We start from the raw sequence: 144179 nt of genomic DNA on the forward strand, positions 1-144179 counted from the left end.
GTTTGCATTGCCCAGCTTAAAGCATGCTTTTAGTCCAGCAAATTTACACAGTCCAAAGTGGTCTTCCCTTATGACTCCATTAACCAAAAGGAAATGCTGCCTTCTAAATCAATGGCAAATCATTATACATCAGCCCACCCAACTTCCTCTGTGCAGTCTAGGAAATCTCCCAAACAGCTAGGCCTCCTGAGGATTCGGTTCCTCTTCACATGTACTATTTCAGATGCCAAAATCACTAATGTAGTCAATTAAACTGGACAGTTTAATTAGCAGATGCAATTTGATTGGGGCTCTAGTTGGAGTATGTCTGTATTTCTATACTGTCCTTATAACTCAGTGCTGGATTTCTTAAGAAAATTCAAGTGGAATTGATTGTTTCTGCTACTTTGCCTTTTGCTTGAAGAAAAATAACTTCCAGCGGTTTGACTTCATTTCAGTGAGAAAGCTTTTCACTATTACCAGCTTCCTGCTATCATCTAAGAAAGATGAGCCCTGCAAGACACTTTTTGTGACTTCTAGATTTGTCATGCCAGTTTGGGGTTTGCTATATTTTATTTGAGAAATATAGTTATCACAGTGCTTGCAACAAAAAGCTGATCAGTGCTACGTTTGGAAAAGGAAGTAGCACTTACAAGAGGACAGTAACCTTTTCAAAAATTTTCCTCTCATAAACTCATAGTACCTGTGGAGGAGACATGGAAGTGGAGAGAGTGTAAGGAAAGCTGTATGAGGTAATAGTTCCAGCTATACCATACATTTAGTTTCATTCCGGGCTTCAGTAGCATGCACCAGTGAAGGACAGCTTGTTTTCTCATAGTCATCCCTCACAGCTGGCCTGTGCCCTGCCTCTGGGGAACCAGTTGTGCTGTGAAGGTGTTGAATGGGAAGGTAATCCCCCGAGCGCCTGAGCAATGAGATTGGGGGTAGTGGAGAGGGATCAGCAATGTCTTCATGTGAATTGAATTATTACAGAAGAAGCATGCCTGTTGCCCAGCACAGTGCAATCCAGTGTGCCGGAAGCAGAATGTCCACCCAGCTGCTCTTTGAAGTCAAGAATGAAGGTCTTAAAGGCTTATTTTTTTTCCATGATATGGTCCCTCCTGCAGCTTTATCTTTGCATCCTCATCCCCAGATGTCCCCTGGACAATCTCCGTGACAGCAGGGCAGAGTTAGCTTTGCTTAAAGATGCGCAGAGTAGTGTTTAGCTTTAGAGCTACTGTTCTCGTTGGCCTGCCAATTTCAGCCAAACCCCTTACTCACTTGCACTTAGGTCAAGATGGAAACATACCTTAAGGAGCAGAAGAGGGATACTAAGCTTCTGTCATAGTCATGCCTGCAGTGGCAAACACTAATGTACTATGCCTATATCTTCATCTGGCCTACCTCAGCGTTGTGTTGTGGCTGTGGCTTCTTAAGAAGAAAGCTAGAGATGCACCATCAAGGCAGAACAGGCCAAATGTTGGCTTTCCTGTATAGGAAAGATCATGGGCAAGCCCCAAACAGAAGGGCTCCAACAGAGATTATGCTGAAGACCAAGACTTCCTTCCCCAGAGTAACTCAAGAGTTAAGGGGTAGTTATGTATTTTCTTCCTGTGGTGGCAAAATTGTCCACTTATCCACAACAGATTTGAGCAGAAGGGGGAGGCCCAGTTTTAGCTGCTTGTTCTAGCATGGATAAACTTGCCCTTATGGGACAGTAAAGGTGTAAGGCTCATTCTATATGCGATACAAGCAAGACACTTTAGATACAGAATAGCAGTTTAATTATTCTTCGAGAAATCTGTAGAACTGTTCAATAATACAATTACAGAGATAAACAGTGAGTAAATAGCCAGAAGGGAAAAGAATTAGAAATATAGGAAAGTGTGCAAAAATGTATTTTTCAGATTAGATTTTAATGGAGACAGACAGGCAGCAAGATAGAACAGAGGCAAGAGGTCTGCTAGGGGTGGCCAGTGAAAGCAAGGGGAACGCTCCAGCCATAAGTATCCATACTTTCTGTGGGGGAATATGTGAATGGGTGGATGTTTAAGTATATTTCAGCAGACTTCAGAATCCTTTTTCAAAGGAAAAAGTATCATCCTCACCATTTTATAGATGGAGAAACCAAGGTGGAGCAATGTGAGGTGACTCACCCGGAACTGATAAGCAGCTGAGTTGAAAGTGGGACTCGAATTTCCTAATCTGATCGTGCTGCTGCTGTGGAGGAAGCGCTTGGGGAAAACTAGATGCCCTTCTCAGGGCTAACCGAGAGAGAGATGTGACATACAAGTTTACCCTATCACCTTATCTTACATCTCTTACTGCTCCCAGAAAACACAAGGTACTGGGCCAAATGGACACTTGATCTGATCCAGCTTCCCTTGTGCTATACTAGGGTGAAGCAGCGTTTGCCAAACACCTTGGGGAAGTAGGAAGGGTTCCTGCTAGACACATGCTTTGAAGTTCTGAGAAGACAGGCTTTGATTACTTCATATTTTATTGACTGCAGATCTCAATCTTGAGACCCATCTATACTGATTTCAGAGAAAATGCTACTAGTCAGCCTGAGGGAAAAATCAAAACAAACTGCTCACTGCAATGAAAGCAAGTATATAACACAAATTTACAAAAAAATCAATTCCAATAATGTGACATTTCTACCTGTAGCTGTTTGGATCCTGTATAAAAGAAAAGGTAAATGACTTTCTTTAAAATTCCTCCCCACCCCCCCCCCCAAGTCTTACTGGTCATGCAACATAGAGGTCAATATATGAACAGCCCTTCCTCAGCACCTCAACTCTTAGCCTATGAAGTTAGCTCCTCTTGTCTACCCCTGTTGTGCCTGTGAACACTCCCCAACAGAAATCTGCACGCAAATGAGTGTGAACAAAAAGGGAAACATGCTTCTATGTGTTTGTTTTATAAAAGACTATATGCGTAATGGAAAAGGCAGCTTTTCTCAGGTTGATAATTTCTTATACGTTTCCAGATTCTTAATAGACACTTCACTGAAAACATCTTATTTTCTTTTGTGACTCTAGCTTACTTATGAAATGGAGTAGCAGTTCCCCCCTTTCTTTGGTAAGGGATGAGGCAGTAGCGTTGTTTGGTTGATTCTGGAAGGTATATTGGATGCCGAGCAACTTGATTTACTAGGTTTACTAGGTCTCAGGTTTTGTTGACAGCAAGGAGGTTGCTGATGGGCTCAGACTGTGTTCAGCCAGTGGTTAGATTTGCAGCAAGCTTTATTGATCTGTCAGGACATGCCATGAACTCGGAGGAGTGAGAGCAATGTAGGCTGTTCCTGGAAGATGCGTGGCTCACGTTCTGTTCAGCGATTGCATAAATACTGCCTTTAACTTAGCTACACGATGCCTCCTAACTAATCAACGCAAAGCGCTTTTTTACATCAGGAATCTCAGCCGATAACGTGCTCAAATGCCACTTGCTGGTTCCAGCTAGGAGCAAATGGGTTCTTCTCACCAAATTTCTCGCTTAGGAGGTGGAAACATATATTTTCACTGACTGTATCCATTGCTATGTCATCTGAAACAGTATCTTTTTGTCCTGATCCTAAACTGCAGGACAAGAACAAGGGCTCTGGGCTCTCTGGCTACGTAAACTTGAAAACTCCCAGAATAAGGAAGTGCTGCTGTAGTCTGTATTGGTCTGGTTTCTGGGGAGCCCCTCCAACATTGCTGCTGATGTGTTGCAGTACACCTCCCATCCTAACGGTGGCAGAAAAGCCCTATGCTTCACACATGGACTGCAGCTAAAGGAGATACTCAGGTGTAGCGGAGCAGGGCGTACCCTGTGGTAGGGTTTCCAAATAACGACCACAAAACCATCAGCAAAAAGAGATGCTGCCTGTATCATTATAAGCTTGACCGTTTAATTAACAGAGCTTGGAAGTATATATGGAAGTCTTAGATAAAGCTATAAATCATAAAATCAAGAGGCCTTATTGCTCGTAACTCCCAAACTAGAAGAAATGTCAGAAAATTGCTGAGCAATACCCTTTTACATAGGGGAAGAGGGAGGAAAGGATGTATTTGAGGAGAGGGGGTGTATTTGAAAAATACTCTTCATTAACCCTTGGAATTGATTGTCAGAAGACACAGTATTTTTAACAAGGTGTAACAAAAACCAGAACTGGCATCTTTGTGGATGCCTTCTATACAATTAGACTAGATAGGGAATTAGGTGAATGTGTTCATGATTTACAGGCAGAAGACTTGACTCCGTAAGTGCAGGTGTTTGCCTAAGACCTGAGGAAAAATTGGGGCAATACTTCTTGAAAAATTTGCTTTCTTCTACTAGTAAGCTACCAAATTCCCTCGGCATGGTCAGCTTCTGAGTCAGCCAAAGCTAGTCATGCATCTCCTACTCAGCCTATACTTATATCATGCAGTCTGACAAGTAAACTGGCATTAAATCAATCACCTGATTTGAACACAGTATCTGTTTAAAAAAAAAGAAGAACAGAAAAGCACTGTCTGTGATTACAGGTACCATTCATGGACTGCAGGTCCTGCTAGAATAAATCAAGTTCATCATGATGCACATCATCATGGAGTTAAGTTTATTTTATTCTTTTTAAGATGATAGTTTAGCATAAGTGACTCAGGAATATTTCTTTCAGTTCCAGCTACATTGAAGTACAGTCATCACTAACATTAGTAACATCTTCATCCATCCTAGTTTATGAATTTATACACCTGTCAGGTCCATTGATCTATTGCAGCAACGATAGCAGCACTGAATTTTTTTATGATCCATGTGTACTGTTTGCTTAAAACTTACCAAATTTGATACTCAGCTTGAGTTTTCTAAAAAAAAGTGTTGATATCATTCTACAAATATTCTGAAAACAAGGTAAGAAAGTCTGTTGTAAAGTAGAGGTCATTCATATCAGTAGCCAGGAGTTTGTTACAGCTGCTCTAACCTCTGAGAAGACTTAAAATACACAGCTAAGGCTAGAATGAAGAAAAAGCAAAATAGGCTAAACTATGTGAAATGCAAAAACAAGGATTGTCCTCTTGGCCAATTAATAACCATGTAATTCCAATGTCCATGCAGTTGCTACATGTCATGATGAAAAGTTAGGTTGGAAGGGACTTTTCAGGTCACCTAATCTGACTTCCTATTCAAAGCAGAGTTCACTTCAAAGGTAGATCATGCATTATGATAAGCAGTACTTGGGTGGAAGGCCATCCAATGAAACCGTAGGTTGGCATGTTGTATAGATTAGGTTGTACTACTTCATTTTCTTTTCATTTGCATAATAATTTAAAAGTATGATCTCTTGTATTTTCTCCTCCATCCTGGTTTTGACTGAGAATTATTTTTTTTGCACACCTCCTTTTTCCCACTTGTTAAATGGCAATACAAGAAACAATCTTTTGAAAATGTTACGATTGGTAAGCACATTGTGAAGTTAGTAAGCAAGAGACGAAATGGTTACCACAGGCAGGAGCAGAGGCAAGAGAGAAGCCAACAAAGAGCAAGAACTCAGCCTTTAATAATAAAAAAGCTAACCAAAACATACCTGCCATGATACACTGTCTTGGAATCACTAAATAGGAAATGGACATTTGTCTCCAATTGGGGCTGTAGGCGGAAAGAGCCCCCGTGCAGTGCTGAGAACAGGAGTCTGTGAAGCTGACATCAAAGAATGCCTCACCAGTGTCTGAAAGGTGCAGACAGGGGTCAGTTCTGTTACTGCTGGTGGTGATTTAATGCACATGTGTAATTCAAAGCACAAATGGGAGCTTGTATTGTTTGGCTTTAACAGGGCCCCTTTTAAGAATGTTACCATGTGACTGCATAAAAAGGAATGACACCAATCAACCACGTGAAGATCCAGTTACAGAAAAGGACAGGGAATCAAATAACATTTGAAAGTAAGATTAGGGTTGGGCTGTGGGGATGGGCTACCAGAAGAGAAGGAGAAGCAGACCATTAAAATAGAGGAAGTCAGGGGAACAAAAGTGGCTTTGCTCCCCTGACTAAAATAATGGTCAGGGGGGGCTTCCTTTCCTCCTTCCTGAACAGAGTTGAGCCTCTTGAGGCATCTCCTAAGCTACATTAAATATGAACAAATGCAACTGCAGTATCCTCAGCTTAATGGCAGTGATTTCAGGACAGTGTCTTTTGGGCGGGCTTTAGACACATGGGACTTGCCTGAGACAGACCTAGACCACCCCACTCACCATCCAGTCATTGGTACCTTACATCTTCCATGCAAGAAACTATAAAGCAGCAGTTGTAACTTGATCCTTAAGAAGGGTTTCTCCTGGCCTGTTGGGTAGAGGATGGTTAATGCTTGAGTGTTTAGCAGAGTCCCAAGGCCTTTACCATTTGATGCTCTTTTAGAAGTGTCATAGTAACTTGGGATGTTTGCCTCCAGGATAGAAGGAGCCAGTCTTTAGCTGACTCTTCTAAGGCTACTGGCCTTAGAGCTGTCTATGTCTAAACATGATCTACTTGCATATGCTGTGCAGAAGCATTTGTTTCACTGTGAAGGCTTAGGCTTACCAGCTACTATTCAGTGTTCCTTGCTTCTGCTCTATAAAGCAGTTGTGAGTCTGCCTTCGTAATACCTTTTTTTTTAATGTTGTCCCTTTCTGTCTCACTTAGCTAGGTCTGGTAGTTGATGCTGTTCCATTAAGGTCAATGGCAGTTTCAGCATTACTTTGAACTATGGCAGAGTCAGTTACTTAATCTCTAAGCCCCAATTAATTCCATCTTCCTTTTTACAAGAGTTTTTCCGTGCACCTGTTCGTTCTTGTTGAACCTCAATTAATTCTGCGTTATTCTTTTTGAGATCGAATACCCAGGGCTGAACATAGCTTTTGGAATGAGGGTGAGCTACTAATGCAAAGAACAGCATTTATAATTGTTTCCATATTATTCTTCATTCTTCTACTTCTCAGGTATCATCACATTTTGTTGGCTTCTCTTACTGGAGCCACAGATCAAGCAAAAGACTGTATTGATTTGCCAAAAAAATCTTTTGTTAACCTATTTTAAAATATCTCATTCTTCTAACTTTACCTGCTAGCCCAAGGAAAAATCTTTATTATTCTGGATTCTTAAAAGACCCTTAGACAACAGTTATGTGAAATATTGCCACAACATTCATTTGAAAGATGGTCAATAGGGCTGTATAAGCCAGCCATAACATTTTGAAATACCATGCCTTGTTCCATATGACTGGTGTAGAGGCTGCCAAAGGAGAAGAGTGTGTAGGAGGAAGCTCTTCAAAAGCTGTTAGCTTTGGACTGAAATCCACAAAATCCAGTAGGAAACTCTCACTACTAGGTTCTTCATGTCTGATGCGGGCTTCCAAAACGCCAGGCGAATTAAGGTGCTGTTGGATAGGGAGGGCTTGCCTCCCGTAATAAGCCAAGGATTCCCTTTCTTTTTCAAGAGGGGGTGCTTCTAAGGTGGGGTAATGACCACAACTTAAGTCTAACTTGTGCCCTCTCAAGGGCACGTGCACAAAAATACAGGCACGATACTGTTCTCTGAAAAGATAGTACGAAAGTTTTTTTTTGTTGTTGGTAGTGGTGATTTTTTTTCCCCAAGAGTTCAAAAGATACTACTGTTCTGTGGCTTTCTCCCACCTCTGACAGGACTTTAAGTTTTCCTGAGTGTGAATGCTTGTCTCATGTCACTAGAACACTTTGGAGCACAAGGAAGCTAAGGACAGGTTAGGTATTCTGTTTCTTAGCTTTCTCGTGGCAGTGGGCTGGGATAACTCAGCTATAACTCCCAGTGTGTTCCATTTTCTCTTGGTTGATGTTTCAGCTGAATAAAGCGCAGCAGTGTACACACTTCTGTACCCATGGCTGACTTTAAAGAAGCCCATTCGTTTACCTAGCCCTGCTGAAATTGTTTTCTTTGTGCTCTTGATTTTTTTTTCCTGGCTGTTTGAATTTTCTCTTATCTGACATGAACTGTATGGTTGTGGTAAATCCAGCCAGTTCAACATGAGGTTGGAAATTGTTGCTATCCTAGTGCCAAGAGATAATTAACTTGGTGATGTTAACACACACACTTGGCATTCAGCTATCGGACAGGGTGGGAACAGAATGAGACAAGATCTCTACCCCAGCCATCTACTGACCCTACTGTCTCGTCTGTCCCAGCTGCCCTTGCATCCGTTCTTCCTCCTGCTCCATGGCATCAGTTTATTCAGATACTCAGCAAAGATGGAAAAATCAGGAGCCAGGAAGCCAGATGAGAGACCTAAGCAGCTGTGCTGCTTTTCCTTCCAGGGTCCCTTCCCCTCCACAGGCTCCACAGCAGCTATCCATTGTCCAGCTCTCTCTTCTCTCCATGTTGACCAACAACCCTGCAGGCTGGTTACCCTCTTCCTGGGAAGAACAAATACCTCCCAGAAAAATGCCTATGCTGTGACAATCACCGTCTCTAAAAAGAAAACTAACTGTAAAGGCCAACAGCAGTGATGCTGAAATGCTTGTGGTTTAAAACCTGTGTAGAAGAGCCAAGTGTTCAGTTTTCCATGCTTGGTACATTTGGCCAAAGAAGACTGAAGTGAGTCATCTAATTTAGAAGGCAGCTCTGCACACCGGGAGTCTAAGTGGCTTGCAGATCTGTCATCATTGACGATGTAAAATGACAGACCTCCTCAGAGGTGACTGGAATCTACCTGTTTGGAAGCTTGTGGGGTTTAGGGATTCTGGCCATGAATCCTGCCTTTCAAAACAGCTCCTTGTAGGCCTCTGATGATGTTCAAAATCCCAAGAAAGGCCTGCCTCTGTAATAATCTCACCATTTTCCTCATCTCTCCACCATCTCTTACCCCGAGACAACTGTTGTCTGTTTCTTGGTGAGAAGTTTAGATGACGAGACGCTTGCCTACAGAGCCTGGATGACATAGTGGTCACCTGAATGCCTAACTTGTATATGGTTCTGTCTGTTTGAAGAATGCTTTGTGAAGTACAAAGGAAGAAGACAGTTTGTCCAAGAAAAAAATACAGCATCCCAACTTAAAAAAAAAAAAATGACCCAACGTATGTCCCCAAGTTAAAGACTTATTATTATTGAGACAATAGTAGGTTTGGTTAATTATTGTGGGCGCTTTACGTTCTGTAAATAGCCATTGTAGCATGCTGAATTTTCTCATACATTCCAGTGAAAGAATTCCCCAAGGGAATAAAGGGACTATTTCTTCCTTCAAGGAAAGTGGAACCTGGAAAATAATCAGAAGTCAAATCATGAATCTCAGAGGGAAAATACAGTTCAAGAACAACCCACAAGGTGCCTTCTGTGATTTGGGAGCAGCAGCAAAACAAGTATGCTGCTGGTTATGGAAGAACAATTCTAATCTGGTGCTTTTGGAAGAGCTGTGTGAAAGGTTAGATTTTCAAAAATCATGTGAATTCTATGAATCTGAAATGGAGTTGAATCCTTTTAAAAATACACCTACTTCTTCTAGAGCTTTTGTCAGAGGTGTTGGTCCGTGAATCCTTTTGGAAAGCCAGTGGTGATTCTTGATTTTTCAGAGTTGATGTGCACCTGCAGCTTTTAGCCACCACAACTGGACTGGAGAAATGATGCTTGCAAGTTAACCTTTCAGCGTCTGAAGTCTGATACCCAAAACTTGATCACTTAAAATGGGCCTTCCCCCTGCCCCAACACACCTCCTATCTTTTTTTTTTTTTTTTTTTTTTTTTTTGGGGGGGGGGAGGGGTGGAGAGATACATAGGTTTGTGCCTAAAATGGCTTAAGTATGGACCCAGAAGGGGAGAAAGCTGCATTTCAGGATGCTAGTAATGTGCATATCACTGGGCAAATGTATGATACTGCATCAGCCAGTGCCAGCACTGATTTCATAGGAGAAGGGTTATAGCTAGGCCAAAGTCGAGGAGACACAGCTGCAGCACTGATGATACTGCGGGGTGGGCCTGAGATTATTACACAACATAAATTAAAGTAGATTCTAATAACTATTGTTTGCTAGGATTAAATTATACATTTATGTCTAACATTTAGTCTCAGAAATACATTCTCTGTAATAGAAGCAATGATTACTAAACTCTAAGCCAAATTTTAGTCAGTATTTTTGGAGTAAAACAAGTAGGACTAAAATTCACTTTTTGTGTATGAAACTTACCCATTTCTATGCATGTGTGTTTGATTATTTCCATGTTAACTCTACAGTTCTGAGAGGAGGAAGAGAGACAATTTCAAAGTGAGAAGGCAAGAATCAATATGCACAAATGCAAATCACTCTGGCTTGCATAATAAGGAACACATTTGTTGCATGCCAAAGAGGACAGGATGGTTAGCAGGATCGGTGTGTGCCGCCTCTAGGACCACTGCAAATCTACCACAGTGTGACAGCCTGATGGGCTAAGTTTTTGATTTGTTTGGGTTTTTTTTTTTTTTAAGTAAATAATAGTAAATCCAGCTACCACCTCCTTTGCCAACCTTTATATTCCAAGCAGATGCAAACAAGCTCCTTACTTGTTCTTTCTGTAGCAATATTTATTTTGGAGTGGGACCAGGAGTATTCCCCAATCCCCCTTTTTATTAATAGTCCGCAGAAAAACATCAAAGAGGCGATTATAAAGTACCGAAGCCCACTGCATCAGCAGAAAGTGCATCAATATGCCAAGCAACAATTCTTCCCCTAAAGCGACACTGCTTTGTGCAGTAGACATTTCCTATTCAGACGGCCCCTTAGAGAAGTGGACAGCATTTGGGATAATTCCCAAATATCAAAGCCTGCAAAGTGGGAAGAAGTTAAAGACGACAGTCAGCCAAAATATTTCTCTCTGTAACCCTGAGAAAGAGTCCTTTGAAGAGTGCCAGGGCAGATTCTGTCCGTACTGATCATTTTGAATAATGCTTTGTTCCACTAAGTGTGGCCACCGAAATGAAACTGGAAATACTAAACATCTCAGCCCCCGCTGAGGGGGATAAATATGAGCAGAAAGAGTGAAAATCGAGATGCACACCTTGCAGTAAAGAACAAAAAATGAATGGACCCAAGACAAATATACTACAGGGTAAAATAAAATGAAAATTTTATTTCCTTTTTTTTTCCCCTTTCTCTACTTTCTGTATTAACAGCAAAGGGCTATTTTCCAGTCAGAAATGCCTCTTTACAAGAGGCATATATTAGTGCCCAGACCCAGTTAGATGAGCGGTTTTCCTAACTTCAGTTGGCTTAACTTGGACTGCTATAGTTTGCTACCCTTCCTATGATTGAGCGCTCCTTTTCCATTACCCATTCATCTTCCACGTAATCCACTAAGTTTTGCCTACCTTGAGTCAAAAAAGAGTAATGTGAGTAGCACTGACTGTACAGCTGCCAGTGCTGAGGCCACACTTGCGCACAGACACGCGGTGCGTGCACAATCTGATTAAACAACAGGGACCGTTTTTCTTGCTAGGCATTTGTTAGGATATATTGAATATTAAAAATATTTGCTCAGAAGCATGCAAAATAAATATTTAAATGTGTTAGTAAAACTCACAGGGTGCAGACAAGTGCTAGAGGGCCTCAGCTGGGAGCTCTGTGCACTGAAGCCAAAACACAACCTGAAACGGAATTAGCACTCTAAGATTACAGCAAGCCACAGGTGGATGGAATAGGTGAAGTAGAAAAGAGAGAAAAAGAAAATAAAAACATGCAGAAGAAAAATTAGAAGGCTGAGCATGCTGTGGATGTAGCTACTATCATTTGGCAAGACTTTGTCCGTATCAGAACGGCACAGGGCTAGGGAGGCACCTAAGCTGCGGGTTTGCGGCCTCTGTGACTCTGCCCCACAAATACCAGCTAAACGAAAGGGGCAGGCTCAGAGAACAGGACAAGCCGGTGTCTTTGGCAGAGCAGAAACAGAGGTTTCAGATGCAATAGCAGAAACAATTAAACATTTTTTATGGGAAGGATAGAAGGTGAAGGTGGCAAAACTGTGATTTTTGCATGTAAAATGGAGCTCTTTTTGCTTCCAGGAGCAAACTGTCTTACTCTGCATAGGCTTAGCAAGCTGTCAGGAGAAAACGATCACAGTCTCTGAAGAGGTTGAGGATGGAAATGAAGCATGGCCCAATTCTTTGAAAAGCCGAAGGAAAATCTACAGAGGGCCTGGTGCTGGTGTTAGCTGAGTGTTGGCTGCTGCTCTGCGAGAGGTTTAGGCGGGAGCCTGCATTTACATCCCAAGAACCCCAGTGGGCAGAGCAATCAGTGCTACAGTAAGAAACACACCAAAGCATTAGGCAGGTTACAGCAAAATGAGAATTACAGAGGAGCAATAACAAAGGTGAAGGTTTCAAATGGAAGGCGGAGGCCGATATGGTGTAGGCACCTGTAATGCTGAGGGCAGAAAGTGAGAAGAAGAGCTGTGGGAGGTGAGCTTTTGCAGAAGTAACAGAAGAGAGTGATCAAAATAAAGAGGAGGTAGGAAAAGAGGAAGAAGTTCTTTAAAAAAATGAATTTAGGCTTGACATGTGAATGTCATTGCTGAAGGCCATGTAACTAACCAAAGGCACAGACAGGAATTTTATTTTTGTTTCTTTGTTTGGGGCAGGTTGGGATAATTGAGGCAACCAAAAAAAGGAATAGGGTTTGGAATTTTTTCTTAAATGAAGGTGGTTTTCCCTCCTCTAGATTTATTTTAAGAAAAAAAAAACATGATTACTTTCAAATATCTTACTGCAATAAAGGAATCAATGGATCAGGCAATAAGATGTCATTCTAAAGGAAAAGCAGAAATATTCGTAGAAACTGTCCTTCTCTGACTCTCTAAGGATGATGATACTTGACACTGTTTGCGTTTCGACTCACTAGTGCTGGAAAAAGAGATAGATAGAGAATATGTTCAAAACAAATGAAAGAGGAGGAGGCATCCACCAATATGTCTCATTGCAATGATTAGTTCATATAAATTTTCACATGACACTAGTATGTCTTCTTTGGTTTCACTCTGTATTGAAAGGAAAGTCATAAAACTTCTAAAGGTTTAATAGTTGATTAGTGGATATTCTAGAGTGTGTTACCAATGTGATCAGCATGCGCAGTAGATGTTTATGAAGATATTAGCAGGAAATGTTACGCAAAATCGTGAGAAACCTATTGACTAATTAGAACTTAAAGCAACTAAATGTCTATGGATAATTTATTAATTGTAAACAAAGTATTTCTATACACATCCTTAACATTTAGCACAATTATCTTCTCTTGTCAATAGCTGAAAGGATACTAATACATCCAGCACAGGAGGAATTCTTTGGCAGTTTGGAGAATTTCTTGCTGGATCTGTTAGTGTGATGCAGAAAGCCTAAGGGTGTTACTGCATCAAAAGGTGCAGAGAGAGGCTGACCAGGATTTTCAGAGCAGCCTGGAGGCCACAACCAGCCCCACTACGAGACCTAAACTTAGAAGTTGTTACTGCATCTCTCTATCGCCTGAACAGGGAGCCAGGGCTCAAACATGTATGGCCAGTAAGCGTTTGACTCTGTCATTACGGTTCAATAGGTGCCTAAACCCGATCGCAATACTTAACTTCCATTCGTGCTCCTTTGTGCACAGTCTTCTCTGAAAATAGGTAAACTGTAAGTAAATTTTTCAAAACCGCATATAAATCAGGTGGTTCCCAGGTTGAAGATGCATGCAGTTTTCACAAATGATGTCAGTAAAGTTTCACTGCAGTTGGTTTCCTGTGGTTTTTGCAACTCCTGCAACAGCAATAAGCTTACCTCTTAATTTTTGAATTATTCTAGTGATTGTTGTAGCTTGCAGATTTATCTAGAATTGAAATTTTACCCAACATTTTCAGTAATATTATTCATCTCAGCAGCGACATACTGTAGGGATTTTCATAGTTTACCAGTAAGCTGCGCATAGCAATAATTCAGTCTCCTCTTTAATTTTGTATGCTATTCTTATTTCAGGCAAGAGATAAAAAGAAGCCTTTCTAATTGGAAAGGTGAATGCCTAAAGTGAACTTACCAATTTTTTCTTTTCTAGATCAAGCAACATTACACTTGTTATATCACCAGCTCCAAGTACAGCATCTCTGGGAAGTAAAGCAGGGTCAGGAAAGTGCAACAGTCTGTTATGCTTAAGGACACAAAAAACGTCAAGGTAAGTCTTCCTCAAATATCTTCTACTTGTTATTGAAAATGTATGTCTATTTAGTAAGACTGCTCTAAGGACTACTAGAACTTTAATGATGCTTAATTGTATTTGAAAGTATTTTCCTTTTGGTGAACATGTGTCTTTCCGTCCGCTTTGAGAGCACTACAGCTATGATATATTCAGTGAGCGTTACCGGTAGTAACAGAACACAAGAATCCTTGGAGTTGAATTACATCAAATACCTTGATGTAGTATGAGGTTTGAGGCAAAATGACTTCTAATGCATGCAGTTTAAATCTACAGTAGCTCTTTTTCTGTTCTCTTAAACTTTGATAAGCAGAACATGATAATGCTGTTATCTGACGAATCACTTGGGTATATTGAAACGGTTGCAGCTTAGCACCAGCTTGTCGGAGCTGAGAACTGGAAATGAATTTAGGGTATCTTCCCATTTCTGTACTCCTGTTTCAGGTCATGCACCTTTGTGTTTAACAGTACAAGAGTAACTAACTGCATGTTGCTGGCAAAACAGAACAGAAGAAATGCTTTTACATTCAGTATGAGGCTAATCACATAGTTTTATGTAATTATGTTATCACCACAAGGTTACTGCCTTTCTGAACCAGTATTTCTAGCAACAGTTGTTCTAGTCTGGAGCACAGAAGAGGAGAAATAGTGACCTTGTCATTGCATATTTATTAGCATAGCTCTGCTAAGTGCAAACAGCTAGAAGGCATCATCAGGCTAGACATTCACCACAGTGGTAACCTCCTGGAGAAGATACAAAAACAAAAGATCTTTTTCAACGAATGGTTTCTTCCTGGCAGCATTAAAACCCTGCAAAACAAAATCCTGAGAGTACAGGATTTCTCCAGCTTTTTCTACCAAAGAGCAAACTATCCTATATCAACTAGGCCTCTGAAAACTCACCTGAGAAGCAGATTCCTCCACCCCTTGTTCCATAACCACTGAAAGAACTTCAGGCAGAAATCTTACCAAGCAAGTGAAAAAGCTTTTTATTGATTTGTATTCCTTTCATTTTGCTAAAATAGCTGGGTTTTGCTGCAGTAATGAATACCATACAGAGCCATCTGAACGTTTTTATAGTTATTTACTGAGTTACCTAGCAAAGCAGTGAAACTAGTCGAGGTACCAAATGGTTAACTAGTCATCAATTAACTGATATCTGGGCAGATAAGGGGAGAGTGATGATGTGAACAGGAGAATCTAAATAGAAGGAAACTGATCTAGGCATCATTTTTTTGTCTTACCATTTTATTCTCTCCCAGTGAGCATGATTGCTTAGAGACCTCCCTCAAAACTTGGCAAAATAGGAGTGCATCTCTTCTTGAGGAGTTCAGTGCAGATGTGCAAGTGCCTGGCACACGCTCAGAGCTGGAGGCCTTGGAGGATTTCGATGCAGCACACCTGCAAGCCTCTATCAGACACGCACCAAGGAGGACTTTTCGGAGACCTAAAACTTGGTTGCAGTTTAAAATTTGCCTAGGGCTGGCCAGACGCCTCTCCCTAAGACCAGACAATTGTGCTGCAAGTTCCTGTCCAAGCGACAAACTCCCCCCCCCCTTTTTTTTCCATAAACAGCTCTGACTTTTCAGCGTGAGCCAAACAATGAATTTTCCCTAATTTAATTAATCTTTTTAGCTGAGACTTAAAAAAAATTTTTTTTGAGTAATAAAAACATCAGGCTGAGACAAACTGCTGTAGGAAGTGTTAGCTGGAAGTATTAAAACCTGGCCGAGTTCCATGCAGCAGGATATAGACTGCAGGCACCTGCCGTGTCTGCCCAGCGGCTGCCCCAGCCCTGTCCCCAGGTGGCCCAGGTGCCACCACGGTGGTGCTCATCAGCAGCATGGCCTGGGGTGAAGGCTCCCCCCTTAACGGCGCAGAAGCCCACAGGAGATGGCTCTGCACGGAGTAGGTCCGTTCCTCCTCAAGGCGCAGTTGCACCCAGGGGTTGAGTTAGGGCAGCTGGGTTGGATGCCTCCCCGCTGGCGCTCATCGTGTCTCAGCGCTGGTGGTGCAGACGGTAGAGGTACAGACAGCCAGCTGTGAGAGCCAGAGAGAGGAGCAGGGTTTCATGAGGGCAGAAAATTAACAGAGGGGAATGCTAAGGTGCTATGCCAGGGGCTACCTAACTTGGTGCATTCATTAATTTTCTAAGAGGAACTGTGCTAAAGCGATGGCGAGGTTAGGGGTGCGTTGGAGTGGTTTGAGGAAGAGGCCAAACAAATGTCAGAGAGTCATTCTAATTATGTGCAGCTTCCACATTTTAAATCCAGGAAACTCAGAACGAAGGTTTAATTTATAATACGTAAGCTAAGGTGCTCAAATGTCCTGCTATGGCTTACAAGGAAACTTGACTGCTTTTTACAGAAGCTGTGCAATAATAATGCACTGATGATCAATGCATAATAGATACTGTGCCTTGAGATCAGAATTCAATACTTTAAATGATACATTAGATTAAAATATATATATATATAATTTTGTCCCGTTTTGACACTGGGGTTTTCAGTGAGGTTGGATGCACAGAACATTTGAAGAAGCTGCAAAACAATATTTGTTTTCCTGGCCAAAAAAGTACCAGTGCTCCATATTGTAACTGTAGGAGAATCCAATTTGAAATTAGTTTCATCTCATAAATATGTTAATATATTTGCTTAGAATTTCACCTAAAATTTATTCTGTGCCCAGTCAGTGGTATAATTCCAGAGAAGCAAGATACAGTCTTCCTATGTAATGAAGAGACCAAATCACTGCTTAATATGCAAAACTCCTCTCACCTTAATGAAGGGAGAGGACTTCTGTAACATTTGGAAAGAGAGTGAACGGTCAGATGAAGAATAAGAGTTCACCTTCCCCAGTCTAAATCAGACCTTATCAGCAGTCTCAAAGAGACATAAGCAAACTAGGAGAACGGGAAACACAATGGCAAGTGAAATTTAATGTTGACAAAGTAATGTATGCAGCAGGAATAATTTATATTCCTACTAAGTTTTAAATTTGCTATTTTGACATAAAAAATAATCCGAATATTTCTCCTAGCCAAGAAAAGCACAGGTACGCAATTTCTTTTAAGATATAAAGGAAAACTGTTCTGAAAATGTTACGAAAACACCAGCGACGGTTCTTCATCACAGGTGTCACAGAACACTATATTGAGACCACAGAAGTGGTCTGAAGCAGATCCTGGGAGTTAGCTAAATGTAAAGAAATGTCTTCTTAAAGACAGCCAAAACTTGAAGTTGTTAATTTTAGAAAACAGAAGCGCTAGGCGTGCCGTGATAAAGCCTACCAGAACCTGGTGTGGTGGAAAGGAAAGTGACTGTTCTTCACAAGCAGGAAGTGAAATGTAAAGGGGGAAAGCTGACTACAAGGAAAAATTTCTCACCTTGCACCATTCCCTTGTGGAACTCAGTGCTACAAAGCGTTGTTAAAATTAGGAACTTAGAAGCATTCAGGATAATACACAGATAAGAAAACAAGTCAGAGTTTAATATTGTATCAATAAGAGAGTGTTTTAATAGGGATATAGAACTAACTAACTAGTCATTAACCTCTGAAATGTCAAGTAAAGGCTGCTGCTGAGGGGATAAGGGCCTGGATAAACCCATCTTCTGATTTAGCTCAGTAAGGTGCACATTCCTGCGCACACTGCTGCTGCTTCTCTACTATATTTCTGTGGCATAGTTACCAGTGGGTTTTCTTTAAGGCCTTTTCTTTGAAGCACAGTAACCATCTCACCATACAGATATCCAAACCCATGTTACGTGTGAGGCTAGTTTTTCTGTGCTCTTCTCATAGCAGTTTCATGGGTTTCGGACATGAAGGCAACAAGTCTGCTCTAATCATCTTCCATCTAAAGCATGGCTGTGATGAGATTATACTGTCTTTGTCCTGAAGTACATCCTAATCACGGATCTGTTTACTTCTTAAGGCAAGAAGGGGCCGTTAGATGGTGTAGCGTTAGCTAATTTATAGTGCAAGTATACAGGATCAGAAGCACCTCTTTTGCAGACAGGTTGTCTTTTTACTTTTCACCGATCCTGAGAACTGTTTCAGTTTTACAGGCTGACGTGAGACCAGTGTCTTTGAATGTTGGTTTATATTAATACAAAGTGTATGTAGCAGTTACTATTTTCTGAATAGCCTTGGTCAGCACATATCAAATAAAAATTAATTGCACTACAGAAATTATGCCCACGTTTGGAGATTCACAAGAAATTTAATGGAGATTTCAATGTTACATGTGAAAGAAATATAAACCTTAATGACCATGGAAACAGGCATTTCTCAAGCACTTACCTGTAAGCTGAGAAACCTGTGTTAAGTTCCCTGTTCTAAATGAGGTCAGATTTTATAGCTTGGGCTCAGAGTTACACTAATATGTTCATCTAATCCTCAGAAGAAATCTGTCTCCTAGCACGGATACTCTGAAAAGTTTAGACAAACTCCAAGATAAATAGGGAAAAAGCCAACACAGGAGGTCACTAGTCTCTTAGCTGGATGCCAATACCTGCACAAAGCCACTGAGCTGCCGTTAAAGCGGGGCTCCTGGGAGAAGACAGGACAGGGTAACAACAGCGCTGCGGTGTCTTGAACAAAAAGGAGACATTGCAGGTTGCTTTCCAATACCTTGTTGACATAAACCTTCCTTCTGAATGTGTGTTGGTGTACCCAGGGCTGGAATGAATCAGCAACGTGGCATCAACACCATATGAGTCTTCCCATTAGTGAACACCTGTTGATAATTTAATAGCCTGAAGAACAGCTGAAAAATGAGACAAATTGCTGGCAGCTAGCATATCTATTCAGCAGTAAATCTTTTCTCTTCAGTGGGTATTCAAGGCATTTGCTACTACACTCTTGTTTACAAAGGTTTAGCTCTGTTGATATTTGTGTGTGAAAAGGAAAACAGGAAAAGCAGGCAAGGTGTTGGCATCTTAGAACAGACTGGTGGTCTCTACCTCCATGGCATGTCAAAACTTGGATTAATCTTCAGTGCACGCACACACACACACACACACACAAAAAACATAGCAAAAATTGTTTCAATCAAACCAGAAACTTTTCACAAAAAGCTATTTTGCTTGCAGGACACAATTGAGAGAGAAAGACAGATCCTCCATACCATAAAAACCATCAGGGAGCTGCTCCCCCTTTTAATCTCTGAGGAGACAGAATTGAGCATGTCTCCCTTGCTGGAGTCTTTTATGGAAGGCTTTGAAAGGTTTTACTTTAGTTCTGATGTGGAATGCAAACGTGTATAAAATAGTCTTTATTTACTTAGCAGTTTGGACTTCCTGTTTACTGCTTCTCTAATCCTCTACTGATGGGTGAGCAGGGAATCAAAAGGTACCAGCACAACTCAATCAAATCACAAGAGTGCCAAGATAAGATGCTTGTAGCTGTGGCCAGATGTAATAAAAGTGCAGGCCATGCATGGCATCCGGGTGTAGGTTGCTGCTGCTCTCACCGGATCGCTTAACTTCTGAAAAATCTGGACGGATTTCCAGTTGTGAGATTTCACCAGAGCAAAATTTGTGAGCTTTAAAGGAGGACTTTTGCAAGGCAACTGATAGTAAAGCTAGCACTGCTATGACATGGAGGGACAGGACACTGATGCAGGTAGTCAGCAGCACTGGCTTTGCATCATGATAATATTCCCCTGTGATTTCCGATGAGAGTAGTGAATTGTTGCTCCTCTCTTAGAAGCCATCCTCCACAGGCCTTAGCCACGAGCTTCGCTATGGCAATTACAGTCATCGTTAACAAGATCTGAACAACTATGACATGCAGCTCATCTCAGTTCGGAAACATAGCACTAAAATAACATCTAGCTGTTAAAAAATTGATCAAGTATGTGAAAAATATCCTGCTCATAACAACTTTTTGACAATCTGAGACATCATTGTCTATTCTGTTTATGCAGTAGAATTAATAAAAACCAAAAATGTTCATAAAATAATATTTGAACCATTTTTCAAAACCTCCCCTTTGTAAAGTCACAGTTTGAGTTCCCACATATAAATCTCAGTGACAGGGAAAAATACTGAAAATGCAAAAAAGAGATACTTCATGGAAAGCTTTGCACAAACTTTATGGCACCTTCAAATAGATCTCTTTAATTAATCCCTTTTCTTGATAGAAAGTTTGTATCCCATATTCAGAGTATGGCATTGACTCATACTTTGGGTGTAGATGTTTCCCTGAAGTTCATCATTTGCAAACATCTTTGGACATTCTCATTGCCTGTTTATTCTAATGAACAACAAAGACAAATTTGGAAGCTTCCAAAACTGTCACAAAAATTAATTCTTATCCTCTGGGCAGCTCTAATTGTAAAGTAAATTCAGCTTAACCGGTGATGTAAGAAAAAGAATTTGTCTCAAAGGTACTGACAGCACACATACTTTTAAGTATGTGTGGCTGAAGATGGTTATACATGCACTTGTAAGGCCAAAGTTTTCAAAGACAGGAGCTTTGGATTAGACCTCTGAATATTTATTTTGTCTGTGGAAGAAACAGTCCCTGCAGCTCTCACTAAAATGGGGAAATGGAGGGATTAGGGAAAGGATGAAGTCAGAGAAAAGATTCAGCTGTGTAAAAGCCAAGACAGTGTAAGGAGGCAGCAGTTTCTTTGGGCTTGATTCTTGCCTAAATAATGCCATTTTGTGTATGTAGAATACATATTACTTGGACAAGTATATCTGGTACTGCAACTTCTTTCCCTTCTTCCCTTTTTCTTGTGTTAGAACGAAGAGGTCAGACCAGTCAGACCCTTGATACTGTGGATGAGGTGCTATAAGCCCAGAGCAAAAGCAGGAGCAATATTGTAGCAAACCAGGGACAAGGCATCCCAGACTCAGAATTTTTCTCATGTAATGTAGATATAACAATGGAGCAGAGCCTGGTTTAGAAACTGCAGTTAAAATCTTTTACTAGGTAATTTCAGATCATTCTGTCTCGATTCCCCCAAGCCCTTTCTCCAGGAGAATTAATGAGGTTTTCCTCAAAATGTCAAACATTCCTCTACCACCCAGCTATCCTCTAGCTTCTTATCAGCTCCATCAAGCTTTTCAGAAAGTCCATGACTAATGGCTTGTATTCATTTTCAACCAATCCCTCTAAAAAAGGAAGACTCTGTTTTCCTCCATGTGCAACTATTAGTTGCAAGGGGTCTGCTTGGATGGCAAGCTGAGGTCAGTCGTTAGGATTTCACCGTTGTGTTCAGAGTGACAGATTCAAAAGCTCAAAAGTCTTATTAAATAAGCTCATTGGAAGTAAAAAAGAAAAAGAGAGAGAGATCGGGAGAGAGATAGTGAAATGTTTGAGTATTATCGTGCAGGCTCCTTGGTTGACATTTACAATCACATTTTGAAACCCATTCCAGGGAAGTATGTCCACTCATCTATAGCAAGATCTGAACATTCAGGTTGGATATGTTTATGAATTGTATTTTGAATGTTTTAGTGTATCACTAATTGGTTTGTATTTATTAATCCATTTCTCATACAGCTAATCTCAGAGGTGGAAGTGTGATTTTTCATCTTTTAACTTATGTTGTGTCACAAAATGTTCTAATTGGATGTGTTTCACTGAGTAATATAGAACTTAGTTAGAAAAGGATTAGTCATGTTGAATGTACTGTTGTAGTCCAGGAAGAGGATATAACTAAGACTTCAATTCTAACATATTTATGGATGTTTTTAAAGAGAAATATTCTAGAGGTATATTATAAACAGGTGTCCATCCACTTCTTAGTCACTGTGGAAAAGGATAAATCTTTAAATATTATCCCCACTCATTTAAATAAGTTCTGAAATCATTTCCAGCAGAAATAAAACTTCTAGGAACATGAAATGAACTGTGACCCATTTGAATTAAATGGAGATAGGCCAGTTTTAATAAGCGGATTTTTGTTCTCTTTTTTCATTTCCATGAAGACCATGAAAAATTGGACCAAAATACTTGGCTGCTTCTTTTAGCTGGATTACCCGTGGAATGGGTAAATAACACTTCTGCATGGTACCAGCAAATGGCTTGAAGCTACAAAATGAGCTTCTTTAGTTTTTCATTGGAGAAAAAAAAATTCAATGACCTCAGTGGACTTCTGGATCAGGCCACTTGGAAAAGATAGAATTGGGTAGGACTCATCTTTGTCCAAGTTACAGGAAGAGTGTTTTTCACCACTGTTTTTGACAGCAGCTAAGCAGAGAATTAAAAAGTTAGCCAAGAGCTTTTTCAAATATCTCACCAGTTCTAGAGTAATACATATATGACTAAATCTATGTTTTTATAAAACACTGATAAGTAATTCTTCTAAGATATTTACTTCAAAGAACTAAATGATAAATAGTAGTTTTAGAAGGTCCTTAATATAATTTTTGTTTATTTAGGGTAGAATTCACCTTGTCTAAGTGTCAGTGTCTGAAAACTCGTGTTTTGTCTCAGCTAGACACTCTTTGGACACTTTCAATTTAGGAAAATCATAGAGGCAGTTCAACCTGCTAAGGTAGAACGGGTTTTGTCCACTGATTACCAAGGGAACCAATGGAGAGGAATAGTTTGAACTAGATGCCTAACATTTGAGACTGATCATGGTAAGCAAAACAAACCTACTCCTCCATACAGATGAGAAGGGCTTGTTTAAAGGTGTCAAATGCTTACAACTGTGGCACTTTCATATGGCTGTGCAGTCATACAGAGGAAAGGGAATAATCAAGTGATAATACAGAAATTTCCAAAAGGCTCTTGGAAATCATGTTTCAGTCTATTCTTGTTCCAGAGAAGGCTGTAATCTCTAGTAGTAATGTAAAATGGATCGTCTTGGGTCATGAGGATACCCAAGGATATCTTTAAAAAATCTCTGGAGGGAAGGAGGGAATCTGAGTTGAAGGTTACATCTGCGGGTAAATGTGTTTTCTTCTGATCTCATTGGTTAGTGGCCGAGCTTCAATTTAGAGACTTCTGCCACTTGGGGACACAACACAGAAGCTTTTCCTGGGAAAGGAGATGGATTTAAACACCTACAGAGTCCTGCTAGGGATACACATCTCTCTGCAGCCATACCAGAGAAAAGATTTGAATCCCCTAGCTGTTTAGCTGTGCTCCCCACTGGATGTCCCTGTTTGCTAGTCTGGTGACAGAGATGGAGCACTTTGTAATTCTGTGTTACTTAGACAGCGCGGTGCTAACCTGAACAATTTTGCCTGAAGTGTATAAGGGGCACTCGCATGGACTCTTCCCTTAGCAAATCAGGATGATCGTAACCTCCAGCAATGGGATGGGGGATTGCCAGCAAGAAATACTAACTTCTTCAACCTTATCAGTCAGCTCTAGGAGAGAACGAGTGCTCACAACCATAGGAGTGAACGCAAGGCGAAACGAACTCATGGGAAGCACACAGCAGAAAGCCAAACATGCTCACTGGGATGGATCCCATGGTTGTGACCTTCGTAAATGTGACTTACCAGCCTGTGTGAACAGTTGCTGATGGGAAAGAGAAGTTATATCACAACACTTGGCATAATTAGTATTATCCACCTACACTTATTTTCCTATAATTTTTTCATAACGTTGTGTTTTTTTCTAAGAGAAGATTCTGAGGCAAGAAGAGGTAGTATGAGACATGGTGTCAAGGGAGAACGGATGCTAATTACTTTCTTTAAAGTCCCAATGAATAAGATCAAAGGTATATTTAAAAAGAAAAGTTTCCATAGCTTCATAAATGATTTAATGGTAGTTGTAGTCTAGTGAATTATCTTCTCATTGAATTGAAACATTGCCATTTCCCATGCCCTTTCTGGAACACTTTGGAGTGAAAATGTTTCATTATCTTTATTTCATAGGGAGTAAAACAAACAGGAAGCCAGAGGGAATGTTCTCCCCTTGGTGGACATGGGCTGGCAGAAACCTGGGAGGAACCACAGGAAGAGGGGAGAGAGGAAGCTCTGCCCTCATTTTAACACGTGCCACTGCACATATTAATTGGATCTGTGGTTTTGTGGAGGCAGCTCCTCGCTAAAGTGCAGTGGATGAGATGGGAGGAGAGGGGGAAGAAGAGCATGAAGACCCACCTGCTGCCTGTTGACTAGCCCACGCTGGCTAATTAACTGACAAACCAGCAGTCTGTCAGGATATACCTTAAGAACAAGCTGTGTGAAATGAATTCGTGTGCTGTGGTAACAAAGTTAAGGACGCTTAGTTGATAAAGAAGGCTGTTTAAGGGCTGTAAGTCTCCTTGATGATAATGTAGTTTGGTGGAAGCCTAGAGGAGCACCAAGATGCTGTTAGGAGGAGCTCTGTCAGGAATAGGTAGGTGTGGGTTGAAGCAAATCTGTTGTAATGACACACAGAAATGGAACTTTAATTCATGATGAGCTTATGAAGAATAATCAAAAGTCTCGTGGCCCAAGGTCCCTGGACCCCTGGTACATTCAAGGCCCTAACAAAGGGCATTTCACTGGAGTAGAGAGACATAAAGATGGAAATCAGTTTGTAAGGGACTTGAATGGGAATTTGGTGGAAAGAGCTCCTGTGTAATTCCATGATTGGTAACGATATCATTCCCTTTCCCACGATACATACCTGTGTGCTTGGCTTGTCTGTCAAGCCAAGCCGTAGGAGCTGGTATGCTTTTAGATGTAAAACCAGATCTGATTAACAAATCTAAATGATCTGGACTTGGTAAAAAAAAAAAAAATCTTCTTTCAAGATCAGAGAGGAGATAGGTGTCCTGCCCTGCTCCTCCCCTTTCCCTGACTACCTGCTGAAGACTGATAGAGCGCACACGTGGTCAGACAGAGGAGCTGCACGTGGGGTGCAGTTGGGAGATGCTCTGCCTGAGACTGGGGGATACTTTGGTCGTACAGCATGAAACAGGATCAGTAGCTTTAATGTAATCATGATCTGTACATTTTCCCTTCCAGCATTAGAGTTTGATAATAGTCAGTACTTGCTGAGCTTTCCAGTTTGGCCACAGAGCACGCAAGGTTTATGTGAATCACTGTCAGAGGGCAAGTTTAAATTGTGATAAGTCGCCTATATGTAAAAGCAGTATTTCTGCATCAAATAATAATGCTGTGTTTCCTGGGAAATGACTGGTTGAAATCCATCTCTTGTCACACAGTAACACGCACAATAAATGTAATTTTAAATCCATTATAATACTGCCAAATACATTAAACAAAAATATACAGAGGATTTATCCACCAGAAGATTTACAGATTTTCTGAGTGGTACATCATTATCAGAACTGTCGATTTGACAATAAAAATTGTCAAACCATCACTGGAACATAATAAAAGCTGTGACAGAAATACGCAATAGCTACTAAGGTTTTATAAAATAAAACCCTCAACGAACCTGCTGTACACACAGTTACCACCTTTGCAGACTGCCAAGGAAGCAACAAAGTACCAAAGGATACCAAAAGGAGAAGTGCAGTATCCAGCCTAGTTAACATCAGCGCCATAGCAATTATTACATGTGAGCATCATTGAAAAGAAATGTTGTGCCTTTAATGACAGAATCGAGAGGGGCTGGCATCCAGAAGAGAGAAAATCCCAGCCAAGAGATGATCTTTTTCTCTCACATGTTTTTTATCTAGGGTTTGGATCTGGCCGCTGGGTTGTAGGTTGGGCTGCTGGCTGGTCAAGCTTACACTTCCTAGCTTCCTTGGTTGATCCAAGAGAAGAGCAAAACATAGTTTTGTCGCAGTCTGCAAATAATTACGAAAGATTTCTGTCCTGTAGCTTTGGATGAAGTTTCCCTACCTGAAAGCTGCCCAGACTGATACATCTGGATCCCAGGAAGGTAGTCCCATGCATTCTTTGATCTGAGAATAGTATAACAACATCATTCCCTTCCACATCCTTAATGATTCCTCCACCCCATTATTTCCTTGCTAATACAAGATTGCGTTGTGAGACCGTCTCACAGTCTTAAGACCGGTGCTCCTGGATTGTTTAGTGCTGTAAGGATTCTTTTTCCTCAGTTTTCCAAATTTTGCAGGTTCTCCATATTTATAAGCTGATCCTCCAAAGACATTTGGTAGTTAAAAGCAAAAAGGCAGAAAGGTCACACGATTGCTCTGATAGTGTATGATATGTACAGTGCTGTTGCATTTCCATGTTGCACAGAAGATTTCTTCACCGTGCCCAGCCATTCTTTGAAGATAGGTGAGGATTTTTAAGGAACCTGGAACCATTTGTTCTGGCATGGCTGCTGCTTCATGTCACGGGAGTTATTTTTCCCAAGCAATCCATTTCCTTTCTTATTTGCTAGCTGAGTCAAAACCACTTGCCACAAAAGTATGCGTCTCTCTCCTTCCCAGTAGTCTGATGCCCCATGTCACTACAGCATTATATTTTTAAGATGCTACACTGCCATCTGTTTACAAGGAAATTATTTAGCCGTGGACCCAGTCTGTTACAGAGGAGCTGGAGAAAATTGGTTGTCCCCATGCTGTTACTTCACCGTCTCACTGTGTTTCTGCTTCATTGAGAGTCATTTACTCCATTATTCCTCCTTTTTATCTCATATCAACGCTTGGTGAAATTTCGTTGACCACAGAAGAAAAAGATAACAGAGAAAGCAGCAAGTGTTTCGTTCAGAATGAGTTTACAGTTTCACACTTAGCAGCATTAAGAGATCTGAATAACTGAAAAGAATTCATAAACTGTCTATAAAAACTAGGTGGCTAAGTAACAGAACAGGAACAGTCATAGTGAAGTCCTATGGCTGAAAGTTGAAACAAGATTATCTCTGATTAAAAGGAAGCCTTTGTTTTATAGAGTGAGGACAGTTAACCATTGAAGTGACTGGCCAGGGGCTATGACTTAGAATCATAGAATTGGTAAGGTTGGAAGGGACCTCTGGAGATCATCTAGTCCAGCCCTGAAATGAGTGGCCCATACGGGGATCGAACTCACAACCTTGGCATTATTGGCACCACGCTCTAACCGCTTCTGTGTCATTTGAATTCTTTATGACAAGCTTGCTTACAAACCCTGAGAGGTTGATCAGAGAGGAGATGCAGGTTTCATGCAGAGTGCACGGGTTGTCCTCTCCGGCTTGTGTTCAGAAGCGGGTTGTATGGATTGTCAGCGTATTGACTGGTTTAGTTCTACTTCCTGGAGGGACAAGGTGGCAGTTCTGCTGCAAAGTATTCCAGAAGAATCGAGTACATGTTATAACCTCCTACACTTACAGTAGCTTAACAAGTTCACCATGGATTAGACTAGTGCATTTTAGATAGTATTTTCTGGTAGCAAAGGGGGCTGCCACAGTCAGTTCCTGCAGCTCAGCTGATGCGTAATACGTCATTAAGCTGTGGTTCATCTGTGCTTCTTCATGCCAAGCTTTTTCCAGCTATTGGTGTATTCTAGGTTATGATCAAGTTTGTAATACTAGACTGCAACCACAGACTCTCTGGTTGCAACTTTATTCCGCTTTGTAAAAATACTACTTGGTCTCTTAAAAACTATGTCTTGTTAACAATATCTTTAAACTGTGGTGCTCTATAGACTGATCTGAGCTGATGTCCAGACTGTCCTTAGGTGGCCTGATTATTTGTCGTTGCTGGACATGTATCCCAGATGTGCATTCCTGTGCCTTTCACACCGTAACGTTTACAATATTATTATTAATTAGCCTTATTTTACAGAAAGTAAATTCCTGTGAGGAAGTGGTAATGAGTGGGACTTTCAACAACCCAATAACCTGCTGTACTTCAAAAAGGAATACTGCAGTAGGTCTGGCAATTGAATCAAAATTTCTCAAGCTACAGATAGCACTGGAGCTGTAAGAGCACCCTTGATTGTGTCATTTCTGCTGTTTGCACAGGAAAACCCCAAACACTAAAGCAGTTTTTGCAGTACCAACATAATTTGGCTTTATTTGCACATTGTTTTCCTATCACTTTTGAAATCCTGGCAGCCAGAGATAGGCGTCCTGCTTTGGCTGTGGACATCTGGTCATCCCTGAATGGAGCCAGCAATGCTAATTAATTCTAGCAGTACACAACGCCTTGTTCTGTACTGTCATAATTCACTGAAGGCAATGAAAGCTACAGCCCTCTCTGTGAGGTTTCAGGCAGGAATGTGATAGGAATATTACTCGCTATGCATTTCTTATTCTTCTTTAGCCCTGATTTGCCCCAGAGAAAAGTTCAGTTGCTCATGATTGGGATTGAGAGCAGACTAATTTAGCCTTCTGAGCAGACCTTTGGCCAAAGGAAGGCTTACTGTTTACTGAAAAGACAATGTTATTTGTTGCAATTTAACTACAAAATAGTTTAAATAAACAGCTACCTTATCTTCACTCTCTCTCCCCTCCTCCCCCACCAAAATACTGCAAACAGAAATCACAGCCAAATACCTTTCATTTCCAGTGAGGTTTAACTGCCTAATAGCCTTAAGTGGCTTTGAAAATACCTGGTTTAATGGCAAAAGTATTTTAATGGGTGTGACAGCAAATACTTCACATCAGCACAAAAAGATTATAATTTAAGAATTCCAGTTGCTCTGTTTTATCAGTCTTGGGATAAAGTGACATTTTCAACACAGATGCCAATTATTTATGTATTGAGCTTCCTCCCTCATTGGATTTATTTCCATTCCAGATTGTTGTATAACATGATTTTAAAAGAAAAAAGCAGCTAGTGGAACCCAAAGCCATGGCTCGCTGAAAATATTTCAGTGACAACAGTGACCTGCTAGAATACAGGGAGTGGGGAGGAATGAATCTCAGTAAACACACCCTCGGACTTAATTCGCATGATCATATCATTAAAGTCTATTTATTGGCTTTTAAAAATTTTCCTTTTGGATATCGCCAAATATTGTGATGGCCAGAGCAAGAGAAGGGTGAGTAGTAACTCAGCAGTAATTTCCCTAGTGCCCGTAAATAACAAATGTTGTTAGCAAATGAATGATAGGGGTCAATGGGCCATACAGTCATTAGATGGTTTAATGATATGCTGCAGGTTATCTCAGGGCACAGTGCACTAATGACATTCTCAGCCTCCTCTGCAGCAAATAACCTCTGCAGCCAGAGATAAGCAGTCACATTGCACAATACAATACAATAGCAAACAACTCCAACGAGAAAATTCCTCTTCTGGTTGGTATTTAATGTGCTAGTATCCATCAATATCTGCCCTGAGAAGAGTGCTGTCCCTCTTGAATCTAGTTTTGCTGACTAAGAAGCTATTAAAGGGCAGAAACCACGTGTCCTCAGACTTGTAGCTTATGGATAATAAGGTAATCAAGTCCCTTGGAGAAGAATGCACAACATGCAGCATCTTGTTTTGTTGTGCTGGCTGTTACTTCGCTATTGAAAAGCTTTGGCCAAGGGGAAGAAGTATAGAAACTACGGGCTGTTTTGCCCTGGGGGTCATACTGGGAGATCTAGCAGACCATGATAATCTGAAGGTCTTTGAATTTATGAATACTGCTGGGTCACTTGTCAGTGACACATCTTTGGAGTAAGGTGCTAATACAAGTCTTCATAGCATGTTTGAGGCCATGTTTGGTAGGTATAAAATGATAAAGTAACTTCAGCATTACTCCAAGAGTTGAAGGGAAACCAATACCAGCGGTGAGCCAGGGTAAAGAAATAGTGATTTCTTTGGGCCTGACTATAGCTTCAGGAACAGCATGTTATGTACATAGACTCCATTTTGCTTAAAGCAGCAGATCGCATATGGCATCCTCTCTGATCCCTTTTGGATCACTGAAAAGAGGTGACGATTCAGTCAGACCCTTAATTGCTGTGGATGGGATACCATAAAACTTCAGGTGTAAGACCGTGTGAAACAAGGGCATAAATGATGCTTTGGTAAACAAGGGACACGGTGTTCCGGACTCTGAATTTCTTAGGAGAAATACCAAAAATGAAATGGAAAACAGTTTCTTTTGGATTCTTCCATGGTAAAGATACTTAAATAGAGGCGTTATAGCTAACATTTGATTAATTCAGTGTGAGTGAAATATTTAATTAAATATCTTTCGTAAAACAGTGTCTATTAATTGTTAATAATACTGTCTTTTGAAAGCAAAAATGCAGTATAAAGAGGGTCTGAGCACAAAGAAGGCGGAGAGTAGACACTGAAGAAGCGCTGCATGAGTTAGAGGAATCCCCTTTCTCTTGCAGTGGGAAGGCTGGCCAGCAAGGTCTTGGGAAGGCAGCTACTTACTCCATCTGATTTCTAGTGTTTGTTGTTGTTGTTTGTTTTTTAATCTGGTGCTCAATTAATGTTTGACTGCAGTGCTATCTTACCTGTTACTGTTGCTTGACCTCCCAAAAGCTATCGGTGTAGCAAGCACACTTAATAAGCTGGAGTCAGTGCAATCATAGCAGTCTCTGAAGTCTGAATATAAGACTGTAAAATCGTAAGTTCTGTATTATATTGTATCAATGTCCTTAAAAATGAATAAGCAGTGTTCTCATAATCAAATACCGTCCCTCTTCCCTGTTCAGAGCACATCATTCTGTGAAAAATTCCTTAGCTCAGGTTACTGGAAAAGCCAAACAGATAATAAATTAGAAGCGGATACATGAGCCAGAAATGTTTTTTCTCGCATAACTACATTTTGTACCCTGTCTTTTCACTTTCTCGTCCATTCCAGCCCTCTAGTGGGTGTTTTGCACAGTCGTGTCTGCTGTTACCACCATCCTGATGAACTATCTCAGAAATAATAGGCAAAGTTGTAACACAAACCATTTATTTTTGGTAAATACTATGCTAGAATATTGCTAGGGAAAAATCTTGTGTAATATTCCTGGCTTTCTGGAAAGGAGGAATGGAGAAAGGAATGTGCTCACACAGCATTTTGCACACACAGAGTTGTTGAGGCATCCATAAAGAGAACAAAAGTTTCAGTGAAATGCAACATATGCTATGGATCGGTCTTGTCCGTCTATCACGCTGCTTGATGGGCAGTTTCCAAAGGGCCCAACACTCCCATTCAAAATAATTCGACCACTTCACTTCAGTGGCAGATAAGGCAATTAAGTTCTTGAAGATCTCACATGGCTTGACCTTACCCCTTCTAAAATTTCCCAAAGACCACAAGACATTCTTAGCATCCTCTTTTTAAATAGTACTACAGACTAACACACCAGCCCAGCCCAGGAGCTGCTACGCTGTGGGTTTGTGCTTGTAGTCTCAAGGGCTTTTCTTCCGTGCTGTGCTTTGGCAAGAGTAGTGGCCATCCCAACGAGACGATAACAGCCTCTCACCGATAACTAACCTGAGTTCGTCTGGCTTTGTTTTAAAACAAGCAAGCAAAAAACAACAAAATGAAACCCCCCAAACCAGACCAAAGATGCAGAGCAATGAAACAGAAGATAAGTAACTCAGACGAAATACGGTTTTATAGCTGTGTGCCGTGGCTGGTTTCCTTTGGTGTCTTAAGGAAGCACAATCTCTTACTGAAGCTTTTCTCGCACCCAGAGTACGTCTCCGTCCTGTTCACATTCTCTAAAGGTTGAGCTCGCATCGCAGCTGTGCAGGGTTTCTCTCCTTCATCTAGCACCTACTTTCAGAGAAATCATAGAAACACAATTCTGCTGGAGACTTCCACTTCCTCAGTCACATTTCATTGAACTCTGCTGAAATACTCAAAAGTTACCACGGGACAACAGCCAAACAGACACAGACTGACGGCATGATCACACAAGTCCTGTTTCCTACAGGCTGACAGGCTGCCTAGTCAGGTACATGAAAGCTAGGAAGCAATATATCCTACTAACTTGGCAAAAGCATGTGCTGAGAACTGTAGATGACAAATATGATCAGCTTTTTCTGCTCTCTTTTTCAGCTCTTGGGAAATTTTGCAACGTAAGACACAGGAGCACTCAATTTGCTATTGAAAATCTGAGGCCTCCGAACAGTGGAGCACGTTTCTAGGTACCACTGATTGAGGCACACTGCTGATCATAGCCATCACGAAAGCAGATCTTGGATCTTGCAGGATTAATCCAATTACTTGAAAAACACCTGGAAACAGATGAGAACATGACTTCCAGAGCATAATATGCATCACATTTGTGGATATACACTGTCTATCTTCAGCAAGTGAGATTTAATTTCTTCACAGTATTCGTTCCTGCTGAAAAACATGATAGCCAGCAAAGATTTGGTGCTAGTAAAGCATTAACAGTCTGTAAGGGGGGCAGCAGCAAGCACAAGGAGAGCTAAGGCCGGATAGCCAGCAAGGGTTAGAGCCTCTTTCAGCAGCTTCCAGAGCCGTGGGCCTGAGCCCTGGCATTATCAGTAACGTAACACAACTCACCCTAAAAATGTGCTCTAGGGTTTGGAGGCCTCAAGTTTACAAATGGCCTGGAGGTCATTTGAGCTGGGTTGGTTTACAGAATACCAAAATGAAGTAAACTCTGTCCCCAGCCCTAACAGAGTAGAACAATGTTAATTTTTGTAAAAATGAAGTCCAAATCCTGGACCTCACCCTCACATCCAGTTCTTACTGCTGAAAGGAAGAGAAATGCCTCAGGCAGGGACCTGACAAAACCCCACAAGCTCATCTGCAGTATGTTGCCTTTGCATCACCAAGCTCAGATGTGATCTTCTAGCTATAAGCCTCTGGTTTACTCCGTTTTATTACCTCTAACTACCTGTTCTCAAGTGTTGCAGGTTCTCTCTTTTTCCCCTCCCCTGCTTCTCATTAGCTAGACGAGGCGCAAAGTGAAAGGCTCGTCTCGGAAAGGCAGGTTCACGTGGTATTCCCGGGCTCTTCGCACTTTGCAGGACGTACAACCAAACCTATTAAAGCAGCCAGAGCTTAACAGGAACAGATGTGGGAGGCTTTTGTTTACTGAGTACTATGACAGCTGCCACTGTGAATGGAGAGGAGGACAACGTGATACTGGTGACACATGGATGAGACAGTAAACAAGCTAATGCCAATTGTAGAAGTTCCCTCTAATTTGAGTAGGATTTGCTACTGTGGTTTAATGTCCTGGTCTGGAACGCATTCAGTTTTTTATCAAAGCTTTCTTACCTGCAGGACTTTTATAAAATACAGGATTTTGTATTTTGGGGGAAGAGGAGTGCGAGGAATGATCTTAAATGGGGATCATTCCATTTTAAAACTCCTCTTACTCAGCAGCCATCAATCACATAATTATGTATAATCCATTCTGGTGCAATTCAACCTTTGGCCTGTGCTACACTGGGGAAATTAACTGGCAGAACTATTCCGTAATAACTTCCGTTATAGCTATTCGGGTATAATTTAACTATTCTGGAATAACTCCCCAGTGCAGCCATTCAGTTCCAGAATAAAAGTGATCTTATTCCAGAATAATTACTCTGCTACCAAAGGGGAATAATCACTCCACATTCATTGTAGAACAAGATATGCAGGGAGTTATTTGGGCATAGTTACCCCAAAAGAAGTTACTCTAGTGCCAGTTAATTTTCTCATGTACACAAAAACCTTAGTAGTCTTTGGCAGTGCTGTGTATTATTATACTTAGCTGTATTTACACGATAATCTGCATAAAATTAAGCACAAGGATTTGAAGGGAATGTATTAAGCTGTATGAATTACGTTTTTCACCTTGTCTCATACATACACAGTTTAAGTTTTTGCAATAAGCGCATACGTAATCTAAAGACAAAAAAAAATCTGTTTGAATACTTGTCCCTGCATAAACTATGTGATTTAGTCTGTCACTGCAGTCTGAAATTTCTTTTTTATGGTTTACAACGAATAGTCAACAAAGGAACAAATGTACACACAGAAATGTATTTGGGAATTGACTTGGTCTTTAGAACACACACGATGATGCAAAAGTAATTTCACAATAATTGTATTTCACTCATAGTGAAGTTGTGGCCCAAATGAGTTAGAATTCCAAAAGCTCAAACTTGAAGTCAACATTAATTTATTGATTTCAATAAGTGTAAAGCAAATAATAATAATTGGCTTTTCATGGCTGAAGAACTTCTTCAGCTGTATTCAGTACCATTATGACAATGTTTTAACCAAGGCTGCAGCAAAAGTAGAGAGTTCCCAGGCTTAACATTTGATTACAGTTCATGTTAGAAAGGGCCTGCAGGAGTTTGGAAAAGCTTGGTTAGCAGAAGAGTTGCTCCAAACCCATCTGATGTCAAAAGAAACATTCCGATCTCAGTCAAACACAGAGTCTGGACCAAGATGCAGATGAACTAGCTTTTCATGAGAATTTTTCAACTTCTCCAGTTAAAGTGGTGGGAAACTGGAAATAAAAGCGAACAGACAAATAAAAATGTTCCTTAGCCTTAAATAGACTTATGGCTAAAAAACAAAGTTTAAATTAAAAAAGAAAAAAAAAAGGAATTCTTTAAAGCATGAACACTATTGTCCTGTTTCAATTGGAGTCAGAAAGTCAAGTTGGTAAACTAGTATTTTTTTTGAGGTTAGAGGTGGTTTTGCAGTTATTCTGCTGTCTGTGAAAGTCATATTTAAAGCAGGATCGCAGCAGCTTCTGAGAACCTTCAGTCAGGCACTCCGCACCCGTCAGAAGCAAAGCCTTAGCTGCTTCTTAATACACCATTTTGTATCTGCTTTGTGGTGAGACAGTTGGGCCGACAGATCGGGCCGTATTCTGAAGAGATGGCGAATTGTTCTTCCACAGTATAGTTTCGATTATTTCAGTGTAATGAAATCCTGTTTTAACTTCCCCCTTGATTTTCTGGCATTTTGATTAGAAAGATGGTTTTGGACAGAAAACTGCCCCCGTGGTGCTGAAAGTGAATGAGGGCATTTCTGAAAAGTTTGAAGAAAGATATTTTGGACAGTTTTGGAATTATTATCATAAACTTTCCTGGATTTTAATCATTAGTGTTCTTTATGCAGTTCAAATCCTTGCTTCACATTTCTCCGTGGGGTGAGGTGGCTGTATTTGGAATGCACAGCTTATATTTAATCGAGAGGCTGAATTTGATCAGTTAGGGATCTTCTGGGAGAATTGGCCAGTGATTTGAGAGGCAAAAAGCTCTAGTTTTTTATATGACAGTGAACTGATTATATTGCTACCTAACCTGTTTTTAAATTTGTGATAAGTCAGAGTACAGTATTGTCACTTGACAGCCTGCATTGGTTTGAGGAACTGCCTTGCTTTGCTCCGCAGATATAATCCACAGTAGGTCTTCCCCACATCTCTCCACTCTATAATTAAATGTATTGATTCAAAATCCTTCTCAAAATGTTCCTACTGGGAGTCATGAGGCATTGAGCTGTAAGAAAAAGCTCCATGAGACAATACGGTTTCCTCTGGATGATAGGCGTAGTTGCTAGAGTATACGAGGATTTATTTTTATGGGTATTAAAACAATTTACACTGGAATCCATTTTTAGGGATGTTTTCATTTAACAGATGGAGATGGTTTCCCAAACAATGTTCACACCTGCAGTGTGAAGTAGCTCTTCATGGCTGTGTGTTTTGTGACAGCAGAATTACAAAGTGATCTGTATGGCATTACTGTACTCTCTCAGTAGTTACTTTCTGAATGTTTATGTTATAGCCCCTTGGAAAGCTGACCAGAAAACCTAATCAGACAGTATGACAAGCCGCTCCCTTGCAAAATTGTATTTCCCATTTTTGAAATGATGTCTGAAACAGGCACATTTGCTCTGCCTTTAGTCCTGTCATTCAAAAAATAGGCCATTTCTTTTGCCTTTTAATTGTTCATAATTTAACTCTGAATTTCGTATGCCCAGTTTGAAACCAGAGTAACTCTTTATAGCCCAGTTTGAAGAGCCAACATGATAAAATATGATTATTACTGTAACAGGTTTACTCTGCAGCTGAACTGACATCCATTAAATTTCGTAAACCTTTATTTTTACAAGCATTGCTACAACTTTGCTACACCGGTAAAGGAAAGGTAACAGAATTACTCATTTCAAGGATGTGTTGTTTATATAAAGGCAATGCAAACATTTAGGGCAAAACAGGTGAATCCTCCAAGTCCTATTAGGAGACTTAGGGCTCTTTTTGAATGTATGGTTGGTAACAGTCTGCTCTGTCCGGTGCTTCTGCGAATGCATTCTTGCATGGACATGTCAGCAAATAAGCATCAGGAGCAGGGATGCTGGGGTTTTGAGTTCAAAAAGCAATACATAACGAGCAAAATGAGACTTTGAAGGATCCAGGAGGGCAGCTGGCTCTGCTGACTGAAACAAATAAGCTTATGAGTTTAAAAAGGTGAGGAGTCAGGCGAGGAGATACTCTGCAGTTGAATGAGGCAGTTTTCTAGAGAGCGACTGAGATACTGTGCTGCTGGGTTTGAAGGACAGAGCCATGCACTTCCGCAGCTGTTAATTACGTGGAGGTATCCCACTGCCTTCAGTGGTAAATAAAGGACACTTGGAAAATTTAAAACTGGATTGGCACTCACTGAATTGACTGATAAGAGGCACAACCTATTCCCAAGTCCTCTCCTTCAGCAACGTGACTGAGACCTTCCTGTGCCTTGCCAAAGAGTACAGAATCCCTAGGTTTATACTGCAGACTGGTGGTGAGCCTAGAGTGTGGTCCGGTGATAGAGCAGCCGGATACTTTTTTCCAGTGTTTCCTGGCTAGAAGTGTGTGCCCACGCTGTATACTTCTGAGATTAATGCTGTGGGAAGTGTCGGATTTGCTGCATGCATACACTGCCTACGCAGGAAGTCCCAAGGGGTCAAATTTATTAAGTATGCGTAATAGGCCGCTAGCGAATGCTTAACTGGCGTTTCTGCATGTCCAGAGTCAACTCAAAGCTCTCACTGGCAGTTTGATGGGTTGCTAGAAATCCCAGATATGTTTTTACACTCCTTTGTCCATCTGGAAAAAAAAATCAGCTGGAAAAAGAGGTAACATCTAAAGAAACCCAAATACACCATAACCAAAATGGATGGCATTATGCAATTCAGCAAATCTTTTTTCAGGTTGGCATCATTCCTGAAGGCTTTCGTCTGAGCTGTGAAATGTAGTATTTTGGGGAAACAAAGAGATTCTGTAATGTACACTAAAAGGAAGGAGAAAACAAACGTGAAGAAAGGGAAGAAATAAAAATAAAACAAACTTGCTCTGGGGACAGAGGGATAACACAAACTTCATTCTAACGCTTGCAAGTGTAGTCATTTTGATCACATACAGTTTGCAAGCTTCTCCCAAAGAGCCTGATCGTAGTGCCTGTGAACACCCATGCTCAGCTTAGGCATGGAATATCTGGTTGATTTCTTGAAGTATCCCCAGAAACCATGGTGATGGACATGTGGTATACAGCTGGCTGGTAAAAACTAAATGCTCTCTAATGGAGCAGCACAGCCCTTCTGCAACGGCTGCTTGGGGCGCACCTGCCCCTGGGAGCTCTGGGGAGGGTCAAAGTATCTGTAGGGCCTCTACAAGGAGTCAACAAGGGAGCACCGAAGTTTGGACAATGTGCATCTTTTTGGTCTCACCTCCAAATCCATTCCAGATACACACCAGGGTGAAAAATGGAAGAGTCTGGCAGGTCTGGACACTGCTTTACTGTGGATTTGTTTCTGTATACTTTGAAAGGGTTTTACAGGAAGCAAATTAAGTGCCTGGCTGGCTGCAGCTACAGCTGAAACATTATCACAGCACCGGGAAATTTGGTGGGTATCATCAGATTTTTGTGAACTAATGTCAGGCTTCCTGAACCGCTGCATTATTTGTGCCTTGTGGGAATACAGCCAATATTGTCTCAGTATTGCTGGAGCAACTCACGGAACAAAACCTGCTGATGATTTCCTGTTCCATACTCCTTATCTGCCACCCTTTTGCCAGTGATTTCCTGAAAGAGATATCACAGCCAGCCCAGATGCACAGGGCACCTGATGTATTCTTCTTTTGAAAGTGCCCCAGTTGCCTGGCCTACTTGCCTTGCCTTTGTGCTCATGCACATTTTTGATAAATAAAATCCTAGCTGAATTTTCAGAAGCATTCAGCATGTGTTAAAGCGTCTAAATGAAGTGGTTGCATTTTCAGGGAGGGCTTGGATCCTACCAATTTCCACTAGTTTGGTTAACTACTGCTAAAAAATTGGGCCCCGACTGTGGATAATGATCATTTTAAAGAATCCGGCTCTTCACAGTCAAACCCAGCTATCTTCAGACTGTGAAACAACCACCCCCAAATTGTGCCTTTTCCTGTCTAGCATACGGACCTTACTCTGTGGCCTGTCATACATGCAATGTGTCTTTCCTTCTTCATATTCTAGCTACACTGGCGAAATGCAAATGCGCGTTTCCTTTTCCGGATTTCCTTTCGACGTCTCTCCTCTGTGACCCTGCGTCACGCGAGCCGAGGAAGCAGCCTGTGTAACACAGAGTGACACAGCGTAATGTGTCGTGTCAAATGTATTAAAAATTTTAAGGCATCACAGACCTGAAGGGTTTCAGATAAACAGTGGGTTGAATCCTTAAAAAAGGTATAAAAAGCCACATGCAGGTTAGTATTTATACCTGAGCTTTAATGGGGCTTCTTATTTCTGTTTAATGTGGAGGCACGTGTGCAGTTAAGGTGCGATGTTAAGACTGTAGTTGTCATCAAATTTTTACAAGTATCATTTTGAAAGGTCAGACTTCATGCTGTGTGCTGTTGGGATTTTCCACTCTTTCCTGTGGACGCTGAGCATGGCAGCGGGGTTGAGCCAAAAAAATTCAATATCTTCTGGTAATTGACTCTCTAACAAGTGATAGTGAAATAGGATTTTTGGGAGGGGGGTTCACGTTGCTTTAGTTTCATGGCTTCCGTGATCTTGTCTTTCGTGATGTTATGTGGCAGCGGAGGGCTGGTCTGCAGAGGGACTCTGGAAAGCTATAATGAACAATCTAGAGGTTTTAACCCAAACGTGTGTAGAAGGATGAAGGTCAAAGCCCATGTGAGATGCTAGTGAGTTACAAGGATGGGCCAGGAGCATACTACAATATCTGCTTTCTGATTTTTACATTAGTTAACCTGTTATTCTGATGAAGATTCCATTTTATTACATGGTGAGACATAAACCACACCACTGAAGACTTCTACCTAATACTACGAAATAGATCCATTGGGGAACAAGTGGTGAGAGAGGCTCCAGCACAGCAGAAGAAATCCGGTAGCTGTTTAAGTAGGAAAATAAGCTCAGCTGTGAGATAAAAAGATGAATGAAGAGGGCTTTTTATTTTAACATTGTCAGATCAGTGCCACTAGATTTGTTAAACGGCCTAGCTTAGGTAAGGAAGAACAAGGCTTTTATCAGATTTGTGTCCTAAGGCTTCTTGCACAGCTAGAAGGAGTAACAGCATTGAGAGATAAGGTTCAGACCAAAAGGAAGGAGCAATATTTGAAGCCTTTATAAAAGTTCTGGGACTTTTCCATCACACATGCAAAGTTTTTGTGAGAAAGAAGAGTGCAGCACTCATAATTTAAGGTTAGTTTCTAGGGGGGTTCAGAGGAGTGGTATAGAAAAGACCATTAGAAGATCTTGGCTGGGGTTTAGAAAAAAATACAAAATGGTACCAGTCTGCAGCATAGAGACTGATCAGTCTCAGCATGTTGGAGAGAAAGCTCAGTTTTCGGTGGCTTGGATTACCAGATCAAAAATACTATATATATAAAAATTCTATATACTATAGAAGGACAGGAGTCTACACAGAAAAATTCGGAAGTTCAAGTAGAAGAAAACTATACTAAATGTAAATCTGGAAACAGTAAATGAAAGTGAATTTTCCAGTAGGTTGGCAAACAACCAAAGGATAAAAAAAAATCTAAATATTTTCAGATTAACTAGAAAGTTTGATGGCAACTAGAAGATACAAGAATGCAGTATGATTTTGTACATACAACTGTGCTTAAGTTAACAACTTCTACAGTACAAAAAGGAGAGCAAGGGCGGGATCCATGTGGTCCAGCCTTAGTCAGCTCAAAAATAGGTGTCTAGCCTGGACCATAAAGGATGCATCTCCAGACAATCCTAAGGATAGAATTATATGAATCTCTCAGGAGGGGCACTTAACAACCTTCCTTGACAACAAAGGGAGCATAAATAGCATCTCAGATTGCACACCAGATGTGAAGATGGCAAAAATTTGGCTGAGATGGATTCCATCAAGAATCTCAAAGCTTCAAATCAGAACAAACTATGGAGAAAAGCAGAGGATCAAACAGCACTAGCAGAGGATACTGAGCAAAGCGAGACTACTTGCTTTGCAGACTAAACCATACAAGATACTTCAGGTATCTATCAGATGAAAGAGACTTATGGGGATGTATCCAGGAATCCTTAGTTCATGAACTATACTGCTGATACTATAGTTTTCCCTGGAAGGGGTTGGTGTAAAATTGCTGCACGAAGAGAATGAAAGATTTTGGTTTGAGACAATAGCTGTTAGAGCTCCGACTCATTTTGCAGGCTCCCGATTAAGAAAAATAACATATAATCTTGTTTGTTAGAGTAAACAATGAACAGATCTCCAAATCTAGTAAGTAGATGATTAAACTTGAGAAAGCTCAAGCCTTGAAAGTGTATGCTCTAGGCACTAACAAAATTTTAGCTCCTCCCTATGGTATAGCATACAATATCAATGTGATTTTAACAAAAGTATTTGAATACCTTTGACTCAGATGAAACGAAACCAATTTGTTAAAGGCACTATGATTTTTTCCCCTGCTTCCTACTGGGATCAGCAAAGAGAAGTTGTCTTGCATGGCTGCTCAAACCATGCCTGCCCACACCACAACACTTTACCTGTGTTAATCCATTGAAACTTGTAAAATAGTTAAAAGGTGTACTCGTAAAACCTTGGAAAATTCATCTTGTGCGCAGAGAGTAAGTGCTGTCGGTTTGCAGAGGTTGCGCTGTGGTTTTATAACGGCAGCCCCTTTGTTAAGGACAAAACAACTTTACGATGCCGTGAACAAGCGCTTGCAAAGTCTAGAGTAAGGTTCCTGCAGTCAGAGTCCACTGCCTTGCCCCCTCCCCAAGCCCAATCTGAAAGAGTTTCTTTTCTCAGAAGTCTTTTACTGCCACTGACTGCCTTTGCCATATGTCTTCATTTAATAGCTGTGGCTTCTGTTAAGTTTATTTACTTGCCCCTGCAGCTTTGAATGAAGGACCGCTTAAATTTAATTACTTTCTAATGCTGCTTGAATAGTAAATGTGCAGCTGCTAATTGATAGCTCCTTCTCAATGAGGCTTTGTATCTCACCCTGGCATGTCCCCTCGGGTGCTCTGGGTAACCTCATTGTTAGGATCACCGATTCAAATGGAAATGGATACAGGAAACTCAGATTAGATACTGTACAGTGTAGTTTAGCAAAAGCAATGCTCTTCTAACTTCCAGAGTTGTGTTCAGAGGGGAGCAAATGGTTGTACTGAGGATGGGAGCACATGGGTTTCATGTCTGTAAGGCTAGGTTGTCATCAGCCGGCCTTCCTTTACAAATTGATCCTGGCTTAAAATACAGATGGGTGAATAAATTAGAAGTTCAGCTGAAGCAGACATGGTTACAAGGTCAGCACTGCAAAAGCCTTGTCAAGGGAGAATTGGCCAGCACAAAAAGCACCAGCATAAAATTTGCCATTAAGCTCAGCAGTGATGAGCCCAAATGCTGTTAACAGGACTGAGAAATAATTTTTCATTCTTAAGAAAAATTCTCAGTCACAGAATGCCTTGTTCAGTACTGGAATAAAACCCGACATCAGTCAGAGAGGTAGGCAACACTCTACCCAAGAAAGCCTGTGGCTTGCTGTTTCCTCCTGTCACCTGGGATGAGGAACAGTGAAATTTAAGCCCTCTCAGAGACATGTCCCACTTCCCGGAGGAGTGCCTCTTCCCGGAGGACTGGGGACTCTTCAGTAGCAGCCATGCATCTCACCTAAAGCTCCGGGTGAGGGAAGATCAGTACACTTCAGGCAAATGTTGAAAATTGTTGAAAAATGTTGAAAATCTAGAGCCCTTTGCTAAGGCCAGCTTTTAGTCTAAAGTGAACCGGTCTTTCCAAAATGAGAGTACTCCTCATGTTTTGTTTAAATGGGGTCTCAGTATCTGAAAGTAGCATCTTTGCTACAGAGGGCCATAGATGCATTGCGTCTCAGTAGGACAGCTCCACTTACCTGGACTTAGATTTTCTGATCAAGATATCACAGGGATCAGTGAGGAATTGGTCAGGTGGATTCGGTGGCTCCTGAACGATGCTAGAAAACATGAGTCAGCACACAGAGATTTGGGTGAAACTTTAGCGTGAAGTGCTGAAGAGATATGCTGTGCAGTAGCACAGGCAGGCTACTGAGTTTACCATTGATCGCTAAAGCATTCAGCAATTTTTCCATTTAAAAAAGGCATGTAAAAGTCCCTATACATGTCACATGTATGGAGAAGCGAGAGTATACAGATTGTTCATGTACTCTCAAGTTTTGCACTGACTGCTTGATAGGAATACTCTAGGAAAATCAGAAGTGCATATATAAACCTTATAACTATTTCCAGATGGCTGGAGCTATCATTTCACTTAGAAAGCCTATTATGAGTTCTTTGTGTTATTATTCCAACAGATGTAAAATCAGCATCATGCTAGGCACTACACTAGAGAGTATTCAAAGGCAATTGTCCAAGTTAGTTGGGGGTTTGGCATAAATCATGCTCTCAAAGAAAAGGGAAAAGCTTTTTGTGTGTGTAACAATATAAGGAATAGTCTGGAAATGATGTCCTTATACCGTGATCATAAGCTCAGAATCTATGGCATTGCCTTCATGTGGTCTTGGAAATCTGCTTCTTGATACTGTTCAGTACATACAGCAAGTAGACAGAGGTCTGTGTAGCAGGTTTCCTCCTGTTGAACGTAACGTACAAGATAGGTAGATGAAATACTTGCTTTTTCTGGCTTGCTGGAACAACTGATAAGCAATGGTGAACTTCCATTTGTATTTCATGAAATTCAGTCTTCTGTGCTCACATGTAAGACATTTTTACTATTTAAGAATTTAACCAAAGTTTTCAAGCAAAAACTGTAGCCACGCATTCTTGCCAGGGATCAAGGACAGTCAGACACTTATCAACAGTTTAGTACCATCCCTTTCTAACTTTTCTGCAAGTCAGATGAATTGCCAGATAGATTTTCAAAAAGGCTGTTTTTTTACTCAAAGAAGTGCATTCAAGCATCTTTCACTTTGCTTTACAGTTTCAGCAAAGACAAAACAACTATGCATGTGTATGTCTGTGAATATTCGTTTGTGCTTTTTTAACTATTGAATGTATTTGTTTTATTCTTCCCTTTCTTCCTTTCCTTTGTATATCTGCATTTCTGTTCCCATGTGCCTTCTCTAGTTCTAGTTTGCTAGTGGCCACTGCAATAAAACTTAGTATCATTCTCTATATGGAGACAACTTTTTTCCTTCATCAGTTCTTTCCTTAGTGGTACTTCCTGAAGATGCCTCTCCAAAACATTGCGGACTTCTAGATGTGCATTTTAAGACAGCAAATTAAGAGAGCCACCTGGACTGAGACTTCACCCGTGTGAAAGGGTGGTTCAACCAGTGTCCTTGTCAACCTCTTCGTCTGCTTTAATCCAGCCATGCCTAGGCTACGTGTTTTAGCGCTGCTGTATCTTTTGCGTCATGCATCTTCTTCTTATGCTCTTCATTTTAGTGGTTTCATTTCTGTCGGTGCTGTTGTTTTAAAGCTCTCAACATTATAGAAATTGCTGTGTTTCAAAAGAATTCTTCCTGGCTTTTTGTCAGTTCATCGATTTCAAACCACCTTGATGCATTTTCTTGCCTGTTGCCATTTCTAAATATTTTCTCTTTCAGGTTCAGCTTTTTTGACTTCTTTGCTCCCATCTTCATTTTTATGATTCTTGTTTTAAATCCCATCATAAAAATCTTTCCTTTGTGTTCTGTTTTATGTCTCTGTCTCCTGTTTCCTTCTTGTAAAACTCTCTCTGGGAGTTATTAGATGTTATTTATTGTTTTAATACTCTGTCACTTTTTGTTTCCCTTACCTGGTAGTTTTGGATAACAGAGGATATATATAAATAAATAATTGTTATTTTAAATAATTAAATACAATACAAGCAGTATCATGCAAAAATGAGTGAAAGTAGACTATAAGGAGCTATGTGGCAAAGGGCAAATGATGTTAGCTTGTTTTGCTAGTGAAGTCTCCCGAGATCTTACCTTGCTCCACACCACAACCCTGATCCTGCAGTGGGCACCTGTGGCTGCACCTTATAGCTGTGTGTGTGCGTACGGGTAACTGCTTTCTGGGTGCAGGACAGAGGCAGAACAACAAGCTATGATCACTTAGATCAATTTTCCCCTTCTAGTAGAGTATCCTCTTCTGAAATCTAAAATGAAGGGCTCTAGGTCAAGCCCTTTGAGTTTAGGATTTGAGAGATCCTGTAACAGCCTTTTGTCTCTGATTCAGAACTCGTCCAATGCCTCTGATTTTCAGCCTCTGGTTTCTGGACCACTGTCAGCACTCAGCCTTTCATTTTATGTTCAGTATGTTAAATGGGAGATTTTGACATCAATATATCACAGTTCAAACAAACAAACAAAAAAAATAGGTCTGCAAACACCTGGAGGGCTTGAATTTGTGCTTGATAGTGGCAAATACCTAATCGTTAAGCGTCATCAACCCCAGAATGTAACATCTTTACCAGAAAGTGAAGTTCTAAGAAAATGTTTGTTTTCTTATTAATGATCAGGTCCTGGTAAGTGTCACAGAATATTTCAGATGAACATTCAGTACTTGCAGGGCTGTATTCTGAATGTTTTACACTTCTAATTTATTGGGGACATCGTCAGAAAAGGTAAAAAAATGGATGCACAGGTTGGAGGTAAGGCTAAGGTTAGATTCACGTTACAAGAGGGTTTTTTAACAAGAAAAAGAGGTCTATTCCCAACCACTTGGTGAACTTGAATAGGGTCTGGAGCTGAGATTGTCACTTGCCCTCTAGTAGGACCTTTTTCTGCAAGTGAGCCCACTGGAGCAAATGAATAAATGTAATTAATTGAACAACACAATCCAAACTAAGGTTGGAATTCAGCCCCACATGAAACACCCACTCAAAGCTAAGTGCCACTGCCTGAAGCATAAATATTCAATAAGATTTAAAAAGAACATTAATTCATTAATATTGTCCCGAATTTAACTGAATACTTTCGAGTAACGAACACATTACATTTTACAAATTGCTCCGTTGCCTGCATGAGTCATTAGATGCAATCATGCATGGCAGAGTACTTCATAAGCTCTTAAGCTTTAACTTTCACAGTTTTACCCAGCAACTATTTCATGTGAAAGAGAGTACGTCCTTGCCCACAAAGCCTGTGTGTCGTCCCCAGCTAGTGTACATCACTTAATAGTAACTAGCCAACATGACTCCCCAAACCCTTAGGAGAGAGGGTCACATTTGCTTTCACTCTCTTTTTCTGGTCTGATGAATCCTATAGTCTCTTCTGCACCGTGGCAACAAAAGGAGTGGAAAATGCCCTTTCACACAGACCCTCTTTCTGAAAAGCAGACAGCTTGATGGCTGTGCTACTCTGTTGAGCGAAAAGAGATGTGGAGTTGAATCGCAAGAGCCAGAGTATTAAACTAAGCTGCATCTTCTGCACGTTGTGGGTGACAGCTGCTAGATGAAGAGGAGGCTTCTCCAGCAGTAAGTTGAGCAGAAATTGGCAGATGGGCACCCAGACACTTCACAGGCATCTGATCCTCTTGTTGTGTGGTAGGAGGTTTCCCAGCACACTTCCCGGTGTGATTCCTCCTGGAATGTACAAAGAGGAAAGCACATTTCTGGATCCCCATCAGGTTCAGTTGAGAGAATGTGAGGTGCCCTGTTTGAACAAATCCATCTTCACCTCCCATGTACTATAGACTTTTTCTGATTTAGTCATAAGTCAGCTGTCCTGGATCCTGGGCCCCTTCCTTTCTTTCCATGGTGATAGATCTGTTCTGGTAGAGGAATTTAAATTGCTGTATTTTCTGCTGTCCTGACTCTGCCTTCAGGGCTAAAATTTCGTGCGATATACTTTGGAAGAGAGTTATTTACTTCAGCAGAGCCATTCTGCTTTATACCAGCTGAGGACCTGAGCTACCTTTGTCTTTAAAAGGTGTAAGATGACAGGAGGAGTCTTGAAAATGCACTCTTTTCAGAAAAAGAATAATACTAAAGATGATTATTACTCATCTGAACACCGGTATGTTCTTTCATTTCTGCAACAGCCACCTAGACCTTTGAATTCAACCCCTAACAATAACACAGGCTGTTATTCTGGAAAGACTCTATGTACTCCAAGCAGACCCTTGATAGAAAACTCTGGAGGATCATAGTCTTGATAAATACAGCTGATGTGCACATTCTGGTTTACAAATTCTGATTTTTACTTGTTTGAATGCTCTCTTTTTGTTTTCGATGCTGTTCTCTGGATGCTGTATGCACAGCTTGTGCATACTGTGGTCCGTGTCTACTATAGCAAGTTGAAATACAAAAATAGATTTGGTTACAGTAAATTTTTGAGTTTTGTCTTTAAAGCAACAACGAGCATGTTCTAATGAATAATCAAGTAAGAGGATATAAATAATTAAGAGATTTTCTTATTATTTTTAGAACATGCTAATTCTGGCTGAATCACGGCATGTAGAAGAAGAGAAAGCTTTGTAAAATCCTCTGTTGGATTACAGAAATGTTACCAGCATTTTCCCCTCACTTCACTTTCAAACTCTTTTTTCCCCCCTTAAAGTGCGACACAACAAACTCAGCCTATCGCCACAGTAGATTTTTAATCAATAATTAATTAACCATTCAGCTTCAATTTAAATTGTTCCCCAAAACATTTTAAAAAATCCCAGATGAGTTTTTCTAAAAAAAAAGAAGAAAAAAAGAAAGCAACGGTTATTTAATTAAACACCACAGGTTTTGCTTTCCAGGTTTCTTGTCATATTTTTGGATGTGGTCTTACTTATTGCGGTAACTGGCAAGCAATCCTGCTACAATAAATCAAAAAGTACTGCTGGGTGCCAAAAGAAAACACTTCCAGTGAGGCTCTCTTTTGTAGCCACATGATTTTAACTGGTATTGACAAGCAGTACATTATATCTTGGGTGAGAAAATTTAGCTGATATTGAATCACAGTAAAATGAAAAATAAATGAGAGTATTTTTCAAGAAGAAAACTTTTTTTTCAGAGCTCCCAAGGCTTTGGGGGCAAACAATTTCCTAGCTTAGAGCAGTCTGGCAATAACCTAAGGAGGTGCACGGAAACTCTCTCCGTTTCTTCCCAAAAGATACCGTGAGCAGAGCACGTGATGTTTAGTAATGCCGGACTCTTAATTCCGACCGACTGGGGCGACCCTCTTTCCAGCCGCTGTAGGCTTTGCATTCACGGGCGCTTTGCACGCTCTGGCAGCCGTGGGGGTTGCTGAAGGTATGACATCATCGCTGCTAAAAAGCAGGAAAGTGGAGGAGGCTTTGCATGAGAAAGGCTTTTTTTTTTTTTTTTTTTTTTTTTTCCTTTTTTTCTATAGCCATGAAGAGAGCGAGGGTCACCGGTTCATTCCGCTGTTGGTCGGCCCCCCCCGGGTAGCGCTATAAGCTGACCGTGCCTTATTCTGAGGGGCTCGCAGTCAGCAAATGCTCTGTAGTACATTGCTGACTACAAACAGACGATTATCCCCGGATAAAAGTTGTGCTGGCTGTGACTTTTGCGCGGCGCCGCGCGTTCATTCCGTGTTCGCCGGCCATCTGAGAGAAGCGCGGGCCCTTCTGCCTCCTCTTTGTGCGCGTTGCTCTGGCGGCGAGAAAGGGGGGAGCCGTATCAACCGGCGCCGCCGTCTCCCCCGCGCTGCCCTTAAAGCCGCTGGGGTCGGGGGTGGGGGGAGCGCTCGGCTGGGGTCCTGTGCTCCTGCAGAGGTGGAGGTGGTGAGTGGTCGACGAGTGCAGGAGGGAAGAGGAAAAGCATCATGCGTGCGATGCCCGGACAGTCCCGCCAGGCTGCACGCGGAGAAGCGCAGGGCTTTAAACTCTCCCACTCTAAGCTGCTCCATCAGTTCTGATTTCCTGACTTTTAAGAGTCTTTGCAGGCCTTTTAAAGGATATAGAGAAGCAGGGAAGTGATATTCACCTTTCTTCTTCTCTCTCTCTCTCTCTTTCTTTTTTTTTAATATTTACTGATCTGACTAAGAATAGCACCAGGATAGTATCAATAGGTCTCCCCACGAATCTCGGTTCTCACAGTTTCAATGCAATCATTGATTTCTCTTAATTGCCAGCTCGTGCAGCGAATGAAGAAGCAGGAGATACACTTAGAGCAAGCGTTTGGCATCAGATCTCTGTAGAAATACCACTTCTGTCTTCACTCCCTGGTTTTGCCTTCCCCCAGCACAGGGGATATTTTGAATGGTGTACAGCTGGGGCAGGCACTCCAGTGGCTTAGCCTCAGCACAGACTACCGGATGAGGAAGAGACCTAATACCAAATTAGTCTGACCCCCTGTGTTAAGAAATGCCACACACAGGATGTATAGGTATTGAATATGTGAGGCTTTGCATCAGCAGTGACTGCTCCCCAAAGGGCCACCACAGCTCCAGCTCCAATCTACCATGTTCCTGCAGCTTAAGAGGTCCGTAGTATCTATGATCCTGCATCCAGCAGGGAGATTTTGACAATTAAAACATTTTAAACACCTCGAGTTTCTTTTGAGTGTATTTTGAACTAGGAACTTGCTTTTGGTTTGAGAAAAGAGGTCAAGGTCTGAGATGACCAAGTTATAGATGTGAAAAAATATTTCTGTATTACCTATGCACATATAAACGTATATAGATACACACACATTAAATATTTCATATAATATATATGACAAGATATCCTTCTCAGCTTCAGGGAGAAATGGGAAGCATGCTGTACCTTGTCCTGACGTGTGTTTGTCTAGGAGGGAGAGGGCTGCATTTAGAGCTGCTCTGCAGGCTCAGGAAGCACGTTCCCGTCTGTGGAAAAAGGAAAATCTGTGCTATCCCACTCCCTTTCAGAAAAGTTGGTGTGATTCACTCTTGTACAAGTTGTATCAAAAGGACTTGGTGAAAATGCGAAGAAGAGGTGCATCTAGGCTTTGTCTGTAAAGTGACACAGTTTGTCCTACAGATAACTCCAGTGCTGTTTCTTTAAATGGATGTTGAATAGACAGGACTCTCAAAATTTGGATTAGACAGCTTGAGACAGACAAAAGAGTTAGATCTGTCACTTCTTACTGCTTACTCTTACAAGCCAGAAATGTCCTCCTCCTCTTTGCCAAAAATAAGTCAGAGGCTTTTCCTAGCACTTTTACTATCTAGTTGGAAAGAAAGCTGTCGAGATACTGCTGCAACATAAAGTATCCTGAAATGGACACTGCCATCTTAACACAGCAGAAGTACCTAAACTGTGAGTCGTAGGAGCAGTGGGCTCCTGTGTCTTCCTGAAAGGAGGTGGTGGTTCCTCCCGGAGTGCAAAAATGCCAGATGGGCCACCAAACCCTTTAGATTTACCACCACGCCAGAGGCGATCCTGCCACCGCAAACCAGCACATGTTATTGTTGCTCTACTCATAAGCGCAAGCTGCAGAGTGCTTCGTGGAGCAGGATATTTATATATCCAATGTGTTGGAGCGGCTGCTCAGAGGCGCGTGTGAGCGCAGCCTTGGAAGAGCGCTGGGTGTGTTTGTATTACGTGCCAGTGTATGTTTCTAAACCAAAATGCTCTTCCTCACTTGAACTCAGGCAGTTTCCATTATTTATTTATCAGCTTATTTATTTCCTATTTACTGGCTATTTGACATCCCTTATAAGCTTTGAAAAAATAAAGCCTCCTGCATCATCGTTCAGTTCTCTCCCTGCCATATGGCTGCTGTGATTCATCCCTGCCATCAGCTGGTGCAGTGCACAGTTCAGGGATGTTTTAAGTTTTTACCATATTTAAGGGCAGGAGGATTTCTGTGTTGCTCATATATTTGATGTTCTGGACTTGGATGCTGCCAGCTAACAACACTCATTGCTGTCTGAATTATTGTTATTTTTTTTTCTCTCAGGAGAGCAGTTGATGCAGGAGATGAGAAGGAGAAAATGGGCAAGCACTTATCTTTAGGTAGCTTTTGTGAAAGTATTTCAATCTCAATTCTTCAATGCCCAAGGCTGTGGGACCTGTGAATGTAACGCGGCATAATTTCTCTTGCAAATTTAACCTAATTCCCGCACAGCAAGTGTAGCTACATTAAGAAAGAAAAGACTGCGGTGTGTACAAGTGGTTTAAGCTGCAGCTGCTGGGGCTTAGTTTTACATACACTCCCCCCCCCACACCCCGCCAAGTTTATCCAAAAGCATTTTGAAATGTAGAAAATAGGTGACATCAGGTGGTAACGTGCAGTGTAGTGCAGTATAACCGTGCGATCCCGAGGAAAGGGTGAACAGGAGGACAGGAAGCTGCAAAGAAGCCGCCTTTGCCTGAACCTCCAACCCCACAGTGAGGGCCACCATGAACACCAAGCGCAGCGTCTCCGGTTTGGACGGTAACTAGCACGTAGACCTACCTGTGCATCTGCAGCCGCCTCAGACAGACGTGCACATGTCTGTCAGCTGCCAAATACACTGAGAATCAAAATACGGTTCATCCAACCCGTTGCAGCAGTGTCAAGCTGACCCTATAGGAGTTCTGACCAGGCAAACCACAGAAAAGAAAGAGTAAATTAGATCCATAAATCAATCAATCAATCAACAGGAAAAAACAATACGTATTTTTGTATTCTTACTCTTTTTAAACACATAGGCCAGCCAGTGCTTTATCGAACGTAACAAATTGTTTTCACATCAGTAATAACTTAAAAGAGGAAGAAATCTATTTTCTTATGAATGAAAACTGATAGTGGTTTTAAGGGCTATAAATGGTCTGACTCTTTCTCATTGGGTAACATTTGCTGAACACTTTCTGCACGCATTTGAGCAGTTAAAAGGCTCACATTTGGTAGATTGCAGCATTCAAATACGGCCCGACGTGGCTTATGAAATGCATGGAAGACAGCAGGAGACAAGTACTAGAGAAGTTTATCTCGTTAAGCCTTTTCGGAGCAATATTTCTGTAAACATCAGCTTTATATCTGTCTTTGCAGCCTGTTTTAACTTTTGAGGTAAGATCATGATTTTGGATGGCCTTACTTCAAGGGGCAGAATGGACACGTTTTTTTTCTTTTTCCTTATGTTTCCAAGCAGAATAAACATCCCAAGTCTTTTAACCACATGAAATTCACCTTATATAATTGAGTCGGTCTAAAAATGTAGGTATCTTTCTTAAGCTAGGCAAGATATGAAGGAGAAGGAAGATTTTTTTTCTTTTTTAATTACTGATAGAGGCAAAACAGAGGAGCTTTCAGGCGTGCGAGCTGTTCTCCAGGCTTGAAAGGAAAGCAGAAATCTTTAGAGTTAAATACAAGCTGAGAACAATTGCTTTGAATTTGTTAATTGGTTAGATCATTTGAGAGAAAAGGCAGCTGGTGCCTCTGGAACAGAGGAGTGACACTTGCAACAGGAGAGATGGTAAGATGTCCATCTCTTGTGGGGGAAAAAAAATGAGATGGGCAATTTATCATCAATTGAACTTGCAGGAATCACTGCAGGAACTTGCAGGGCATGGGCAAAAGAAAGTGTAATGTGCCATAAAACTAGTATCTGTCTACTGAATCCGTGACTTGTGGTATCCAGTAGTGTTGTGAATTTTATCTGTGAAAGCATTTCACAGGTTTCTCTTGAGGATGAGAACTGAAGGGTCAAAAATTAAGTGACCTTTTTGTGAGGAATTTTCTCTCTCAGATCTTTGAGCGCTTGTTTTTCATTCACTTGTATTCACTCATTCTGGGGTTCACTGGTGGTTTGGCTTCAGCCGTAAAATTTCCATGAGGAAATTTCCAAATTTCCTCCTCAGGTAGTGGGAGTTAGGAAAGAAGACTCAGCTTTTTTTATCAGATAGTCTCTTCGCAGCAGGCTTCTGCACAGAAACTGAACTGTTGTTCTTTCACAGGATGAGATTCACAGGTTTCCTTCTCCATCCTGTTGGCATGAGGATGTTTCATGTTGGTCTTCCCAGCAGGCCAGAAATGGATGACGTTTCAGAAGGGCAACTCCCTCCTCCGTAGTTTCTGACAATAAAGCCTAACAGTCTTCCAGCCTTTCCCTGATGCCTACACCATGAAGCGGGCGGAGCAAAAACCGCTCACAAACTCCCATGAGGAAATTCCTTTGGATTCAGCTGTTCCTAAAGATCTGGGGGTGTGCACTTCTCCAGTACAACTCTTCGGTGTGCTGGGCAGGTTCAGCTACAAGTATTTATTAAAGAGGTGTGAGCTGGGACTGGTGTTTGTTAGTCAACCTCTATCCAGATGGAGTGCGAGCAATGAATTTCCCTTAATTTGCGACAGCTAGGGCTACCTAAGCTTCCTGCTCATTCTTGCATCTGGGCTTGCAATCTTGGCTCAACTACTTTTTTTCCAGGGTTTTCCCAGCTGGGAGTGAAATGACTTTGGAGTGAGTAAGGAAAAGAACAGGCCGTGGGTGTGAGCAGCTCACTCACCACCGTGGTATCCGTGTTCGATTATGGCAGTCTGATGCCTAAGAAACGCTGCAGCATTTGTGGTCTGGCAGTGCTCTGTTATCTTGTCTTTACAGTTTGATGGACTGAAATACTGTTCAGTGGCCCTTTGTGGCCATCATTTTGAGCCCTCTGCAGGTTCTGGCAGTATCTGATACATTTAAATTACGTTTTTCAGACTTTCCTTCGGACAAGGCAAAACATTGGGTTTTTCTTTTCAGTAAAAACTGAGATGAAGGGAATCATGTAACCTTAGGTATCTGTGGCAAGTTTACCAAATACCAGTAGTTTCGAAAGCAAAAAAAAAAAAAAAGTACTATTACTTTAAAGAGCCTGCAGTTATTAAAAAAGAAAACATGGATATAGTTGATGGGCTGTTGACCAGGCTGGTTGTCTTGTCAGTTGGACAAAGATCTGCGTGGTGGTGAAAACTTAAAGGTAATCAAAGTGCCAGCCACAAGCAAACTTTGTCAGTTTATCTCATTATCAGTGATCAAGCTGCTAATATAACATGGCACTTTAGTTCATTAGCAGTGAATATGGTACTAATGAGTGCCTCAGACAATTAAAACGAGCGCTACATTGTATTGGGTTTACTTGCGGTCGGCACTTCAAGCAATCTCATGAGGTTATGTTCAATGCAGTCCACGCAATAGTGCCACGGGACCCAGAATGAAAAATGGACCTCTGGAGATCATCTAGTCCAACCTCCTTGCTCAGCAGGGTCACCTAGAGCATGTTGGACAGGGTTGCATCTAGGTGGGCCGTGAATATCTCCAGAGAAGGAGACTCCACAACCTCTCTGGGCAACCTGTACCAGTGCTCTGTCACTCTCCCAGGGAAGAAATTCCCCCTCACATTCAGGTGGAGCTTCCTGTGGTTCAATTTCTGCCCATTGCCTCTTGTCTTGTCACACAGGACAACTGAGTAGAGTTTGTCCCCGTCTCCTTGACACCCTCCCTTCAGATCCTTATACACATTGATAAGATCCCCCCTCAGTCTTCTCTTCCCCAGGCTAAACAGGCCCAGCTCTCACAGCCGTTCCTCACAGGGCAGGTGCTCCAGCCCTCTGATCATCCTCGTAGCCCTGTGCTGGACTCTCTCCGGTAGCTTCATGTCTCTCTTGAACTGGGGAGCCCAGAACTGGACACAGGACTCGAGATGAGGCCTCAGCAGGGCTGAGGAGAGGGGCAGGATCACCTCCCTCCACCTGCTGGCAACAGTCTTCCCAGCGCACCCCAGGAGACCATTGGCCTTCTTGGCCACAAGGGCACATTGCTGGCTCATGGTCAACCTGTCATCCACCAGCACTCCCAGGTCTGTCTCTGCAGAGCTGCTCTGCAGAAGGTCAGCCCCCAGCTTGTGCTGGTGCCTAGGGTTATTTTTCCCTAGGTGCAGGACTCTGCGCTTGCCCTTGTTGAACCTCAGGAGGTTCCTCTCCGCCCAGCTCTCCAGCCTGGCCAGGTCTCTCTGAATGGCAGCACAGCCCTCAGGTGTGTCAGCCCCTCCTCCCAGCTTGGTAGCATCAGCAAACTTGCTGAGGAGGCACTCCATCCCCTCATCCAGGTCATTCCTATCACTTGTGTTTAAAAATCTGCCTAATATTAGAGAAGAAGGTAGGTGGGTGTTAATAGAAGTGATTTGCAAGTACATTAATTCTTTTAATGTAAAATCCAAATGTGTATTTTTTGCTTAAGAACTTGGAAGTATTCTGAAAGCCAGCACCAGCTGCAGGTGTTGAGATACCATAATTGTCTAGATACTATGGTAACAGACACTGTAGAAAATAAAGAGAGATAGTTTTACATCACTTTTCTTCTTCATTTGACCATTACATTTAGTTTTGATTCATATGCGCCTGCCAGACAGTGTTTTAAATTCAAATTCCAATGAGTTCAAAATTTGAAAGAAAAGCATAGCTAAAATATCCAAGTTCCGTTCAGTTAAGGCAGAATTGCAGCAAACTCAGCTGTTCCATGCATATTTGATCTCAGTAGACATCGTCCCCCTGGACATCTACATCAAACACTTTTTTTTTTTTTTACAGCTTCAAAGAATTCTCATGAAAAGTTTTGAGAAACTTGGCCCAAGGGCCAAGTCTGAAAGTAAACATAAATCCAAAAAACCCAAAGTGGGTCTGAGATGTTTTGTCAGCAGAGACCCAAGAACTGTCCTGTTACTAGTCTACCAGGAAAAAAAAGAAAAAAAAAGTGCCCCTAAGCCTATACTTCACTCGTGCTCTTCCTCATGATAACAAGGGTGGCCCCTGATGACTGGGGCTGAGATGGTTCGCACCACTGGGATACTTTAGATGCTTAGGAGATATTAGCTTGTCTTCTATGGCAGGGTAAGGGTTCATCTGGAGTTTTTCATTCATTTGGTGTCTTTCCAGCACCCTACTCTCTAGGTTCATTATCCCTTTAGCCTCACTCTACCACTAGGAAGTGAAGTACTGTTAATTAGGAGTTAATAAAACAAGAACAACTAGGCTAGTTGATGTCTGAGCTCAAACAGGACTAAACAAAATGATCAACAGTGCAGGTAGGTGTCAGCTATAATTGGTATTAGATAAATACTTAGTGATACTAGGAGTTAGGAAAAACCTTTTACACACCGCTGGGGTCTAAATTACCCAGAATATTTCAGAAAGAGGATCAAGCATTCGTTGTTAGTAGGCTGAGGTGCTGATGAGATTTTAAAACAAGGAGATGATCGGACCTTCCAAAATAATTAAAATTGGCATGAAGAGAAAATTGGCAATGAAAATACTGTTGCAAGACCAGGAACTTGTAATTTGGTGATACATTCCATTGTTACTGCATTCAGGGTAGTCTGTCTGAGCTCCAGCGTGCCACGGATAGTAAAGATTTACACGGACAAGGGGCAACAGAATGGAAGAGAGATTAAAATACCAGAAAAGATTAACCTGGGCAAGGCTATTTAGTTTAGAAAGCAGGAGTGTAAAGAGGGCCATCTAAAATAACGACTAGTTCAGTGGAAAGAGAGCTGATACTCCTCTGCAGTCAGTCCCAGCCCCATAACACAATTGCGAGAGAAGAGTTGATGAAATTGGCAGGCAGAAAATGTGAAACGAGCAGACGGGAAAGCTTCTTCAAGAAGCACATTATCAGCCCATGGAATTCAATGCCTCAGGAAATCGTGGAGGAAAAGAGTTTAACAGGATTTTAAAAGGTTTGAGTTATTTATATTGACAAATAAAACTTTTTGTGGGTACATGAAGAAGTGAAGTCAAAAAATGCAAGGGGCTTTAACCCTTCATGGCAAACTGAGTCGTCGGAGGTGTCAGGAGGTAGATAGTATCTCACAGTGAAGTGTCACTGCTGTGGAAGCTGTGTGTAAGGGCTTGAAGAGAGGTGTCTGGGTGCAGGAAGGTGAGGGGAATTCTGCCTTGCTTTGAACTTCAGGGAAGACAGATACCGGACTGCCTGTTAGGATGACTTGCACATCTATGGCTCTCTCTTCACTTGGAGGGAAGCAGGAGAGAAGAGGACACTCCAACACTTGGCTCAGATTTGGATTCCAACTGGGAAAACAAGAAAGACCCACGTGAGCTCTTACCAAAGATGCTAAAACAACTCTGGAGATTTCATACACATGCACCAAAATTCGTTGGACACCAGCATGTAGTGTTCGCCTCTGAAAGGAAGATGTCTGCTAAGTGGAAATGCTGTCCCAAGATGCTTTCCTCAGGGGGTAATCATGTACTCTCAGCCATAGCAATGCTGCAGAGGAGGACAGACTTAGAAGAAATGATATATGGATTATTTTCAAAAAGCAGCCCTGCAACACTTGGGTAGACACTTGCACACAAAAACAATCTCACCAAGTAACTCAACAACTCTAAGATATACACTTTTAGAGAAGTGAGTGGAATTGCCTAAACTTCAGTGTGAAACAATACATTTTCTGTATTATAGATCTTTGTTTTGAACAACAGAAGCAGCAGGACGTTATCGTAGTAAACCATCTTGTCTGAATGCCTTTCATCTGTACCCACTGATGGGGGTAATCAACACAGCCGACAGATAAGCTTTAAAATAGGTAGGCAACTCTGCTAGCACATTGCATGAAACAGAAATCTTGATGCCCTGCGCTCAGCCGGGCTTTCACACCGTCCATCTGATTTAATTTGCCATCCTGCAAACTTGTCCGGCTCCGGAATAGAAACAGCTCAGCCCACTCAGTCCAGCATTCAGACAGAAGACGATGAAGAAACCGGTACAGCTTCTGAGCATAAATGACTGACAACGTCTAGTTTGGGGTTTTAATCCATTGCGGTCATGCTATCATAGTTTTTCCATAAAGCTATATTATAAAGTGTTATAAAAAATAACTTGGTAAATACTAGTATAAATTAACCAAACCTCACTCTGTTTTCTGATACAAAAACATAAAGTGAAAGAAAAATAGAAAACCAGAGCTGGGATTTAAGAAGAAGAAAACCCGGAAAGAGTTAGCTGTGATCTAGAAGAAAAAGAGTGAGTGACTGAACTTCTGTTCAGTAGATGAGATATGCATCCCTGCATAAGCCGTTTTATTTCAGCTAAAAGGACAAGCCTGTTCCAAAAGGCCCTAATGACTGCCACTATACATAGCAAGAAGAAGAGCTGCAGAGCAGCTCTCCCTTGCAACCCCTGCAAGGAGGCTATCGTGGGGCTAAGGATTTCCGAAGCATTTTGTGGAAAACTTTAAACTTCCTATAGAAAATTATTAACTCGGAGAAAAATGTTAAGAAAAAGCAACTTGCTCTCCGCACAAATCCCCATCCCTGAAAAGGATTGCCCAGGCTCCTCTTGGTTAGCCTATGTGAATGGGACCTAAGACGTTCAAAAACCCTGCTCTCAGGTGTCTTCCTTATCTCAGGAGACTGCCCTTAACAGCACCAACAGAGATACGCTTCCTTCCTGGTGGCTCAGTGAGTGTTTATATCAAGTAGGAAAGGACCAAATGGCAAGCCTGGTTATGTAGCTTGGTGGGCAGGGTGCTTTGTTGAGAGGGCTCGTGCTAAATGCCTCTTCTGCCCAATATGACCACCAGGCTGCCGGGTATTTTAAATATGCCTTCAAAATTTGGCAAAAAGCACTGGAGAACTTACATTTTGTTCTGTCAAAAAACATGAGTACCTGCCAAAATGTCAAGACTGTTGTTTGGGCCAGCTCTGAAGTGGAGGCGATGATACTGTGACAGCTGCAACACCTTTAAATATGAGAAGACCCTACTCCTGCGCCCTTCCCAGAAGACAGTGTTTTCACACTGGCAAGAGGCAGCTGCAGTGCAACTCCCAGGGTGCTGTCTTGGCCGGAGGAGGTGGTTTAACAGACTGAAGGAAAGGGACCGAGCAGAAAGCAGCCTGCTGTTCTCGATTGAAAATTGAGCCTTACGCTAACTGCCTATGATGCCAGCAAAGATCATGACAAACCAGGTGCGTTAAGCACCCTCTCACAACATGGGAAGGTCTAGACACAGGCTTCCCTTGTCCACCGAGATGGAGGATATCTGTGGGGCATTTCATGGTAGACATTGCGGTAGGAGGAAAACGAAATCTCCAGGAAGTACTAGGTGGATGTGGATCTTTCCTATGCCATCCCACTTCACTTGGGACACATACGAGACACTGTGATAGTAGATCACCCTGTTTCTGCATTTTTCAGCTGTGGTAACAGAACTTCTAACTGCAAGTTGGAAGACCTGCATGGGTTACTTGGTTGGAAAGACGCTTCTGTCTTTTGTAACTGAGTTTATTTTTTGTAAGATCCATTTCATTTACCATTCCTCGTATTTTGTCAAGTTTCCAAAAGTTTGAATGTGATATGTTTGCACAAGTTTTAAAACACATTTGCAAGGTTAATGGTAAGCAGTTACAGATTCCTGAGGTGATAAACTCTGTGAATCAATACAAGCTCGGTTGCCTGTGTGGCTTTGCTTTATGGAAACACAACAGTATCTCCATAATCATAAACCCATACCTGACTGCAAAAAAATAAAAGAAGGGAAAATAGATGGTGTGGGTGGCAACATGCTACTCTCCTATTGAAATTGTTCCCAAATTGTTGAAATGGCAAAGTATTGTCTCATCTTGTCACATTATTTATATCACACTCGATACATAGTCCATTTTAATGTGGTTTTATTCAGGGTTATATTGTTTAGCTTTTGCAAATCAACAGTTATGAGAAAAAGAAAATCAAAGTATTGCACACTGTCTCACATTCCATTAGTCTCACCGACGCTACAATGAACAGATACACAGTATACGTTATTATACAGGTCATACGATACTCACTTGAGTGAGATGCTTTCAACAAGAAAGCATTCATAAAGCACCAATGCTACCGCTGCTGTAAGAAATGGGCCTTACTGAAAAGTGGTTTTTGTATTTTTAAACCAGCTGCAACTTACTGGGTAGCACGTTTACTTGGTAAATACACGCTAAACTATTTGACTGAGTAAGGAGAGAGTTGTGAGTTCTAGTATTACAGAGGAATAGCTACCTGATACGGGCTTCATAGCTTTTCATTTGAGGGTCTGAACCACTCAGTGCACTGTCAAAATGTCTCTTCTAGAGCTCTGGAGAAACATTATTTCGCTCTTTTTTTTTTTTTTTATTTTATTTTAAGAGGAGATTGCTTTCATCAGTTCCTGCAGCGTCCCTCTAACTAAATCAGTGCCACATTTTAATATTTTTGACACAATAATGCTCTGCAGCTGCCTGCAGAAGGCACAGATAAACAGAGCACTGAATTAACAGGCCTCTTTAAACTTCCCAGTTCTAAAATTCTTGACAAATTATCTCAGTTACAGAAGAGGTAAGAAAAAATAAAAATAAATTATTCATCAACGCTTTACCATTTATCTGCAATGGAGACCCAAACGGGATTCTGTTTTTCTCAAGGGCATTTCATTGGTTATCTGACCCTTTCGAAACATTTTTAAAGGCAAAATTTAGAAAGATTTGGGACATTTCTAAATGACCGGAGAACAGTCCCATTCAAGCTCATCTGCACACCTCCTTTATACTACTCCGATGAGGAAATCAGGAGCTTGTTGCCAGATCACGGTCCAACTTAAGCCGTATTTCCATCTTTAAATATCCTGTTTTATATCTCCAGCTTTAACCCATCCATTGCCTCTTGTATGCTGCTAAAAGATTTGCCAAGCTACTTTCCAGCAACACCTGCTTTGTAAGTCTGAGATCCTGCAGAGTGACAAGTGCTGTGGTAGGTCTGTATTATAGTGAGAAACTCATTTTTATTCAATCTGGTTAAAGAATTTAGTCAATTCTTTTTTTCCCCCCTTTTTTTTTCTTATGGAAAAAATAGCTTTTCACTTAAATAGAAACTTACACTAATTATATTTTTAATCAAAATATATCAGATTTATGGTAAAAGCCTCACATATTTCAAATGAAATTGGCTGTGAAAACAAAACAAATTCCTTTTGGCTAAGATATTTATAGAGGAGAAACATTACTTCCTAGCTAGTTTTAAGTTTGCTTGTGATCTAATAAGGAAGGTACAAAAGAAGTGAAAGCCAAGGGGGTATGTATATAATTTAGCCATTAATAATGCACATGCAGTTGCCCCACTGGAAGGAGAAAGAGCCCAGGAGAGGCATGTCAGATCAGCTTATGCACAAACTCGCCAGATAACACCGTGATGGGTGTTACGTATAAGCCTGCAGAAGAGACTTTGCCACCCTTGCAGACAGCTGCAACACTTTAATGCAATGTGCTAAATGAAATTTTATGCCCAGAAGATTCAGTTAACTCCTGAGCAGTGTAGTCTCAGCAATATTTAAAACTCTCTCTGAAAGTCTCCAGCTGGCAGCTATCTTCCCCTCACCGAATGCGTTTCTCCAGTCCGCGTCCTGGGTCCGTTTCCGTCGGCCCGCTATTGCGGTGGGTCTCGGCATGCGAATCGCGCTCCTTTCCTCATCCTTGCCTCCTGCGTCACCTCCAGGTTTTAAGGGACACCTGTGGCTGTCCACTGACAGCCTTGCCTCTGGCAGATAACTCTTGCTTTGGGAGCGTATCTTCAGGAATCGGCTGAGCGCGGGAGCCCCTACGCCGCGCCGTGGAACGGGCGGAGGGAGGTGCCTGCAGCGTACGAAACGGAGGTGTCTCAGATTTTTAAGCAGTCAGTACTTCTGCTTTTGCTCCCGTAATGTGCTGTTTCATCCAGATCTATTTTGTTCATATACATCCCATTTGCCCCTATATTCTTGCGCTACAGAACAATTGGTGATGAGAGCACAGCGATAACAATTCTGCAGGCTTCCATGTGTTTAAAAATCTCAATTTTCGTCTATATTCAGAGAAGAAGCTTTTTGCCCTCCTGGGACTGGGGAGCGATGCCTGCCAACCTTGGGAATCCACAGGTACCCATCTTGGCAGGGTAAATTTATGCCTTTATTCTTCAAAAGCAGGTAAACAGTGGTTGAGGATCACCCAGATAAGACTTCAAAAAGTGACATTCTATCCTCTTTGCATGGATATTACACTTCCCATGAGATAACAGCTAAGAGCAGAGATGTGTCTTGATGTCCTGGCTCAAAGTCTCAGTTGCAGCAACTGCTCTATGTTTGTTGCCTACGGATTCAGTGACGCATTCAACATTCATCAGTATGCCAAGGTGCTTGGTGTACAGTCTGAGCGTTATTATACTCTTTGGGCTAGATGATGTTAGGTAAGTGTGCAACATTGTAATGACAGTAGCATTTCGCTTTTAAAATTCCTGTTTAGCTTTCCATTTTCAAAGGAAATGGATTCATTCAAATAAATGGATTATAAGGCTGGGATTTTCAAAAGCACTTAGTGTTGGCCAGTATCAGCTATCTGAACTCCAGGGGGAGTCTTCTATTGACGTCAGTGCCAGCAGAGTCAGGCCAAAGATGAGTGCTTTAAAAGCCCCCAGTGCATACACGCTTACTCAAATTTACTGCATAAGGTTTTCTTGAAGATGGTGGACCACATATTGGCAGTACTCAGCACCCATGACTGGGCACAGCTGCTTTACAGAATGCACTCCTTGCCTACAGAAATTAGTCATCATTAACAGTAGTTTTCTGTGGAATTGGAGAACCTAGATGTTCCCACCACAATCGAGGCCTATAGAAGAGGGTCTGCCCAAGCCCCTGTAGAAGACGAGATAAATCTCCTCCTGGCTTCTGTGGTTCAGAATCGAACCAAGAGAAAGAGGGACTCCATGGCTCAAAAGCCTTATAAACTGAATAGGCAGGGCGGACAAAGGCTGGCTGAAAACAAATCTGTCAGACTCACAAAGACGTTTCGCACCTACTGGCTTCTGTTCACTGAGCCAAGCTAAAGCAGTGCTCATGCTACTACCCCAGTAACTGAATAAAGATACAAGCACATGGCAGTGCATTTGTATAAAGACCTGGTCACTCTTTCTGTGTGCAGAGATACAGAAATACCATGCACTTTTGTTGTGTGGATATGTGAATAACGCTTAGCACTCATCAGAAGCCCTTAACAGTATGTGCTGGATATTTCCCGAGATACCGCTGACTACTTCTGCTGAAATGCTTTTGTTTCATAATTATCTTTTTAGTTCAGTCTTAGCCAAGGAAATTTTTTTCCTCAAAGACTACATGTAGAACGTGCCACATTTGAACTTCTAAATGAAATCAGTTTGATCGATGAAAATGCATCTGAACAACTTTCTCAGAGCAAGAAAACAACTGTAGCTTCTCCCCTACACACACAGATGTCCGGATTTTTCAAAACTAGCTAAGTGAATCTTTCACTTCTTCTCTATCTCCTCCTTCAATTAAAAAAAAAATAATTTCTGAATAAATGGTGAAATAAAAGTCTCAGTGTGGAGTAAAAGGAAAAAAAAAAACTCTGGGGAATTTCTCAGCAGGGAGGTTTGCTATGAAAATCTAAACACAGAGACACCAGTTCCTGGCTGTTTTTCCCCATCTGAAGGACAACACACTTGCATGTTCCCCATTGAACTCAACAGAAATGTGCTTCAGCTCTCTTTTTGTCAAAGGAAGGTTAGAAATGTCTCTGTTTTCCCTTTCATCCAGTAGCATGATGAGTGGTAGTGTGGGAAGAGACTGACCGCAGAGGGAGCCTATGGACACTGTCTCGCTTGTCTACCATTAGCTGCTGTGAAAATACTGCTCTCCCTGCGGGAGTCTCAAATCAGACCCTCAGGAATGTGGGTGAAGAGATGCCCAGCCGGTGGGGAACGTGTTACATGCTGAGCAGCCCAGACCCGTCAAGACACAGAGGCTTCTGGGCTGGAGCAGGAGCAGAAGGGCAGTATGGGGGGATTTCCGTGGTGACCATGGAGATGCCTGAGGAGTTATCTGGCAACCATGTGCCTTTCTGAAGTTGCCACGGGGGGGGGGGGGGGGGGCGTTGAGGCAGGCTGCTGATAAATATAACAAAATTTGACAGATACTGGAGGGAATAGGCAAAGATGTCCCCTCTCACATCCCTGCTATAGGTACTGGGGTACTAAAGGGAATGGACTGCAAGAAGTTACTGGGCTTGCATACTGCCCTTGCATGGCTGAAGACGTGGGTTGGGGCTAGGTCTGTCGCAGGTGATTGACCCCGTTACGGTACCTCTTATGTTCTTATGTCCTAGTCCTGACCTCTTACCAGTTGCCTGGGCAGCACGTCCCACATTATTAATGGAATATAGCCGAGGCAAGGTAACGACAGCAAGAAAAGAACCCAGTCTGAAAAACAGCAGATACTGTCGTCATACCGCTATTTCCAGTGCTGTCTTGAGGCCCCGGCGTTGCACCAGATCAAATCAAGCTCTCCTTTGAGAGAAAGAGTCTTCTTTATTAATTTGATGACATGCACACACAAAAGTTCTGGATTCCTAAACAACTCCCCCAGTGCCTCCCCCATAAGCTGAATAATAACCATCTGGTGGAGCAATTTTTAAAAAATACAGATTTGCCAGAATTTTCTTGGCAAGGTTTTGATCAAATGGGAGGAGGCAAACCCACAAACAACAGTCTCCTTCACTCCGCAAGCCTGATTCATCCACAGACACTATCCCTCCTGTGCTCTGGAGGAGGCAGGTGTCCCGTGGGGAAAAAAAATAGTACGTAATTGTTTAGTTAAAAACTATACTTGGGAGGGGAGGGGGGCAGAATATGTTTCACGAGCACTCTTACTGCTAGCGGTTTTCAGCCCCCAAGTTCTTGGTTCTGCAGACTTCTCAATCTTTTACATAATTTTGGTGTGTAACTGAAATAATTGCCAAAAGCCGCCTCAGCTTTGTTTTGTTTTGTTTTGTTTTTCTGTAGAGTATTTGGATTTCAAATACAGATTGAAACTGTGTGCTTTGTTCTTTTTTTCCTTTTTTCCTCTCTTTTTTTCTCCTGCTGTTTTCTAGGTGAGTGTTAAACATATCAAATTTGGAATAATGATGTTTACATACAAAGTTTTTCTAAGATTGAGTTTCTTTCAGTCTTGTGCAAAAAAAAGGATCACTCTGACGCAGTTTGGATCCGGCCTTAACAACTGAAAAAGATGCAACAGCTCTGTACAAATTACACTGACAGCAAGGCCTTCTCCTGTGGAAATGATTTTTGAATATCTCAAATGCAGACTATTCTGACTTCTTTCCCTGAACTAAGGCTTTTATGGGGAAGATCACAGAGCTGCAGTTGCAAGGATGCTCATATGCTCCCAGACCAACTTTGAGAGAGAGAATTATTGTATTCCCTGGAGTTCCCAAGACCTCCAGAGCTGTTCCTATGCTCAAACAAACAAGAGTCAGGAATCTTTTTGGTTATTGCTCGCTGTTGAGCTGGACTAGCAATGCTGTGTTGCCTTAACTGAATGGGCACGGTCTATTTTCATGCTATCATTTCACTCCTGCTAGATTTGCTGCCTGAGAACTGGATCTATGCCAGAAGTGGTGCTGCCCTGAACCCTTGCAAAGGCGTAAGGGTTCCTCCACACCAAGAGCAAGCTCCTCCAGCACAGTCGAGCAGGCTGTGGTGATTACCCATCTCCAGTTCAGCTCCTCCCTTCGCAGCCACAATTCACAGTACTGCTATTGAGTGGTAGGAGTGGAACCAGGGGCGAGCAACGGCTCTTCTTCAGCAGCTGCCAGCAATCAAAAATGCAAGTTTTACAAAAGACATTGTGCTTGGCTGAAGGGTCAAGCTACTCTTCATCTTGGTGAGCAATTAGAGAGAGTTTGTATTGCCAGGAATTTAAAGTGTTCCCTGGACAAGGGAAACTATATTCCATTTTTATGGTAGAGGGTCTTCTTCCCCTTCCCCCCCGCCCCTGGTATCCCAGCCCTCCCACAGCAGGGTGTTGATTTCAATACTGCCTGTCAGAGTTAATCAATCCAGTTTTATTTCAAGGCTGGCTAGAAGAATTTCGTTACATTTGAGTAGAGAATTAATGTTACGCAGCAGAAATAGCATATCCACTCAAAGCAAGAATGTTTTGGCCTCTAGAGTTCACGGAGAGCCCTCAGTAACCTCTGTTAGATTCTGCTAATCTCTTGCCCACATTTAAAAGGATGTAGAAATAATTTGACACCTGAATCAGGAATAGAGTTGTCCCCCCTCTCCTCCTTTGCTCGATTTTGGGAGTTGTCTCTTCTGAGCAGCTGATTCAAAGCCTATCTTAGCATTAAAATTAAATTATGGTAAAATATCTACAAGTAATTGAAATGTTTTAAGTCCAATGAGTTGTCTGCTCATCCTGTTTGCCTCATTCATTAGCTTAAGAAGGCTCTATTTGCACAGCCAGCAAGACAGCTCATTGAATTTGTATGCCTGAAAACCAGACAGAATTGCTGCACCAGCCCCATCCACTTTGCTTGTGCTTATAAACAGTGACCGTATTTATGGAAGTGAAAACAGATAAACTTTTGCTCCGATTCTTCGTGTGGACACAAGAAAACAAAACTACTCTCACTTTGTAATTTTGAAGTGCCACTACTTCCAGGTTCTGACTGAACAGCCACATTAGCTTAGTGTTGGATGGGAAGATTTTTCCCAGTAATGAACCATCTTGACAGAGTTATCAGGAAACTCCAAGCACATCGTTAACGTTTTCTACCATAAAAGCCTTGACAGTGTCTGCACTCATTCATCTTTTTTGTTCACCCCACACACAATTCATCACACCGAATACTTTTTCTACTGGGCTGCTCATTCCTGATAAAACATAGAAACAACCCAGGTGGCTTCAGGAATATGCCTTAAATCTGCTTGTTAAGGAAATGAAGACAAGGATGTTTTTGCCCGAGGAGCTGAAAAGTAGGGGAACATTTCAGGTATCCTAAAAGAAGCCAGCAGGCTTTGTACATAAGAGCTGGCACCATCCCCATGAAATCAAGAGAGGTAGCCCCTGTCATTTAGCATTGGCATCCCTGGCACAGCGATATTCGTATTTTTACAAATGTCTAATGGAGTGAAGATGCACGGAAGCAATTTACTGGGACCGATCACAGAACATGATAGCAACCTTGCAGTAATACACTTCTTCCTCATCCTCCTGCATAGTACAGCTGTATCCTAGACCTTAAGTGGAACCAGGTGTTACTAACAGAGCTTTAGGCTTGCTAAGTAGAAAAGCCCCAAACACCTGGTGGCCTTTTGTATTATATTCTTCACCTCTCTGTTTGTGTGCTGTAAGTGGTGTAAGGAAAAAGCTTGTATCTTTTTAGAGGATAAACAGCCTAAAAAGGAAGTCGTTTTTTCATCTTTTTTTTTTTTTTTCCTTCATGTATACTTAGAGAAGCAGCTGAAGATCCAAGTCTTCCATCAGGGTAAGTGACTTGACACTTAGTTCAGGTAATGCCTGAAGAAGTGGAAGGGGTTTAGTCCTTTTTTAATTTATTGTTTTGGTTTGTTCTTCTTCTGCTTTGGCTTGAAGACAGTGGGATATCTCTTCCTGGTCTGATAAGTAATTTGGGTGTCTTCTATCTTAGTAGCACAGTAAAATCTTTGGGGAGGGAAGAAGCAAGTGATACTCTATCTTACTTGCATTGATATCTTTCTTCTTCTTACATGCATATGAATTATTCCATAGACTGAAAAGACTTTGTGCTGTAGAAAAGACGTATGAAATGTATATAGGCCCTGATTAATAATAATTTTAATAGTTTTAGGTTAGCACTCGGAGTAATTTCTGTAGTGATTGATCGCTTATAAACTGTGATGTTATCTCTCTCAATAATAACTTTCACGAACTATTGTCCAATAGTTAACAAAAACTGAGTATTTGTGCATGCTATAGAACTAGTCTGCTATGGGAAATGTGACTTACGGGTTATATGACTGAAGGATGTACCTTCCTTTGCCCTAAGAAAACTCAGGCTGTGAGCTAAAGCGATAAGTTTCATGGAGCCTCTCTGCTGTTTTGGTTTTTGAGAGTACACTCAGCAGAACAAACTCTGAGACAGATGCTTAAAAAAGATTATTTCAAACACTCCATCAGTAGGTGACTGAGCTGTTGAGCTTCTTTAGCAATGTAATTGGTGTCTGGTTTAGGTGGGTGAATTGTAGTATTTTCTGGAGATGACGTATAAATCGGGCTTCTTATATATGCACATCTAGTGTACTTAATTGTCTGTAAAATAATTATTCTGTGCTCTATAATTATGTTGTAGCAGAGAGCAAGGCTTCTAAACATCTCAAAGGCAAATGATTACAGGCCCAGAATTAAGACTTTATTCTCTTTTAAAGTATGAAGTAAAACAACAAAAGCATCTCGTCTCTGCAGTGATGTTCTTGCATGAGACTGAAGCCTGCACTTTAGAAGGTCCTCTTCATGTCATCTCCCTCTCATTTTCCACCCTTCTTCATGCTATTTTAATTCTAGCAATGCAGATGGAAATAAAACTCAAACCATGGCCAGGAATGATCTTTAAAATCCCCTTCCCTTCCCTCCCCCTGCTCCAGAAAAGCGATCAACAGGGTATCAGCTTCAGAGAAGCTTTTGGCAGAAGAGCTTTCTCATCTTGAAGAAATTTTGAAATAGGAAAACAGGTCTTGCTACAGGCCAACTTTAAGAGGACACTGTTCTCGAGAGCGGGACACATGGGTGCAAGTCATAGTTGATGTCTGTCTTAGATCAGGGAGGGTGAATTTGCATTGCCCTCAAGTCAAACACGTCCCTGAAACTCAAGCTATTGTCTGGGTTAGGACCCCTTTGGGGAAAAATGTGATCCTGCCTTCTGCTTGGACAGAGCTACCTTTAGGCTTTTTGCCATGGTAGCTGCACCAGAGACTGAGCTGGGATGTCCAGCAGGGGAGAAAAGTAGATACCAGAATAAGCATGAACTAGCTTAGGGGACTCAAGGTGTCATTAATCAAATTCCAATTCCTAGTGAGGAGCTGGATCAACAGAATCGCACTGAAAATCAGAAAGCAAGTTTGTCAACAAGTTGGGGTTGCCCCCCACCACCACCACCACCACCATTGCTTTCTCCTCTACCATCTAAGACTTACAGGAATTGCATTTTGCTTTGAAATAGAATTTCTCTCCTGGGGGAGAAACCCCCACTGGGAGCAGCCAACACAGTTGTATCTTGCAGAAAATGTTATGGATGGCACTGTTATGGAGTGCCTGTTCTGTGGCCTTGTTCCCTCTTTAGGAATCAATGACAAAAAAAGAGTGTGAATTACTGATTTTAGGGCCGAAATAATTGTTTAGCCGAAGCTGAGAACTTTGGACTGACTCTATTTGTTTGTAAATATAATATAGGAAGTGTCTGTTTCAGTCCTTGCGAATAGAGATGATTTATCTGCAGAAGTATGATCAACCCAAAGCTTCCCTCCCCTCCCCATGTATTGGCCTACATTAAAAGGTTTGTGGAGCCTTATATCTTCTAACTGGATGCTTAGGGAAGAAAGCAGGACGTTGACAAAAGTCTTTTTCTAAAACTTGATTTCTGGTGGTGAGAAGTGCTAGGTCTTTCCAGCTAGAAATGTTTGTCTGCTCTTGATCGTGTTTCCCAACCAGTGGCTCTAAAGGAGTTGGAGTACATCATTCTTGCCCCTGAAAGATTTCCTGGGTGTGGATTGACCTTTCCTCACTGTCATCTAATGAAGATCTGATCAGCTTTGTATTCTGTTTACCAGGTGAATGTGAATTTGTGGCCTTAGGGCTGTGCCCGTTTATGATGGATGCATGGGGATCTGCATGTCTACAGTCAGTTTAAGAATAGAAAACTAGCAGACGGGGCTATAGTGACAGCTGTATTCTAGGTTATTTTTATCCTTAGCAATAAAGAACAAGATGATTACAGGAGCCTAAAGGCTTAATACGTCTTTGTTTTCAGTCCTGGAAAGCTTTGGAGGGCATCAGTGTTAGTGGCCATATTCCCATGGGATCCTCTGCAGATGGTATGCTCCCCATGAGACAGATGTGGGAACAGCTGTTTCTCCAGCTGTGCTCTCTGATGGAAAGTGGGTTCTTCAGCAAGCATTGCAGCTAGCATCCTGCAAAGTTCTGTGTGTGACCTGCTCTCACAACTGTCTCCCTGTACAGAAGTGGGGTACAGATGGGCTGTAGCTGTGCAGAAGATCACGGCTCACCTGGCCAAAAGACTTTTTGACAGCAGTGCTGCTGAAATGCTATTTTGCTGAGCAGGAGCGTGTCCTCAAAACTCCAACACTGATACTGAAGCTAGATATTAGGCTACTATCATTCACTTCTCCGTCCCAAGCCAGAGAAAACTACTGTCCCTTTACTAGGGAGCTATAGGTAGAATTGGTGAAAACTGTCAAACCTGGGAACAGAAATATTTGGAGCTCCACTAAGAATGAGGTGTGAGAGAACTGGAATATTAGTAACCATTTTAAATAGACAAGGATTGCGATAGAAAGGGAAAACCTGATTTATTCTTTCAATTAATAATAAATCATGTTGCCCTTTCAGCAGACATCTTTAATGCTTAATATTTGTCACATATTTTAGATAATAGGATACCCCAAATATAGCCCATTAACTCTAAGTACCGGAGGACATTAGCAGAACAGTCTTCTGTATGTGAAGAAAAAATGGGAGGCAGATTTGATAAATTATTGGTCATGGGGAATTTGAACAGCCCATCTTCTCCATTCTCCAAACGCAATAAATTTTTTAAGATCAGAGGGTATGTCAAATGAAGTTCATAAAGTAGAAAATGACACTATTTACCTTTGTCAAATAAAATGCCATCAAAATGTATGGCTCTGCACCTAAGAAATCTATCTGAATACTACTTCTATTTTGTGTAACACTTTAGCAATCCAAACTAATAGGGCTATAAACCAAGTTATGCCAGCAGAAGTTCTTAAAAACCCTAAATTCATACCCTGAAGTAGTACTCCAAGCTTTTCCCTCTTGCATAAGGGAAAATGGTAAAACTTTTTCATAATTACCAGAGATGGGAGTTTCTTCTAAACTCAGCTGAGAAAACTGACCCATGTCAGTACCTGATGACACTGCTGCTGCAGCATTCAAAGTGCAGCTGTGCACCCTTGAAACGACCGTCTTCCTCTGAGCTATTGTGTCTTTGGCTTTACGTTCGTGGGACATACAACATTAGCTGAAGTACCTATTCAGAAAAAGGCCAGGCAGCCTTTGTGCAGGAAACAATATGCTGAAAGCAGACCATACAAATGACCTGTGCAATTTGGTTTTTCCTGCAGAAGCAGCCAAAGGCTAAAGTTTCCTTCTCAGCCTTGAAAGATGACCTTGGAATATAATAATCTTAATATGCAGACTACCAAGTGTAATGGTAATAAAGTGGTTCTGCTTCAGTTTTGCCAACTCGATATTGGATTGCACTGTATCAGATGGATTTCTTCTGGTATTCATCTAGAAATTACTAAAGCAGTAATGTCTGCTGCATCCCTGTTACAAATACACTGGGTCAAATTGGATCTGTTGAGTCCCCAGCCTTGCCTCTTCAAGTAGAATTAGCTTATATATTGTAATAACAGCCACAGTCATCTTGTTCCATCAAAGAAAATCCTGTAACTTGCTTTTCTTTATCTCTACCTGGCGCACTTGGCCTGCTTTTGTAGTAGAGCACGGGCTATTGAGGCTAATAATACCATGTTTGTACAAAGTATATACTCAAAATACTCACACTTAACTCTTCATCTTCTCTCTTGCTTAAATCACTCACTCTTGAGTTCTAACATGTGCCATCTGCTCCAGGGCTTATGACTTGCACAGAAACAGCCAGATGCCTTCCAAATATTGTAAGACTCCATGTGCCCTAAAATGATACCTTCCTGTCATCATTTGACGAAGGACTGGAGAAGCTTTCGTCTGTAACCTAGCATAGAATAACCTGCCACCTCCTGAACGTGCTACGATCTGCAAGTAGTAGGCGTAAAGGCTGGACAGGCAAAAGCATGACCTCTGAAGGCCTTGGCAAGGTCAACTGCTCTTTCTCATTTCCTAAGAGCAGCAGTGTTCAATAAAGTAGTTCAAGCTTTCTGGTGGTGACCAAGACTATGCTTGACATGTACCATACCTTCCCTTAGTCCTTCTGCTTCTCCACTGTCTAGGAGCATTCCATTTATTAATAAGATCAGGTTTTTGTAGGGGGAGAAACTGCAGCCCAATATCCAAAAATGTCACTGCCTGTTCAGAGGCAGGTGAGTTTGCCAAATGCACTCTATAGTGTCGTCATCAGTCCCAAGAACCGGCTTTAGAGACTAAAGTTGAAAAGTACTCAAGGCAATATTTGCAGGTAGGGATTACTGAATCCTAACTATTTATTTTTAAGACTGTCAAACTGTTTCAGTCTCTGCAATTAGAGGTCTGGAGATAGACGTATGTACTGCAGGTGTTTAAGTGAAACTGGTGTGCCTCTCACAAGAGCTTAGATAACAGCAGAGGCCATTAAGTAATCCCCTTACAAATGGACTGATGCACAGTGGTGGCTCTCTTCTGCATCTGTGTGCAGAATCGCTTCCTTAAAAAAAAAAAAAAAAAATCCACGGGAGCCCCCCCTCTCCACCCTCCTTTCCCCCCCCCCCCCCCCCCCCAAAAAAAGAAAAAGATGATTCTGATACTTAGTGGTTCAGAGATGTTTTCTTTTGTCCAGAACAGTGAGGACTGGTCTTGGTATGTGAGGGGTTTGGGGTTTTTTTTGGTTTGGGTTTTTTTTTTTCCTCCCTTGTTCAGATAAATAGGCACATCTAGGGTACCATTCTGTTTTAGCTGACTTACTTCATCCTCAGCTTGCTGCTTGTATGAGAATGGAAGTTGTCTGAAGCACGTCAAACCTGTGTGGCCCTCGCCTGGTAACTCCAGCTGCCCTTTGTATGACAAAACACTCTGGAGCAAGTTCTGATGCAGGTGAAAGCAAGGTGAGCCCTGGAGCCTGGTTGTCATGTGCCTTGGGGTGACTTCCTGTGCCAGGTGGTAGCAAGTGTTGAAAGAACTTAGCTTAAATGCAGGTTCCTCTAGTTAAAAAAAACAAATGCAAGGTTAATGTTCTTGTAGGTAATGTTTTGATTTGATGTGGTAGATGCAGCAGTCTGGCCAAACGTGACTAGAATTCTCAGTTTAAAAACTTTTGCCCTTCGTTACAGGGATAAATTGAATTTACATAATCATCTGTATCTGTGAGGAGTTCAGCTACAAAAATAGAAGGTATCGTAAGAGGTTGACTGTAATATTAACCCACTGAGCAGCTGGAGATCCTTCGAGGGCTCAATGGTGAGTCGTTATTGTTTTTAGTTCCTGACTTCGCAACCATACCCCCTGTTGTTCCCTTCCAGCCAGTAGTCAGAGCATCTACCCACTACGTGAATAAAAAGCACCAGGCTGGGCTCTGTGACCTCGTTTTTCTCTCCAGCAATGTGTATTGATCTGCTACAAGCCCAGAAATCAACCGTTGCTTGACCAAGAGGCGGCAGAAGGGAGACAGAACAAGTTATGCAAATGCATTAACTTTCAATACAGAGTGTCCAGCAGCAATAGCTCCCCTTGATGTTAAACAAGAACCAAGGCCAAGTTAGGAAAAACTCCCCTCCCCCCCCTTCCCTCTTAAAACAGTTTGGATTGAGGCCCACTTTTTTTATTGTGATACACTGAAGAATTCTCAGCGTTGTTGCTGGTGGACATGTAGTACCTGTGCTTCCTGCTGCTGAAGAGTCTGGGCAGAGATGAGCCACTGGCACCACCCACACATACGTACACAGATCCGTCTTTAAACTCCCTGTTTAATTTGACTGGTAATCAGCGTGGGTAGTTAAAGTCTGATAATTATATGGCACTGCGATGTTGTTAGCCAGATTTCTCCCATTTCAAGACACTTCGTAGAGCTGCCTGATGACAGGAGAGGGATTACAGCCAATCGTGGGCCAGAAAGTGCATAACGCAGCCTCTAAAACGAGTCTGAAACTCAGCAGCGATGCAATAGGATCCAGATTTTCAAGTGTGTGAGCAAATATGGTCGAGTCCAGAAAATACAGGCCTATGTGATCAAACAGCTTACACATTTCACCAAGCAGAATGTTTCCATTAATATTTATACGCTGAAACTTGAGTCCACTTGCCCATGACCCAAGGAAGGACAGCTAGTGTATTAATCAGCAAGAATTGTTTATAGATCCACAGAAGAGAAGTAAACGAAATGTCATCTTTGCACGCGTGATCTCTTACAATAAATAGCGATACTTAAGAATACATATATATATCTCCAGCCTACAGGGCTTTGTAAACTAATGCTGTGCGCACAGTATATTTCTTTTTCGTTTTTTCTTTAACCCTGTGATAAAATTCAGCTTCTTCCAGTGAACTCACTTGTCAGCATTGGAGACTGAGATGGGAGAGCCTTGGAGCTTTATTTATCTGATTGTAACCATGGGAATATTCTCAAGAAGCGGGGTGATATTAGCTTGAGGTAGAGTTTGGTCAGGTCAGTGTGCTTCATGTCCTTCCTTCTTCAGACCATGTCGGGGGGACCACGTCACTGATGGGCCGTTGGGTTTGGATCAAAATCTTGCTTCACCTTGTGAGAACAGGGTGTTTCCATCCATACTTTACACACTGTGAAGCTCTATCTGTTCGTATTATTAGTATACCTGCAGGAAATTATTTTTTTAAGCAATTATCAAATGCTTCAGATTCACTCTGACATTTAATCAACTGCAAACACAGCTTATTGCTTGATGTGTTCAAGTGCCATGAACACTATCCCTTAAATAGCACATGTCTTGTTTTATGGCTTAATTAGTTACTGTTAGAAGACATTATTCTATTGTATTCATGCTTGTCTAGATTTTCTATTTGCTGTAATTAACAGATAAAATGCAGGTATAGCATATTAGCAAAAATGAAGTGTATATGACTTCATCTATTCTGGCAATTTAAAATTAAGACTTTTGTCTGGGGTAACGGAAGAGTAAGAACGGGTTATGAAACAATTAGGAGGTTCTGACATTATCTTAGAGCGCACAAGTGAAGCCCAAACAAAGGGCTTTTTAGTTTAAAGAAAAACCTAGAAATTTGCAAAATGTAATGGGGGCTGTCACATGCTATTCGGAACTTTCCTTTTTTAGGTCAAACAATAGGGAGATAATTTGATCTTATTTTAATGGTGGAAAGTGAGATGTGGGGTTCTCTGCAGCGCTTGGTTTCAGTCTCTACTCCAGCCAACTTCAGGAGAGGGTCGGGCTTTAAGAGTCCTGTTGCTGAGATTTGCTAGCCCTGTGTTTGCCGATACCTCCGCAGTCTGTATAACCTGCAAGAACCCGATTGTGTTCATGCTGCATCGTAAAGTTGGGAAGGGAAATACTGATCTCCCCTTGTTTGTGTTAGAGGTGGTATGATGTACATTGGAAGATTAGGGCTCCGCTCCAATAGTGCCTACGTGATGTGCTTAAATATAAATGTGAGGAGTCCAGCTAGACAAATTGGGCTCTAGACTTCTTGTGCTGTCTATCTCGGGGTCCTGTGTATTGCAGCCGTTAGGGAGTCTATGGACTGTTTGCAAGTCCCACAAAAGACAACTGAAAAAGCAAGCCTGCGGTCGGTAAACTGAACTCAAATGATCCTCGTATCCAGCGGAGAAGCTAGAAGCGTGCAGCTCAAAGCAGGTTGAAAACCAGAAGTCCAGTTCAATATGGTTCTGATTTAGAATTGTTTTCCCTAGAAATCATCATTACAACCAGGAATGTTGTGTAGATCACATCACAATTCAGCGGGAAGGACTCCTGAAACTGGCTGCCAGAGCAATGCTGTAGTAATGTTTAAGACATCAATTCAGCAAATGCACGCTGAGACTTGAAATACGTGTGCTTTCTTGCTGAAGTCTGAAAATACAGCTGGGGAAATTCTTTTCAGCAAATAGTAAACTCAAAAATGTGGTTTCATGGGAAAAGTATTCATGAATTTTTGGGCTGAAGTTGACAAATTTCTTTGAGGACGAAAAATTGTAGGCTGTAATATCAAGTCATTTCAATGTTTTCTAAAGTAGAGGCTTAAACTTTGTTTTGGAGTGCTGTTCATAATTCAAAAAGGGGGAAAAAAATCAACAAGCTGAAGCCACAAGAGGAATTTTCCTTTGAGATTGCCCAACATATTGCAAATTTGCTCTACTGCTTATCTGTTAGATTTTTGAGTTTGAAAAAAAAAAAAAAAATCCATTTTATATGCCCAAACCAATCCTGTCTTTAATTCCCTTACCCTATCCCCTGATGTGCATGGAAGAGCCTATCATTCATACTGCTCCTTTCCCATGGGCCCCAAAAGCTTCTCTCATTTCAGGATTTCAAAATAAAAAATGATGCTTCCCAAATTTGCCTTCTCTTTCTCCCTCTATTCTTCTTTTTCCCTTCTATTGTCTTCATCTTGCAACTAAGGTCTAATAAGGTTTTAAAGCCTATCAAGTCACAAATGAAAATCAAACTCGCTAAAGTTAGCGTGAAACATCTCAAAAGACATTTGCAGACAAGATTGAAGTGCAGCAGTCCTGTTGACTAAGGAGAAAAGCATGATCAATGCCCAAAGCTAGGCATTTTATAGGGGAATGGGCTTACTGAGGAATATTTGTTCGTATGTGTGGACTGGAGATGTTCATTGCACTGATTTCCTCTCTGTCCCTTTTCTCCCAGCTTGTATTGCAGTTCAGGGCTGGCTGAGGTGGCCAGTATGGTAATTCCACATCTGTCACTCTCTGCCCATCTTTCACAGTAGCTGCTGTAGTTGCAAGCTAATTAATTAAACCTAATTAATTGTAATCATCTGGGGGAGGCACAATCTATCACTGTTCCCTGTTTTGAGAATTTAAGACATAAGCATCTTTCAGAGCATATGTAGAAATACTTTGAAAGGTTCTTCTGTAGGTTGTTGGGTTTGGGGGGTTTTCTGATTTGTTTTTTATTCGCATGGGCATGCAGTTGGACTTCCAGAGCTCTAGATTACTTATCGCATTTCAGACTAGTTCTGCGTGCTGTTTATTTTGCCACATAGGAAATGCAGTTTGACTCCTTATTGTATATGTGATGTAGAAAATGCCCTTTCTTCTCCCTTCCAAAAAATAAAAGTAGATGAGCTTTCTTTTGGGAGCCTAATGAAATGTGTTAAGGTAATCCTTAAATATATAAACTTTATTACTGTGCAAAAAGAATAAAAAAACAACAGAGACTACATTAAGCGGAACATTGTAATTTCAAACTGATTAATTTTGCAGATGTTGGCAATCCATATAGTAACATAATTAGTCATTTTATTATCCACATCATAAATATCAAGAATTACAAGGTTAAGAACATGAATCCCTTAGTCTCTCTCGCATTCCAGGTTGCATTCATTTCTATCGTTCTAATTTGAGAATAGTGATATACTGAGCTTATTAAATCTAGCTAAAAAAGCTGCGTATGGATAAAGGGGAGGCATGCTCGATGATAGAAGAATCTTTGCTCGATCTTCAGTGCTCAGTCCTTGTGAAAATATTAATCTCTTGCTCGGTCTTCTTGCTGACTGTCCTAATTTGTGGCTTGAAGGAAAGAACTGAGTGTCTTCAAGATCCTACCTAGGAAGGATACTGTGTGAAGTACTTATGTCCCTGATGCAGATGTGCATCTATCACAGATAATTGGCAGACTCTTTCCAGTAATGAACCAAAACCTGTGTTATGCTACTTTTATACTGGCACGTGGTGCTATTCTCTGCTCTTCCACTGCCAAGTTCAAGAGATGATTGGAATTTCTGAGCGGATCTGTTTGAGCTGGGCACCTAGGTCGTAGCACCGTACTTTGTCGAAGACCCTCGGAGATCGTACCAGAATTGCAAGTGATTCTGAAAGTTGCCAACTGCGGGTCAGCTACAGCCTCTCTGCTTCAGTACACAAATCTCTTGGGTCTGAACAGTGGCACGCTCACAGCAGGTGTATTTTCATGCATTTTGTTTTGGCAAACATTGTTGTAAGCGCAAAGTTGCTCGTGCAGATGCCCAGAGAAATCAGGTGTCAGAAGCTGAGGCTGTCACTACAAGCAGAGTGGTTTGGCACACGTGAACGTGTGGGGAATGTTTTTCTGCTTTCTTGCTTTGATCTTTGCTTTGACACTGTATTCAGTAAATCGTATCAATTTCCTCCTTGGCAAGCCTCGATGGCAAAGCCACAGTCTTCAAACCATAAAACCCTTCCAGCCTCATGTCATTTACACAACGTCACCAAAGCTTCTTCAGCAGATTAACTAGTTTATCACTTAACCCAGACATTTAATACTTCAAGAAAGTCTGTGATAAAATGCTTCATATGTGCTCTGCTTGCAATTATTATAATTAGGCATATCTGTCATTTTAAATCTGATTCAGCATGCATCTCCAGAGATTTAATCATTCAAGGTAGATCTCCAAGTAGCTTGTTGAGTTAATTATTTGAATAATCTACAATTCAGACACTTTAATATTATACTTGCCTATTCCCATGTGTACCCGCATTATCTGCTTGGGTCTACAGAGCTTTAGCAAAGCTGCAGGGAAGTTTTGCTATGGGTCGAAACAGTGTGAGTTCAGGGCACTGCTAAGCAGTTGCTCCTTTGGCTTCTTCTGTCCCCAGTTGCCCTGGGCTGGAATGAGGACAGCAGGTCTGGCTGGTCAGATCAAGGTGTGCAGTCAAAAAAAATGAGGTGCTGAGGCCTGTTTGTAGTCAAAGAGAGAAGCTGAATCAGACTTGTCACTTCTAGCATTACAAATTAAGGGATCTTGTATTTTTGTTATGGCTCTGATCAATCAACCCAAGATCCTTTCAGGTTTCAAAGGGAGTGTTTCAGTCCAGGGATAGAATCTGGAATTAAAATCAGCTCAGATGCCTGTGAAGTCAGCCACCCACAGCATTTAAAGGAATTGAGGAAAAACATTACTTCCCATAACTCTCTTGTTCTGCTATCTTGTATCTAATACTTTCTCTTAAGGAGGAGAACTGATCGCATAAAGCGGTGAACTCAAACACACAAATCCATAGCTATTAGTGTGCTGGAGGATGGAATAACCCAAATGCCACACACAAAAAAAAAAAAAAGATTTTGTCTTCTGAGAAAACCTAGATGGGAGAATAGCACTTAAGAGGTGAAGGACGTGGAGATCTTTGGAAAGAACTGATGATATGCTGTGCAGTATCTGGAAGCATGTAAAGCAGCATCTATGCATGGCAGACCAAAAACGGAACAGAGCTGTGTTTTGACTGCAATGTCAGTGTACAGATAGATTTGCAAAGTTTGGCCTGCCACCTAATAGTGCACTGACTGCGCCTTCAAAATGCCATTTTCTTCCTGCCTCCCCTGTCATGAAAGACCCGCAACCCTGCACTGTAGCGTGCTTTGTGGAGTATTGCTATTATTTATCAAAGTGCTTTCACCAGCGCATTCCTTTCTGGACTCCAGTGTTAGTAGGTCACCAGTTTTCCCAAGTTGTTTTGGGCTAAGTCTTGCACTGTCCTGTGTACAGCGCTGCATGGCTGTCGGAAAGCCACTACTTCCATCCTGCTCTCGGTAGTAGTGCGCGGTCAGCTCTGATTAGGCGCAGACAACGTCCTGCCTCCTGTTCAGGCAGCCTCTGTCTTTGCATCAGCTGCCGACTGCGCTCTGTCTCCTTGCTAGTATTTGTTATATTGCATGTGTGGTAGGATAAGATAGCTAAAATTTCAGCACCCCTTTTGCAACAAGAAGCAAACTTGAGGCCTCCTGATCTGAAAGTGCCTCAACTGCAAAGGCCCAGACCTGACTGTGGCTGCTGCAACCTGACCACTGCTAGAGGTAGGTGATACTAAAAATGTTGGAGGAGGTGGTGGCTCTGTCATCCTGCAAGTTTCAACGCCCTCCCTCTCTCTCCCTCTTCTTCCTCCTTTTGCATGTAGGAGAAGCAGCCTTTCCCTTCCCTCTGCAAGGAGAAGTCTGCAATATAGACTGCTGAGAGTGGGGACAGGTAAGGCAGCTCCTTGTCTCTGCCAAGAAGCTTTGAGTAGGTGGTTCACCTCTTGAAATGGAGGGGCAAAAGGGAATGAACATCTATTAAAAAAAAAAAAAAAAACTCAAGATTTTAAGATTTTTAAGTCAATCTTGTGATTTGGGGAGGTAAAGGAGAGCTGACCTGCGACTTGTGATGCTTGGAGGTTGCTGCTATACCTGATCTTCACTTCCATCAAGAAGAATTTTGTCTTTCAAAATAAGATATGAAAAGAGATTCTGGTGTCTACCTGTTCCCGTATAATAAATGCAGTAAAAAAAATAAGTTCGTAAAGGTCACAGTGCCTTAGCAGAGAAGTAGTCTCGTATTTCTATTACTGGCTTTGCCTTTCTTCTCTGCTTTGGAATGAGTCACATGCTGATGTAATTTTGAATTCGTTCGATAAAGCATTTGCTTAGCCCGCCGTGCTTGCGGGCTGCACTGGAGTGACGGAGGCGTTGCCCTTTGCGGGAAGGTGGGTGAAGCGCTCCGGCCCTGCGTGTTTCAGCAGGGGCTCCGCGCTCAGGGGTGTTGCAGGGACCGGGAGCAGTGTGAGACTTTCTCCTTGCTCTGCATATCTTGCAGTCGGGAGGCAAAGGACCCCTCTACCACAGCCTTGAGTACCCCGTTCCTGATATGCCGCAAGACATAAATATTTTTACCTTCCAGTTTTTTCAAACAGCGATGTACAGCAGGCGCTTCGTTCAGATGTATATTTGCCTAATTGAGTATTTTCCACCAACAGCCAAACCAAGGTATCATTTGGCCGACAGCCACGTACAAACTTTGTGAAGTAATGTAAAGTGTTGTGGTCGACACATCCCGAGTCCTGCAATACATCCTCAGAACTGGATATTGCGAGACTGACGCGAGCTCGGAAGAAGGTCTCTAAGCGAACGCCAATAATCTGCATTTTCTCTGCCTTCCTATGCACTCCCAAGGCTTTAGGCATGTGACTCTAGTCAAAAACAGCCTCTACTATGGCAATTTGTTTTTGCCAGTAGGGATGGATCAGACTAATGAAAAGATATATATACTTACCTCATCTCCTTTTGAGGCCGGTTGCTGAACAGAATTACATGCAATATAACTGTGTACTTTTACAAAGAGAAATATGAATAATAAATGCAATGTTTAGTGAAAAATAAAACTGAGAATAAAGCAATCTAAAAATATTATGAATGCCACATGGTATACAGTAGTTTGGGGAACTTAACCAAGCCTGAAATTTAGGCAGCATTCCCCATTTAAAACTTGTCCCTTGCTAGGGGCATACATCTATTGAAAAGTTACATTTTCTTTACTATAATAAGCAAGTGCAACTGGTGTCCTATTGGATCTTTTATTTTAGTTTCTCTTGCCTATAGAGAAAAGGAAATAGAGGCTCCGGGGCTGAGACTTTGAAAACAGTTAATATGCGTCTAGCTCTGATCCCACTGAAGCCAATAGAAACTTCACTACTGATTTTTTTTTTTTTTTGAAGGGGGAAGTGTTCCATTTGGGTTGGAGGCTTTTGAAAACTCTGACCTAGTGTTTTCAGTCAGCTCTTTGTAAAATAAGTGCTAGTATTATGTTCTGTACCTTTCCTGACCGTTGTAAAATGATCAGGGTTTGCCATTGGAAAAGACTGACATGTGTTCTCCAGCGTGGGAAAGCAATGCATCAGAATGTGGTATGTCTAAACTTGTTAAAAATTCCATTTTAAAAAAAATTTGACCTGCTTAATGGACAACTGCTTTTGGTCAACAGAACTCTTTCCAGAAAGCTCCCTTACTGTCAGTTCAATTTATCTCACTGGGGTCTGAGTTCCAGCAGTGACAGTGATCGTGCTGTGACTTCTCACGTTCCACGTGTGACGGCAATGCTTAGAAAATAGTCCGATGGGCAGTGCCGGTGGAGGCTTCTCCCCTGACCCTCGCAAGAAGCAGCCCATGCTTCCTTTTAAACCCACCTCCCTGAGATTGATCTTGCAGTCAGGGATCTGCAGTTGTCTCAGTCCCCACTGCTGGGTCACTTGCTGAGACCTGCTCCTCAGGAGTCCCTCGAAGGGTGCTGCTTCCTCACATTCCTCAGCCTAAGTAGCTCCCCGCTTAGATGTCCCAGCCAAAGAAGTCAGACAGCTTCTCCTTTCAGCCTCGTCCTGGTAAGCGATTCCTGCCTCCATTCCTACGTTTCACAGGTTCTAAGACCACGAGAGAGAAGTAGGACATCCAGCCTGACCTCTGTTAAACTCATGAGTAACTCTTGAACTGGATCTGGAAACTAATTACTGTCAAACTCACAAAGTCAAACACTCATTTGCACATGCCTTTCATCCACTCCACAACTAAATCCTATCAAGGCAGCTTTTCAAGGTCCTTATCCAAGGAGCCTGAGACTTGCTTTCAGCAAAGCTGACTCTCTGATGGAGCTCAAATGCATTTATATTTTTCCATAAGGGGTGCTCTAGCACTGACAGCCCAATGTCTTTAGGAAAAGGTTTGTACCATTCTTTTTTTTTCCCATAGCACTGGCTCAGGCAGCTCTAGGCTCCTTGTGCAGTATATATCATGCAAAAACATTTATGTCAGCATAAATTTTGAGATACAGCAAAACTCTTACGGAATGGCTTTACGCTTCCTGTCACGCACAAAATACCTATTGTGAATTTCCTTTTTTTTTCTGTGCGCCAAGTTATTTTTTGCTCCCAGCTTTGCCTTCAGAATTATGCATGCAATTCCCAAGGAAGGCAAGGGAAAACAATTGACTCCACCGGAATCAATAGGCAGGGAAAGAAACACCAGCCTCAGCTGGAACAGGTAGTGCGGTGGAAACAAATACTAGCTTTCTGCTTCTCAAAAAGACCAAAAGGGAAGCCAGTGGCAAAAAGGACGCTGTGCAGGTGAACCAGCTCGGCCTTTGACACATCCTATTCTTTGTCATCTCCCACCAGGACGACAACAACAACTGAAAGAGTGTAGTCTATTTTAAATGTCCTTCAGACAGCTAAATACTTCAGCCTTCCCAAATGAGGAATGTGATTATCGGAAGCATTTCTGTTGCTAGGAAACTTGCTAACGCTGAAGCCGGGACAACGCATTCGTCGGGCTCCTGCGCTTGTGCTATCCTCCCAGCGTCCGGTGCCTCCTGTACTCCTGGGAATTGGCTGGAGGTTGAACCTAACAAGCTGGAGCCGTGCTCTGAAGTGGCTGGCGCACAGCAGACTAACCATTTCAGCGCTTCGCAAGCTCCCGAGAACAGGACTGGCCGGGTCAGTGAAGCAGAGCTTTGGCTTCTTATAATAGAGAATTTCACCCCAAATGAACAGAATTGAAAAACACTGGGTAGTTATTTCAGTCCTGCAGAAGCGAAGCGTCTGCCTCCCGTCTGTAACTCAACAGAATTCCACAAAGCTTATTCCATCGGCTAACTTAACAGTGAATAAAACTTTTTAAACTGCAATATGGAATGCCAAAATTTTGAAAAGAAAATACACAGCGTGGGCTGTGTAAAAGGCTTACTTAAGTCTTTTACGGCTTTCCCGTGCAGGACGGATTACTATGGCGCAGGTTCAAGGAGTTAAATGATGCATGCTTGAAGAAGTGGCAGCTAATTTTTCCAGAGAATAAGTAGGATCCGAGGCATGTAAGATCTGAGAGTTTGTTTGGAGAAGTCTGTAGATGGAGAAGAGCGCCATGAGTTAGAAACCTGAACACAGGACAGGTCACCAGGAGCGCTTGATAAATGTATGTTCCCTGCATGGCTTTGTATGAAGTTTTACATTCTCTTTCCTTGATTGGGGGTGGGGAGTAACCAAGGCATTATGAAAAAAGAAATAAATCTTGTATCAAGACTCCTCTGGCCGTGTGGAGTTTTCCAAGAGATCAACAATGTTCCTCTAAGGGTTGAAATGTGGGCTCATTTCCAACTGTTCGCTGCTAGTAAAGGCACTGTATTTCTGTGAGCCTGGCATGTGCTGAACTGTCTCCACATATGGTGTCCTTTTTCCAGAGAAACTCAATAGCAATAGAACACCTTGTGATTGATCTCCTTTGAATGTTAACAAGCAAAGAACATGCCATTAATAAAACCCAAAGTATGAAAATCTATCTGTCATCAGCATGATGAATCTAGGCCATAATTTCTCAAATCAAATCCCTCTGTGAAAGCAATGGCTGTTCACAGATCAATTTGTCTGTGGATTCAGAGTAAATCAAAAATGAACTGCCCAGAAGCTAAACTTTGAGTTCTTTCTAATTGAAAAAACATTCCCGTTGCTCGGTCAGATTGTTTGCGCAGAATCTGTATATGACTTGCATATGCCTTCAGCTATAAGATGGAATCACCATTTTTAAACACCCTGGGCTCTGTCTTTCCAGCCCAAGTGGGTGCTTGGCACAGCTATTATGGGACTAAGCCATCATGCAAGGAAATTCAGTGCAGAAAGTTTGCTTGTGTGCCCTACCATGTTCCCAGTGGGCCCATCGTGGCTTTTTTCTTGAGAGCTTTCTTTCTAACTGCATGTTTTGCTCTCAAAGCAGGGAGGGAACAAGATCTGCTTTGTAGTGGTGGGAACAAGCAAGAGATCAGTGGGCTTGTGTGAGAACCCATCTAAAGGTTAAAATTAAATGGTCTCCTAAAGCTTAAACACCTATCATGACCTACGTGGCAGAAGTTCACCTGTTGCCCCAGAGCCAGGAGGCTAAGAGTCTTAGCAGTGAGCCACTAATGATATGTGGCTTACAATTAACAAGCCAATAATGAGAGGATTTAAGATCTGAGGGTCTTGAGGGTTACAATTTATATGCCTGTTTTTTTTTTTCCAGCCAAAAAGAGGACATTAGGAATACTGCCTTACTTTAATGGGTTGTGCGAAAGGGCAATCTGCAATTAAGAGTTCTTTAACCTCTAAACTGATCACAATTATTAAATGCTGTCTTTTCCTACTTCAGTGCAACAGCTTTAAGTGTGGACACTAAGTGTGCAATCCAGTAGATGTGCAGGCAGCGAGTTTGTTTTCTGCAGCCCTGATTTCCAGTTTCACAGAAGTGCCTAAATAAAGAAGAGTACCTTCCCGGAGCCTGAAGACACCAGACGATACCTGCCTGGGCTAGGGGAGGATCCGGCTCCCTGTCCCCAGCTGCCCATCCACAACAAATCCTGGTGTCTGCAGTCCCCAGCCAAGCAGAGGCTGGTTTCTTCCTCAGTTTACACTCAGGTGACGGTGTGTAACAGCCAGCGTGCCCTGTGGATCGTCTTACATAGTTCAGGTTGAAATATATCAGTTCACATGGGGATAGTTCTGTCCATCCGCAGTGGTAGTTAGCCCTAGAATAATCTCTGGACTTCCAGATGCCTCTGGCAGTTGTGAGCATGAAGTGCTGCTCGCCGGGACAGAAGTGCTGGCGGGAGGACAGGGAACAGCGTTCTGCTGTCTCTGTCTAACCATTCGTTTCCATATGCACAAACCACTTAATTCGTGGATTCATGGCTATAAGCAAGAGGGAATCGGGCTCTCACTGTGCAGATTGGGCACCAGTGGGATCAAATGCTTAGTTTCACGAGGATTTCGCGTACGTGCCTGTGCTTGCCGGCAGTGAGGAGCTGGAGGATCCCCCAGATGAAAGGGGCAGTGTCCAATTCAGCCATTAAAACCTGACAGAAAACTTTGTGCTGCTGGAAATCAACTGCTAGAGAGAAGAGGAATAAGGCAGAGGAAAGGAGAACTGAGCACTGAACAGTAACTTGCAGAGAGCCCAGTGCACAAAGCACATTCAGGAATAAACTTTTACTAGGAGTAGTAAACAGCAAATGTGAATGATCAGGGAAATGCAGGGAATGATAAAGAAAGAAGTGCGTGTGGCAACACTGACCTTGTAGATGAAGCACTAACCTTGCGTTGATCAGGGAATACGAGATACGGCCTTAGAAAACCACCGGTGAAAATGAAAGCAGGACCGCGCAAGCTGTGAAGATGAGTAAAATGTTTTACAGTCATATAAAGTAGTAATCTCGCTGGGGGAGCACAGTAGGCTTTGAAAGACAGGGCAAGCATCCAGAACCAGACATCTCCATGGCTTCCTTACGGTGGTGGTCACCAGGGAGAATGGAGGAAGCAGGAATAATTTAATCGTGGGCAGGATCCTAGAAGAAATAAGAAAACAAATAATTTATAGGCATTTGCAATATTTTCACTGATGCCAGTTAAACTGTCTAGGGACTGGCAGGAAACCAATTTGACACCCCGTATTTAAGATGGGATTGTGGGAGTAACCAAGAAAATACAGCTCTTCATCAAAAGGTGAACAGATGTTCTCCAATAAAGTAAGTAGTTGATTTTGCTATCTGCCAGTTTGGAAACCAGCAGAGAGTGTTTGATTAATGAAATACAGATTTAACTCATTCTTTAAAAAAAAAATTAAAAAATCCCATCAGACCAAACCCAGAAAGAAATAGAAGCTTTATGTCCAAATTAAGTTCTGTTTTTGTCTCAACCGCTTCTCTGCTGTTACTTCGGACACCTGGCCTTTAATAAATGTTCTCATGGCTCAACCCCACTTTCTGCTGGAGTCTGCAGTGAAGTCAGAAATCTCTGATGATGACATCAGGTTATTGCTATGGATACACAAGCCAAGTCACAAATTCAACGTCACCCTTTGACCAAGATTCAGAAGAGGGCGAGGAAGGCTGTGAAAGGGCCAAATCTTGCTGAAGATCAAGCCATTTGTAAAGAAGTGCATAGAACAGGAGCTAAAAGATAACACAGTCACAGTTAATTGGAGAGACTTAGGTATTTTAAATCTTGACCCCCTCACTCAAATCTCAATGAAATGTGGCAGAAATAGAGCATTGGTCTGTCCTTCTTCTGGGGAACAAGAATACCATCTGACTTGCGTTTGAGTGGTTCAAGGGGGAGGTTTTGCACATCAAAACTGGGATCATATATTACCTGTGACACACTGATGCAATTTTGGGGGACTTGAATTACACTATGTGATATTTTACTTCAAAATCCACTTCCTGGCAACACATGTTTTTATATTAAGATCATAGTTTTTGCTTAAAAGACATCTGTGAAGATAAATTTGAAAGATGTGAACCAAGAACACTCCAAAGGAAAATTGGTAGAGATCTGTATTTTACTTATATATATGTGTGTGAGTGTATATATATGTATGTGTGTGTGTGTATATATATATATATATATAAGTACACACGAGAAATCTTGCGATTTTTAAATCCAGTCTCATTATTTTCTCTACGTCTGGCTTCTGACCTCTTTTGTCTTTGCTGTTAGCAAAACTGTATATATGAATTCATGTGAAATAGGTCTTGAGCATTACAGATAACATACCTGCTTTGTTTGCTTTCGCTCACCAAGGGTAGAAGCTGATGCTTTGTAACATAATTGCCTTAATTGCTACACACAACTTTACTGCTTGGTTGTGTCCTGCTGCGTGCCTGCTGTCCCTTCTGCTTTAACCTCGGTGGGTTTACATGAAATGCAAAATCAGGTGAATAAACCCAAAGAAGGAAAAGAGCAAGTTCACAGGCCTCTGAGCAATAAGCAGTGCTTGATGTGGGACCCCAGAAGGTTAAAGGGAGTCCTCGTGGGTCTGCTGCACCGCGCCTCAAAGAAATACAGCACAGAGCTCACCTGGGGATGGAAGTGATGTCATTTTTAAGCTATGTTTGCACCTTCCAAGTTCAGGGGACTGCCAGAGAAGTGGAGATGAGCCAGCACAATTTGGGTAGCCCTGCGGCCCCTTCTGAACTGTATCAGCTTCCTGAGGTTGCTCTGTAAGACTTAGTACCTCCCCAGAGCTCTGTGGTGTAGCAAAGGAGCTATCAGCTGTCTTCTGCAGTGCCTCTTCTGCTGGACCCCACAGTGGATAGACACCGGGCTTTAGAGCTACATCCTACCCCCATCAGCCTGGCTGCCCAGGACTTAGGGCAGGTGGAGGATCTCTTCCCAGAAAACTTGAGGGAGTGTTGGAATAGAAAGAGTCATTATTATCATGACTAAGAGATTTGTCATCATGCTAGAAAGGCCTTGTGAATACTCATTTTTTTCAAGGCTAATATTGCTACTCCTCTCAACAAATCCTTCACCTCCTTGTAATGATATAAGAAACTAGATAGGTATATAGAATATTTTCAGAAACACTGTGTTTCCGTAAGGAGTATTCTGAGAAAAGATCTACATCCTGCTGCTCCTATTTAACTATTTAAAGCCTTTTAGGAATTTCAGTAAGAACGTGGTGAAGAATGTAGCACTCTGTACTACAGCAAGACAAATGCTGTCTCTTGCCACTATATTAAAAACCGAGTCACCTGCTTTTCTCTTTCTGCAATACTATTCCAGGCAGAGTCAGAGGGCCTTCAGTAGTAAAGTCCATTGGATTTCAGCAAGCTGGAGAGACCACCCCAATGCCAGGGTTTGCTTGTTTTCATTTATCTGCTATCTGTTTTCCACTTCGATGCCAACAGCACTGATACTATTGGCCAATTAGGCTAGAACTTCTCAATACGAGTAGATGGTCTAATCGGGATGGCAGGTGGTACTGTAGTCTTCAAGCACACCCTAGTGTGTCCGTAACAATATACTTTTTGAACAGACTCCACCTTATTCCACATACACTGATTGTAATCAAAGCAACAGATGATTTACTATAATGAGCTGTGATAAAATGCCAGTCTAATTATGGTGAGGCAGAAGGATATTTGTTAAACTTTTCAGACTTGTTTACCAGTCTAAGCATGGTCTGAAGGCATCTTCTGTGGTTTCCAGTTCTGCCAGCTGTGCCATTGGTGAATATGCCAGGAATATATTTCAGTCATCTATCATTTCAATAAAATATGACCCAGAAAACTTTATTCCACATGCTGTGAACACGATTGAGCTGAGGCTGATACCAATGCAAGGGCTCTGGAAAAGCCTATTCCATATGCTATGAACATCACTGAGCTGGCTTTCCTCAGAGTTTAACAGTAATTTTTTTCTCGTAGAGCACTTTATAGTAACCAATCTATTAATTACCGGGTCAATTAGTAACTTAATTAGTTTTGCTGAAGTCAAATCACTGTACATTAAAGCCAAAGGGTACCAGTTTCACAACATCACCAGTTATATGCAAAATGAACAGTGACAGAAAACCCTGTTTGCCTTTCTCCAAGACCACTTGAAGAATAAGCCTTGACAAGGTTTGGAAAAGATGAAAAGCCGTCATGCTCTTCTATCAGAAAACCCAGTCCGCCCATCCATCAGCGACAAAACAGAAATCTGAATCCCAGAGAGCACCGCTCCCTGCTCGAGTTGTACACACACGCACACAAAAATCACGTAAGAGCAAGCTTCAGATTTGTGGGAGAAGCAAAATCAGCCGGCGGATAAATGGAGAGAATACAGACCATTGAAGTGTGGTGAGACATTGTAACGATTACATAAAAGGCATGTGCAATTTATTTTTAAATGTAATCTGTAAAAGGACAGTTCAGCTGTACTAATTTCTCTCGAAGCTTTGCGTTTAGGAGTATGTGTTTAACATTAAGTCAGATTTTCCAATGCCAAAAGCAAAAAGTGACATCGTTTCCAGATGTAGATTTTAGTACATCATGTCTTGAGTAATTAAGGGCTGTCAGATCTGAGATGGCTAGTAATTGAAGCTGTATAGAATACAATTTATTGCCAAACAATACCAGACCCTTAGTAAAAAAAGCAGAAATCACATCTCTCTAGCACAAGCTTTTCATTCTGGGAATAAGCTCAGAGGTATAGAGTAAAAATTTCACATTTTCCCTCCAAGTGAAAAAGTTAAAACAAAGGAAAAGCCATTCTCAGGAACGTTTTTTGCACGGGCTGAATTATTTGCCTCCCTGCATCCCTCTGTTTGCTTGTTATTTTCGGTTGGAAAACACGTTCAAATTACGCACTTTCCCTAACCTACTAAGTCAATGGAGATAGACTGACTCCAGACCCGAACATCAGCTGTTTGCGTTCAGCTCGGTACTGCTCGAAATAGTTTATAGTTGCGTATAAACTGAACCATCAGAAATAGGATCTCAATCCTTTGAAATGTCAGCAGATCAAGTTCGCTGCGCACGCAGGAGCTGCATTTTCAATCCGGAAGGCTGCATCATTGTCAAAAGCTCCGGATTATTTAGGTGAGCTGATTTACTAACGTGGCAACTAACAAGATTTGTGCGCCAAAGTTTGATTTATGCTTTGGATTCATCTTGTCAGACCAACTGTAAATAATATCTGCTAAGAGCAACATTTTAAAAGGTCCGTTTTTCAGTTTTGCTCTGATTGTTTGTGAGCCCGCGATGAGGATATGAGGCTTCTTAAACCTCGGGCCTAAATTCCGCTCTGCCCTGGGCTGCTATGTAGGAAAGTGAGAAAAGATGCTGGGAAACGGGATGCAAGTGGCCAGCAAGAAGGTGACCCAGCAGGCCTCGAAGGCTAAGTGAGTATCCTGAAGAGAATAAAATGCACGTGTCCTTCTCTCCGTCTGCCCTATAAAATGCAAATCAAATGTCCGAGGCAGCTTGGAGAACTTCTGCTTTGTCACGTCGGAGACGAGAAAGGGGCTCTTTCCTTCCAGATCCTGCCGTGCAGCTTTACAAATTTGTTGTTCCACACTTTCACGCCTTTATTCTTGCACTGTTGACCCAATTTGTGTGTCGCAATGGGGGGAAAAAAAACAATCAGTGTTGGGACAAAGTGTCTTTTGCTTTTTCCCGTCACATTCTCACTTTAAGAGTTGTTGCTAGCATCAATGAATGAATAAAATGCAAACACATTTTAGAGGGAAGACAGCATGTTTTCTGTAAGCCTTGGAAGTGTAGGTTACAGCTCAGGTACATACAATGAACTTAAAGTAATGATCTGCAGACAGCCTCCCACAGGGAAATCAGAGCGATATATAACAAAACCAGTTTGCTGTGTATTTTTCTGTCTTTGGCATGCTCGATTAGGTAGGAGTTCACCGGGGCACAAACAGAAAATGTAGCATGGGCAGGTAAAGCTCTGCAAGCTGCTGCGTGGAAAGGCTGCAGGTTGCACAGTCCTGTAACCCATTTCTTTTTGGATCCAGCAGCCCTCTGGGCTAAGCGCGGGATGCATCTGCACAGCATTTTCATACCTGGGCTGGACTCAGGCCCCAGTTCTCAGAGCCCCGTGGCTCAAAACCAGTTCTTTCCAACTTTGGGTCCAACCAGGGTCTGAGCTATTGCCACCCTCTGCCCATTACCCTTCCTGGCTGCCACCAGACCGCAGCCATTTGAGCATCAGGACGTGGGCTTGGGGTTTTCTAGACAGCTTTTGCAGGACTGTGATCCAAAGGAAAAGCTGAAGGACTGGCCTTTGTGGCATCTGGGAGAGCTTGGAATAACTGGATTTTTCGGAAAATTTAGGCAGCTAGGACACACTCAAATATGTTAATAGCTCCTTGGAGATGTTTCCCTCTCTATTCATGTGAGCTGTAAAACAGGGATCCTTACAGCCAGGTGCCACCGGAAGCCATGGGTTGGCATTCAATGGGCTCAGCCAGAGCCCATCCACGTTATTTGCACCATGCCTCCATAAATTCACCAGAAATCCCTATGGGACAGGAGATTATTTGTTCGCCCCACTCATTGCTTGTCGAGATACCACATTTCCTCGGACAGGTGATGTTATCTCTGCAGCGGCAGCCGCACGCTGCAGAGTCACGGTGGCACGAGCTCAGGAGGAGCCGCGTGGCCTGCAAAGTCCGTTCCCACCCAGCCTCCCAAAACAGCTTCCCCAGCAAACTTCAAATCCTTAGCATGAAAGCGGCATTGGAAAAAAAAATTGTTTTAATCTGTGAGATGGAAAGAGGTTCTGCGGCTGAGCTGACAGAACTTGTTCTTTAGCATTGATTGCATGGTCATTTGTTATAATGATGGCTAAAACATTCAAGCAGATGCTACAAATACTGTGGTTTTGATTTATGAGTGTGAAAAACTCTTTGCCCACATGTTGCAGAGGAGTGCAAAGCTCCGCCGCCTTGGTCCCCCAGACAGAGAGGCTTTTTTGGCGGTCCCCCATTAGCTTTTCATCTTGTGCAAATGGAATATTCGTAGACTGATGGCGAGTTCGTGAAGGTTGATGACATGGTGGCAAACATCTACCCCAGCTCTCCACCTCTGGCCCTGGGGAAGGTAATGGCTATATAGCCCCTAACCTAGGATAACTCGGTGGGATTGCTAACTTACCATGTCAACAGGGAGTGTTTATCCTGCACATACAGGATCAGTTTTACCTCAAGCAGTTTGGCACAGAGGAGTTGATAAATTCACAGCATGTATTTGAACGCTGCTCTCAGCAAAGCATTTCTGCTTTTACTCTGGAGCTGTTTGGAGGTGGCTGGCAGGAGCAGGAAAAAAATGTCTCCGCAAAGTAGAAGCAGGGACGGGGCCATGAAACACACACGGGAGAAAGAAAGCAGAGCTGAATCACACATAATCCTTCAGCTGCAGCAAACGCCAAGGGCTTGCTCCTTGCACACTAGGAGGGGGTGTGCAAGACACAGACGAAACGAATGCTGCTGCAACGTGGCCGAAGTCTGGGCAATAATAACAAGGACTCTAACTAATAAAAGGGGGCAGTAAAACCACAAATAAGCAAATCAGTCTGCTGTTGCTCAGTGCTGCTTCAAAATAAGCGAAGATGAAGATATAAAGAGCCACATAACATAAGGATGGTGAAAGCACCATTTTACAATGCCAAACAGAGAAAATTACCCCCCAAAATGAATGTACAGGTCTAATTGATGCAATTGAGAGAGACAGTGAAGATGATCCAAGCACATAATCACTGTGGTGGGAGCATCGCAATGTAATTGCAATGTACTTTTTTTGCCACAATGTATCATTACACCACCTCTGTTTCTTTTGAACAAATACATTCATTGGAGTCGAAGCTTGCAGACTCCCAAATCCTTTTCTTTCCCTTTCCTGCCAAACCTGCGTGCCATCTTCTGCTGCCGTGTCCAGGAGCTGCAGGCGCGCGGAGCTGCGGCTGCACCGCTGTGTTCAATTTTGGCCCCGTTTCACGTCTGAGCCCCCCAAAACCAAGAATTTCCTTGGTTTGTTGACTGCTCTTAACTGGCCCAGGGAGACCTGCGAGGGGAAGTCCAGCGAGGAGGCATAATATTTCTTCGCCAAAGGCAGGTCCCTCGAGCATAGCAAAACTACCTTGGCTGAGACATCTGATGCCAAAGCTCCTCAGCGCAGTATGTGTGTGTAGGGGGAGCCGATTTTTTTTCCCCTTTCATCATTTAAACACTTTATATATCATTTTTATCATGTGTAAAATGAAGACAATACCTGCCTTCTTCCCAGCGGCGCTGTTAGACCCGACTCACTAATTTCCTCTTAGAGGTTCCCCAGATGAGAGCAGAAATGTATTATTATTATTTCACCGCTACAAGAAATCACGTTCAGCGGCAAGACAACTACCAAAGAAGTAAGGAAAAGGCAATGTATTTTCCTCCGGCATCCTTTTTTCCTACAACATCCTTTATGTCATTAGTCATGTAGCTGGTAAAATACATAGCTGTGCGCCTCTGTGTGACATGCTACATCACTAGGGAAGAGATTTGATTGACTATTATTTCCAGTGGGAAGTTTTTTTTCCCCTTTCTCTCAGACATTTCCCAAAGGTTGTTTTTGTTCCCCACAGGGGAAGAAAGAAGGACAAAGGACAAGCAGAAAGCTGACATTTTGCCTTTTAATTTTCTTGAGAAGGAGTTAGCTTTTGGATAAGCATGCAAAATGCTCCTTGTATAATTCTGGCAATTTTTTTCCTGTGAACTTGCAAATTTTCTCTTAAAAATGATTTTCTTTTAAAAGGGCTTTTTAAATAGGAAAAAAAAAAGCAGATTAAAAGTTTAACCTGCTTTGCTAAGCATGTACATGCTGCTATTAAAATCAGCAATATGTATTTGTAACACTTCTTGCTATTTTTTCATTAATTCAGCACTTGCATTGCAAATCAATTCTGTAACGGTGGATCTTTGTAAACTTTTTCTGTATAAAATTAAGGGAAAAAAACGTAAATTAAAACATGAGGGCCTGGGAAGCTTCCAGATGCATAGCCCTGCCTTTCTCAGAAAGAAATGACTGTAAAATACGGATTTCAAGCAGAATGCAAGCATGACTAAACAGAAACAATCCATTTCCATGGAAACAACACATCTAAAACTCAGAAAAAGGAAGCACTTAAGCACCTACCTGACTATATGTCGACTTTAACTTGCAGTCGCTGGGGATTAAGCATCTACCTGCGACCTGCATTGCCAAATCCAGGAGCTCTGCAACACCGGCGCGGCGCGGCAGGGCAGGATGAGCGCCGCAACGTGGCCGGGCATTTTGCCTTAATGATTTTGTACAATGGAGAGGGGAAGATACATCCGTATTTATTGCAGCTCCAACATTACCTGCAAGTGGAGAGAAGATCGCTAGAGCCCTTGCCATGTATTTGCTGTGTCAACACCTTTGCAGTTTCCTCCTGCTCCAGGAACTCAACCTTTTGGGGAAGCCAGTTCAGGTATTATTAAGCATGAAGATTTGCTGTGTTTGGGGCAGAAAGAATGCACTTTTCCCAATCCTTAAAATAGCCTTCAATTTTTATGAGGTTTTCTAGCCAGTCCGCGAGAGCTAGGCATGGGCAGGTTCCACCTGGCGAGAGAAGGAGGCTCACCGAGACACCCCTTTGCGTGACCCGAGGAAAATGAATTCAGATCTGGCCAAGTGATGACTCTTCGAGAACAACACTTTGCGTACATGAAGGGTTTGGGGTTTTATTTTTGTTTTGTTTTGTTTTTTATATAAAGCAAGCATTTGGAGTGCATATAAGCTGTTGTCTGCACGCACGAGCAGCTGAAGTGACAGGCTGGCTGGATGTTCACATCTTGCGCAGCACGCGTTGAATGAGCCATGGTCTTCCCTTATTCTCTGCTTAACGCAAAGCACATAAAGAGCCCTATTGCTGCACCTGGACTCCCACAATGGTTGAAAAATGAGGTTAAGCAGGCACGGGGAGTTGGGGAACAGGATGGGACGGGACACCGTGTTGATGTAGAGGTTGGACAGGCTCGTTTCCTATCAGCTGAAGGAAGCGGAAAGCACTGCTCGCTGCTCTCTTTGCAGCTGACCAGTTTTCGGTGGCCAGACTGCCTACGACGTCTACCTGGGGGAATAGGAAGGGGAGGTTCCTTCCCGCCGGGAAAGGGTTTCCGTAGGCGCTGGCCTGGCTGCCTTCCTGGGCATGTGATCGGTGAATGCTGTGGGGCTTCTATTGCTCCGAAAGACTCCTTGGGCACCCGCAACCCTGGTTAGGGATATTTTTTTTAATTCTATGTAAATAAAATACATTTTGTATGTTTTATTACTGTTTGTTTTCATATTGCATCGTTGTCGCCGGAGACCCATGGCCGGGTCCGTTCCCTAGTCACTGCACAGAAGGTGAAATGGGCACAAATGAGCTCAGAGCCCAAACTGCGGCAAGCTTTAAGAGTGAAGGTATGGAGAAAAGCCTTCCATCTTCCCTGGTTAGCCAGGCAATGAGGCTTTTTAAACTCCGTCTTGAAGGCCTGGCTGGCCCCATCCTTCATTTGGGCACAGCCGTAGCAAGCAGCTCTCCCTGAGACTGACCGCGGAGGGTGCAACGAAAAAAATGAACCTGGCAGCTCTGTTGAAACCCCCGTTGGGGTGAAGGCAAGCAGCGGAAAAGCATTGCCCTGCAGTGCTCCTCGGGGCTATATTCTCTTTCTAGAAGTTAGCGGTGAAATGCTTCCTACGATTTAATATGCAGATAAGCTCAGGCACAGCGATCAGCGTATGTTTGTATTGCGCCAAAAAGCGAAACAAAAGAGAAAACCCAGGTGGCCTTGAAATGACAGTGTGTGGGCTGAGGGGAGCTTTTAAATTCCTGCATGAAACACTTGAAATTCTGAACAAAATTGTGCCTAAAAATAGACCCGTACGAGATGTCTGATGGCATTGCTTCTGTGCGAGTTCCCGCGCATTCGGCAAACACAAGAATCACCAGGCGCGCTCTAGGTTTCATGCAAGATGCTCACAGTCATTCCGTTTTTGTGACTGATCCAAGTTCAATTCTTTTACTCTGGAAGAGAAAACATTGACAGATCCCAGAGCAAAACAATTGTTTCAATATAGTAAATTGAATCCAAACATGAAAATAAGATGGAAGACCTATTTTCCAGAGCTGTAGGCACACCTAATTAGAGCTCTCAGCTGCAAACTCCAGAGAATCTAAATGAATAGGGGATGACATATTACTAGGGGAAGCAAAATAATCTGAGCAGGAAGACAAGGCATAATTTTGTTCTAATGGATCGCATAAGGATACATAAAGATTATACCTATAGTTAAATGATCTGAAACTCCACCAGGGTGATCAGAAATGTTTATAGCACACTGCTGTCCTCTCAGGCACTGTAAAATCACAATGTTGCTAAACAACATTATGACTTTGCGTATACAAGCCAGCTTGGTTGCACAGCTGCTTTCAAGCGCTCGCGACCGTATTATGCTACGATACAATAGTCCTGCTGTATCTAACAGAGGAGAGCTGCAGGCCTGCATGCAACCAATTAGTGCAGCCAAATGCTTTCCAGATCCAGGTGGCCATTGCATTTCCCCGCAACTTAATGGGAATGCCTTAAAATACTCAGGAGCTATTGGTGGTATCACTGTACTTATCAAACCGGCTGGGACACAGCTCACTTCCAGGTGGCTTTCCTAAGAAACTGAGCTTGGTTCCTCTGAATGCAAATGCCATCCTTGGCTTACTGTGTTTATAAAACGCCTGACAAAGGGAATAATAACACCAAAAAAATACTAATACCCTTTTTAACAGGTGGGAACGAGTCCGGAGACACCAAGAGCCTGCCTTCCAAGTACAGGATCACATTATGGATATGCAAGCTAACGGCAGATCAGCCCACATGCCTGCACAGCGAAATTTGGTGTCCGCTTGGGAGCCAGAAGCAGGATGGCCATTTCAAGACAGCACCAAACTGGGGCCTGTCGAGAGGCTTTACCAGACTGACACTGGATGTGGAAGGTGAGCTTGAGGGCCTCTTCGTGGTCCTGCACTCGACAATGTAGTCATTTCCCAAATAATTTGCCCAGAAGGAATAAAACCCAGAGCACTTCAATGCCCTTCAAACAAGAGCAGCCCTATCATGATGGCCTGCTCACCTTTGATCAGCCTTCTTCTCATCTTTACCCTGCTGTCCGTGTTTTTTGTCTGTCACCGCCAAGCTTGCAGTAGCAGACGAAGAAACTGAAGAAATTGGCCATTCGGAAGCAAGCACGGCAGAGGTGAGTAGGATGCACTTACTACTGGAAAGCTTCAGATGGATACCTAAGACTGCTGCCTTGAGAGACCTCTGCCTTCTACTCTCCCAACCCCTAGATATGCCGTGAAGGCAACGAACAACTAACAACCAGGATAATGTTGATAATGTTTCAAGCTAAAGGAGGCAATATAGAGAACAACTAACTGGAAGTCAAGCTAAAATATAAATCTGACAAGAAAAACACGGGCCAGACACTGATTTCTCCTGACAAGGAGCTAGAGCTCAAAGTGGATGAAGTGTTGTCACACAAATAATTAAGAGGAAAGATGTTTGCAATAGAAGGAAGAGTAAAGTAAGTAGATGGAGCTTTCATCCATTTTAGAACTGAAATGAGGGATGACCTAAATAAAAAGAAAAAAAAAAAACGGAAGGTAAATTAAGCTGGAGCCAAAGTCTAGGGAAGAAATGCTGACGCTGATCTATAATTAATAGACTAATACCTTTTAAAGCCAAAAGGGACCATATAATCATCTAATGTGATGTCCTGCATTAGAGCTGTGAGAAGGGCAGGATTTTGAGATTTTTGACATTCGGCTTTTTTCCAGTTAAGACTTAAAGCTGACAATTTGAAAATTTTCCATGAGCGAAAATGCTGAAAAAGTTGGTCTGAACTCAGTAGTATGGAAGGAAAACAAGTGAAATAATAAAATAGTGAAAATTCAATATTTGCGTTGATTCATCTGCAAAAAATAAAAGATGGCATCATGTGAGGTAACATAAAATGCCTTTCAGAATGGAAAACTAACATTTTAGTTAAGGAACATTGAAACCAAAAATTCAGCATTGTGGCAGATTTTTTTCTCTTGGAGATAACGTGTGTGAAATGAGCCTATTTGTAAAGCACTTTTTTTTTTTTTTTTTTTGGTGAGAATTAAATTTCTCATGATGGCAGGTACTCCTCTGATTCTTGTAGGCCCACCTCTGTCCCACATAGGTCTAGACAATCTAGGCTAGACAATCCTGCCCTAATTTCACCTCTCCTGGGTGTGCCAAAAGTAGTTTAAAATGATATCTGATTGGGGTAGGAAAGCTGATAAAGAATTCACCATGTTCTCAGCGCAACACTAGAAGATTTTGAACGGAGCTCTTAGGAAGCATTCTGGGAGACCAAGCAGATCCAAAAAAGACTTTCAAATAACAGACGAAATTGCATCCAGCCTTCTGCAGGCATTTTAAGGAAAAAATAGACCTTGCAGAGGAGGTCTCCTGCTGAAGGAGGCAGGCCTTGTTGCAAAGGTAGCACTCAGCGTGATGATTTCTCCCAAGCGATCGAGGAGATGGTAGACCACGGCGAGGACTGCCAACGGAAATGGCTTTGCTGATGGCTGGGCCATGCACTGTGTTGTTTCTAAGGTTATGCTGTAATTCATCGGGGAATTTAGTAGCAGGATGATGCAGAATTCCTAGAGAGAGTGAAGGGTTTTTTTCCCCCCATCAGAGACTGGCAGCAATAACCCGTCCACAAGGTTATGGATGTGGATGATGCATGCACGTGCCTTCAAAGCCCTGAAGGAAGCAGAAGTGGCAGGCGGTGAAAAGCAGAGCCGAGCAACGAGACACCGAGTGCCAGGCCATCTGAGGACCCCGTAGCATCAATGCTCGGGAGTAGCAATACAGCTCGGGAAGAGGCATTCGCAGCAGCAGGCCTAAAAAAAGCTAACCTGTTTCACTTTGCTCAGAGGCAAAGTAGGAGCGCCCACGCCAGCGCTTACTGCACGTCACAGGAGAGCGGGTGAGAGGGATCAACTCCTCATCCTCCTGGACGAGATCACAGCTGCGCACCGGGCTGTGCTCCGCGCCTGCACGGGGTGCAAACATTGCAGAGGGTTTTCCGTAGACTGTGGAGTGAGGCTACTCCCTATTAAACCTTTTTTTTTCTTTTTGCATTCAGCCACTTCTCTTGAGTTGTTAAAGGCATTTCTACTCAGCGCGCAAAGCTGGGAAATGCAAAAAAAAAAAATGACATTTGCACATTGGAGAATCCAGAGGAGTGAAGGACCCTCTGGAGTTTCTCTGTTTTTGACCCATTTTATAATTAACTGTGATATAAAATGTATTCTGGAGTAATTGCAATCAGGTTAGAAAATGTCAGTTGTTCACCTGTGCATCCTAAAGAAGTGCCTAGGTTGTGCTTTTAAAGCTACATGGAAAGAAACACAGCTAGAAACTTTTGCAATTCAAAATATTTAGCTGAATGACAAGAAAACTAATCTTTGGTTTATGATTGGACATGATAAAAGATTTCTGAACATCCTCGATGTTCATATTTTTCTTCCGCTCTTTTAATGCAGTGCTACTCTGAAAAATGACTTTGTCAGAAATGTAGCTAAGCTTTTAAAAGTGAGAAGTGCTTGTGGAGGCACAACACAAAATGCCTTGAAAAGGTCTAATTTTTGGAGACGTGCGCTCTGTTCTTTCTGATTACTGCATCCTTTGAAAATGGCATCAAGTTTGATATCCGGAAAGTGGGGTGCTCAGACTCATTAGTCGCCTCTGAAAAGCTGAGCCAACGTCTTCTTGCTCAGTGCATCTGTCGTCCACGCATAATCAGCAAAAATCAGAGGGTTATCTCCGTCTTGGAAATAAGTTTTACCGTTCCCATTAGCTCTAGAGCGTCGTCAAGCAGTGGGGAAGTGCACTGGAGCTGCTCTCTTTTTGTGTACTTGTTATCTACGGAGCACAGTGCAAAACAGATGAGCTGCTTCTGCTCCCAAGCGTAAGAGGCTCCTGGTTTTGCCCTTAGCATCGGCCGAGATCCCAGCTATTGCACATCGCCAGCAGAATTGCTGAATTCCCAGCTGTTACGTCAGGGAAAAATTTGCTGACTGCGATAGGGGCGGAATAGATCTTCCTCGGGACCCACCAGCCGTACCTAGCCTGTGCGACCAGGAGCTCCCATGCTACCCCCCCAGGGCGGCATGGATGTTCTCCCTTCCTAGCTCTGAATTTCATGGAGAGGAAGCAAGAAAATGTGATTGTGGAGGAAAGCAAGGTGGGGCATCGCAGCCAAGCCCCCGACCTTAGGCAGAGGGGCCCAGAGTCCTAGGACTGCAGATGGCACTCACGGGGCAATCGGAAGCAGTCGGCGAGACCTACTGGAAATTCATTCCTCATGGTGCCGTGTGAAAAGGCACAAACAAATGATTCACCGGGAACAGGCTGTTAGCAAGGCAAGGCGCTAAGGAGAAGGCACCCTTTGGCTTGTAAGTGGAGCACTTTTGATGCAGGATTACTGAGATACAATAAACATAGCACTCCGGAATGATATTTTGACAGAGCTAATTTTTGGAACAGAATCACATGCTAAACGGCACGTTTAAGAGAATACCGGGCAAAATCAAATTGTGCCTGGATTAAAATGATGCCTTGAAATTATTCCAGGAGTTCTTGTTGATTAGGAAATGTAATTTTGTCAGGCAATACTGTGTATAATCAACATAGAGTCATAAAGAAAAGGGTCAGGATACGACTGAGAAATGGTCTTTTCTCTTTACGGTGTTTAGTGAAGACTAGAAATAGTAAAAATCTGCACTTTTTCCATAAGCATGTGCTACTACATTCCCTTAGTTATCAACATTAAGAGAAGTTAATTGAACCACGGAGAGCCGTATGCCTTCCCACGTCCTGTGTACATTTCCCTTGATATAGCTATGGAATTTCATCCTACTGTCTTAAATATTTCTCTTATTTCATTTTAGTAGGGAGGTGTTAAATTCTGTTCCCTCACATCTTGTACTGAACAGTCATGTGCTGAATGTATTTGGCTTAATTTTATTAATTTCAAAATAATTAAAGCCCCCAAATCTGGAAGACTTCCCGGGTTACAAATCTGTCTAATTGATGCCTCAGCGAAGAAGGCGGCGCTGATTCGCGGGGACGCAGCGGGAACAGCACCCTATAGGATTCCCGGGCAACTTCTTTCTATAGCTGTCCTCGGCATAGCCAGGATTCCAGCTGGCATTTCACAGATAATGTTCACCCACTGGGGAGGAGAAGGCCTGTCTGCTTCGATGACGGAGTCCTAGGGATTAACTCTTTATGGGGAAAATGAATGGAGGGGGAAAAAAAAAGAATAAAAGGACAGTGGTAAGTGCCACTGGGTTTAAAGAAGGGCAAAGAGATGCTTCAGAGTGGCTGGGCGGGTGAGCCCGTTGCAGTAGGAAGCCACGAGAGGAAATAAGTAAACTTGGCAAGATGTGTCTACACACGGTGAGACGACACTCCTCAGTCTCCAGTCCTAACCTGCTTCTCAGGCTTATTCGCTAATCCCCAGCTAAGCACACTGGTTTATTTTCTTTCCTTCTGGGGCATTGCACAGTGCCCAGCATGTTTATTTGTCTAAATTCCCAGTCTGTGTATTTACGAGACGTAGCTGAGGCTGATTGCTCCTCCGCACACGATTACTGCAGCCTTGCCGTGCGGCACCTAGGAAATGGATAAAACAAAGTCTACGGACGTCGTTGCCCTGGAGGAGCGTTTGGGAATGCTGCTTTGTGTCGTATCAAACAAGACGCCCCGCGGATGAAAATGGGATGCTGTGAAATGCAAGCCCACGCTCAGTGATCCGTCGCAGGCATAGCAGAGCGCTTAACTAGCAGCCACGTGCCACAGCTCCCCAACAGCTTGGTTCGAACAATCATCCGCTAGCCCGCGTGATTGCTAGAGGTGCGTTGAAGGCTGCTTCGGTGGGGTCAAAAGTGTGCCGACCTGATTTCTCCAAAGAGTGTCTTACACTCTATCGGGATGCATTGCAACCGCTATTGGTAATAGGAATAATACGAACAGCACCCAGGAGTCCGAGACCTCATGGTGACAGCAGCTGAGCAGTATAAAAGAGAAAGATGTCCCCCCTCCACTTTCAATCATAGGAGCCGGTGGCATTTGCAGGGACGGAAAGTCCACGGAGTGAAAACGCTAGCAAAAATGAGTTCTGAACTTTGAGAAATTGCTCATTTAGATGGTTCCTACCCTCTTCCCTCAAGTAGTATGAAAACATCTCATTCAGTAAGATAAAAGTGTTTCATTTTGATAATAGCTGAACTGTATCATTTATTATCAAAATTACATGCTGGATACATGTAATAAAGGAGGTGTGTAAATTCAATATTATCATGCATATTTTAACACGCCACGCAAGCTGAAATGAGCAGAACGGCAAAAGTAGAAACAAAACACATTCACATTATTGAAATGAAACATTCATGCCTTATCAAAACAAAACAAGAAAATAGAAATGCTTCATTTAAACATTTCCCTGTCAAAAAGAAACAAGCCGAAATTGACATTCTCCCGTGAAATGTTTTGATTTAAAAAATGCTTCATTCTCTGATGGGGAAAAAAAAATATTCTGTTCAGAAATTTCTGCCGTCTCTTATTGCCAGGTACACGTAATGTGGCATTGATTACAGTGTTTTCGAGAATGGAGATCGCTGCTGATGGGGATGACTTGTTCCAAGCCTCTGTATTCTGGTTTAGGGATCCAGGCTGAGGTGGTAGCGGCATCCCTGCCGGAGGTGGCTCTCAAAATGATATGTCTGGACCGGTCAGGCTGTGCACCCAGCGGGTCCTCTGCAAATAACGCAAGAAAGCGTTTGAGCATAATGCAATGGGAAATAGGGAGGACTGCAGGTGAAAGTGTATTAACTATTCTGAAACTGCATGTCACTAGTGAGCAAAATGTTTTAATGGCAGCTCCAAAACAAATTGCTTTAGAGTTACGGAAAGGCTGGAGAGCCTGCCTCAAAGCCTTGGGTCTCTTGCTTTCTGCTCCTTGACTTGAAGGGACTTTGCACCCTGAGAAGACCAAATAAACACAAGTATGAGTCTCAGTACTGGACGGTGCTGCCTACAAAGCTGTCTGGAAGGCAGCCGGTGGTGTTTAAGCACAGGGGAAGGTAGAGCTCTGGGTGTCTCTAGGCTCCTGCGGATGATGCAGCATGGAGGTGAGGAGCTTAGCTTAGAAACGGAGGGGAGCCCAGCAGCCAAAACATCAGCGGCAGCCATGCAGTTCCTGCTAGGCACGGCGCTTGTCTCTACCCAGCACCTGCACAAGAAGGCTGGGTGAACTCAGGGTGCTCGGGCATGGCAAATACTACTTAGGTGCCACCTCACGACGAGAACTTTTACTTCTTCTTTGCCAAATCAGTCAGCCAAATGGGTGGCAGAGCAGTTCGGTGTGCAGGCAGAGCCTCGTGTCTGGACTGAGGAGACTCCCAGGACCTTGCTGAGGCGGAGAGGTCTCTGCAAGGTGCTTTTCAAGGATGGTGGTGGGGGGGAGGATAGTAATGTGGTCAGCCCATCAGCTGGTGGCAGCTCCCACTGCAGAGGAAAAGAGGATGAAACATAGCAAGTGAGCAGGGAGTCTGGAAAGGTGAGTGGCTTCTGCTCCGCAGATCTCTCCTGTTCCTTTGGTGTGGAGATCGCAGAGAGATGCCCAGAGCTGAAACGAGTTTCTCTCGGACTATGTGTGCATGGAGGTGATGCCTGGTCACCTCCAAGTGGGAACAGAGGACTGCTCTGCTTGGCCCATCGTGATGCAGGACCTGCCAGTATCCCTGAATGACTGGGAGAAAAGTCACTTTGCTTCCCCGGGGCATACGTTTCTCCCAAGTTCAGCCCGAGAAACAAAGTCAACAGGACGAAGCGAAGGAGCTGGGCATCTGACAGCTCTTGGTATGAGCTCCATAAATTAGTTTCTTTCACCTCACTTAGTACACTTCGGGAACTGGGAAGATGAATGTGCTTTCCTATCCTTCTGAGGGGGCTCGGCACTATAATTAAGAGGGTATTATTGCTGAAGTCTAATTACATTCTTCAAAGTATCCTGATAAGAGCACCCAAAGAACTGCTTTAAAACAACTTGATTCCACCACCGGCTCTTTTATCCAAACTAAAATCAACCAACAAACAAATCTCGCAAAAGCAGATCTTGCACGATAGCAGCTTTACTGCTAGTCCCAGCAGAAAGTGGGAGAGAGGAGCAAGGGGAGAACTATGGAGAACTGTAGATGCATTTTTGTACAGTTGAAGGTTTTTTTTTCTAGCTAAACAGCATTTTTTCTTTCTAATAACAGCAGCTTACATTAGTCTAACACTCTAATTAGGGGCTAGCTGAACTCATTGCTTGCTAATGCAAAACGAAGTCATCTGATTACTGCCACCAAGGTCTTCATTGATCCACCTTTCGTGTCCACTAGTGCGATCAGATCATGAGCCATGTGAGGAAAGGGCAGCATGGCTCCTTCTAGTTGCATACGAAGACTTCACCCTCTGACCAAGGTTTTCAGACACTGTCAGACTATAATAAATAATTTGCACAGCATTTGCCATTCAGCTGGATGATGTACTCTATGTTCATTTGCTTCAACACGGATTCTTAGCATGTATTTTTCTCAGCTGTACCCTGGGAGTATATTAGTTTACCTTTTTTTCCTTTTTCTCTAATGAAATGTTTCTTTGACCTTTAAACACTAATGAAGGCAGATGACAATGTTCGCAAAATGTTTGTCTTAATTGTTTTGGGTGATGTGGCTTCAATGTGAAACTTCTTTTGGAAGCTTAATTACTCCCAGCGCTGCATTTACAGCAAAGAGAAGGTATCAAATGAGACAATGAAGGAAGTTCAGTGGTTTTGATCTTATTTTCTGAAATCGGACGATCTCGTGCTTTCACCGTTTATTAATACAGATCATTTCCTCCCATTTCTCACGACTGAATTGAGTCCCTGTTTGCATACTGATGGGGCAAGGAAGTGGGGAGCTGCATGCATTGCTGTCTGATAATGGATGAGAGCCGTTAGCTCTGAGGCAGGCGGTTCCTCTGGAGGCCCTGCGATTTGCCAGAATATATTACATTTTTCCAAGATTATTGCACAGCAGATGATTAATATTGCATGCTCAAACGGCCTTTTCAAGGACTGAGGAGGGAGGGGCAAGACTAAGGGAGTGCCTCAGAAGACTAATTTTCTATCTGCACATTGTGATAGAAATGCATAATTGCAAACAGCATTTTCTAACTTGCCAGAGTAGAGGGGAAAAACAAGAAGCCAGAGGAAATGCATCTGTAGCTGGTACAATCAACAGAGCCCCTTTCCCCCTGAAATCAGTGTGGCTACACTAATATGCATCAGCTGAGAATCTAGCCCAGAAAGCTTATTAGGGAGATGGAGCAGAGCCATACCCTAGGTAGAGGAGTAATTTTATGCTGTAGAAAGTGGCTCTGAATCAAGGCAGCTTGTGGTACAAACTCTGCAGGAGCATGAGACCAGGAGAAGGATGCTACCGAAGTTTAGTACTGCGTACCGTGGAGCGGTGAAGGAGTGTGCTGTGTCTTGTGTGCAAGGGAAGGAGCAGCTAGGCTTTGCCGTGGGCTGTATGGTGTGGAAAAAAAAGTTTAATTTGGTTTAGCGTCACTGTGAAAATATGTTTCTTCTATGAAAGAAGAGCCTAAGACTACATTGGCTTTTGTAGTCTGCAGAGAGCTCTGCAAAGGAGATGAAATACTACTGGAAATGCTTTGGTAGAGGTGAGTGGTCTAGATGCAACAGAGGACTGTGTAGATCATTCCTTGGCCCTTTGCTCTCTGCTACAGGTAGGACCACCAGTTTTGGCAGTGTTGAAAAGTAAGCTTGTGTAAATGCCCCCAGCTGACTGGGTTTAGATAGAGCTTGGGCAGGCTCTGTGCTGTTTATACCTCCAGCGGTGATGTTTTTATGATATGCCTCCTTCTTTTCACATGCAAGGACTTAAACCAAGCTCAGAGGTAAGCCTAAATAATGTGAAAAATGTCTAAACTGATCCTATTCCCTCTTCTTTTGGCCTTCCCTGGAGCTGTGCTGTGAGCTCTTCTGGCTAGCTGCAAGTATCATGACTCAAATCTGAGGAGTGTGTCCAAGCTGGAATCGCTTCCACCTTTTTCCGCCCAAGTGTTCTCCCAGTTGTGGTAGCAGCCGTGAGGTTGTGTTATTCCTGAAACATGCATGTTGTTGATGGTGCCTTGTGTTTTCCACTGTTTTCTACATGTATTTGGACTTCACTTTTTCCACTTACAATTTAAGTGGGCATGCTATTCGAGTTGAGGTTTCCTCTTGGAAAAGACTGCCATGTGATCTGAACTGGGATAAGCTGCCAAGGTGTGCTGTGCTGGTGGATACCTGGGCGTGCTATAAATAAATATAAGGGATGCATGCTACATCTGGTATACCTAAGCAATCAGCCAGAATTGAGGGAATATAAGCTGCTCTATGCCTCTCTAAGCACCAGTTTAAGACATATCTCCTTATTAATATGTCTGCTCCTTTACCAAGTTTCCGCTATGCAGAAAAAGTCTGGTAAAATGGGTCTCTTCCCTAGCGCTCTTGAGTTCATCTACTGAAATTCGTATCTGTCGAAGCAGCAGCATCTCTCCTTCACCTGTGCCATCAGCCCTGAGCTGAGCGTTAGGCCAGGGAAAGTTGATCCACTCTTACACTTCTTTCCTGGCTTCTCAGCTCTAGGTTAAAGAAAGGCTGTGTTCACTCTTGACTGGGCAAGTAGATTCCTATCGGGACTCTTGCTTATCCGATTTTGCAGCCTTTGCACCCTATTTAGCAAATATGAGAAGCTGTCCATTGCTTTGCCCAAGTCTGATCTACATGCACCCAGGCATCCTTAGAATCGGCTGCCTAATACATGCAAAGATGCTCAAATGCACTTTGTCAGTTAAATGTAGTGAGGTCAATGTATTTGTAAGGAGATTCTCAGTGAGGGTTGTTTTTTGTTGTTTCTTTTTTAGTTAAAGCAGTCTTTAAAATGCTGGGGATCCAATTTTATCACAGAACTATTGGTCTGGAAATCCATCTTTTTGTATTTGATGCTTAGATTATTTACTTGCTTATTCTCCCAGGGAGGATGCTGAAATTTTTAAATCAATATGAAGAAGATCTAGGGAAAAATAGAGGTAGAAAATGATGAGTGAACAATGAAAGTTAGTGGAGAAACCTGTTTACCCTGGGACCCTTGACTTCCTGATGAAGTATTTCCATGTAGCTAAGCTTGAAAAGAATTCTCTGTTTAAGACCTAAAATTCATGAGTGTAAATCAATCACTCAGACTCTTGTGTTACATCAGGGATAGGGCTGCAATCTGGGAGCGATGTTGGCTTACTTCCTTGCCATCAATTATCTGACAAATATTTGGGAACAGCGAACACTTTCAATAGGAGTTAGATCTGTGAATGGGAGTGGGAAAGGGTCATGTTCCACGCGATTTATCCGCAGGAAATAATTCAGCTACTTAAAAACCACTTCTGGATCTGGCCCTTTGATTTCACAACTACTCATTCTTTATAATGCAACAGAGCAATGCTTATTCGAAGAAACAAAATAAAGAGCTGCTACAGTACAACGGAATGCAGATAATTTAAACATGGAAATTCGGAGATGCCATGGGAGATGAGCTTTCGCTTTGTTCGCATCCCTTTGGTCTATTGTTCTCCTCCCCATTAAGGAAACAAGCTTGGCCTTAATAGCAACGGCGGTGATTCAATTTTTGCACACCAGAAATAATTCTAAAAGACCTTAAAAATAAAGGTGGGCAGGGCTAAAGCCGTAACAAGAATTCCGCAGCAGGTCTGCTGTACGTAAATCAATAAGCAGGCTTCGTTAGTGCCTGATCGCCGGTAGCGTATGCACGAGGGACAGCGGATCCTCTTCCACTTGACGATAGCAAACCGTCTGCGAGCATTACGCATTTATTTGTACCATATTTACACAGCTAAATGGAGTTTTGAAAGGTCAGAATCCAAGCAGTAGATGCTTTGAAACTGCGAACTACGTATGATTGTGTTTCTGCCTCCTTAATTGTACCTTCAAAGTGCTACGGGTTATTTTTTATTTATTTATTTTTTTCTGAAAGCCTTTCACAGCTGAGCAGAAAGTTGTCCCCACTTCAACACAAGTTTTTAAAAAGGGAAGGACACTGCAACACATTTGGCCAGGATGGTCTTAAATGTCTGTCTCTTTTTGCAGAGGAGGTAGGTGAGTAAATGTTTGTCATAGTGTCGTAGCAATACAACTGAAGCTGGATAGCATTGGAGTTACAGAAAAAGAGTGAGGGCTGGTGCTGGTACATAAAGACTAATGTTTGGTTTTCATTATTTGGAGCCCGAAAGTAAGCTTTGCTTGCTGGTTATGTTCAGAGTTGGCTGAAGTGTACCTTGCTGTGTGGAGACCATGACTGAGAAAGTCACTGTTACTTTTCCTGAAGGAAGTGTGAAATTCTGCTTTTTTCCTTTTTTTTAAACCACATATTTCTCTTAATCTCACCACTTGTCCCTTGCGTTCTTCAATGTTGATCTGTGCATAGCACCACTATGTAACGGGGAGTAGACACCTATAGCCAGACCATGATCAGTGTGTTGCCGACCATAAGATCTGTAATGAGACCCCAGGCTGTTACTTCTGGAGTAAAAGGTTCAAGCTACATGATCACCAGAGAGCAACACAACCACCCGCACTGTGTTACGGTATAAATGCACAACTGCTTTAAACGCCAGGTATTCAGGGTTAGCTGTGACTGGTCAGGCCATCCTAGAGTTCAGTACCTGCTGTCTTTTTAACGCTAATTATGGGATGCCTTATCTCTGGGTGGGTAATAACAGCTGGCATGGAGGGCACGGCATAAATCAAGAACTCAGAGCTCACTTCAGCTCCGTTGCAGTTCTTTGCTCCTTACTTAAGTGTTTCCCTCTTAGGGCTCAGAGGCAACCTTGAATATCTACAAAAGGTACCAGCATAGAGTTTCTGCTGCTGTAAATTAAAATATGTGTACAGATCTCAGTACTTCTGGATGAGTTCACATCAGCTGAAGAGCTTTTTCTCTGGGCTTGGACCAATCAGAGTATGACCAAGTAATGAATCAGCATCTCATATGGCTAGGACCTTGGCCCATATTTGTTCTTGTTAAAAAATATTATTCACTTCAGCACAAGCCATGCATAGGCTGTACTATTGGATCAAAGAATTCTGCTGTGAAGGTTTGGACTCTGTCCACAAATTGGCAGACCAATCTTCATGACTCAATGTGCAAGACACCATCTCTAGAGGTAGGTTTGGTGTGCTCCGGAGGGCATGGTGTATTGAGTGGAGCTGAAGGCCTTCAGTGATGTTTGGAATGTGTTTCTAGGAACTTGCAAACTGAACTACTGAGAAGAAAGCAAAGGGACTAACCATTGCAGTGGCTGCTACAGCATAACAGGCTGGATTTAAGGCCTTAGGAAGTTCATAAACTACATAAATATATAGGCTTATTGAAAATGTATTACCCACAGTTAATCTTCTGCCTACCCAAAACAATGCCTCTACACCAGTAGGTTTAATAGGGAGATAGTGGTGGATGGGATCTGCTGCTCCTTTCCCTTCCCATATCCCAATGCTCCCCCGCCCCTCCAACAGCCCCCACGTGCTCCTGCCATGGTCAGAGCGGAGGCTGCCCATAGGCAGTGATGGTCTTCTGCTACCAACCTGTTCTTTGAGCAGAAATGAAGCTTATCACTTGTTGCTTGCTGTTAGTAAAATTTCAATTATGTATAATATCTGATCGCTTAGGTCACTGACAAATCAACAGCTCACTTCAGCTTTACTGTTTTGATCATGTTTTGTTAACTGAGTGAGCGAAAGGCAGCTTTACTGTGGTTCAGAAAATAGAATGGCTCCTCAATTCAGGCTTTTGACAAATTATTCCCAATTTATATAAATGGTCTCTTGGACTGCTTAAATTTCCTGGGCAGCAAACAGGTATCCTGCAAGTGCTTCTCCATGGTGGGAGGTGAGGGAGTGTGTGGGGTGGAAAACCAGCTGGGGAATAACCCACTGGAGAATGAGCAGTATTTACAACGGGTCTCTAAGGCTACATAGGAATGCTTAACTCATTCTCTTGGAGAGGTATGTGACTTCCCAGCTGAACTTGTGAATTTGCTACACACAACTAGATAGCATAACCTATCAAGATACCATGACTCAGCTGAGGTGCAGAAGCTGTCCAAGCAACACCCTTAGACCCTGCCAAAAGCAAGAGAAAGCAACTTAATTTAATTCTCATTCCTCCCAGGCTAAGTGAAGTCATTCTATTATATTTGTCATGAGCTTAAAATGTGCACACAGTTCTTCCTGCAGCTCAGACCGTACATGGTGCCCTGTAAAGGGATTGTAGTTTGAACTCTAGATTACATCTTCTGAAACATTTTTTTGAGGCATATTCTGCAAACTGTCTTCTCAAGGAAGATTGTTGTGTGCCAGTCCAATGTATGACATTATAACCTTCTGCTCCAAGCAAAGAAAATGCATTCAGAACTTCTCTGTTTCTCTGGGAAGTGGTGCACAGGCCTCTTATTCAAGCTTTTGTCATGATCCACATGTACCATATCAATGTCCATTAAATACATTGCTGACTTATTTCATGGTGTCTTATTGTGGGAGCAGAATAGATCCAGCAAAGTGGAGTACAGCCATATGAATGTGGGTTTATGGTTTTTTGGTGGCTTTTTTTTAAGCCCTGATTAAATGGGTGCAAGGGGTGACCAAAGAGGACAACAGGAGAAAGGGGGTCTTTGGACTCCTCAGTAGCCACCTTCTTGTTCATTTGCATCTTCTTACTAATGGTTACAGAACTGTGTGGGCATCAGGAAAGTTCTATATCTTCCCGTAGCCTCGTATCCTGGTCCTGGACTGTGGGCCTTTTCTGGGGCATGATCTGCGTAGCAAGAGGGGCTCAGCCCCCACCACCTTCCCACTGCTTCATGCAACCACAGGGAAACTCCAGCTGTAGCTCCTCCATGTGTAGTGAAATGCATGTCCTCAAATTCCCTTTCAGCATCCTCTTGGAGACCCTCAAATGCTGAAGCTCCAGAGCCTCTTAATGGAAACTTCTGCTTCAAAATTATTCCTATTTTGACTCACAAAGTTTCAGGTTCTTACCATCATCTTGCTGTGGTTGTGCCATGCTGTCATATCTGACAGGAGATTGTACATTTCCTTTGGAAGATTGCATTTAGTCTACTTAGGAAAGGTATGTTCTGTCATTTATTAAGCTGCACTCCATGACCAGAACTCTTCAGAAAGCCTTATTTTTTTATTTTTTATTTATTTTTTTAATCAATGTGTTGCTCCCGGTACAAGAGGGGCCTAAAGTGAACTCTCTACTGCTCCGAGATGTTTCAGTGCTCTGAAATGAAAGCAGTGGGTCTGAGTCATCCTTGCAGCACTCCAGTTTTATGCTGAAATCAATGGAGGTACACAGGAGTACCTCCTGTAATGCAGCAGTGAATCATCTCAGCAGAAGCTCAGTGTCTCCTAGGTTTGCAGCAGCCACCTTTGCAATGCTCGGTGAAATACATTGATATAACTATGGGTGCGAATGCTGGTTTGAGTTATTTTTCAGAACTGCATGAGGAAGAGCTTCCTCCTTGCTTTCTTCCTGGGAAAGCAGAAAAGTACAAGAGTAAAGGTGCAGCGTTGTCCTCATTTATTTTTAATCTTTGTCTGTGATTTATTGTCTGAGACACCGGATTCTCTCCTGAGAGCTGGGGTTCGGCGCTGTGCGTATTCAAAATTGCCATTTGTTCATTTAGACTGAGAGATCTAAGCTTACAATATCTGATGTTATAGCAAAGTTCTTGCAGGCTCAGGGAGTTTGTTAAATGGAAATTCCACTCCTGTTAAGAGAATTCTGCTTTCTGTGGAGAAAATGTCAGGAACATCTTAATGTCTTTGTTTTGTAAGCACCTTATTTTTATCAATGCCTGTTGAAAACTATGTAAGGGTTTCATACTGTGAATATTGTTTTTGGTCTGCGAAGGTTGAGGGAGCGATCAGGAGTTATCACATTGCCAGAGGGTATTAAAAACATAAAGGGTGATGAGAAAGGCTCAGTGTAACTACTGGCGGCGTATAAAAATGAATAATGTGCAGCTTAACAGTTTTGATGCCATTTCCATTAGCCTTATCTAGGAAAGCTTCAGCAGCTGCCTGCCCCACCAGTTAGTGCTGTCAAGCAAGGCTCTCATCTCCTCGGGCTTACTGCGATTTGTCCTCTAGGCTTGTCCAGCCTTCAGCCTGCGTCCCTAGCCTTCCCCAGGGTATACAGTGGTGGGGGGAAGAAAAAAAGACCAAAATGTCCCCACGGTGTGCACAGAGCGTAGGAGAACCGTAGGAGTTCTCGTACAGTGTTTCTGTCCATTCTGAGACAATGCATAATATATGAGGATCTGCTCATATAGTTTTATGCTCATACAGGATATGGTCATGGTTAAATATATTTCAATGTATCTGTTACATGACGTATGAGCAGAGCCTATAATTATATGTAATGTCCAGCCCAGGAAACATGTTGATCTAAGTCTCTGCCTCCAGTTGACATAAGTAGTGGAAACCAGTACAAAATGATTTTCAAATCCATCCCAGTGCTGCTTGACAGATCACCAGGAGGAGCTCAATTGCATTACGAGCCTATAGCAAAAGTGACTGATAATTTGACCAAAAGGTGCACAAATGATTGTGGTGTTTGTGGTATCTCCAAGTAGGTAGTCTTGGGACTGACCAATCCGGAAACACACAAGCAGTTTCTGGTTAAATCTTGGCACTAAAAATGTATTTAGATGCCTGCTTTCAATGTGTATCTGATAAAACGGCTCTTGGAGCCAAAATAGGTGGCACAAAGCATCACTGGCCTTGCTGTTCAGCTTGCAGAGAAATGCAGGAAGGTTACTAAAAATGAAGTTGAGCTAAATTAGCCAAGTAGCTGGGACCAACAGTGTTGTGTACTTTAAAATCCAAATTAACCTACTAAAATTAGAAGCAGAGGGGGCAGTGATCTTACCTGTTAGTTCAATGCCCCTGATAATGATGAGATACTGTTTAAACTCCTTATCACAATGAATATCTTAATTAAAGTAACTCAAAAGCCAAGCTTTAATTAAAACTCTGGTGCTGTATAACGTTGTCTACATGTGGACATGTGCAGTGACAATAGTCTTAATGTGCTACCTAGAGCCATATAGCATATCTTAGTATGAATTGTTGCAGTGGAAAAAATAATGACCTCTCCCCTGAGTAAAAAACTGAAATGGGTTTTAATCATGACCTATAGTTTGAGGTTTTATGGTCTGAGGAGTTTTTGAAGGAGTCTGGTTTGTCTTTTAAACAACAAATGTTGGCAATACTCAGGAAAGAAAAAGGAATATAGCCCTAACTATTTCCACCTCTGAGTCAAATGAATTAACTGAACTGTTGAAATTAATCTAGTTTTTTCAAGAAAAAAATAAAAAACTTTCACTTTGAATAATACATTTTGTTGCTAGCACCCATGGTGGGTTTTTGTTTCAACGCATCGATACCACTTTTGACCCGAGAGTTCCACTGAAGTCTTCAGTTTCAATTTGGCCGTCTTCATGTCTGCGTTGAGGAAGGCACATAATGGTGAAAACAGACTTTACAAAACCTCTCCGTCTTGGTTTTCTGCCCATCAATACTCTAGAGGACTTGGCTATACGAATGCATATGTTCTCTTCATCTCTGTTTCAGAAATGGAAATCACCACTACATTTAGAGCAGGTTTCCTCCCCCCCCCCCCCCCTTCCAAGAATGCTTCTGTAACGTGATTTCCATCTGTGGCTGTACCAGTCAGTAAGGTTATGGGCAGAGCCAATACAATCTGGGCTGGCATGGTTAAGGAAGGCCTCAAACATGGGCTGCCGAGGTTCAGCGAGTTGAATTTGATGGATCGCAAGTCCCATCTGCTTTTGTGAACAGTAGCAGCCAGGCCCTTCTAAGAGCATTTCTGGGCTAATACATACCTGACCCAGCAGTGGTTGTGTGACCTCAAAGGGTAGACAGCCCATCTACATGGCAGGTCCTCAAGCCCTTGGGGCACAGCTTGGTTTCTCCCTTGGATGAAAGATGTTGGGGCCAACCTAGATGTTGGCTTCTAGCACTTGGGTAGAGAAGGGAGTTCTTGTTGGGCTGCAGAGCCCAGAAGTAGCCTGGTGAACACACTGTCTGCCCTGATTTTGCTAGATGGAGGCTAGGGTTGTATGTGGTGTCATCCACTATGGATTCCCAGGACTGAATGCATAACTCCTAGAAAGAGTTCCCCCCACAACCTTAAAAAATGAACTTTATGTGGCTGATGCCTTCCCTTCTCCAAGCCAGGAATGGGAAAGTTTTTCCCAATATAGATTAAAATATACATATATATTACATGAGAAAATAGTCTCAACAGAGGAAACTATTCTGCTGAAATACAGAAATATTTCATACCGAAAAAACCAGTGGTGTTCCACACCACCTCTGCTACTGCATGCAGCAGCAGTGCTATTTTAAAATGTGCAGGTTAGGGTTCGCGTGATATCTCAGGTCACTGCTGCAGGATTACTTATTGTGAGGGCAGAGTCAGCGTTTCTCCTGGGTGGTTATTCTAGACCAGACTCATCCACCAGGGTGCTTTAGTTTCTCTGTGGATTTTTCTTGTGGATCTAGTGGCAATATTGGCAAAAAGTGTTCATTGCGTGTGAGAAGGCGGGACGTTGCTCGCAGGATAAGGAACAGAAAGGAGCATAGACACTGAAGGCCTCAAGATTTTCTTTTTTCTTGCACAGGAAAGAAGGAATCTGATTATATTTTGTCAAAAATTAGAAAGGAACACCTTTCAGTTTAGAATTTTTTTGGTCTTCCGAGCTTTAGGTTTATCAGCATGTTGGAAAATGAAGGCTTTCAGCAGCGTGAAGGCTGAGAATGCTTTCACTGAAGTCAACGGGAGATTTGCTTTAACTTTAGCAGGGGTGAGGGTTAGCAATACTTGCTGGCTGACATCAGACAGAAAGCTCAGTGCCTCTACACATTTGCTTATGTGTTAACAATTCCAGAATATTTTACTATCTTTAAATAGATCGTAGATGTGTGTCAAGTTGCTTTCTAAAACAGCTCTGCAAAACTTCCTTGGCCACTTTGTTCTCACTTCATTTCCTCACTTGAACATTGTCATGTCCTCCTTAATTTTGGTTTTTCTCCATCCTTCACCACTCTTGTCCCCAGCCTTCACACGTGTACTGCTTATGACTAAAGGTCTCTGGTCTTGCTTGCTCCAGCTCTTTAAGCCATAGATAGGCTGAGCAGAAGGGACTTCTGGAGGTTATCCAGTCTAATCTCTTGCTCAGTCTCTCCTTAAGCAATACTTGCACCAAAAAAACCTTAGAAACATCAATCCTCTCTTTCAAGTGACTGTCTGATGAAAAATGAGATGTCTGCAGCCATGTGCTCACTAGGGTAGGCTGACAAGTCTTTCACCTGGCCATGACTACCTCTTTTCTCTCTCTGCTGATTTGGCCAACTTTTTCCTCACAGACTAAATGGATTTTTATTGTGGATTTTTTTTTTTTGAGTAGAATCTAAAAGTATAGCTTCTGTCTTGTACAAATTAGTATTTTTCCCCTTTGGCTTCATGCAGAACAATTATTTTGGCCTGGGCATAAGCGAACGAGCAGGCTAGCCAAGCACCAGGAATCAAGTGTGCCTCTTGTGCAAGGTAGGGAACAGTGCTTCATTTACACTAATGCCGGAGTGTTCTGCATCCTAAGTTAAGCTTGCTTCAGTCATGCAATATCTCCTCCAGTAGCATGCACCACCACTGAGGTAGCAACAGAGGGTGGCACAAATAAATGTGCTTGCTTGCAGCTGATGACCGTGACCAAGTCACTCGGATGCCAGACGAGCGCTGCTGAAGGGAGGGCTTTAAGCCGCAGCGGGGACGTGTCAAATGGTTGAGTGGACAAAATGTACTAGGATGAAGGAGGCATGTGTAGGAGGTAGCTGAGAAAGGGGCTGTGTGGGGTCATGGAGATACTGAAAGGATGTGCGGAGGCTGTACGTGTTGCAGGGGAAGGTGGAGGTGGGAAGACCTGCAGGAGGTCTGTGTTTTCCCTCCCAGCGACGTAAGTTTTCTGAGCAGGGAAAACTTGATTACTAATATGAGGAGTCATGCCTGAGCTCGGCCGCTACCTGACTGCACGCAACTCTTCTCCTTCCTCCAAATTCTCAGCAAAAAGGAAGTCTCTTCTGTCAAGATGCTGTGATGCTGCTCAGCTTCCAGACAGAGGATGACAGCTGAGACAGAAGCAGAAACATTCATTAGAATAACTGTTTTGGCTTTTTGGACAATTAGCCTCATAATTATGCCACTTATTTATTATAATAGCCCAAGTAAATTTTAGTGACTCTAATGGATGCTATACAAGGAAATTAATGACTGAATTATTTTAGAAATGCCCTATAAAAGTGATTTCTTTAAATAACAACGCAGAGCTCTGTAGGGGGTTTAAATAAGCTAGACTGCTGTCTCAGGGCAGCCTGCTACCCAGGCAAGCTGATTGCCGTTATAAATCCACCCTTGCTTCTCCAAAAGAGTCAAAGATGAGTGAGGGAGGAGGAAAAAAAAACGTTTTTTTTTTTTTTTTTTTTTTTTTTTTTTTTTGTCTCGAGGCCGGGAGAAGGAGCTTGGAGGTGCAGGCGATGCCGGGAGAGCAGCGCTCTCCCGCTCCGTAGCAAGCGACGCACGCCGGCGTCGGCTGAACCGGCGCTTCCCTTCCGTCGGCGGCGGCACGCCGATGCGTCGCTTGTCTCCGCTCTGGCTGGGTCGGTGTCCTGCCTCTTCGTCAAGCGTAGACGGTCCCTTCGCTCGCGGCGCGAAGCGGCAGGGCTATTTACGATCCGCTCGGCGCGGGCTGTCGGAGGCGGTTAAGGTCCCTTCGCTCAAGGAAGCCGTGCTTGCTCCCGTGTTATAAAACGAAGGTCGTTCGGGCTGAAAATACCTTCGTCCCTAGACGGACTGAACAGAGCTCTGTGTAACAGGCTGGAGGCGAGAAGGGCTAGTGCCAAAGCGCGGGTGACAGGGACTAGATCCGCGCACGTAAAGAAAGCGGCATCTCTCTCCGGGCTGCAGCTCTCGAAGCCGAGGCCCAGTTCGGTGCTGCGCGACCTTGCTCGGCTTTAATGGCAGCTTTCTCGGTGAGGTGAGAGGAAGCCCGGGAGCTAAAGCCATGCGAGACGGGGAAAGCGGGAAAGTGCAGAAGTGTAATTTCTGGGTGTAATTCGCCAAGGCTGAGGCTTGTATTCTTCTTTTGGTGGGACCCGGGCCGAGCTCTCGGGCAGGGGCCGCAGCCCTAGCTCGCGAGCCCGCGAGAGACGTGGAGTACGGCTTAGGCAGTCGCTCCATCCCCTGCCCCGCTGCCCTCGGAGTATTTCACGGTCAAATCGGTTCCCTCATCTACCTCTGCCCGAAGGCTCGTGCTGACGCAGAGCGCCATCCGGATCTGGGGTTTGCGGCTCCTGCTCCAGTGAATCTGCTAGTCCTCAAGCTTTACTTCCCAGCGAGCAACGAGCGACTGTTTGCATTGATTTGTATGAAACAACCCGGCTCCTGGGCAGCTGTATGTGTGAAGCTGAAATATTTAGTACCTCCGTTAATTGCCGATATTAGCAAGGGGGTAGGATGGATCGCACCTTTATAGACATCTCTGCCCTGTGATGCTGTGCTATATTTTTAGAGAACAAGCTGTTCTGTTCCACAAACTAGCATCTACTGAATGAGATGAACCAGTCAAGTGCTTAAAATTAAGTGTATGCTTGCCTAATGGTGGCTAACCTCTAATGGACTGAAAACTGTGTAAACCTGACAAATCAAATCAAATAAAGATAATTATACCTACTGTACTAGGCCTTTTTAGAAGAAGAACAATGTGTGTTCAGGGAGAGTAAAGCTTCGCTGAAGCCATGGGGGACATAATGGCACCTGGTATTTGTGGGGCCCTAGCAAAATATTGTTTACGGATCTCCATTGGTTGTGAAATTATCTATACGGAGGAAACTGGATGTACTCTAAACCAAAGATTGAAGGAGCATAAAACATGTAATATTGTAGTTACAAGGCACATAAAATCTTATAGGATCTGTGATAAATATTTGTGCCTGAGCAATTTTACTATTTTACAAACTGCTTTCCCAGTGGAATGGTTAAAGAATACAAGGACACCTTATTTATCAGTTTTAAAGTCTAGCAGCTCCCAAGACCTATGACGAGTGTAGTGTACCTGTTCTCAAAAGTACCCAATTAATTGTTTAGTTTTGTATTGAAAACGTTCTTTTTTGATTAAAGCTGCTATCAGTAGATAGATGTAGCCTCTCATGGGCTGCATAAATAAAAACAGAATAGGTCCCTAAAGTGATGCTGTTTTGAAATTGAAGCTGTATATTAGAGAAAATTCCCCACGAGGGTTGGGGAGCCCACAATACAGAGTTTAATGGAATCAGAAATACTGCGTTCAGCTGCAGTATGGTTCTTTCGGAAGTTGTCTGCAGGGCTTGAAAGAGGCTCTGGCATTCATTTAGAAAGGGTTTACCTAAAGATGCAGACATGTAACTTCTGAAATCGGGGGCGGAGGGTTGAAGATAGGGCTAAGCCTCCCCAAATGGCAATGAAATGTTTTGCCTGATGTGGTTTTAAACTCCTCGAGCAACACATCTACGCAACTGTTTTTTTTAAATCTGGCCTTTTATGGATTTACACTGCTGATGTCCTGGCTGCTTGTCACTGATTATTCCTGGTTTGACCTTCTCCTCTCCCTTCACCTCCCCTTTCCTTCTAATGAAATGTATATTCCCCCCTTTCTTCATGTATAGAAGGAATACGTCATTATTGAAACCAAAGTCTTCTCTGGATAACTCCTTTTCTTCCACCACTTTGTTTTAAATCTCAAGCTTGCTTCTAGCCCGTTTCTCCAAAAGCAGAACTTACCTTCATTTTTTTTGTACTAGCATCTTATCTATCAACTTCCTTTTTGTTCACTAACCAGCATGGAGGTTTATCCCTTATTCTTGGAGATAAGTATTTTGGTGATTCCGCATAGAGGTGCTTGCTAATTATCTTTTGGGTCAAGCAGTCTTAGGCTATGTTTTGTGTGCTGGCACTCGAAGCTGCTCAGCACTTTGCCTGCTTAGATGTCAGGTGAATTTATAGTCTCATGATCATGTTCAGCTGCCAGATAGCTGCAGAAGCTGGGCGGAGGGGGAGAGGCAAATTGCCGTGGAGCACTTGGAGTCCAGCATTAGTCCAGACATTGCACATGTGGCAGCACATGCACTACTGCCTGTACCTTGCCTCCCTGATGCCTTGGGCTTCCAGCACAACGTTGCAGTAGAGCACGTGCTGTCACGTATATATTCTGCATCTCAGAATTTGGCTAAAACCAGATAAGAAGCGACATAGCCCTGACCAAAATCATTAAAGGTAAACAGTTCTTCTGACTATATTTACAAATACATATTTGTATGTGTATTTATGTATATAATTTTTAGAGGCACTGAGGTATACAGCCCTGCTGAGGCAGTTTTGCACATCTGCTGCAGCCACGCAGTGGGGAGAGCCCAAACATATTTGACGAGTTAAATGCCAAGGAGGGAAACTAAGTACCCCGTAGCTGTAAATAACTTCATGGAATCCTCTCTGCTTAAGTATCCTTAACAGGCTCATCGCTTCCTATTAGTTATCTGGTCAGTGCCGAAATTAAAGTCTTGCACCTGCCGGGATAGCTCTTGCAACCGCACGAGCTTACAGGCAATTTGGCCACCGGGCTGCAGTTGTGTGAACTGTAGGCAATTCACAGAGGCAGAGTAGTAAATTCAATTACCAACCCTCTCATCCACAGCATTTCTGGAACAGTGACTCAAGTTGACAAACAAAGGCATTCACGGGTAAAGTTGAAAGTCTGCACCGAGCGATCTGGCTCGCAGCAAATAACATTGCTTTTACTTTGATGTTGTGCGTTGTAATGCTGTGAGTTAAAATTGGGTATTTATTTTCTATTCATATTGACACACGGTCAGGGAAAGCCCTTGCCTCTAGTCGCTCTTGACAGATTTTAGAATAGTAATTCTGCTGCTATCTTCATAAGCAGAAAGAAAAAATAAATAAATAAACAGGAGATGTCTAATCGCATCCAGCAACGGTTGTCATTCCACCTTTCCTGGTTTCTAGTGGCCTGGAGGAACAGCAAGTGTATCTTGAAACAAGTCCTGAAAAATCATCAGTCTCCTAGTGGTTACGGAGTGATGTGAAAACCTTGAAGACTGTTCTGTGCTGGAAGGACATTCCCACTCCAGCAACAGCTGGCAACTGGGAAGGACTTCTCCATATTTCCTAAAGTAAGGCACAACATCACAGTGCTTTTGAGAGACTGTGCCCAGGTCAGCAGGGAATTCTCTGGGAAGCAGAGAGAGAAAGGTCATACTGCCTTCCTACATTTTAATCAACAGAAGCAGGTAGCAGGCTGGCCTTACCTCTCCCAGGTTCAACTTGTGCCTGCGTTAATGCCTTGTCACGTGGCCAAATCTATTCCTGAGGAGAGGAGGAGCAACAAAAGCTGAATTCACCATGTTGTGGTATTTGTTAAATCATCTTTTTTAAAAAATATAGGAAGTACTAAAAAGTTCTAAGTTCAAAGGAAAGTCATTTTTTTTCCATTGAAATAATTGAGTCAAAATCAGTGGCAGACTGGGCCAGCTCATCTGCCCAATTTAAAACAAGCCAGCCTAGCTACTGCCTTAATCCAGCTGATGCAGAATTCTCTATGCCTTGTTTTCACTGAGATGAGACTTTTTGCAAGGTGCAGAAATGGTTTCCTTCATGTCCTGAAGTGGACAGACAGGCATGCAGTGACCTATTCAGCAGTTATTAAGGAGCAGTCAGGCCTTTACTCAAGAATAGCACCTCTACAACAAGCTTTACTTTTAAAATCAATGGGCATTTTACTACTAACACAACAGAGCAGTAGCAGCCCCTCTTTGGATGGGACTTACTTATTTACTTATTTATTTTTAATGGCTCTATACCTCACTGTAGATTTTTTTCTATGTTTATTGCTAAAGTAGATTTTTTTTGTTTTATTGCTAAAGTGAGTGTGACAGCTTGGAAGCACCCAAGGTTCAGTGTGATCTCTGCTCTTAACGAACAAGAGGTGGGATACTGTCTAATCAATAATCTGGATCAGTTGATGCAGTAATGGAAAACCCCCAGCTGGGAGCTCAGGCTGTATGTAGTGGCAGAGCTCCAGTGCAGATTGCTCTTGGGTGGGCATCTGACCAATGCCCCTTCAGCTGTAGGATGCCTAAAGGCCAAATGTGGTGCTCAGCACTCCTGCCTCTTGCTGCAGCGAAGCAGTGCAAGGCCCCTCCGCAGGTTCTTTGGAGGTTTCATGTCTCTGGGTAGTATCCTGACTTCAGCAAATTTGCTGGAAGTTTTCCTGGAGTAAGGATTTTACCCCAAATCCCAAGGGCAACACTAGGGTCTGGTTCTACAGGCTGCCTCCTGCTTGGAGAGTGGGCTGCTTACTGTCTTCCTGAGACTGTCTGCAAGGCGCTCTCATGTTGTGGAGATGGGAAATCCTGCTGGGCAGGAAGGTCTCCCTAAAGAGATGGTGGGAAGGTGGTGGCTGCCTTTGCCCAGGCTCCCAGGCAGAATGCCTCCTTGCACCTCACCACCTTCTGAAGATGGTCACAGAGGCTTAGAGCTGTACTGTTCCCTTCATGCTATCCTGGTGAAACTTAATGCTTCCTCTATTCATGCTCTTTCCTGAAGCCTCCTTTGAGAGGAAGAGTGAATTAGAAGTTAATATATGGTAAATGATTTGACTGTGACTTTTGCTGTCACAGTCCCACGTGTGGATCATCTTTCTGTTTTGTTAACACTTCTCTGGTAAACTGTTTCTGTGGCTAAAGTTAGATAAGCCCCCAGAAAAGTCAAACTCCACCAACTGTGATCTGCTCAGTAAAGAGCTGCCAACAGCACGGTGTCACTGGGTACAGCCAAGAGAGCAGCTTTGATTCACCCAGCTGCCCACTCGTGTGTACCGGTCTTGGTACTCCAGGCTGGAGACGACTCCTCGGCATGCAACTATGCCAAGCTATAAATGTAATCCACAAAATGCTTAGAGTACAGCAGGCACAACAGCGTGGCTTTCTGCAAGGTGGCAAGCCCTTTGCAATATAAGTCTCCTTAGAAGTCGTGCTCCCAGCCTTGGAGGAAACCAGACTGTGCACTAGTACAAAAGTGTGGGAAAGACAGTATAGACAAGGATCAGGAGTTAATTTGGTGGAATCTGTTAAAGGCAAGCTAATGAGAGAGCTTGTCCTAAGCATTGCACTTGGTGATAGGATAAGAGCCATGTGGGGATACAGCAGCAAGACATGTTGGAGCCTTATTCCCTGTAGGATATCATAAGGTGTCTCCATCAATAATCATCAAGAAGAATATAAGCGTTTTCTTTAATGCCTTGCAAAACAGAAATGAGATGTTTTCATCCGGGTTAGCAGCGAGAATAAAGGAAGAAATAATCAGATCCGCCAATTTTTGAGTGGATCTCACTAAGCACGGTGGAAAGATAGAAAAGCTGCCACGAAGTCTCTTGTGAAAGAGATAGGCCATGCCTAATCAAAGCTGACACAAAATCAAGACTTTTCAAGGCAATACCTGCAATAAAAGATACGTATTCAGACATTGTCAGTCTCTGCAAACATCTCCTAGTGCTACCAGGTAAAAAAATTCCCCATCAGCAGTACGTGTTTTTTTTTTTCTTTTTATTCTGCTGCACGTGTCACCAGATGAGCCTTGCTCTAAACTTTGCTGTGGAAATTTGAGGAAGAGTGAATTATCCAGTGCTTTGGTTCCACAATATCGTCTCTGAAGAAAGACCCACGAGAGGGTGCACAGTTGGAGAAAAATAAGGTTAGAAAGGGGAAGACAGCAATAGACTGAAGTACCAAAGAAAAACTTAAAAAGACAAGGTCAAAGTCTTTTTTTTCTTAGACAGTCACCCCAATTCTTGCAGCTCTACTGAAATCTAATGATGAGACGTAGAATTTGTCCATAGTCCCGAATTATTCTGATAAAGGCAGGCTTTTGTGTCTGAAGAGGAAATGGGCAGCTCGTCTGAAGACTGAATGTAGCAAATGTAAATGCTGGGAGGGTGTTTGGGGCCATGGTAGAAATTGCTGGAAATCTTATCTCTGTTGTTGTTGTTGAAGTTCCTTCCATACATGCTTGGAGTGCTTTGGTGCTCCCCTCCCTGCGTTAAAATGAACGTGTTGACAGGATGCCAGTTTTGACATAAAATGCACCCATTATTCAAGGCGCTCATTTTTAAATACGTTATTCAATGTTTCACCTACCACATGCTGGGCAATAAGGGGAGAAGGCTTCATGGTGTTCAGAAATGAACCAAATAGCCAACAAGGTTGTTTTTCTTTTGTTTCTTTTTTTTTCTCCTGTTTTTTCCATAGAAAAGAGCAATCTGCAAGCCTGCTGTAAGTGCAACTGGCACCTTAGCTCTATGCACCCAGACTCAGCACCTAGCGCTTTCTCCAAATTCATCTTTGGCAGCCTGTGCTGCATTGGCCGAGCTGCTTTCTGGCCACCACTCCTTTTCTTCGATGATGTGGCGGTGTCTTCTGGGCTGCGTTTATCAGAGCCTCGTTTCGCTGTGGTGGGGCTGCTGTTTCGGATTTCAATAGCCGTAGTTATTCGGAGATGTTTCTCCTGGGTTTTGTTAGTCTCTCCCAATGCTTCTTTAATACTAGAACTGTGTTGCCCACAAATGATTCCCCGATTTCCCCCTCTCATTAAGGAATTATTAAAGTTTCCAAAGCTATGTGCAAATGATAGGCTTTTTTCTGCTACTTGATTACTGCCTTACTTTCAAGAGAAACTGTCTACAGTCTCCTACCTTGGGTCTTGCTCAGGATCATTCTGCTAGTAACTCATTTTGAGACACTGCTACCAAAAAAAAAAAAAAAAAAAAAGTTGAAATCTTCTGCCTTTTTGTGTAAGGACAAGGGAGGGATTCTTAGGTCCATATTCATCTGGTGGAATGTGCCTCTGGATCCTGTTGCTTCCTTCTAGCTTAAGTGAGCAATAGGATAAACGACCTTGGCTTTAGCGAGGCCTCGTGGCCTTGTCGTTGCATGACCGTTCAGGCACCTTGGCTTACTTTCTAGGAGTGCCTCATTCTGGGGGCAGTCTTGCTTAAACAGCTGCTTCTGAGGGGAGTTACTGCAAAATTGGATACTATAGACAAGGTATCAGTCCAGCTGAATGTGATTAGAGGCTAAGTTCTTGCTGTTTATCAAATACCTGTGTGAGCGCTACTACTGCAATGATGGGGTTTTTCAAACTCCATTTGGTTTTGATAGCTTGCTATCTGGCATCTAGGTTGTCATCTCTTGGAAAGGGAGTTGAGAGGTTTTGTTTCTGCAAGCAGGAAGCAAAAGCTCCTGATGGTCTTTGGGTACCTTCTACTTCAGAGGCAGCACTTGATTTCTTCCTTCTTCCCCCCCCCCCCAAGTATATTGTTTGCTTCTCAAAAGAAGCTTCAAGATTGTATAACACGTAATTCATGTGTGTTGCAAACATTTGCATTTTCTAATTTACTTCTACAAAAGCCTGAGATGCTGGATGTGGATGGATGTTCTGGGGAGCATTCAGTTAGCTTTCTTCCTGATATTCAGATGTAAAGTTTCTCCCATCTGTATGCTGTTTGGGGGAGAAGGTGTTTGTGCTGTCTCAGACCATTCTTTGAGAAAACAGATCGCTTTCCAAATTTCACGATTTGGAATGGGATAGTTGGTCATTTCTATGCACACAGTTAAGCAATTTAACTACCCTGGGTTTCTACGGTATACAGTCTTTGCTTATGTCTTAATTTTATATCCAGCATTTGAGGAATTTTTCCTCTCAGGTTTGACACTTAAACATCAATTATCATTGCATTTGGTGCTTTATTATTTTCTTGGATACTGCGCTGCCTTTTCTTAAAAAAAGGTGTTGATACTGTTTTCTTTCCTGTGGTCAGTTGTTTCTGTCCTCATACCCTAAAAACAAAATTAGAAATAATGCAGCAATGGATGAAATAGCTGCTTTTTAACATGGACCTCTAAACATGGTTTAGATATAAGGTATTGTATACGTATTTTTATAAGCAGTGATATGCTTGCTAGTGGAAAGTGTTGCTCCATGAACTCTTGCCCAGGAGGAGAGCTGCGGGCCCACCAACCATTCCTGGTTGTGGGTTGAATGTTCTTGTGGCTTTACAGAGCCTGCTGCTGCCCTGGTGCTTTCCGGTGGTCTCTCTGGATGCTTAGATCTGTGCCTGCGAGCTGCTGGGGCACGTGATGGAGTAAACGGCTGGAGTAAATGGTGCGAGATGGCTGGTGGTAGGCTGGCGTTTGTTGTGGTGTTCTTTGCGTTGCGGCAATTAGAGCTTGTCTTGTACAGTTAGATTTTTTTTCTTAATCTAAGCACTATAAAAAGTACAAATAACAGCCTAGCAACTAGTGCTGACTGGGTGACACCACCTAAATCTCTCATGATACCCACACCAACAAAAAAAAAATGCAAACTTGAGATATGAACCAATTTGGACAAGAGATTGGTAGATTTTCATTGGTGCTGGGGTGGAGAAATCTTTGTTTTTCCGCAGAAGCTGATGGTGGGAACTAGACAAGCGCTGCCCCTGGGGATCTTCCCCACCCCGACTGCAGCAGATGCTGCAGGGAACATGGTCCTGCCTGGCCCGAAGCAGGTGCCATAGCAAGAGAAATCCCTTTCCTTAACACATCTTTCTGTAGACTTGCAGCAAAGTGATGCTTGGGGTCTAATGGCCTCCTTTTCGCCTTGGTTTTTGTATTTCTCGCCCTTTCAGAGGCGAGAGAGAGAGCTGCGATCCACGGTCTAGCCCTTCGGTTGCTTCCGGACTTCTGCCGGCCGCCGGTGGGGCTCATCGAGGCCGTGGGCTGTCGGCCCTGGTTACTCGCAATACATCTTAATAGGGTTTGTAGTTTTCCTTAAAACCCCCCAAGAAATTGCCACGAGGGTCAATTGTCCTTTTTTTTTTTTTTTTTTTCCCTGAAAATTGGTTTTGTGGAATTCGTCCCTCCCCGGGAGATCTGCGGCGCTGCTGGAATTACTGCATAATCAACTAACGGTTTCTCTTGGGACTGCGCTAAACACGAAATCAAATAAGGTCGTAATCTCGATGCGAAAACAAACTTCAGCCCCGCACCTTTGATCTCGGAGGTCTGCGAGTGTCACTTACGGAATTGCTTTGAGACAGGCGGTCTCAAATGGCACGAAGCGTCGACTACGATCGCTCCAAAACCTGTAAGCTGAGCAAGAAAGGGCCCAGGCGGGTTTCTACCTCCAGGAAAAAGCCTTCTGCGATGTGGGAGAGGGGGCTGATGTTTCGAGAAATACTGCTTTTCTCGAGGGATTTTGTAGCAGCACTGCAGAGTGGGTTTAGTGCCAGCAGAGCTAAAAGGATTACTGTTTCCTGTGCTGCATATAGCCGTGGTCCTACCGTTTGCGGTCTGCAGCCATCTCTCCTGACCCATTCGGGAGAGTCTTTTCCCCCCAAACAAGGCTTTCCATGCAAAATGGACTTCCCACCTCTCCATGAAATAGAACATCACTTTTATTTAAAATTCCTGTGTTTTTTTTTTAAAGGATGGGAAATCAAAATGAGGAAGAAACATGCTTTTTTTTTTAATTTTTATTTTTTTTATTGCTTTGGTCAGTCTTTCCTGGTTTCAGTTTCATTATAACAAAGCAGGCTTTTTTCACTGGCACTTTTTTTAAGATTGGGAGGAAAAAAAAAACTCATGAAAAATAATTGGTGTTTTTCAGCTGCCTGCATACAGGAGTCCTATAAACTCTAATCCTGCAGCTGAGGCTATTAACCCATATTTTTGTACCCTAGAAAAGCTGTGTTGAAATCAATGGAGCAGAGCACAATTGACAGCAAGAATGATTATAAGATCAGTGGCCAATTAGGCAATAAGACAGCTCAAGACTGTTATGATATTGGCAACTAAAGCAATGTCTTAGGTAACAGACGAATCACTGAAAAGGAATCCGCAGAGTTCTGTAGAAAGGCCTCAAATACTAGTTAAAATAAATGTTAGTGGGCATGGGAAAGAAAATGACTTTTGGACAATGTTTTGTGGCGCTTTCTCAAATGATTGTATCTGGGGAATAGAAATATACTGCTGGTTTTCGTACTCTATTGGGGTGAGAAAAATACTTGTTTTTTCACTTCTGCTGGTTCCACGGTGTGCTGTAATTGCATCTTGCGCTGCACTGAGGGATGCATTCACCGTGCATCACCAAGCAGCTTGCGTGGAAGGTATGGGATGTTTTATTTGGTTATCGCTCCAGGCATAGGAGGTGGAGATGTTCATATAATGTCTGTGAATGGTGCAACTGATCCTTTTAAGTAGTTCTTCAGAAGTGATTGGTATTCTTATTTATTTTATATTTTCCTATGGAGAGAAAGGCTAGGCAATCATGCAGTTTATCTTTGCTTCTTTACTTCCCCCCTCCCCCCCGCCAAAGTCTGGGGCTTGTTGGCCGATTCAAACCAAATCTGAACCAAAGCAGAATTTCCCAAGCTTTTAATTTTCAGCAGAGTCCATGGAAGGAGGCAATCAGCCTTGCTGGAAACACCTGAACGAAGGCAGTTTTGGGATGAGTTCACACTCTATCAGAGTCACAGCACAGGAGGGAGCCCCTAAAAAGTAGTTGGCCATTAGGAAAGCTCCAGTTGCAGCTGGTATTTCCTTGGGTACCAAAGCCAGGCATCTACCTGGAGATGGAGATGAGTAGAAGACCAAACCCAGGTGATTGCTGTGCTGGCAGAGTAGCTTGTTGGGTTAATGCTCAGCACAGCGCGAGCCCCAGCGCAGTGCAGGCTTGCCGCGAGAATGCAAGAGGCAAATGCGTAGCATGGTATTTGCAGGCTCATTGGGGCTGCCGTTCAAGGAGCAGATACTTCAAATATTCTGCATGCGTGGGGAGAATAAAGAGATGGAGTTGCAGGGCTTAGAAAGTCATCAGTAATTAATTAAAGAAGCTCTAGGTAATAAGTCTGAAGAAGTCATGATCTATTAGTAGATAGTCTGCAAGTAGAAAGCAATGAAATATGCCAGATAGTTTATCTGTTCTGCAGGATATGCTTTGTTCTAGCCATTATTTTTGCTATATAATTTATTTCTCTTTGATTTTTTTTCCCTTTAATATGGTTTCCTCTCTTTTGAAGATTATTTCATATTTGTCTATTTTCTCTTATTGTATTATGTTCCTAAAAAAAAAAATCGATGAAAATGCTCAGATGCTTAAACAGCTCATTAAAGTCTGCTTGTAATTCTCTGCCCAGGATAAACAGTACCGCTGTGTTCAACTGCTCATAAAACTGTAGCTTTATTAATCTTCTGAAAATCTTGCAGTTCACCTCAGTGGGCCACTCTGTTTCTTGCACTTTGAGGTAAATCTTGCCACCAGAACTCTTGATGAGGTCATCTGGACCCTTCAAGTATCTGTACAGTTTCTATACTTATCAGATTCTGTGCTAGGAAGCTTTTTCTCCCTAACCACTGCCTTGCCTGCAGCCTGGAGTTGCATTGAATTATTGGAAGGGGAGAGTGAGGATTTGAAGACAACATTTTCCTGCTTATAAATTTTATTGGTGTCATCTTGTTCACGAGATATATGCTGGTCTCCTACAATATCTGTGACATCCATATCCTGCCTTATAATCACACTGTGCCACAACCTTCACAATGATTAAAGGGATGGCTTTTTTCTTTTTTTTTTCTTTTTTGTGAGATTAGAGGAGTTCAGTTAAATGGGAGAAGGGTGATGGAGTGCGATGATATATCACAGTCAGCCTCACCAAGGAGGTCTTCCAAAGAGCCCTGGGCTGTTGTAGCTCCGGGGGCCTGAGGAGCAGCATCTCAAAGGCGTAAGCGAGGACCTACGCTTGCTTCCCCCTCTTTCTGGGAGAGCCCGGCATCGTGTCTTGCCTTTGCTGCAGATGTCACCCCGGCATGTCCTCCACGGATGAGCAATTGGGCAGATGTCACCCCGGCATGTCCTCCACGGATGAGCAATTGGGCTCTGGCTGTGAGGGTACTTGTGGTACCTGTTTCTTTCTCCACCCCTTTTCACCTGTCTGACACCTCAGTTTCTCCTGGGTGGTGCTTAACTTTACTCTTAGGAAATAGTGCTTGCTTAGCTGTTCCTGTTTTCATCCACCCTCCTGCCCCTGCCCAGATTCTCCTCTTTGCTGTGTTTTTGTTTCAGAGGGTAGTTATAAACACACTTTTAAAAGCTTTCATTGATACGGAAGCAGAGACAATATTACCCTCTGCATATCTTTTAGCTATAGCTGTTGAAATCAGATTTGGGGCTGGCTCTCTAAGCGGGCAGGAGGCAGCGAAGGAGTGCAGCAGAGCGCGGATGGATCCAGATGTTATGATCCAGGAAGCCGCAGTGGCCTCCAGCCAGGGCTATGACCACACTGCATCCCTGCCCTGCAAGGCAAGGCTTTGGATGCTGTCCCTCCCCTGCTCCCCATCGCCCTGCAGAAACTGTGACCGAGTCTACGCTTGCAGCTCAAAAATCACTTGGTACAAGCTGTGTATACACCTTCCTTACAAGCCCAAACTGGGTCACGGAAATATTTGTGTTGCATTAGGGCAGGGGGAAATCATTTGTCGTGACCTCTACCTAAATTCAGAATACTGAAGGCAAGTGTTGAAGCTCCAAGAGGACATTTGGACTCTGATGTCACCTTGTCCCCAATTTGTCCTGTTTTTCCAGGCGCTGCGAAGTCTCCCATTAATGTGTGATATATGGAGCAGATGGGCTGCAGCGCTCTAGCAAGGAGGTAGGTTGCAGGCAGTCTGGAAGCCTCGACTTTGAATTAATACCGCTGGTGTTGTTTTAACACTGTTCCTCAGCTCTCTGGTTTTAAAGGGCAGTGAATCTTTGTAATAACGCCACATCCTGAGCTGTCGGGCAAAGGACACCCACCGCCACGTAGTGCGTTGTGACGCTGTATTAGCACTTAAAATGTCATTGCGCTCAGGAATAAAGACCTGATGAGCTGTCAGCTGTTTTGTGGGGAGCTTGTAGGGGATAGGGATGGGTGAAATGGCAGCGAGAGAGGGAGGATGGTTCTGGGGGTTGGGAGATGACGCCACGCACGAGTCCCTGGTCCGCAGCTGCCGCGAGACCTGCAGCGTTTGGGGCAACTCTTCCCTTCAGTCGGTGGAGTTCAGTAGGGAAGTCCAAGGATCTCTGCCTGGGTATCTAAAGGGCTGTCACCGTAGCGCCCTTCCAAAAGCAAACCGAACCGATCGGGTCAGCTCAACCCCCTTTCCGGGTAGGTGTAAGACTGTAAATAACATACTGTAAGATGCGCAATAAATAAGAGGATCCAGCAAGATGGGTTATTTCCCAGCCCGTTCAAAAGAGGAGGAGTTCTTCCCAGCACCTGGCGACCCCTCTCCTTTTTCTGTACACCCCACTGCTGTTTCAGAGCAGTGATTTGTTGGTTTTATTTATTTATTTTTTGGATACTTAAAATTTCTGCCTCAGTTTTCCCTTCTGTAGCCCAGGGCCTGCTTTTAACAACCCCTTTTGCAACTCCATCGGTGGAGGTGGCAGGACCCAGCCACCGAGGGCAGGACTAGACTCGGTCCCCGATGGGTTTTCCCGACGCCAGGACTTGGTGCCCAGCAGAGGGAGCAGAGGGAGAGCTCCGGCTTTGCGGAAGCGCAGGACAAGGCAGCGCATCCTGCAGAGTGGTCTGGCTGCACCAGTGAAAATCCTCTCCAAAATCGTCGGTGTTAGGTGAGCATCCACCTTCAATGTGAAATTTGGGATTTGAAGACAACTGGCTTAAATAATAATAATAAAAAAAATTAAAAAAAGAAATGCTCCTTGAGAAGGGGAGGTCACACTGGGCTGAGAAACTGCCACAATTTTAATGCAAAAATATTGAACATAGGGATTTTGCTTTCTTTGCATCATTTTCATGGCAGTAATTTAATGAAATAGTTTTTACTGAAATGAAAATCCACTCTAAAATTTCAGAACTTTGCATTTATTTTGAAGCAGCTAGGAGAAAATAATTAAAAAAAATATCAAGTAGTCCCTTTTTTATTATTATTATGAGGATAGAAAGCTGAGAAGGCACAATTAAAAATCCCACCGGCCACAAATACAGAACAAAAGTTTGGAAGCCTCCCATTAGGTTCCAGTGTCTTTGGATGAGGCCTCCAGGGGCCAGGTTCTGCTTTGACTTGTTCCTGTTTTAATTGCAGAGCGATTTGAGCAGGAGCTCCTCTGTCCTCTGCACGCTTTAGTAAACAGGCTAATTAATCAAGGAAATAAATGTGGACTTTTGTTATCAATTTGTTTCATTTTAACCACAATAATTATGCAAAATGTGAAGCAATGGACCAGAATTGTTAATGGAAGGGCATGTAGTAGAAGCTAGAATACATACATATATATATATATATATATATATATATACACACACACACACATATACACAGGTGTATATATAGGTATATATATGTGTACACATGTGTATATATAGGTGTATATATATATACATAAATTTTTTGTTCAATAGTGGTAACTTAGTGTTTCATGCTAGAGGTGCCAGGTACAATCAGCTATTGAAATCAATAGGAGCAGAGTATGGAAAAAATCCATGGCATATCCATTCCAAGAATTACTGGAGAGTTGAACAACATTTGAAAAATGTTATCAACATTGACACCTTTCCAAAATGTATTTTGATTTTTTAGCTAAGCCTTATCTTTTGACAAAGGCAGGTTTTGCTGGCAATCTTCCAGCTTGCTCTTCATGTTATTAATTTTTTTCCTTCTTTTTTTTTTCTCTTGTGATTGCTTTTTGCCGTGCTGTGGTAACTGGAAATAAGCAGGTATTTGGCTTCCAGCAGTCCTATTCCCTTAGGTGGCTTTCCTTTAAGTAACAAGATGCTGCACCGGTATGAATTAAAAGGCTACGTATGGATGCATCAGGTGGTTCTGATCTACAAGAGAGTGGTTTGGGTAGGTTGTCGTGACACTTAGTGGTCACGATTATACCGAAAGCAAAAGAGAGAATCTATATATGCATTTGCAGTCCCTTAAAGATTTCTTTTATTCTATAGGTAACGGGTAGCGGATGGAAAATACCTTTGTTGTCGCAAATGGGAGTTCGCTTGCTGTTCTCTGCTGTTTTCCTCCTGGCGATTTCAGTTGTCTCTCTTCAGTGTTACTCGGTGATGACGATGGGCTCCCGGAGTCTCCGCACGACGCGCTGGAAACAACACGAAACTCGAAAGCCTACGAACGCCAAAAGAGCCAGCGGGGAAGAAAACGGCAAGTTTGTACCAGGGTGTTTGGGTACGGATTCTTTGCGTTTCGTCGGAAATAAGGAAATTGCAGCTAGCGTGAGCAGAAGAAAAGCAATGCAGTCAAGGGGAATAGACTTAAACTTAGCTTCCTTACGTACTCGTACAGCCGCAATCCTGGCCCCACCAAACCGAAGAGCAAAACTCCCGGTGCCTTCCCGAGACGGGCAAACCGTCACCCTCAACTTGCTGTGAAGGAGGAAGAAAGCTTTAAATTACGCAGCTTCCTCTTAGGAAATTCTCTAGTTCTCTGGTATGAATGAGGTGCCTGTCACCTGCCAAGTCCCTAGCTATTTAGTTTGGATCATTCAAAGCTCGTTCTCAGCTGGCTCTTTTGCCCCTTTTTTTCCCCACTAAGTCATGTATTTGCTTATCACTATGCCCTATCTACTACTCGTTACCATTCAGATAATACATTTGTTTTGCAGTATTCTCAATTTCCTGCTATTTCTTTCCTGCTATGCTGAAATGTATAGTCTTTTTAAAGTGTTCTACTAGTTTAGAGAAAAAGCTTTGAGACGAGAAGTGCTTTTTTTGTCTTACACCACCATCCGCTCCCTCATTTCTTCAATGCAAAGCATCTTGCTGTGCTCTTTCTTCTAAAAATGTGCTCTAAACAGTCTTGCTCTTAGTCTTGCATTAGAGAGGAAATACAGTATAGGGAAATGCATTCTCATTCCCAGTCTTGTGCATCTCGGTTCCCTTTTTACCCTCGTCGCTGGCTTGCCGTATCTTCAGTGTGTCATTTCCCACTGCATCAGTGTCAAGCAGAGAAGCATTACGCACCTCATAGTCTGGATGGAGGAGCAAAGTACAGAGAGATAGATGGTGTGACTTCCCCGTGGTCACATGGGAATATTTGTGCAAGATTAAGGACTTAAACCCAAGTGTTTCACGCAGCGGCGTGTCACCCCCAGCGCTGGATCAGATCAGGGTGCCCATCTCTTACCAGTCTCCATGCAGGACACCTTCTCTCTGAGCGATGCCCGACGCCTCGCCTGGCTTCCTTCTACTTTCGGCATTGGCGTTGTGTTAGCAACTTTAAAATCGGTTACCTGAAGAAATCCAGGTGATTTGTAATGCCGGCTAGACGTTACTGTGACCAGGTTCAGATGGATTTTCATTTAATTGTCAGCCTAACCTGCCTTGGAGAGACCTCTCTGCATTACTCCACAGAGGTGCTAAGAGTAACTGGGCCAAATTGTTCTTCCTTGAGCAATGAAGAAGTTAATTAAATTAACTCTTGTATATCATATTTATGCTGCTAAAACTGAAAGGAGGATGTGGCCCATTGAGCTCAAATAACGATCGCACCTTTTTGTCTTGTTTTGGAGCTCTTTTTAAGAAATTTTCTGGCAAAAAACCTGGCATCGTTTCATCTTTAACAGCACCTATTTTTGAACTCTAATAGGCGTGGTGTAAAGAAGAGAATTAAACTGGGTTACTTAAATTAGCACTTCGGGGGCACTGTGCATCAAGTATCTTGCCTTTGTCACCTCTCTGCCGTTGCAAGTCTCCCAAGCAAGCTTTCCCGTAACCGAGTAAACGAAGAAACTGCAGCTCGGCGAGAACAGCTTTCTATCTTTAGGCTTTTCTTTTCTGTGTACAGCCTATTTGTGGAAGGCTGCTATTGAACTTGAATGCAAAATAGAAAACATCTTTGCTTAAATTGTCTAAAAATACCTTCCAGAGAAGCTTAAGGGGTTTTGCTGCTCGGGTTGTTATGAAGCCCTCGGTGAGCTGCTTTTCTAAATATTTGTTTTTCCGTTCGACCTCTATCTTGTGTCTTCAAAAACTGGCCTCCTGAAATGCACAACCCACCGCCATTCCCAGCCCTGATGCTGGAAAGCGCTCTTTGCACGAGACTGCTGTTTTTCTATAACCCTGAGAATATTCCAGGTGCATGGGGCAAAACTACGACGACTACTTTGGAAAACGCTCACAGAAGTGAAAAATAGTATTTATGCCCAAACAAGCGTATACGTGCTTCTCCAGGGAGTATTGAAATGAGTCTACTATCTGAAGAGTAGTGAGAAATAAACTCTTAACTGGCCAAGAGCAAAGAATATTTGCTCTGAAATTCGGGTGAGCATGTAAGAAGAGCAGAGCACAGGTATGGTTGGTCTTGTTTGATGCTGCAGAAGTAAGAGCATGGTCCACATCTTTGATGTCAGAAGTGTAGTGTAGTTAAATTTGCCTGGGTAAACAACCCAAAATTTCATAAACGTAAGTTTTGGGTTTTTTTTTTTTTTTTTTTTTTAAAAAAAGCAAGTTAAATATGCTACATTGGATTTTCAAATTCCTAAGTAGTAGCTCTGCTCAGAGAAGACAAAAACACTGGTTCAGTAGTAATTCAGCTGAAATCTGTGGATATACTAGATTTCCTTTCTGTGGGAAATTCTGGTGTTTTGAAATTTGCTCTCATTTTATTTGGAGAAAAAAATAACAAATGTGAAATACTTTGCAAAACAACTTTAGGGCTATTTAACTGTATAAACATTTGAGGTATTTTGTTTTGGTTACAGCTGGAATGTTTACATTGATTTTTACTTTTTACATTTGTTTTCATGTTTCATAACATAAAATAACTTCTAAGAAAAGCCACGTTCCAGTGAGGTTGAAACAACAGAAATTTGTCAAGCAAGAACAGTCCTTGGAAGGATATAGTGTAAAACAAAAGCCTAAGTAGTTAGAAATTGGGCCCCCAAATGAAATACGGGCATTATCAAAAACCCCACAGTGGTATGTGATCAGGAAAAGTTTTCACCCATTTTTTTAAAAGCACAAAAATGTCCACTTATGAAATGTGCAATAAGCTACACTGACAGGCGTCACCGTCCCTCGGGTGATGCTACACTATGAGTTGGCCCATTTTTCATTCCCTTCGTTCTGTGTAGCTCAAGTCTTGTGAATGCTAGATGTTTTATGAATGCTCTTGCTCACTTGACACTTGAATCTTTGCCCAGATGGAGTCCTGAAGTGGGTAGCTTGGTTACCTCTCTTGGATGCCCAAGATGAGCGTCACCCATTTCAACATTGCAATTATTTCAGCTACACGGGAAGCTTCCAAAATCAGGCCAAGTTCCTTCCTGATCGTGCTTCATCGCTAGAAATAGCGGTTTCAAAAGGCAAATCTTTCCTCACTTTCAATAGTGGGATTATGCCGGTTTAGAGAAAAATTTAAGCATGCCCTCTAAGAAATCCTGGAGTACGAGCCAAAACCCTAGTAGACTCCTGTGCAGCATTTAGGAGAAAAAAAGGATTCTGGTCAGCCCTGGAAGCTGGCTGAGACTTTGTCCATCCTGCTCCTCCCACCAAAAGTGCCAGTTTCTGGAAAGGAAATAAAATATTATTTTTATTCAGAAGTTGTCAGGGTTGTGATTTTGAAGTAGCTGTGGGATGGTGGGGCGGAGAAAATATCAGTAACAGGTGGACATGAAACGATGCGATGAAATGGAGGCGCGCAAAATAGCGTTTTGCCAGGATAACGGCAGAGCATTAACTCTTTAGCCGCTTTCTGGTGCGATTTTAAATTAGCAGCAGAAGTCAGCCTGTCATTTAAATTCTAGCAGCATGGCTGTTGCCCGCAGGCCCTGGTAGAGGTCATGTATTGAAATGCTTAGACAGTCTTAGGTTACTGACTCAAAACCAAGGAAATAAAACTCCTGCCCTGAAATGTGTCTCTCAGGCATTTTGTTACAAGCTTGCTTGTTTGTTTGTCTGAGCAGTTAGTTTCATGTCTAAACAGGAGGGAGGACATAACCTTTTGGCAGAGATGTGGAGAAACGTCGTAGGAACATTGGCTGTTACGTTCGTGGCAGATGGGAACCAGAGCCTAGGGCTATCTGTGGAGGAACCGCTCTGTTTTGCCCCATGTCATCGCCTTTTCTGACTCGGTGGTAGCACATACCCTCTACAGAAATCGTCCACCTTTCAGGTGCCTGGACCCCTGCCCTCAAGAAAGACGTGACCAAGCAGTGTCTGCTTACATGGGACATTGTTGACCAGCGACATCCCTCATAATGTCCCCTAGCCCCAGCATCTGTGCATCCTTCTTCCGCAGAAGAAGGATATCTCCTCTCCTTGGTCCAAGTTCACCTGCAGAAGTGAAAAGGGACTGTTAATCCAGATGTTAATGTTCCGTGTTGAAGTTAAGTTGGCCACAGCGTACAGATGTTATTTCAACGACTTGCTTTGTGCAATTAAATATACGCTTTAATGTGCGTAATCTGAGCAGTTGGATTGATTTAACATCAGTGCCAGAACCTTAGCTTTCAGTTTTCATGAATTATGTGTGTTTAAATTCTGAACCTTAATGCTGTACTAATGTAGGCATTTGCATTTAATGACACAGCTAGGCTGAATAGGCCTGCCACTTCCTAAACTCTTAAAAGTTTCAGCTCTATGAAAACCTCCTGCTGAAAATCTGAACAACAGCTGATAGGTTTCCTGACTTAAATGCTGCAGGCTTGATCGTGAAAAGAGAAGAAACAGCGTCAAAAAGCTCTTACGCCATGCCTTTATGACCATTTTCTTCATATATAATGCTCCTCGTATCTAGAGTCTAATAAAAATTAAATAAAAATAAATTATTTAAAATTCCCACTGAAATATAGCTACAGAAAGGCGTATGACAAATGTAATCACCAAAGAGATGACACAAGATAGTACTTATCCCAGTTTCTCTAGATGTTTTTAACAAAAAAAAAAAGGGGGGGGGGGATGTAGACAGATCTGAAGGCAGATGTCAGAAATACTCGAAACACATGTGCTCCATCACCCAGCCCAGTGCTTTCATCAGAGCTGCTTGTCGGCATGAGGTTTTTGTCGTGTTCGAGGGGGCGGCTCAGTAGCGAGGAGGGTCCCGCCGTGGCACTCGGCGTTTGCATCAGCGCGGCCCTGGCATCCCGGAATAATCTTCGCTCGGCGCCGTGGAAACGAGACCCCTGGACCGAGAAGGCGGCTGTCTCCGGGGAACGATGCAGAGCGCCTCGATTAAATAGCAGTTACGTCCTATCGCGGCGTTCTCGAGATTGCTCTTTGGAGAGACGCGTCTCTCTCCGTTAACCCTGGAAGAAATCAAAGAGGTCTCATCTCCAGCAAGGCCCGAGAGCTATTTTCCTGACGCTAGCTAATGTGGATACCTTGTTCGTGACTAAGGATCGTGTTCGCCGAGGTACTTTGCTAACCCGCTCCCAATGGCTTAAGCAAGAACATCTAAATGTGCTTGAAGACGCGGGAATAAGTTCCCATCTCCGACAGTATGGTTATAGAGTCAGACCTCTAGGGAGGTACTGAAACAGTGGAATAATTTATTGTTCCCTCTATTGTGTGTTGTGGCTGTTCTGAAAAGTCTGATATTTATAAATTTCACGAGAATTTAGAAGGTTTAAGAGTAGCATAAATACAAAATGAAAAATTTAACAACATATAGGCAAAATTTCCTAGCTAGCTGTGATTTCTGTAAAATACTTGACTCTATGATGTAATATTTCCACTTCCCTTTAAAATACTGGAGTTTCTTTTTTAAAAAAATAAGTCTATTTAATTTTTTTTCTGTTTATTATTTATTTCAATCTTTATCTCAAACTGCTCTGGTGTACTCATCTTTAGAAAGTCAATAACAATTTTGCTTTTTAGAAAAAATTAATTATTTAGTCAAATTTGCATTTTTAAAACTGACTTAGTGTTTCAGCTAAAATAAACTATTTCGCAAGAAAGTAGTTTCAAAGTTCAAACATACACTGACTCTACTTCTACGTTTTTGACGAGCTCTCGTAACAAGTTATCTCATTCCACGCAAAGATTAGTTGTGTTTTAACCTCATTACTCCTGAATCTTTCAAAACACAGAGAGAGAGATTCAGAGGTGTAAAATGGAAGACAAAAAAATACAACTCTCAAAGGGACGTCAAACCTTTCAGCTTGAGGGTTAAGCGTGGGCATTAAAGAGAATCTAATTAAAATTGAAAACAAGGGTGTACTAAATTGCCCAACTGTAATAAATTCATTATGTATGGATACAGGAAAACACAGCAATTCATAATAAATGCATGTGCTCCTTCAGTACAACTGTTTGTAAAAATAATTGAAGGAGATTATTTAATTTAGAGTCGCAGCAAAGGGTTCTCAGTTGGCTGGTGGGTTTAGCTGTGCGGAGGTATTGGCTCTACTTGGGGAGGCGGGAGATGTGCAATAGCAATAATACATAACAACTTCATATAAAATTTAAACCTTCTGTCTAAAAACCAGAAAATAAAAGCTGGAACTGAGTGCTTCTTGTCATTAAACTTCAAAGACTATACCTCGTGTCTCTGTGTGTTTATAGCTGATCTAAAGACTAAGTTAATGTAATATTTTAGCTCCCCTTTTGTGCCAGCATGATGCTTGGACAGATGTTCCCTGTCAAGCTCTCAAAAAGTGTGCAGACCATCCGTACAGGTTCGCTGTGATCACGGCTAATTGGTGATGCTGTTCTGACCGTCAGTTAAACGCAAGACGGGGAACAGGCAAGCTTCTCCAAATAAAATACGAGTTGGCCAAGTTGAGCAGAGTGGTGTCCTACAAACCAGAAAACAAGGCCAAAGCAGTATCCTCCGTGTAGTGCGTGATGCGCACGGCGAATAGCGACGTTCGGATATTATCGTGGACTTTGAAAGAAAAGGCTAATAAAGAGCAGGGGTCAAATGGGGCTCTAAAACTCCCAGTGTGGAGAAAAACCTCCAAAGTCCTCCATTGCTCATAGCAACATGTTGCCACTTGGAGGCACGAGTAATGGCCTGAAGAGCGAGGGAGAACTGGCTCCAGATGTGCCAGCAAAGCATAAATCAGTTTGGTCCCCTATTGCCAGGGACTTTTATTCTGCTGGACACAGCCGTCTTCCCAAGGTTGCCTAGAGTGGTGCTTAGCTCAAAGAAATGTCTCTTTTTAGGTAGAGAGTCAGCTGTGGGAAACTGTTTGCATGTGTTATTCCTCAAATTTTTGCAAACTGTTTCATCTTGGACTTTCTTAGTTCCTACTTGCCGTTTTTACAGCCTGTTATATGTCGATTTGATAACACTTCCAAACGTTCGCCTCGTTTTTGAGGAGAACAAACTAAATACACCCCGGCCCCAGCTTTATCATTTGCAAATTTTTGCCACTCTCGTTTTTGTCGCTCTCGTTTTTAGAGGGCAGGTATTGATATTTTGGAAAACAACCCTATTTTCATAGCGCCGATCGTCAGCCGAGCTGGCCTTCTTCTCAGAAAAGTTGTATTGCGTAAAACAAGCCAGAGAGCCTTCAAACCGAGGCTGATTTCTCTCACCCAGAATAAAAAACTTCTCTCACAAGCCCGTGGCAGCAAACGGGCCCCTCCAAAGCAAAACGAAAAAGAAAGAAAGGAAAAACAAAAGGGTGGGGGGAATCGTTCCAACAGAGAAACAAGTTCAAATCCGCGTTCCCAACTTCATGCACAACTAGACGAAGTTCCCGTTTTTCGGCTGCCGCGGAAATGGAGCACGGATCCGAACGCCATATAGAGCCCATATAGAACAAGTCTTATAGATGAGGGGTGATACACGTTAAAAAGTGCTTGATTGCAAATTACTGGTAAACCACGCAGGTGTTTTTCATGGGGAAAGCATATTTCTTAATGCTTCTTTATGAGTCTCCCACAGAAGTGTATTGTCGCCAGTCTGCTAACATAGTTTTGCTTATGGATGAATTTATAAGATCTCATGCCTTAGGTGTCTTCATTTTGATGGATTAAACTTTCGCTGCTAGGCTAACACTTGACATATTTTTCTTTCAACATATTTTTAGCAAGTGCTCAAATTAGAGCAGTCTGAAAGTTTTTCTCCCCCCCATAAATAATTTATTCACTCAAGAGTTGCAGTTTCCATCACCTCAACAGTAAATTCAGTGAAGAGATCTGAATATGAGGAGGCAAAGCTTAGGTGCCACCTGGAAAACTAGGGGAGGATACCCTTTGCAGCCCGGCTCTCAGCCAGTCTTGCCCCTATACGAAATTTTTACTAATGTGGTAGGAATATAAGAATAGCCATAGTGGACCTGATCTCCTCTCTTGTATCATCCTCAGTGCAGGGAGGAGAATGAGAAGAGGACAATGTTTTCCCCCCACCCCTCGATGCTGCAGGTGGGCATCGCTAGAGCCAGGGCGCGTCTTTGCATTTAATAACTCTCAAAGACTTTCTTTCCTTCCAATGTACCCAGTTGCTTTTCAATCCCCCCATAACTTTTCGGCAGCCCAATTGCGGGTGCCGTGAAGGACCGTTACCTCATCCGTTTTGAGCCTGGTCCTGCCTCGCTTCGTTTGATGCCCTCTAGTTCCCAGACTGGAGGATACAGGGGCCATCGCTCCCTCCTCCCGTTCTCCATGCCTCCCGGTGCTCTTCTGCTCCTCAGGCACAGCAGAAAAATGAAAAGACGCTCGTAGTTACCCACAGCTACGCTGTAAAGGCTGTACCCGCCGAGGGCTTCACCACCATTGAGAAGGACCTTCATGAGCCCTGATGAGCCGTGGGAGCTCAGCAGCGCTGAAAGGCGAAGGGACTCGTACACTTGAATCATTTATATGTTGGTTTTTTTTAAATTCTACCCTGCATCAAAATGCACAAATGCGCTCAAATCTCACCTGCAGGTTTTTCATTTTCTAACTTTATCTTCACGCGCGTGTCCAAGGTGGCTGAATCTGAAAAAAGGAACTGTGCAAGAGAATAAGGTTTCAAGCAAGAGTCTTGGGAATTAAGAAATGCAGTTATACTAGAAGAATACATCTAAAGCAAATCAGCGGCTCTAGATGAGCTCAGGGTATTCAACCAACTCCCCACCCGAGTAATAAAAGAGGGGGGGAAAATAACTATGTTTTAATTTTTTCAACACATAACCCTGAAAATACATTTTTTTAATCTACTTACTCATGAAAATAAAACCCTTAATGACAGAGCAGGTATTTGCTCCAAAAATGTAATAAAAAATCAATTTCTCATTGCAAAATATTTCACGAAAAATGATTCAGCCTGATTTTTCACTATAGTGCGGCAATTACTGCTGAAAACTCATAAACAACCAGAGAGATCCATCAATATATTAGTGAAAGGTGAATATGGTATTGATTTTCAAAAGAAAAACAGAAGTAAGAAGTGGGAGTGCTTCACAGTGAAATAAACCCTTACAAAAATTAAAGAGCCAATATCAGTGGAGATAGGACTGACCACATAAACGCGTAGCATCTCAGGCACCACTCGTGAGAAATAGATCTTCATGGATATGTTTGTTTGAGTTTTTTTTTTTTTTAAAGCGTTCTAAAATCAGTGAGTAAAAGGTATTCAATAAATATGGTCCCATTAATTTTGCAGCCTCATAAGATTTTTTTTCCTCATGGAACCGTAGTTTGAAAATATAAACTGATTTTCACATTCTGAAGTAGAGTTATGCCCTATATAGAAGCCAGGTGGTTGCGATCACTCGTTAGAAGGAAAGCATCAACTCTTTCCAGCATTAACAAACTCTTTTATTTGCTCTCCTCAAGTGTTTCTCTGAAGCTTTTTTTTTTTTCGGTCAGGTTTAGTAATGGTTTCAGAGATGCCCTGTGTCCACTTTTGTCATCTTATGGTTTGTTCATCGGTGTTAAAGAATTCAGCTGGCTCCTAAGGAAGGTGAAACAGTGCTGTATCATTTAGGAACCAATCACATACCAGAAAAATTAATTTATAATGCATTAATGTCATTTGCCAGCAACACACCCATTAAAAACATTTGCATTAAGCGTTTCTTGAATTTTTTCAACAAACAGATCAGGAACCACCAGACTGTTTGTATGTACTTCATGAGAGAAAAGAAGATGCAAATTCATTAATAAATTATTCACTGGCTCTGCTCTCAAGTGTATTGAGAGCTGGCAAAAAGTCCACAGCAAAGGGTGATGCTAAATAACAGCATATAAAATTGAGAGGAGCTATCAGGTAGCATAACACTGAGATTAGTGCTAGGTCCTGACTTAGTCAACATCCTCACTAACGCTCTGAAAGCGGGAGTAAACAAAAACCTAATGAAATCCGTGGACGGCTGGGAGGAATTGCGCACACCAACATAAAAGCAACAACCTAAGCGCGCGGACGTAAAATGACAATAATGCTGCATGCAAAAAAAAAAAAAAAAAGAAAAAAAATCATCACATGATAAAATGCAGAGAAATATTCCACGCTGCGGGAGGAGGTGCATCGTTCCCGGACCACGGAGGGTCTTCCAGCGTCACCTCCAGCAAGTCGTCGCCTTCCTAAAGCTTGGAAGCCGGGCTAAAATCCGCTAGTTAGAACATCAGCACTTTTTAGACCTCAGAATCTGTGAAATTACCATTTGAAATGTAGGAGGGGGGACTGGGAGAAGGGGGATAACACTGAACGTATTTTCTTAAAGCTGCATGTTTTACATGATGCACCAAAAGGCGGCGGATTAGAAAACGTCTCGCAGAATTTTGTTTGCCGTACAGCCTGTCCCGCAGCTAATGCTGAGAAAAATATTACTGCTGAGGCCTCCGAGTGCCATTTTTTGCCTGCTGTTTCCTTTACAAGCCCCTGACGTTTTATTTAGATGGCTTCAATCAACGTATATCTTTGTTTTATTTTTCAGTCAAGCCCGGGCAGCATAATCAGCCTCATCTGCAGACTGCTCTGTGCTGTCAGTAAGGGATTGCTGTTCGGTACTGTAAAACTTGGTATATTTAATGGGTCTTAGAGAACAGCAAATATTTCTTGGGCGTGGCGTAATCACTTATCTGACAATGCAACGACAATATATTTATCCAGGATGCAAAATCGGTCCCACAGAGCTGTTTTTGTCTTTTTTTTTTTTGATGTTCAGCACCCTACAGGTTGTTATAGTACAGCAAGAGGTGGGGAGATACCTGCTTTGGAGCCATGCAGGAATTACAAATCATTTTGGCTGCACAAACCTACCCTATTAAGAGGAGGTGACTGGATAAATTACTGGTTAAAGGATCAAAAGCAGAGGTGGTAGGAGTTAATGGCCAGTTCTCACCGTGGCTGGAGTTTCTAAAAGGTTTGCGCTAGGAGCTGCGCTGTTCGAGGTATTTATAAACAGTCTGACAAAGGACCCAGGGTTAAAATGAAAAGGTCCAGCAATGACAAAAAAGTTGTTCAGGGTAGCGAAAGCAAGGGTAGACCGAAGATTTGCCGGATTACTTGGTGAGACGCGGAGGCCGGGTAATAAAAAGGCAGGTGGAACTCAGGGGAAGCAAACGTTGAGTGACGCACCGCGGGCAAAGCCAGCCAAGCTTCGCAGACGAAGCGGTGAGCCCTAGGCTGTGCAACGGCACAGGAGCAAGACCGTGGACACGCCAGCTCAACGCTCAGAAAATAGGAGTAAGGTGCTGAGGGCGTTTTAGGGAAGGGACGGAGACCGTCGCTATGCCCCAGTACGAATCCACATTTCATCCATGTTTTGAACGCGATGTGCTGTCCCACCCCCTTCATCTGAAAACAGAGCACGGTGAGGTTGGAAAAGATTCAGAGAAGAGTGACGAAGCTGATGAAAGGTGTGGGACAGCTTCTCAGTGATGAATGTGTAGGTGAGCTATGACTCTCTGCTCTGGAAAAGAGCTGGGTGAGAGGAGAAGTGGTAGAGAGCTACAAAGTCAGGAGAGGGGAAGAGCTAGAAGAGCCAGATCCAAAAGAAACCAAAGGAGATGGTGAGACGTAGCCTTGTCAGCTCTTTGCCAAAGGCTGCTCTTATGGATTGCTCAACATCTACGCGGCCTCAAGGTGGCCACGGGGCAAATTCATGCAGGAGAAGTCCAGGGAGTATTACCAAATATGAAGAAGCCACGGTTCATTCAGAAAGTTCCTGAGATGAAAATGGTTGGGAGAGTGCTTGGGGGAAAGAGTCATTCATGCTCCTGTTGCTCTTATTCCCCCCTACATGTGCGCTTAGGGACACTCTGTGTGTGCGACGGGGTGTTGCACATGCATACATTGTATTAGTCCCAAACATTAACTGTCTGCTGCGTTTAAAACTTCTGAAGCTGAGCAGCCTGATCTCCCTCACCAGACCCTACCCTTAAAATGATGACTGACTCCTTGGGACTTCCTTCAGGGCTTGCTTCCTGCTTTTGGAAACATGAGATTAGGAAAGGCACGGCCTAAAAGACCGCCTGATCGTACATTAAGATACAAAATTCCCATTGAAGTTTTTAGCTGTTAATGGTCCCAAAATGTACGGTCGTGCATCCAGCACGGTGGCTTTGAAGATGAAGGAGA

Source organism: Rhea pennata, chromosome 4 (genome assembly GCF_028389875.1).
Source record: "Rhea pennata isolate bPtePen1 chromosome 4, bPtePen1.pri, whole genome shotgun sequence".
Taxonomy (NCBI): Eukaryota; Metazoa; Chordata; class Aves; order Rheiformes; family Rheidae; genus Rhea; species Rhea pennata.